The sequence below is a fragment of the Plectropomus leopardus genome, chromosome 16, assembly GCF_026936395.1.
Source record: "Plectropomus leopardus strain MGB_pleo_1.0 chromosome 16, ASM2693639v1, whole genome shotgun sequence".
Lineage (NCBI taxonomy): Eukaryota > Metazoa > Chordata > Actinopteri > Perciformes > Serranidae > Plectropomus > Plectropomus leopardus.
In genome coordinates, this window is record NC_142191.1 from 10,218,563 (window position 1) to 10,331,511 (window position 112,949).

At 38.9% G+C, this 112,949-nt stretch overlaps 1 protein-coding gene and 1 long non-coding RNA gene across 5 annotated transcripts; both read left to right on the forward strand.

Moving 5' to 3' along the window:
- Positions 1-1,041: 1,041 nt before the first annotated feature.
- On the forward strand, positions 1,042-29,245 carry LOC148186829 (uncharacterized). The gene is made up of 5 exons (XR_015779150.1): positions 1,042-1,149; positions 3,798-3,844; positions 14,386-14,522; positions 17,289-17,401; positions 29,137-29,245. It is a non-coding gene; the product is annotated as an uncharacterized LOC148186829 (long non-coding RNA).
- A 16,948-nt stretch (positions 29,246-46,193) lies between these two features.
- On the forward strand, positions 46,194-93,556 carry sgk1 (serum/glucocorticoid regulated kinase 1). 4 transcript variants are annotated; one of them, XM_042502982.2, is made up of 13 exons: positions 46,194-46,322; positions 52,314-52,553; positions 71,724-71,939; positions 77,927-77,990; positions 88,298-88,373; positions 88,588-88,663; positions 89,137-89,325; positions 89,412-89,543; positions 90,235-90,471; positions 90,566-90,661; positions 91,391-91,546; positions 91,664-91,753; positions 91,995-93,556. In XM_042502982.2, the coding sequence occupies exons 1-13, from the start codon at positions 46,209-46,211 to the stop codon at positions 92,160-92,162; spliced, it is 1,854 nt and encodes a 617-aa protein (XP_042358916.1). In that variant the 5' UTR covers positions 46,194-46,208; the 3' UTR covers positions 92,163-93,556. The 4 variants fall into 4 exon arrangements, with proteins under 4 accessions (XP_042358916.1, XP_087945232.1, XP_087945233.1 ...); XM_088089106.1 differs by lacking the exons at positions 46,194-46,322; positions 52,314-52,553; positions 71,724-71,939; positions 77,927-77,990 and adding an exon at positions 86,149-86,305; XM_088089107.1 differs by lacking the exons at positions 46,194-46,322; positions 52,314-52,553; positions 71,724-71,939; positions 77,927-77,990 and adding an exon at positions 86,712-86,731.
- Positions 93,557-112,949: the final 19,393 nt, after the last annotated feature.

Genomic DNA, 112,949 nt, shown 5'->3' on the forward strand with positions numbered 1-112,949 from the left:
AGTCTGAAATACAAGAGGAGTCCAGAGAAAGGGAGACAAAAGAATTTATGAGATACTTTTACCCTTTTTAAAATCATTCTCTGACTACTAGAAAAAGGGTGTTGTTGCAGCGGGTTTGGATATTGGTAGCATGCAAGTTTTTACTGCAAAATGACACACTTGTCCTGGAAATGTTGCACTCGGGTTACATAAAGAGAGCATATCTTTGTTTTGTTTTCTGTGTGTGTAAAATATAACATGCACAAATGTGATGCAGATGAAATAAAATATGTAAAAATGTCAAATCAGAACTTTGCTAAAGTGTCCCTAAAGGAAACATCACATACAAAATGATTGTATAACAGTTACACACCCCAGAAAAACTTTGTTTTTCATGCAACCAGCTGTTCTGTCTTGCTGATTTCTTTATAGCGTGACATTTTTCATAAAAAATAAATAAATCTTTGTCCGAATTGTTCAGGTTGTCATACCAACCATCAGGAATAATTGCCTAGTGTTTATTCCTGTTAGATGCTCTTCTGCTGAAGTAGAGTGAGAGGGGTCACCAGAATTGTAGGCCAATGTGCTTGATACTGCCTCTCTCTTGGTTACCTAACGGACATTTTGAGACTTGTATATGTAGGCCGTCATGCAGGTAATCACTCATCTGGAGTGTGAGTGTTTTTTTGCTCAATGTGGGACGATCTGCAGTAGATAATTCACAGTCAGTGTTTGACATTATGATGAATGTCATTCACATAATCCCATGCCTCGTTCTTCTTATATAGTGCATTTCATACTATTATACTGTGTCAATAAGTGTGGTGATAACCTGTATTATGTGATGGTTTTGGCCTTTTTATAACTGCATGAATGGTGTGGAGGAGGTGGAGGTGAACTGAACAACCTCTCAATGCCTTTTTAAAGCCTGACAAAATAGCCTCAACTGTTCATGCTGCTGTCTTTGTCCCATCAAACAACTGTCTGCTAAATATAAAAGAATATTATTTAACTCTCCTTTCATGCTCTCTATATTCATCGTCTCTCATCTTTGTATTTCAGATCTGGATCTGTTCAGCACTAAGACTGTGGCCCTGGGTGACTGCTTGGCCTGGATTTATTGAGCCTTAATTAAAGAGTTTGAATGGAAGCAGACAGTTGACCTTTCAGGTGAGTATATTTGGTTCAGGGGTCTTTTCACTGGGAGTCACTCAATCTTCAAAGGTGAGCAGATGCGAGGTAGAAGAGTTAGCCAGTTAATCAAGATAATCAGATTCTTAAAAAAAAATCTTATTTCTTTTAGACTTATTTTTAGGTGTTTTGAGATTTGCCTAGATCTTTGTGTCGTTTTGTGATGTCATGACTGCTTTAATTAGCCTTCAAGATTAAATCATAAGTGTTGAACCACACAAACTAGATCTTTATTTATAGCTCTATATATGCTCAAAATAGTCAGTTTTTTGCCCTTATTTTCAAAAAAGACAATATTGACCAATACATGACCAATAAAATAGATACTCCATGAACACTCCTGAAAAAAACAGTTGAGATGTATATTCAGAATTTGGCTGTTTACATGCCCGAAAAATGCTCCTAAAATTGGAATAACACTGTCATATGGCCTACAACTTAATCGGAAAAACCGTTAACTCAGAAAACGGCCTAACTATGAATTTTTACACATAATATGCTGTTTGTATGACTTTCGTCAAATTTATAATACAAAAATGTCGAAATTTAGATGCTAAAGCTTATAGACGATGTTTAAATGACATCTGTTGTTCTGTAGGTAGTCTAAGTTGCATTACACTACAATAATGGTTGCGTGGCTCCAATGGAGCGACACAAGGAGAACACGGAAGATGACACAACGGAGCTTCAAAAGTAAAATTCTATGTCACTTAATGCAGACCAGGAGCAGCAAGCTAATCGTAATGCAGCTACTAGCAGCAAAAAGCAGCGAAACCACCTGCTGCTACCGCCACCACCGTGATTAATGTTGTTCACCTGCAACTTGCAAATTGACTAATGAAATGATTGTTTTGCATACATATGCCAACATGTGATGATACTGGCACATTTTATTCTACTTTGAGCAATGAATAGCTGGTGCAACCAAATCCTTCCATTCTGATCCAAACCAACATTTCTTGACATTTCTTGGACGAGAATAACATTTGTCCTTACACTGTCTCAATCTGGGCTTCTCTGCTGTACACCCATGGATACATGAATTCAAATTCCCCACAATAGATTCTTTAAAAATATACTTCATGGCATTAATGTCTCAGTGGAAAAAGGCTCACGAGGCTTGATTTCATTTTCCACGCAGAGGGAGAAGGATGACACCAAATCCTCCCCTGAAAGCAGAAATAACGAAGCCAACATGTCACGGTGGAACAGTGTGCGCGGCCTGTCGCCTCCAGCATGGCTGCCTCACAAAGGCCATCAGAGTTCCGCTGAGACCGCACAGAGCCGAGGCCTGTCTGTCAGTGCGTGGGTGGATATGTGTGTGCATAAGAGGGAGAGAGTAGGGAGAGTTGCATACTTAATGCTGACTGGTCAATTCCTGGCGGTAGGACCAGATGGCCCAGTTTGGCCTCTGATTCCTCCGGCCGTAGTCCAGGTGAGCATTCATCTGCACACTCACATACACAAAAATATGCACATATAGAAGAATAAAACAAACCTTAGCTACCAGTTAGTGTTTTAGTTTTCAGTTCCTGCCTGAAACCTTTGTCTTGCTCACGTTCCAGTTTATAGCCTGAGCCTCTTCTCAGTCCTCTCACTTAAAAGTGGTGGAGTGTGATAAATGGAAAAATGGAGCCATGTACCTGCGCAGTCTCTGTGAAGAGGTAAAGGGCAAAGAAACACAGGAAAATGTATTAAGGGTTATGACTGACTGAGCATGAGGAAGATACAGATATAGTAATCCCTGATATTATAACATGTTAGCCAACCCAAATGTTTTAGGTGAAAATATTTTTTTGCTTTAACTGGTCATTATGAGGTAAATGTTGTTTGCACAATGAATGAATGAATCTGAGTTTATTTTGAAAATGTAAAAAAAGGAAAGGAAAGAATAAACATGTAAACATACACAAACATACAGACATGTCCGAAAAGGAGTGGGAAGAGTGCAAACATATTAAGTCCCACCCCTTCTCCATCAGTTATTGAAAAATAATTGACTTGCTTCCATTTTTAAATAATTTGAATATTCCTAAACTGTATAAACTTTACTATACAGACCATTGTGTAACTATTTGTTAATGTGTTTACATTGTTGTTTAGAGAAAAAGAGGAAGAGACAGAAAAAGGAAAAATTACAAAATAGTAAAAAAATAAATAATTATACAATAATCCCTGTAAACACCTGGTGACTGTCAAACCCCTTCTTCACCCACACACCTCATGAAAATCATATCCTTGTACATCTTTTTAAATTGGTTCATTTTTGAACATTGCTTCCACTTAGTCTTTAAACGCTGATGATGTCATTTTCCCATAGCCATTACACTGTATTTCAATCTGTGGTGTAAAATTATGGAATAGTTTAAACTGGTTCCTTATAGGGTTTGTTTTCACTATTCATGTCTGCTGTCAGGTGTGACTTCCTGGGAAAATAAATGCTTGATTTATGGCACAAAAAAAGTGTGTCAACCCTTGCAAAACCTGGTAGCTATCAGTAGCTATCTCAAGTTACCAAAAGGTAACTATGGTTGTTAGAAAGCCCACATCATTGTGTAGAAAGTTTGCTTTTCTAAAGTTTTACAAGTTTGTTTGGATAGGTCTGATAGTCATTTTCTTTTCCACAGTAAGAAACGTCGTCAGAGCTGCCATGTCCACGAGCCGGCAACATGAGGTTTGTTGTGGTTTATATTATGACAACAGTGTTTTTCCTTTCCCATTTTTTAGTCTAGACCATTTGCCTAGAATACATTACTGCTATTGCTGTGTGTAAATGCGTGGGAGACCAAAAGTGAGTGTGTTGATCTTCATTATTGACACTCAGACGTTAATGTGATTATTTGCCAGGATCTGAGGAAAATGGAAGGCAAACTGTTTTTTTCTTTGCAACAGTGGGCCAAAAAAACCCAAAACATGTGACATCTTTAAAATGAATGTTTAGCCTATTCCATCAGTTTTTATTTTTAGGACTATTTTTTAGGAAGGGCCCTGTTATCCACATGACTGACTAAACCCTTTGACAAGACAGAAGCTTCATATGGAGGCTCTGGGCCCGATGGGCAGGTTTGGCAATACGCCCACATTTAGACAACAAGATCCACTTTTAAACTTTCAACAGTTGAAGGTAAAATACCAGAAATCCACTGAGCATACAGAGATCTTTGCTTTTTAGACAAGCTGTATACACCATAATATATCCAGTTTTAAATTAAAAATACGCAGTTCTGTTTAGGCCAAATACATCAGCCCAGTGCCCTTTGTCCTGTGCAAACACAGATTATATAACCAAGAAACCAATATTGACCTGTTTGTTGTTTAAAAGAGCATCAATAACACCACAAGTTCCAAAACAATGTGCACGTATCCAACCAATAGTTTGTTTATCTCAGATAAATATTTGCGTCAACTTACTTTCATTCATCAATTAACCACTTCCATAATTGAGCTGTAGAGAATGAGTTAGCATTCCAGCTCCTCCGGTTCCCTCGTCATTGTCAATGGGTTTTTTAAACAGGTTTTTGGTTAGAAGCCTGAAAATAAGGTCTGTGATTAACACAAGCTCAAGAGACTTTCACATTTTGTCCCATGACATAAAATTCATCAGTAAACCCCACCTGCAAACTTGAATGTTTGATGCGTCTTAAAAAAGGTGGTTGCTGGCAAGTGGTTAAAGAAGGCTGCAGAACATGACTGACTTCCACGACTTCCAGTCTCGTTGTGGTGGCGTCATTAAGTTGTGCTTCCATAATGTAGTTTATTTATAGCCTAACAATAGCTTTTTACTGCTTGTGATTGCATTTAGGCATCAAAATACTTACCAGTGTACTAATTTGTGAAGAACAAAACATTTAAGTATCATTTAAGCTAACTTCCAAGGCTACAGAAAAACTTCATCCCTGGGACATTTCACATATTTTCCAACGTTCGTCACAATCACATGATTCCCATTTCTCCTACTATAGCCAGTTGTGGTGCATATTTATGCACACCCAGAAAGTATCTTATGGCACCATTTTGCAAAGATTCACACATAGAGACATCTCTAAGGCCTCTAACCTCGGCAGTATAATCGAGTACACTACACAAACAAGCTTGAAGCAGTTTAGAATATATTTGGAAATTCATATTTCTTTCATTTTTACTTTAACCAGTACTTTCTGCAAGAGCTCTACCTGCTAATTCAGCAGCAAACTGAATACCTTTTATGAAAATCATATATTGATAAATATAAAAAACAAGATATTTATATGACTCAGCAAAGCTTTGTGATTAAACTTTAAACTGATATGTTATGTTATGCTGTTTGTAATTGTGTAATAGGGATAAAGTGCTAAAGGTCAACTTCCAGAATTCTCCATCAGTATCGCTCACCCCTGCTGTCGGACAAACCCACCCACTTAACCTCACCTCCCTGTTTTTTTTTTGCGTCTTCACCCTGCTCATCTTTTGTTTTTGGGGCTTGCACCTTTTCCTGCCATTTTATTGGTTAGCCGGTGACACACCGCCTCTGGGAATACAGCCACAAAAGATCAAACACACCTAACTACACAAAGACTATCCGACCCTTCCTGGCACATGACAGAAGAGGCGCCATGTGACCTCGCCGTCTGTTTACATTTGCTTCCTGTCCATGACCGACAGTACAACCAGGTCTGTCTGACAACACTGATCCCCTGTTGCATGGGTGTCATAAATAATGAACACTACAAAATTCCTAACACAACTAGATCAAACCTGCATATTTTTGTCCATTCATCTTTTGTTTTATCCATTCATCCACTTTATATGCATCTAATTGTTATTCCATTCAGTGACCTAAAATGTAGGCCATAACATTTCATAACACACCTGATGTTTACCTTTTAAGTAAGCACAAGGCCAATTCAGTTCAATACTATTATTTCAAAAGTGCATTGACCCTACACACACATGCGCTCACAAAGTGACACACACACTCCTTGCCGCCTCGTTCAAGCTTTTAGCGACAATAGGGCCTTGTCTCAGTGCATTTCCTGGCTCAGTGTAGAGAGAAAGGGACACTTTCCGGGGATTCTTCTGCTGCGGTGGCCTTGTCCATGTCCATTATTACAAACACACACACACACACACATCCGTGCACAATCTGCAACTAAACACTCCCAGGGGAAATTAAAATGATGTGATTTAATTTCATTAATTAGCCTTATGCCGTCACATATCTGACTGCTTCGCGGGGGGACAATGAGTCTTTTCGTGTCCCAGGCGCGTTGGCTGGAGTGTAAGTCCCGATATGATCAAAGCTGGTTTTCCTTTTGCGTAAAGCATCCCACCAGTTCTCTACTCAAAGGACATTTGGTAATCAGAATTTATTATGCTGCGAATACAAAACTCTGTAAAGGAGTTCTAATGAGATAGTTCAGTTTTGGGTTTTCCCACTTTCCCAGAGTCAGACATATTTGTGCCTTTTGTTTGCTTCTGTGTGGTGATCTTATCTCGGCTTTTAGCAAATTCATAATCTGTGGGACCCAGTTCCTCACAAGGGGAATCACTGGTAAAATTTAAAAGATGGATGGTTGGTGCAACTAAACCACTGTAAGTAACTTATTTAACCTGTAATTTCTTCAGACCACTGTTCAAAACCAACAAACAACATTGTATGTCTTTTGGTAACTGTCGTGGTGCAGTAGTGTTTATAGCACCCAATCTGGCAGTGCTTTTAGTGGCACGTGGCAGCTTTTCCTAATGCCATTTGAGCCACCAAATTTGGGTGCTTTTTTACTTGTCCTTGCTTTTCCAGTGGCTTTCTTTGCTACCAAATGTTGGTATGTTTGTCACCAAACCCCTGCGTTTTCAGTGGTACATTGGGTTGTTTTCCAGCAGCGTTTGTGGCACTAAACCTTGGTGTTTTTCACCTGCTCATCCCTGATTTTCCAGCTGCATTTGTGCTACCAAATGTGGGTGTTATTCTTTACTGAAACGGGGTGTTTTTAGCGGCACATTGGGCTTTCCAGAACTGTTTCCCAGATGCCTTTGTGGCACCAAAGCTGGATGTTGTTTTGCTTAACATTGGTGATTTTAGCAGCACATCTGGGCATTTTTCTTCAGCGTTTGTGGCGCCGGACCTGGGTGTTTTTAGCGGTTCATTGAGGTCCCATTGCTGTTTGAGCCACTAATCTTAAGCGGCACACATCCACACCTCTGATTGCAATAATTTGCATGGGGGTTAAGGCACTGCGAGCAGATGTAAAATAATATATTTTTATAGATCATTAATGTAAAGTCATTCCCAACTATTGCCCTGCCTTTCTGAGTTTTTCTTTTAGGCCCTCACTCATACACACATAAAAATCCCAACACTACCCATACCAGCTCCATGCAGTGAAATAAGAACCACAGACAGCTTTGTTCATCTTGAACTCCCACAGGAAAGTTGTGAACAGAATAAGTGCACCGCACCAAACCTCCGAGGCAGGAGACTGTGTTTAAACTGATTACGCTGTGCAATATGGAAATGTGGGACGGAAATAGGAAATGCACAGTACATCCTTGCCGGTGATTTTCTGCTGCTAATGTGGCTTAACTGGCTATACTGACAGATTCTGTGTGTCCTGCAAGCTGCAGATACTCTTCATATGGCAAGAGTTTATGCAGCAAAATAAACCGATGCATAAACAAGACTTAAAGCTGCTGAAAACTTGGTTTCAAATAGTCAGTATTTCTCTACAACATCAAATATTAATGACAGAGTAAGCAGCAATACAAGTTAAAGCTACAATTGGTAACTTGTATTAAAAAACTTTTTGTCATATGTGAAACTGACACTATATTCACACAGTAGTACCATGAGACAAATTAAAAAAAAAAGCTCCTCTGACTCTCCACAGTGCTCTTAATGCCATTTACTAAAATCTACTGTGGAAAACAATCAGTGGAGGAGTTTCTAATACAGTTGTCAATCTCTGCTTATGAACTTTTGTCAAACTGTGGAACTTGGCAACGCTGATCAAATATGAATCAAGATTCTGATACTCCATTTCCTATTTCTCACCTCAAATGTTTTCAGTAACATATTTTAGTGTACTTTTAGGCTAAAAAATTAGAAAGTTTGCACTGGTCAGTAGGCCACTGGGTCACAAACTTTCTAAATGGAAATCTATTTTGAAAAGACCAAGTGCTAGTAAGGAGCATACATTTACACCTGGCCTGGTCATAGGCGATGGCAGGGTAGAGCTTGGTTGGGCTACAGCCCTACCAGAAATTGCCTTAGCCCCACCTTAGCCCTGTCACTGAACAACCAAGAAAAGTACCATATCAACTCCTTTAATTCCCTTATATGTTTGCTTTTACATTGTGCTCTCCCGCTGAGGTCCAACAGTGCCTCTGCATCCTAACAGCGTAATGCAGTGTTGTGTAGTGATGACGACAACCCTCATGCAACTATTGGTACATTTTTTGTTCTTAACTTTAATTTTTGGATCATTTTGGCTGTGTTAATGCATATTGCATACATTTTGGCAAAGGTGTTTGTTTTGTTTTTCTACTTTAGATTTCAGCCTCAGTTCATATAATATGTCTATAATACACTGTATAAATGAAAAACTCCCTCCTAACACTATTGGTACATTTTTTGTACCATTGAAACCCATTAAAACTACTTCTCTTTTTAATCCCATTTCCATTCCAGCATAAAAGCATGCATCCCATAATACCAGGCTTTCATTCAGTGGTCCTGGATGATTTTTTGTAAATTTTACTATTTTTTACCAGATTGGGCAATTTACCTGTATTTTTTAAAATCATAAAAAAAATGAATGAATAGGAACATGACACACAGCACAGGGCCACAGGATGGACTCAAACCCAGGCAGCCACATGAGGCGCACACTCTAACAAGTGAGCTGGAAGTCACCTCATAATGTGCTTGTTTTGAGTGACAAAACAAGCAAAAAGTTCCTAACAAAGGAACCAACAAAGTTCCCCAAAGTCGGTGATAAACATATTTCATTTTCTATAAAATTTTTCACAATAAAAGTCTCACATTATTGTGATATTTATTTATATGTGATCTATATTTATTTATAGTGAAGCGGCAAAGTTAGGAAATGTTGAGTTTTCTGGCATGGCCAGGCTTGGTATTTTAAAACTGACAATGGTAATGCAAATCAGCGTGGCTGCCGATCAAAAACAAAATAATGCAAAAGGTGGCCCCAGCATCATTATATTGATGCCTTAGGCTTCTGCCCAAGCATCAAAATACGATGAGTACTGATCAGATCATGCTGCAATCAGGCCATTACTGGTGTAGAGATCTTGCTCTGGACCAGTGTTTTTGAGTTGGCTGACCAGCTGCCTGACCATCATCCTCACACTGCCAGTAGAAGTAAAATGATGTAGAGATTTCATTTCCTCTGGTTTTGAAACTTTCATGTGAAATCTTAGTATGAAGGATGTCACTAATAACATGGGTATGCTGTGCCAATTGTTATATGAAAACCTTGCAGGTCTATTCAATGCAAACTTATCAAATTCCTCTGAGTAATATTATTTAAAAGACACCAGCTTCTGATTGGGCCTTTTGCGAACCTTTTGAATGTCACAAAACACATTGTTGACTAGACAGATTTCAGTGAAACAAAGTGATGTGACTCACATCCGTTGCTTATCTTGTACTTTTTTTTAATCTTTTCTCAGAAGTGCCCAAGTCTTCAGCTCAGTCTTTTCTGTCTCTACCACTTCCTCGCTCCCTGCCCGCCTTCCCCTTCCTCTCCTCGTCTCCCCAGCTAGTCTTGTTGCATCCTGAGCACAGCATCTCAGTGGGCCAATAGATGGCTGGCCTACGGGTGTTGTGAGGCCCCGCTGTGCATCTACACAGCCCTCTTTCTTTTTCTGTCTCTCTTAGATCATCATCATCTCTCCCTCTTCTTCCCTTTATTTAAGCCCACAGTTGGTTTCAGTGGCACGGCTCACAGCACCCTAGGACAAGTGCTCTGCTTCCTTTTCAAGCACTCCTCAAACAAGAGGGTTACGCAATGCATGCACACACATGCACAGAGGACCGATACACACACGCTTTAATACTTCATGCCAAATCATCCAATTAACTGAGAAGTGGGCAACAAGAGGGAAATATATGAATAAGGTCTGCCAAATATAAGTAATTCCCTCATGAGACAGTTTAATTTCAATAATTTGTAAGTCATGAGGATGAAAAACTTTACCGTATTTCTTGAAAAAATGTGTGTATCACAATATTCATTTTGTTATAATGACCCCTGAAATTCAACTAGTGAGGTATCACTGACATAGACCCCCATTGTTGTCCAAACTTAAAACTGTCCAAAAATGCAAAAATACAATAAAGTAACCCAAAATTCACTTGATGTCACAAGGGACACAAACTCCAGTCTACTGGGGAAAGTCCTGTGTTTGCTGTCCCATCCACCACCCCAACCTGCCTCCTTGTGCAGACTTTGACTCTTTATACTTCTTCCTCCTCCCATCAGCACATTTGTCACATGATCACAGCCTTCCCAATTACATGGATTTTATACAACTTGTGGTGTATTACTTTTCGTAGGTATTTGTAGGAACGATGTATTAAAACAGCTTGCCCCCCGGTGTAATGACCACTATGAATTAAAAGGGCTATAAAACCCAATCTACTTGTATTGCAGCTCAGATGCAAACACACACCACATGATATTTTTCTGCAAAAAATGACCTGATGCAACGATGTAAAGCTTTCACATCACATCCATAACCTTTGTTTTTGTGCAGTGTTTTCCACAGCACATTGACTGACACTCACGCAGCATTAAACATGTTTTCCACTCAAGAATTTCAATCAGTTGACCTTATTCCCTCAGTCTGACCTCAGTCTCCCCCTCACTGGTCTCATCTGATTGGCAGAGTTGCACAATAACAGAAACTTTCACATCCTTTGGACCTGTTTTGCTTGTGCAATCACTGTAGTGTTTTTTTAGTACTTAGTGTCCTCACTTGAGGATGTCAGGTATCGATTCGATCTCTGTATCCATACCAAAATCTATCCTCCTGGAGTTCGCATAGATTATTAACCCTTTGAAACCTGAGCAAATTGGCTTGATATCTCACAAAAACATGGAAAAAAGGCAACGTGTAACTACAGAAAGAAATGACCCCAAGTTACCAAGAGATTAGTAAAATTCTAGATGAAAATAACTTGAAAATATCTCAAAAAAGAAAAAGTAAGACAATTAAAACAGAAAATGACTTGGAAAAAAAGTGATAAAAAACAATTGAAAAAATACATGTAAATAAGAATAGCAATTTTTTCTCTGTACCTAATTTCAAATATACATTACAATAATTAGAAATATACATTTTTCGATATTTTTTTTTAAGTCATTTGATCATTTTTTAGTGATTCTCTCTTTTTAAAGCTAATTTCCAGGTCATTTTTTTGTCACCTTTCACATTTTTTTTGTTTGCAATTGCTTGACATTTCATACAAAGTGCTGATTGCTTTTTTCCCTCACATGTTTTTGACAGAATGTTTTTGTCAATCCAGGTTTCAAATGGTTAAGTTGTGTTTACGTATTAAGTCATACATGACTCAAACAAACAAACACTGAAATAACAGTGATGACGTCATTATTGATGGTGAGGTACAGCGGTTTATGCACAGGTATAAAGGTTGGAGGGGAGGATTTAGTAAAAAGGGGAGGAAGGAGAGGGGGGTAAATGTTTTGGTTTTGGATTTGCGGGTGTGGGTCAGCATGGAGCCAGAGAATAAACACAGTGGAGGAAACGATGTGTGTAATGTGGATGAATGAACACCGGACTCACGTTACCATTGTACACATGCGCAGGCCCCCAGTTGTTTGCATAAGTACATGGGTGTACTCTGTACGTTAGAGGAGAACATAAACATCACGGGCAAGTTGTGTTTCCATTTAGTGACAATACGGGACACAGTTTTACAGAATGTACTTTGCAAACCAAAACTTGCTAACAGAACAACAGCCTGCATTATTTATGCCCTGATTTATTCTAATTTGGAGGCTTAATGTCGCCCGCATGTGATCACTTTCGCTACACTGGTGAATTCGTAAACAGCAGCAGCAGCAATAGCAGGAACAAACAAGACGGATTCTCCAGTAAAGTAGAAATGGCTTTGGATGCAGGGTTATGGTTAACTCTTTTGTGCAATGTTTAATCCTCATATGACCAATATTTTTAACATACAAAGACTACAGATTTCAACCTTCGTAGCAAAATGTTAAAATATCATTCTTCTGTTCTTGTTGTTCTTCTCAAAACATAATTACTTACGTAATAATTGACTGAGTGCCCCTAACTTCCCTTTTAGCGTGTGATATTTAAATTAGGACCCATAGCAAACATGGACTCAATAAATCTTTCCATCTATTAAAACTGCATAGGCACAATTGGCTGCTTTTGACAGGACTCCAAAACACCCCTCAAACACGTAAATAACAGAGAAATATGACACAAAGTATACATCTGCAGGGACAGTAAGAAGGATGAGAAAGGACAGAGTATATTTTTGGTATGTGCTCATTAACAATAGTCACTATGATGGGATTGTTAACCCCCTTCTAGTAGTCAACATACTAACCCCAACTTCTAATACTTGCATAAAGAATAATTTATTTTCTTTTAAAAAATAAGAAAAATACAACTCCTCAAGTATAAGTTTAGTTTTTGGTAGTTTTTTTTATACTTTTGGGCCATCTTATCACTGTAAAGAGATTCAAAAAGACACACACATCCCATAGTGGGGGCTGGATCCAAGATAAACCAAAATGTAGGGAGGGGAGCTCCTCAGTGTGCGGACTCTATTCCATCTTATCACTGTACCTGTTGATTGAAATAAGTTGACACAGACAGTACTTGGCAATAGAAGTATGTTTGATTTATAATTAGTATTCCCAGCCTTTGAGAAGCAGCATGATGTCGATATTTTGCACTTTGAAGACAGTTAGCAACTTTGTTGAGATGGGGTTCTCATATGATAGCTTCAAATCTAGAGAAATATATTATAAACTTGTTTATCATATTCCCAAATTTATTTGCTCAGGCAGTGAAAGTGTAAGGATGGTGTTGCCATTGAGTCAGCTGGTCAACCAACTGCCCAAAATGTTGGTCCAAAGCAAGATTGACGACAGCTTTTAGAAGAATGTAATGAAATCTGTTATCTGTGATGCCATCTGAGTCAGACTGTATTTTGACACCACTAATGGGGTTGGAAATAGCAAACATTTATAGCATGTGTTTTGGTTTAGTATAGATCAGTGGTTCCCAACTGCTCCAGTCACAGGGTCCAGATTTTGTCCTTAGTCATTAGTTCAAGTTTCACACATAAGATAAATTACCACATTTGATTTTTATTTCACAAAATGTATACAACACATGGACACATTGAAAAAAAAAACATTGCAATATTATTACTTAAAACTTACTAAAAAAAACAGCACTGCAACCAGAAAAGTGCATATTATTGCTTCAAGATCAGTGACATGAAAACGCTGCAAAGTCACAGCATGTTAACAGGCCAAATAATACCAAGAACAGGGCAATAAATAGTATCTGAACAGCAGGAAATGTATGTTATGGTGTATGGTGTATTTTTTATACCTCGCTGTAGTGTAGTGTTGTGTGTTATTGGCTGGTACCATATTGGTTAACCTTGATTACTGAGAAAGAAAAGCACATCCTTATTAATAACATTATTTTGAAAGGGCACATGAGTGACTGACTAATACGTTTCCTTTTTTAAAGAAAAAAAATACACATTCACAGTTTTATTGTTCCGCTGCCACTTTAATGATACACATTAAGATAGTCTTTTAGATACTTTTAGAACAGTCTCATCCCACATGCTGCCTGAGCGTCAGTTTAAAACAAAACGGAAAGAAGAGGGGATTCACAGAGGAGAGATCAAAAGACAATGAGACAGGAGAGGATAGAGACTAGGTCATCACCTCCTCATGCACTGACAGCAGCTTTGAGCTTCCTATCTATTTAAAGAAGCCGTGTTGACCTCGGGGTTGAGTGAAAGTGTGTGTGTGTGCTCTCCGTTGGTTAAAGGTTACGGTCTGTATAAACAGGGAAGAGGTTTGTGCATGTGTTCACTGATTCTTTTTTTTTACCCTGAAGATTTCCAAGTCACTACCTCTTCCATAGATGGCATCACATTGCGTGTGTATGTGTGTGCTTGTGTTTGACCTGCAGGACACCAGATCAGACTGCTGTCTCCATGGCGAGGGCTGCTTCCTGTCATCGGAAGGCTGGGCTTCCTGTGCTGAGGGCGCTGTTACAGTCGGTGTGTGTTGTAGACTTCTCATGTTGGATCCTCCTCAAGCAGAAGGGTGAGATCATACATTCAGATACAAGAAAAAGAAAACAAATATATCCATGTGCTCGTTTCGGGGTACATTCTACAGGGTCTCCATGGTCATGGAAAACCTGGTAAAAGTCATGGAATTCCACAATCACATTTTCCAGGCCTGGAAAAGTCATGGAACTAGTAATAATCATTGAAAGTGTTGGAAAAATCATGGAAATATGTTGTGTGTAAAACATTAAATGACACTAATGTAACATAACATTGAGATATATTTTCTGCAGCTGATGATAATGTGGCTTTAGTATGCATTGATGTGTTTCATCAATGTTTTGGTTTCATTTTTATTTGTCCACAATGAAAGTGTATTCATTTTCTGTCTATGTTTCATCTCTCCCTTCATTAGTGTCCATGAAGCATGTCACATAATTTTTGGCATTAGGGAAGGAGCCTACAACTTTAAATGGCTGTATTTTGTTTTTATTTTAATGCAGGCCTGCAGGTTTGGAAGGCATGTTTTCTTTAAAACTTGCAACTTCATCTCCTTCTTTTTTTTTTAAATTCATTTTTTGGCATTTTTTTCCTGTAAAAATGTTCTGGTGATTTTTTTCTTTAAATTGTTTTGGAATTTTATGGTGAACTTTTTTTTTTAAGGCGAATTTTTAAGATGTAATATTTTTTGGCATTTTTTATAGAAAACATGAAAAGTTTGGCCAATTTTCTTTTAAAAAAATATTTTAAAAGAAAACCATGGGTTTGGAAGGCATGTTGTCCAAACAAAAATCAGCTATTAAAAAAAATATTTAAAAAATATATATATTATTATTTTTTTTAAAAATAGAAAACTGGAAAAATTTTTGAATTTTTTTTTCTTTTTAATGAAAAACTATTTGGAGGGTGTTCTTTAATAATCCCCAAAATAACAATTTTTTTTATCATAGCCAGAAACTGTAAAAACAGAAATGTGGATTTTCGAATTGCCGACAGTCCTTGAACACATCATTGGTGTTGCTGAAATTATGTATTAACCGGGCAAGTGGAGCAATAAAAATAAAGGAGTCTTTGAAAAGTCATGAAAAAGTGAAATTTTATCTATAAAAATGCGAGGGAAACCTGACTTTACTAGAAAACTAGAAATTCTGTCTAGATCTGAATTCACTCCTGACCCATAAAAACCTTGCTGGCAATTCTTCACCCATTGTTCAGATGGCAGCATCCAGGAAGCCGTTTCAGTCCACACTGTATGACTCATCCTCTCATTTAGATTACACTCCTGCTCGCACGAGACCAAAACGATAAAGCTGAGCTGAGAAGAGGCGGACGGGTGAAGTTTTGGGCAAAGCTAAAGGTGGAAGGAGCCTCTCAAAATAGCAGAGGCAGGCCAGAGCCATTGTCTGAGCCGTTTCAGTGTCTGTCCTTTTCCTTAGACGTCTCCGTCCCTGTTCGACACACCCCTGAACAGCACTGACTGGACAGCAGACACTCAGGCACCACGGGGGAAACTATTCCGCTGCACGCTATTCTTTGAGGATTGCAAAACGTTGTCAAAGGACAATAGGAGGGTGCTTTCAGTGAAAAGTTTTTTGCAAATAAGTGTGCCAAATGTTCACATTTGTCACTGTACGTATATTATTATGTCAAATTTTAATGAGCCCTTTGAATCCTAAGCAAATTGGCTTGACTTCTTTTAGAAAGAATTGGCAAGAATTGGCAACTTAAGAAGAAATTACGCCCAATATAGCAAGAAATTAGTAAAAAGTACAAAGATTTTGCCCGAAAATTAGCAGAAAGATACATATATAAGAAAGTAAAATTACAAACAAGGAAATTACCTGAAAAAGTGCTAAAAATATATAACAATTCTAGAACAATTTTAAACTTGTAATTATGATAATTAGAATTTAGTTTTTCCTTAGCATTTTCCTTTTTTCTCTAGATATTTTCCCCTACATTTTTAAGAAAATAAAATAAATCTACTAATTTCTTGCAATTTGTGGAAATATTCTTCCTTCATCTTTTTTGCAATGTATTTGAAAGAAATTTAACCATTTTACTCAGAGTTCAGAGGTTTAAATACTTTTTAAAGGTCTGAAAGCAGCACAAGAAAAGTGACATTAATGCAGGTTTTAAAGAGTTAAAGCACTTTCTCATAAGTTATTTATCAACTTGCAGTCAGTGTGCATCTACAGCATAACAATATACAGTACCGATACAGCATACAGTATCTTCTTTCATTATAATCAGTCCAGAGTTTGACTGCTTATTCCCACTGACAAAAATTCCCCCAAGCATTACATTTGAGTTATCAGCAGCAACATGATGGGAATTCTTATGACCTTTGCTATTTACATTGCAACCATCTACATTATTGTGACTGATCACATTAACAATGCACTTGTACACAATTATAAAGTCTTCAGGCAGCTTTGTAACTTTTTGAAATGCGGGTGATTTATGGTTGAAGATTCGTGCTCAATGGTAGCAGACGAGATCACAGTGATTTCATTATGAGGACATAATTTGCAGAATTGTTTGTTGAAAATTGATTAGATGGCAAACCAGACTTTAAAAGCACTGTGAAAAATGCTGCCATTTTCCAGTCCCAATGATGTCATATGTGGAATGAATATAGTGCTCCAAAACGTAAAAAGATATTCTCAGTGTAGCATCAAACAACTATTTGCTCCGCAATAGTGTAATATGCCAATGGTGTCCTTAATAGGGAATGATGTCATGCTACCTCCATGTGTTTGTGGGCGTGCTGTAATCAGAGTTTTTTTTGTTGTTGTAGACCAGTGGTGTCAAACATACGGCCTGTGGGCCAGAACCGGTCTGCCAAAGGATCCAATCCGGCCCTCTGGATGACTGCACAAGAGGTGCCAGGTTTCAGGACCAAGTGAAAGAGTGAGTAGCCAACTTCATTTATTTGTCTAAATGTGTAGTCACACCCACTTTGTAAAAGGGACTGGGCATTTAATTTGGACAGGCTTAAATTTGAAGTTTTACGGTAACTTAGTTTTCCTAAGTAGCTGTCACCTAGAAAGAACAAGATAATCATTTGTCATTTTTAAGTGGCAACAACTTCACAAAATTAAGTAAATATAGCTAAATTTTGTGTACACTTAATAATAAGATATAAAGTCGACATAAATCAAGACTAACAGTTATATTTACTTTCCTTTTGAAGTCAGTTTCCAAGATTATTTTAAGCAACATAAACTTGTCAGATTTTACAGTTTATGAAGAAGAAAAAGCATTAAATACATTTATCAGGGCTCAAGGACGCTAGAAATTTGTGATAGTGAGATACAGTGGATGTAAAAATAACTTTTTCGTACAGGGTGTCTTCAATTCTAAAGCTAGTTTTGAGCCTAGCTCTTGTCTCTGTGAAATCAGTTTTAACTTTGTTGATAAAAACAGTGATGAAGAGTAAAAAAAACATTTTTCTATGGTAAAAGTAAGACATTAACAAGTTAAAAATTGATGTCAATAATAAAAACTATGACAAAATCTATGTTTAATTTCATTGACGAGATACGATGAGACAAAAATGTCAGCGTATGACATGCAGCAGCTACTATGAGCATATACCCTCCAGGACACTCGACCATTTGTTTGCCTATAATCCTTTTCCTTAAAATCCTCAGTGCCCATCTGAGGCATTGTATTTCATTTTTTTTAACTGTCTGGGATATTTTGGCTGTCTTCTTGACATTTGTGACTGACAGAGTGGGAGACAAAAAGTGCTGATGGCCATCTGATTTTTCCATCTTCTGTCTCTGAAGAATTTGTTTTCTTGGGCTCTGTTCTCTCTCACAGCCCTGTGGCATACAGACAAGTTTTTGTCAGACATTTTTTTGCCAGTGATTGTTGACATAAGCAGCAGAAGTTGGTGCTGTTTTACAATTATGTCTCAAAAGTCATGAGTTTTCTGCAGCTGACAACTAAACTCACACTGACCCAGTGCTGCGAATGCCGCCCATCTATCGAGCTCCGCACAGGATAAAATATCGGCTTTCACTGACACTTATTTGAGCCAGGCCTGATAGTCATCTGGCCGGGCAAGACTGTGACTGCAGCTCTGCAGTATCTTATAGAAACTGTTCTTCCGACAGCACTTGACATTTCAGTCAGCCAGTCAGCAGCACAGCTCTGCTCCCTGCACAGCAAGGCAGTCAGCATCTTTACGTAATAGCTGATATGTATCAAGCAGAACTAAGGGAGAGATACAGAGTGGCAAGATTGCAAAGAACACCCACACTATCTGAAAGCAATGTGTGTGTGTGTGTGTGTGTGTGTGTGTGTGTGTGTGTGTGTGTGTGTGTGTGTGTGTGTGTGTGTGTGTGTTACTGCATCTAATCTTTTCATAAGAAGCAGTAGATGTCACAGCAAAAATATATGTGATGCCAGAGTTACAAAAGTGAGTTTTCGATCAGGAAAGTTGCTGCCTACTCAGAGATTAGATAAAAGAGAATAGACTCTGAGCACAGAGGCGTCGCTCTGAATTGGAAACCAACCACTCAAACCTGGACTGAGCTGTACTTTAAAAAAACAAAAAAAGTACTTTTCAGAGTGTCGGGACAAAGAAAGGTGCAATAAATCGACACTCGGATACTTTTCCTGTGATTGTCGAAACTTTATGACTCATTGTATTGTCCTGCGAGGCGAACCATGCCCATCTGGCGCACGAGGAGGATAAATGAAACCCTGTAAAAGAATTCGCAAATAGCATCTGTCCCATTTTGGCAGTTGGCTACAAAACTGGCCGCATCTACTGAGCAAATGGTGCCACGCACACAAACACACACACATTTTGCAGCCAGAGACACATGGGTGGCTGTGTGATGTTAAATAGATATTAGAAAGATAAGAAGTACTTTGTCAGAAAGAAAGCTGGGTGCTATTTTCCAATTAGGCACCCTTTATAAAGAGTTGACAAGTTGAAACTAAAGGCTCCATCAGCAGTTAACACAATCAGATGTCATGCTTTATATCAAGCAGAGAGAATGGCAGACTCAGTTTGACCCCTTTTTGTTGTTGTTTTGCATCTTTCTTTAGTGGTTGTGCAAATCTTTGTGGTTTTTGTGTCTCCCTGGGGTAATTTTGTGTCTTTTGGGGTGGTTTTGCATGTTTTTGTAGTTATTTTGATTCTCTTTATGGTTGTTTTGCTTGTTTTTGCAGTTATTTTGTGTTTTTTGTGATCATTTTGTGTCTTGTGGTGGTTTTGCATGTTTCTGTAGTTATTTTGATTCTCTTTGTGGTTGTTTTGCTTGTTTTTGTAGTTATTTTGAGTTTTTTTGTGATCATTTTGTTTCTTGTGGTGGTTGTTTCGTGTCTCTTTGTGGTGGTTTTGCATGTTTTTGTAGCCATTTTGTGTTGCTTTGTGGTCATTTTGTTTCTCTGTGTGGTTTCGGTTTGACCATTTTTATAGTTATTTTGTGTCTCTTTGTTATATTGTGTTTTGCATGTTTTTATAGTTATTTTGATTTTGTTTGTGGTTGTTTGCTCGTTCTTGTTGTTATTTTGTGTCTTTTCAGTTCCTGTGCATTTCTTTGTGCTCTTCTTGTGTGTCTTTGTGATAATTTGAGTCTCTTCCTTGTCAGTTTGTGTTAATTTGAGTGACATTTAAGAAATGAAGGCCAGTGGGTGCCTTGACATTTTGGGCCTCTGGGCTGGTGCCTAGCAGGCCCGTTCAGTAATCATCCATTGAAAAGAGTTAAATACAGAGAGGAAATAAAAAAAAAATGCAGTACATAAACAGTATAGGGCTTCATGAGAATATTTATAACTTGAATGGCTCATAACTTATCTTTAAAACATGAATTAATTATTTGTTTACCATTAATAATGCCATAAGTAACAACTTATAAACCCATTAGAATGGGTGCCTTATGAAAAAATGTCACCAAAAATATAAACACCAAAATGTTGTGACATAACTCTTCTTAGACTAACATACACACTCACCACAACCCGGTCTGACATGAGTGACCCCGTATCCATTCACTCCAAAGACCAACCTGCTCCCATGATGCAACCATGACGGCAGTGATGCAACGTCAGCGTAACTGCAGTGATAGCCTTTGGCACGGGCGTTTCTTTCATGGAAAAAAAAAGAAAATCAAGCTGTGATGTTGATTTTCACTGACAGACAGAGAAAGAGCAAACTCACAAAATGATTGAATTCAGCTGTTATATAACCTCGTCTTTGTGCGTGTGTTATAGAAGCCATTCACAGACACCCTCTTCTTATCCAATCATTCACATCTGACTATCCAATCAGAAAATTTTCCACAAATACAAAGACAGGTGGAAAAAAAAGGAGAAGCATGTCTGACGTTGTATAATTTATCAAAGTGACGTCCTTTTGACCTCCGTCTCCCCTCTGTCATTTTCTCTTATGCATATTTATTTAGCCCCATCTCTTCTTCCACACTTTCATCTTTTCCTTCATTTTTCATCTATCTTTTGCCTAAGCTCACATATAAACACTGTGCTTCTCAGTGAAAGTACAACTTAAGAGAGCACGCTGCTGATTTATGAATCCTTGCTGGGAATACAGGCTGATCGCCAGCCCAGAGAAACTAATTACTCTGTCAGTTGGAAGCAATATGCAAGAGCAGGGAGGAAGAGGAGGGTAAGGAAAGGAGGAGAGTAGATGAGGAAGCCAGAGATAAAGAAAGAAAACGGGAAAATGCTTAAAAGGAGCTAATGAGTTTGAAGAACAGAGGGGGGAGAATGATGGACGAGCAGTGGGGAAGATTTGGGCCCCGATAATAAACAATTTGGAGGAAAAATGAGAACAGAGGAGAGAAATATAGCGACAGAGGCAGGGGAAGGAGACAAATGCTCGCTGACATAGAGGAGTCAATTAGCAAGGGGTGATGAGAAGAGATGGAGAATAAGAGGAGACGCACACAGACACACAGGAGTCGAGCAATCAGTAGTAATAATAGTGATGTCACATTTTCTTCACCTTTTTCCCCAATATTTCTGCCTCTTTGAGACAAATCCGCCTGCTTTGTATGCAAGACGTGTCCCACTTCCCCTCATCTGCCCTCCGTTTGCGTGCGTGTTCATGAATTGGCAAGATGATTCAGTCACTGAGTAGTTTCAGCAGGCCACAAGTCCACAGACCTCTCCCGCACTCTCATTGGTCAGAGGGATGCGCTGCCTCAGCCAATGAGTTTGCAGCAAGATTTTATGGCCACGCTTGTGTGTGCAATCAATTTGTTGGTGTGTGTGTGCGTGTGTGTGTGTGAAAATCCAGCCAGAGAGGATGGATGGTTAAAGAGGAACATTAATAAACAAGCCTGTGTATGAAGAAAATGGGATGTTTGTGTCAGGTATTTTCCTGAGGCTAAGAAAAAAGACAAGATGCTGCGTAATGACACATTAGAAATGATGTAATCATCCCCATGAGGCACCAGGAGCGATCTCACAGACACACACACACTCACACACACACAGAGCACTTATTTATCATTCTGCCTGGCTCTCTACCTCCTTCTCTTTCCACCGTGCTCATGCCAGGTAATGGTTAAAGAAGCAGAAAGAAAGAAACCCCCTCAGGACTCAGATTGCAGGGGTCAAAAAACCACAGTCTGCAGTTGGTGGTGTTTTGTATACCAGACTTGTAGGCAGTGTTGGGAAGGTTAGTTTTGAAATATAATAGGTTACAGATTACTATGTACACTGTAGAAAATGTAATGAATAGTCTAAGTATTTCACAAGGTTCCCACAGTCATGGAAAATCTGGAATAATCATGGAATTTCACATTTTTAAGCTTGTAAAAATCATGGAATTAGCAAAAACCATCTAAAGTTCTGAAATATGGCATTGAATACGGTTATATCTAATTAATTTATTCAAGTAGTCTTCCAGTGATAAAAAAAAAAGAAGATCAGCCAAAACAAAAGCTAAAAACAAACAAGGAAAATACCTAGAAAAAGTGCTGAAAAAATGTGTGTGTTTTTTATATATATATATTTTATTAGATTTTGTGACATAATTCTAAATATAAAATTATTGTAATATGTTTTCTGGACATTTTTTCTGGACAAGTTTTAGGTAAAGTTTCTTGGAATGTGTTTTCCTGCCAAATTGGTCAAGGCCTTTTTTCCTATGTTTTAAAAAAAAAATCAAACATATTTTCTCAGTTTTTGAAGGGTTATACAGCTTGTAAAAGAAGCCTAAACACAGCACAAGAAAACTGATGTCGATTAAGTTTCAGAGGGTTAAATATGTCTTCCTCGTATGGTGGTTTTATTGGGATGACATAAATGGCATCTTGGAGATAAACCGGTGTCACAAAATATCTGAATGATTCATCACAAATCTTTTGTCCACTTTGACAAAAAAAAATCTTTAAAATCTTACAAAGTCACTTTGTGTCTTAAGGGAGTGATTTGTTTGCAGATGCCTGACTTTTCCTTGTCATTGTCTTTCTTCTTTTTGTGTTTTTTGTTTTTCCATTTTTGTCAGGAGAGTATGTTATTCTTTCCCAGCACAGTATTCCCCAGAACGTGGTCGAAACATTTGCATTTCAAAGCAACTCTGGAGTCGCTAAATCAGTGTGCGTATGTGTGAATGTTCGTGCACGTCTATGCGTGTGTGCACATCAGCTCTTGAGTTTTGTATGTGTGTCAGGCTGCTGAACTCCGTGACAAGGACAGCTCTCTGAATATTTCTGCTGAAATGTTCGGTGACGTCTCTGTTTGCCTCTTACCCAAAAGCAAAACTGTTATCTTTTATACACTCTTCAAAGGCGCACAAATGAAAGGGAAGGAGGAAATGCACATTTTTTTCTTTCCCAGAGAGGAAGTAAGTGAGGTGAATAAGGTACAGAGAGAGAGATGAAAACAGAACAGAGAGTCCTCAGTCACTGCCTGTCCATTGTAAACATACTTTTTGCCTGCAAGGAAACCCCATTTTCATCAGTTCATCACTCCGAAACGAGTGGTATGAAGTCTAAAGTTTGGTAGAATAACTTGGTACTTGGTTAATATTTTGTCTATTTACAACTGGTCACATGTATTATTATGCATTAATTTACACTATTATAGACGGAAAAGCAGGGGCAGATTGGTAAAAGACACCCAGGTTACTTGATTCAAACGGCAGTGGAAGACACTGTGATGTGTTGGTTCAAAGCACCCTGTTCTGGTGCCACAGATCCTGGTGAAAACACTGTGATGTGTTCCTTGGCCCAAATGCCGCTGGGAAATGACATTATGTGTTGGCAGAAGACAAGGTGTTGTTGTTTGCTGATAGAAATTGTGAGATGTTATGCTCAAATGCCACCAGGAAACACTGCTGGGAAATGCTACCACTCCATGATGTGTTGGTAAAAAATGCTCATGTCTCTTGGCTCAAACAACACTGGGCAACACTGCTAGGAAGCGCCGCACAAAAACGGCATGATACATCGGTAAAAAGCACTTGGTTTTAGTAGCACAAACACTGTTGGAAAAGGCCACAATTGGTGGCAAAAGACAATTGTTGTTGTCTGTTGGTGTCAAACAGCAGTTTGTAGTGTAGCAGGTGTCTCTAGGCTCCAGGAAAGGTCGCCGAATGACAACCCGTGTCCCCCACTGGTCTGCAGCATGGCGAGCGTCTTGCCGAGGTGACACGCCATCGACCATCTCTTTTACCTCCCAATAACAAAATCAGCTCAAAATTTACGTCTCTTCAGAAACATTGGTAATAATACATATGAAATGTCCAAATGTAACGCTGTTATGGTTTACAGTAACATAAGATTTGAACATTTTCTTCTGGTGAATAGACTGACCCTCATGTCACCAATGACTTATTTGATGACTTATATAATTTGTTAGGGGATCATCCTACTTTTTGTCCATGCCAAAATTAGAGTCAAGCAGCCCTCTCCTACTTCTAGTCAGGCTGTTTCTTTTACAGTATATGTCAGTGTTGCATGTTAAACACCAGACAAAATAAAACAGATTTACTGTAACTAAAGAACAATATATTGAGGTAAATATGGGAAAGATTTATCTTTACACAGACACTCATTCGAGGACTTCATGTTCATTGATTCTCAGTATAGCTACAGTTCGGTTAAGCTTGGGGTAAGATTTTGGCATTTAGGTATAAAAATGGGTGCCGAAAGTTTACCCAAAGCAGAGAAGCAATCTGACTATTTGAATCCAGATCACTGGAAAATAACGTAATTTGAAATTTCTGTTTTCCTGACTTGCGCATCTTTATTTATTAGCACTCTGCTTGCTGTAAATGTAATTTCTGAAAACCAACCAATGTATTTCATTGAAGCTTATCTGTGCAATTTGGTGAATTCAAAACTGTACATTTGCAAGGAAATGTCAATTTTGATGTATTCGATGCATAAAATACATTGGGGTGAATATCTTGAGCCTGAGATCCGTATTTTTGGAGTTTTGGGATTTACTTTTACTTCAGCTGCAATCTGAAAATACACATGAATGAAGGATGAACGTGTTTACAAAATCAGTGTGGGGGTGTGCATGAGTGTGCGTGTGTGAGTGTGTGATCTGGGGTAAAATAAGCAATGTGTAGATGAGCAGTGGAGGTGGGAGTGGGTATAATATAAGATCCCCAAAAAAAACATTGAATAGATAACAAATGTAAAACAGAGGGAGTAAAAAAAACAAGCAGGAAAGATGAAAGAGAATAAAGAAGCAGTCAGAGATGAAGTGTTTCTCACCGGGGGCTACAGCTCAGCTCGCTTCGTCTTTCCTGCATTTTCCCTGTACGATAAGTTTATGTTTATCTTTTCAGCTCATTTTAGATATTTGTGCAGAAGTGGATTGCCTCTCTACATTGTAAATTTCTTTGATATAATAAGTCTTTTCTCCTGAAATAATATTATAACAGTTAATGTGCCTTAAAGATAGAAAATAAATCGTACCTGTTTCTTTAGCCCTAGTAATTTGCACTTACAAAAAAAAAGAAAAGAAACAGATGAAAGCCTAACTCTTAACAGGATGTAACTTATTTGCATTAATAAATCCATCCAGTCAACCCCAGGGTACCGGCAGTGAATATTGTTCCTTCAGGCTTCAGCTTTTAGCCTGAAAGGAATTTGGAGGACAGGAAATACCAAGAGCGAGAAAAAGCTCACCCAAACTTTTATGGTCATCTTTCCAGACAACAGAGAGCTCAGCACTGATAAGGTATCACAGTCAGTATCCGGGTGAATGGGCCACAAAATTCAACACAATGCATCGAAGACTGGCATGTTATTGCTGAAGTCTTGATAAACCTTTGGTGTGCTGAAGGAAATTCTGCCACTGGAATTTCCAACAGTTTTACTTCATCGCTCTGCAAAGCTTGATTTATGGTAGCCTGATTGAAACATCTGATGAGTGTCGCTTGAAAGAAATGATGGAATTTTAACCGGAAAATTATGGATTTGGCTGGTTAATACAAATAATCCATGATTTTTTTTTTTTTTAATACCAAAGACATTTGGTGAGATTAGCATAATCAAATATTATCCACTCTTTCAAAACTACATGAACTTATAAACATAGTATTTATCTATGTATACATGTATAAATAAACCAAGTAAAGCCCCCCCAAAACTGTTATTTTTGGCATCCATCTTACAGACTTTTTAAAATGTTTAATGGTGCAGCTGATTTTAGTAAAATCAAGCATTTGAATCTACACTGTAAAATCTTGAAAAAAAGTTGATCCTACCTCAAATAATCTTTAAAACCGATTGCCATAAAAACAGATCAGTACATACATTAATCTTTATTTATGTTTACTTCCTATCTAATTGTTAAGTTCATGCAATGTTTGGCTTTATTTACTTTAGTTGTTGCAACCTAAAAATGACAATTGAGGTCACTTTGTTTTAAGTGTCAGCAACTAAACCAACTTAGTCTGGCTTGACTTGATCATCAAAAAGAGGATATTGCCAATGAGGAATATAAGAGATCTGTGAGTTCTCTTTTATAAAGATGTCTAATTAAGAATATACAAATATGACTGAGTAGTTTGCATACAGCAGAATATAGATAAATAGCTCCATAAACTTGGTTTACTGAAGTTCCTACAACTTGGAAAGATTGATTTAAATCATCTTATCATTTTTAAGTTGCGGCAACTTCACGGTGTTAAGTAAATATGAGTAAATTTTATGTAACTTAATTCGAATTAGAACTAAACATAAATTAAGACTGATTGTTATGTTTAATTACTTTTGGCTTCCTTGAATCTTTTTAATTAGCATTTACTTTTTTCAGATTTTTGTAGTTACTTTTGGAGAACTTTACGACCCAGACTTAGGAATGGCTTTCTGAATAGCTGGTGCAACCCGGTCCTGGTCGGATTCGGCTGAAAGCAACATGTCACTGTGTTGCTTTGAAGTCTGTTGCAGTTACTGTCGGTGAAGGAGCCTGAGCTGCTGGACAACCGACACCAAAGGCTGACATTCACTGTTGATGCTTCGAGTGTTTTTCTCAGTTTGCATCAAAGTCTTTGTTAATCCACACGTAAAAAACTGACAGAGGAATGAATTAGGCTCTGGGCATTAATGTTTATATTAACTGTATGTTTCACCTTCTTAGACTTCTTAGTATTTTGTTTGTGTGCCCGTGGTTAATATAGTGTTAGCTTCTACTGACAGCTCACTGTATATGTGAGTAAGTGTGTGTGTGTGTGTGTGTGTGTGTGTGTGTGTGTGTGTGTGTGTGTGTGTGTGTGGGTGTGTGTGTGTGTGTGATTGGAAAAGAGAAACCAGGCCACATCCCCTGGGGAGACAGACTGAAGCTCATATCCAATGCTCTTTATGAAAGAGAGCTGTCCCCCCTGTCAGATCTCCCCATCTCTCTTCTCCCGCTGCCTTCATCTCTCTCACTCTCTCCTCTTTATATTCATCTTTTTCCTTTCTCTCATATCTACTCACCCCTCCAGCACACTCCACTGTATTTCATTCATCTGGCACTCTGAATCTTTTCTCAGAATCTATCAGGATTTCACTTTGAACCGGTTCCCCCTCTCCCTCTCTCTCCGTACATGTCCACGGCATTCATGATGAAATTGAATTTCTTGCCTTACAGCTAAAGCAGACAGCCTGACTTGAGATTTATCTCTCACAATGAATAAAATCACACCAGAGAGTCTTGGAATGGGTCTTGTAATTTTGAATGATTAGAAGATAAGTTAATGAGTCAATAACCTGTGTGCTTTTATAAAAGATGACATTAAATATGAATCAGTTATGTGCTTTTTTTCCCTATCTATTAATCCTCTAAGCTGTTGCCCTTAGGTAACATACCCATTTCTGACTGTTAAGTCTCACACAATACATACTAACTCATGTTGCAATACTCAAAAAAAAAAGCCAGGGCCCTAAGGACACCACTAATGCTGTTTAAATTGTAACATGACTCTCTGGAGGCCATATGAGTCCCTCTTTTGGGGCTTACTCACATGGTTTAGATCCATTAACTCTCTCCATACACATGGTCTGAAAATTTCTATTTTTGTATTTGCAATCTTGAAAATCTTGCATTCATGATAATAGATGTGTAAAGTTTGATTTTAAATTGTATAATGTGCTTTATTTGATAATTAAGTAATAGAAAATTGTTAAATTGCTAATGTTTTTTGAAACACCACCTTGAAGCAACACTTAATCCCACCATGTCAGTTTTTGGTATTGCGTATGAGGTTTATATACTGTTCAAAAGCATAACATTCGTCATAATTTTCTTTTTAAGACTACAAATAAAACTAAATAAGTTGAATAATGTTGTTAATCTTGTTTAATGTTTCAATAATGTTCAGGCTGTCACACTGTATAGTCTGCTAAAACTGTGCACTTTGTGGGTCCTCTCTGCAGAGCAAACTAAAGGCTTTTATTTGACACACATTTTGCAGAACAAATGCAGTATTATTGTATGACTCTTCAAATTAGAAGAGGGTAAAAATAGTACTATTACTTGGTATCTGTGAAGATAAATCAGACTTAAAAAGTTTGAAAGACAACAATCTGCTATAAACCAGCAGCAAAACAGTAAATAGTGGCAACATATAGTTTGTGTCAGGACAGACACACACCAGGACGATGAAAACACTAATTTACATGTTAAACAAATAACACAGAACATTGACCGTTAACTCTTATGATAGTTTGGTGTACTTTGCTGAAATATGCTTACATACACTCTTTAACACGTATGGGCTGTTTCACGAAATATTGTCTGAGGGCAACGTTTGGACAAAAAAAACAGATGAATTTTTTTTCCCATGAGTATTGTATAAAAATGTATTAACATTTTAAACTTTCATTTCTAACCATTATGGTGCACTGTTGCTTTAAGGGAATATACCCAAAAGTGGAAACCCCCCCCAAACTGTTTTTTTTGGGGGGGGATTACCTGAAATTATGATTACATAGTCCATTTAATGAAAAAAAATTTTTTTTAACCCACTGACATAATAAAGGAAAGTTCCAGGCAGTATCCATTATCAGTCTGTGACATGATCTTACACCTTTTGTGGCCAAAGCGCCTGCCATATTGCAAAATGCAATTTCCGCAACAACTTTTAACACAGGGAATGTCCCTTTTCTTCCTATCAACATTTCTCATCTTTTCTCCCTTTGCTCTTGACCCCCTCATAGTGTTACCGTGACGATGGGGGGCCGGCGTTTGCTGATTGGTGTGGCGCCAGTTAGGAAGCAGCTGACTGCTGTGCAGGAAGTGGACAATAAAGGACACACTGAACCTCAGGCAAGTAAAGAGGAGAATGAGTGTGTGTGTGTGTGTGTGTGTGTGTGTGTGTGTGTATATATATATATATATATATATATATATATATATATATATGTCATAGTGTGTAAATATGTGGACCATTGTTTTCAGTGGTGCCATGTGGCATGAAGTGAAGGACAGTTAAATTCACTTTGTCACCCTTAATACCCGTAACACTTAATTGCATGTTTTTTAACTGCTTAATAACTATAACATTCAATTATGTAGCTGAAATAGAGAATAGGGGGTAGCATTAAATAAATTCTTACTTCTTCCTACTCATTTTCGAGCATGTTTAAATGATGATGGATGCAAATTACTTATTTAGATTTGATTTATTTATTCATTTATATATATATATATATATATATATATATTCTTTTTCTTCTTTTTTTATTTTGATTATTTATTTTTCACTGCTGTTTTCACATGTTCGAATAAAGATATCAATCAATCAATCAATTAAATGTATAAAAACAAGCGTCAACCTCCAGGACTAAATAAAGCCAATGCACGTGTGCCAAAGAATGCAGTTCCTTGAATGGCCACATAAGGCACAAATAAACATGTTTATTGCCAGGTACAAAAAATGGTTTTGGTCCATAAAGGTAACTTAAACATTCATGACAACCGCACGGGGAGAGAATTTTCATATTAATTAAATCATTAATTTTTATATAATTTTCATATATAGAGTTTAATCGGGAGAGTTAAAACAAAGTATTACCATAATCCCAATTTGCATCAACAAACATGGTTGTTAAGGCAAAATTCCACATAAAATTATATTTGAGGCTAATAAATTAGTTTGAATCTGATATTGGGTCGCTGGTTATTGGACTGATGTTGATCTGAGACTGAGATCATAGTTGTTTCTTAAGCACACGACATTACCTTACAGGGTAAAGAGTAAATATAAGATGTGATTTCATATCCGAAGCACAGATCAGGGCAAAGGGAAATGATTGGCATGCCATGAGCCTCCTGAGAGACAAAAGGCAGAAACAAAGCATGTCTGTAAATAGTGCTGCTGTATGTCTGCGCGCTCTCTGTGGCTCCCACAGACTTCCTTATCTGAGAGGCATCGCTTGGATCGCTCCTCTGAAGTCAACGCTTCCCATTGTTCCTGGAAAGACTGGAATTTCACAGCTGGCTCACTGGGACTGACAGAGAGAGGTGCACAGGGCAAAATAAAGGTTTGATAATGACCATACATGGAAGGAGAACAGACAATGACAAAAGTATTGAGCACATTGTTTTTTGCGACGTTGAGTTACCTTTGAGCCAGCTGTGTCACAAAACTTAAGGCTTACAATAATACCATTTTATTAATTAATCTGTACTGTAAGTAAAGCAATGAATGTGTGTAAAAATCATAGAATTATGGAAATTAAATTATGAAAAGGCCGTGATTTCCAAAACTTGAAATATTATTTAATAGTAAAATCCTTTTATGGAGGTCCATTTTCTGCAGACTGATCAAAAAAACAAAACAAACAAACAAACAAACAAACAAACACTCTATAAGTCATTATAATAAGAAACTTCTTGCAATAATGACTTAGTATTTTAAAAAATAGTAATAATCTTCCCCCCAAAAATGACTCAAAACAGAAATAACACAGTAAATGTTTAGAAAAATTATTTTTGTTGATATAATGTTATTTTTTTGATATACTAAGTCATTATTTTGAGATAATTAGGTCTATAATTTGTGATACTTAGTCAAAATGTCTAGATAATTCAGTCATGAGATAAGTAAATTATGATTTTGAGATAAGTAAATCATTATTTTGAGATACAAAGTCATTATTTTAAGAAAAGCGAGTCTTTATTTTGACATACAAAGTCATTATTATGGGACAAGTAAGTCATTATTTTGAGATGCGAATTTATTTTGAGATACTTTGCCATTACTTTTGAGATAGTTTTTCATTATACTGACAGGCACTATCTTTATTTTCACCACACTGGCAGAAATGGGCTCCCAGAACTTTAAAATATACATTTAGAATTTTAGAAAATACACCTAAAAAGCTCACGATGACACGACTGAACTGATGACCTCAGAAATATTACATAAACTTGGTCATAACATAACTTGGACCAGCAGCAGACACGCATAGAAGATTTATGATTCAGAGACACCACAGGCTGAATATCTACTCTCCTGTCAATCCGCTGACTTCCCCTTGAAATTCAGGATTTAGCAGACTAAAATAAAAGTTTTCAACACTGTAAAAACCACATCCCATATGAATAAAGACATGTTTCATGCCTTATGCGAAACTTTCTAGCCTCATAACTTTTTCAGCGGATTGGAGCAGTTAAAATATTTTAAAAAATTAGGGTTTGATACAAAAGTTGGACTTAATCTTGGTTTTACTCTGTTTTTGTGCAGGAGCAAATTAACAAGCAGGATGTCATTTTTGTCACTTGTGCCCTGGCTCCAGACTAACTTATCTGTGGTGTAGTGGATGGAGTGTTGCAATTCTTTTGATTCCTACCTTGCTGTATTTGACCTGCCAAAAAGCTGATGTTTGTTATGCACAGGAAGCACAGTATCAGGGCTTGCCCTCCTTTTTAAAAATCAAATGAAATGTTCATCACTTTAGAGGCTAGAGCTGCATTTGAAAAGGTTTTGTTTTATGAGCAGTATTATAGCCTTTGTTCACTAAAACTAAGCAAAAACATGCAAATCGTCAAAACTGGAGATTCAGTGTGCATACAATAAGGATGTATGTTTCTTTGTTCCTGCCTTTGTGTGTTCTGGGCCAAATAATATATCAAGTCAAAGATGAAAGGATATGATAAAATGCCCTTTGCGCTGTGTCCTTAGAGACACCTGATTGAGACGTGTGAGCAGGTAATATGTCCCTCACTCCCCCGGCTTTCTCCTGTCAGTCATCCATTGAAGACTGCTTTTTTGAAAAGGTCACAAGACGTCTGCTAAACAGATAGAAGGAAACAGAGAGAGAGAGAGAGAGAGAGATGAATATTTCAAAGTTTTTCTTGACTGCTTAAACATATTTATGGACTCAGGGTTTTTTTTAATTATTGCTCACCTTCTTTGCACAGCAAGAGTCTTCTCTGGTGAAAGGATTATATTTCTTATTGCTTTAATGCAATTTTCTTTGAGTTTAACACATTTTTTACAACAGTTAACACACTTCTCAAAGAGAGAGAGAGACAGAAATTCATATTGTCAGCACCTGTGTGACTTGTGTGTGCACAATTTATCAGTTATTTCCTCACCTGTTGACATACCTGGACTGTTCTAACAAACATAACTTTTCTAGGATGTCTAGATCTGTGATGACTCTCACCTGACTCCACCCAAATGCACAGGCTTATCTGATTGGATGTCTGTGAGCCAATCACAGTGTTTATTTAAAGTGGACTGCAGTAAAACCACACCCCCGATTTTGAACAACCATGGCCAACCATGAGCCAAGCAGGAAGTGTAAGGCACATTTTGATCTATTAATCATGTTGTTAAAGCACATAGTTTGTGTTTAAACTAAGTTTAAAATGAACATGATGTTATATTGCCTATTATGACACGATGGGCCCCTGGGCACAGGTATGGAAAAGGACCCACTGTCTCTTCTACATAGGAGCAAAACACACAGACTTTGTTGTTTTGGATCTTTCTAATCCCATTATACATGCTTTTGTGGTTTTGTGCCTCTTTCTGGTCATTTTGTATCTTGTTTTGGTTGGTTTATGCCCCTTTGCAGTTCCTTTGCATTTCTTTGTGGTCATTTTGAACCACAGCACCGGACCTTGCACATTCTGCCCCCCATCCCCATAATGTTGATGATAATAATAATACCTTTGCATTTTCATTTTCTTTCACTCTAATGCTCGGTGGTTGCCTACTTTGCTTACAGAAAGATCTGCCTTTGTGAGGTTATCAGTGGTAAAGTGCTTCAAAAAAGTTGAAGTGATAACTGTGGTTTCAGTGTTGTGTAATGTATGAGAAAACACACATTTTAAATTGAGCACAAAAGGCGTGTGACATTTTTCAAGAAGGTGGTGTCTTTTTGCAAAAAACGTGAGCTGTTTCTGGCTTGTCTTCTGTTAAGGGCTGTGTGAAAGCTGATTTGAAAATGCACCAAAGCAATTCAGAAAAGCTGAAGGGAAGACGTTTGCACATAAGTGTTCTACGAAATGCTAAAATATTTCACCCAATTTCGTCATAATAACTGTTTGCCTGATCACATGCATTACTGTAACATGTGATCAGCTCTACATTCATGGGACATTTGACATTTGTCGTTTGTCCAACACCAGGTCCAAGGAGAACATGTTCCTACCCAACCTGCCCTGCTCACACTGTAGACCAGGTGATTCACTGTCTCAGCTATGTAGCACCAGCCAATCACCGCTGAGGAAATACGGCAGGGCCAATGTTTCAACTCCCAGATTTGTTCAAGAGATTGAGGTGTCTGTCACAGTGGATAAGGTAAACAGGCGGGGCAGCCAAGTCACAAGGTAGAGTGAAATAACACATCGTGCAGAGGAGGTGCAGTGAGTCTTAGTCACCCTACCATTTGGCTTGTTTTTTTGTGTTTAATCAGGCTGTTATGTAAAATGCTTTAGTTTGTCTGTTGTAAAATGCCCTCATTCAACTAGACATACTGTATACTGTGATATTCAGTGTAACATGCATATGTCAGTATGTACAAAAGCACTTGACAACATGTGCTGTCACACATACTGTACATACCTCACATACTATGCGTCTTTAGGTCATGTCAACAGCTTTCACATGATCAGTTTTTTCAAATGTTCCATAACAGTGTATATGCATGCCTTTCAGTTATTACATTAAAATATTCAACACAAATACACTGTTGCACAGTGTTATGGGGCTTATGTTCCCCATGAGAATGAACAACTCTCCTGGTTGGATTTTTCTTGTGACCACCATGCATTTTTGACATTGTGATATGTTTTTTGTGGTGAGGAAATCACAACATGTATAGATTACACCTTGGTGCAAAATTCTTCATATTCTTGTTGCCATCCATAAGATTCATGTTATACAAAATACTGAATATGCGCTGTGTGTAAACCCCAGTGTAGATGTTGGCATTTTTTGTATCTGCAAGCAGTGGATATGTATCATTTTCACATTGTTATGGAGCAGGTATGTTAATGACCTAAACTTAATGTTTCTTTATGTTTTAGCAACACTGGTTAATGTATAGTTATGTTTAGGCAAAAAAACACTTGGTTATGGTGAGGAAGAGATCATGTTTGGACTTAAACAACTACTTTTAGTGGCACAATCACAGCTGGGAAAGCTGCAGATGTCTTGCTAATAAACACCTGCTTTTGGTGGTTCAGTCATGGTGGGAAAGCCACCAATGTCTTGCTGATATCTTGCTAAAAAACTCTTGCTTTTGATTGTTGAAGCATGGCAAAAAAAGCACCACTGATGCCTCACTAAGAAACACAGAAGCACACAGATGTCTTGCTGAAAATACCCACTTTGGTTGCTTAATCATGGCTGAAAAGACCAATGATATTTTGCTGAGAAACACCCAATTTTGGTAGCACAGTCATGGCTGGATACGCTACTGATGTCTTGCTGAAGCACACAATTTTGGTAGCACAATATTGGTATGAAATGAAGCCGATGTCTCCCGAAAACACACCCACCTTTGTCAACACTATCACAGCTTGAATTGCCGCAGATGTCTTGCTAAAAAAAACCCCAAAAAACTTGCTTTTTGTAGCACAATCATGTCTGTAAACACTGGTGATGTCTTGCTAAAAAACAGCCAGTTTGTTGTTTGTCTGTCATGGTCTGTCATGCCATCCAACACCTCGTGACAGAGTCAGGTCATATACATTTAATCTCAGTTACGTCACTTTAGACACGTCTATGTGTTCTCCCCGACCTGTCACATGAAAGATGAATTCTCACAGCTCCTGTTCTTCCTGTCCCTCCAGCCTCCAGCAATTGACTGAAAATAACTGAAAGTAAGATAGATGATAGGTTGTTCAAGATCGCAGCCAAATACTTGACATTACTTATCGCTGCTTTGAAAACCTTGTGACAAAAATCAGGTGATGCTTACGCCTTAAATTCTTGGGTAGTCCTCAGACAGGTATGCGCTACAGTGTGTCAATGTCTGGAATGACTACAGGGTATACTCTCACGAATACACGCACACACACACACACACACACACACATACACACACTTTTTTGGCTTTAATTCCTGAGTATAACCTTGTTTTGTGTGTAGTAGTGTAATTAATTTGTGCTTGTTTGAGTGTGTAAATAGGCTACAGTATATGTGTTTGTGCATACATTTTGAGCGATACAAAGCTTTGTAACACTCTTAATACATGTAGCCATATCAACAAAAAGAACTCACATAATGACATTCGCTCTAAACACTGCATAACTTGAAGTATAACACCCTATCTCTCTGCTAACAGATACTGTGCACACATCACACCACCACTCAGTCATCAGATGGTGAAACATCAGGTGTGTGGGTGTCAGGTGATTTCACCACAGCATCTCTGCAATACATCAGAGACATCTCCCCACACCTCACCACCACGTGTTTTCTAAAAAATCCCACTTGTCCCAGTTGTATTCGTCTGTAGTGAGGCACCCTGATGTAAGAGGGCAAAGCAGTCAAACAGGAGACGTCACGAGTGCACTCTAGATTGTAAACAGTATGACTGAAATGCACACACATAGTTATTTTGTTGTAATATTGTATTACAATGTATAATTAATATTAATTATACCTTAATTATTATGCTTTATTCAGCAAATGTCACGTTATACAATGTCAACTCTACTAACTGGTCATCTGCACAAATATATCAAAATATATACCTTTAAAAATCATGTATTAAGTTTGGAGCCATATGGAGATATAAACAAATTAAAAAAAACTTTGAGCATTTGAAAGGTCCTCCCTAACCAATACAGTCCTCATTTACGTAAGATGAAATCATACAGTCAGCATTCAGCCAGACAGAAAACCTCCACTGATTGCTGTGGCGTGAAAAAATGTCTGACTTTGACATTTACACTCGCCTCACTTTCACAGTGACAGACTGTTTGAATGTTTGTGTCTCAGTAACACTTGCTAGATGTCTTGAACCCAGTGACATTTTACAGAGTACTTTCACAGTCCGATACCCGAGTCTGGTCAACTGAAGTTCAAGAAACACGTCTCCCAATGCAATTACCTGCTCTGTATGTAAACAAGCAGAGATTATTGTACAGTGTTATCATGTTAAGATCACATGTTAGGAGCAGTTGTCCTGAGCAGGTAACGTTTTTACGTAATGTATTATGTAAAACACTCTGGATTGCTCATTGTGTTTGAAATGTACTGCAAAAACAATTGCCTCGTGTTCTGAATAGGCTCGTACAGGGGGTGGACAAAATGACAGGAATTCTTGACATCTATCCAAAACAATAACACACACAATTTTTTACAGACTCTGTCAGTGAAGTGTTGACTCAGCTCTATTGTCATTTTCGAGGCCATAGTTAGTGTTGTTGTTGTTGTTAGAGATTAGAGTGAAGAACGTCTATGTTCTTTGGTATGTCCACCAACAATCAGACCACCTAACAAACTGGAAACGGTGTGTCAGTTGATGCATTGTTGGGATTTCTTGTAATCTTGGAATGGCACCATTGAAATGATAAAACGAAGGCGAGAGAAAGTCATTATCACAAGTATTGTAAGTCTTGACAGTTTTGAGTTTTAACACTTAATAATACACTTATCACTAAACAACAGTCGTTAGTAAAGTTTTTGAAGTCTTTACGAACATAAACGTACAATTACTATCTAAAACAATGACTCAAGTAAAAGTGAAAATGTGTAAAAGTGTCTCAGAGTGGACCAATTAAATGTCATTTTTTGGAAAATATTACTAATGATAGCTCACTACGTTTTCAACTACAGTAGCCATAAGAACCTTATGTCGATGTGCTTGTGGTGGTAAGAAAAGGAGTTCTTAGGGGCAGAGATCTCAGTGTTTTTCAGGAGGCACAGCAGTCACTTAATCACACTATGAACTGTAGTCTTTTTTTGATTTTGGTACAAAAAGTGTGGCCAATTGTGTCTTAAAGATATTTAAGTTGCACATTGAGAAGTTGTCTTGACTGTTTCGCACCATCTGATTGGCTCTCCTGATCATCCTTCACACTATGTGAAACTAGTATTGGCTGCTTGGTTAGAGCAACCTTATCCAGAGATGTTTAATTTTTTTTAAATGTGTCCTTGCGTGTCCCCAGCTGTGGCTGATTAGCTGTTGCTAAATGATACTTGGAAAACACTGGAGGGGTTATGATGCAAATGGGTCCAGCAAATTTTGAACTTTTACCTGGGAGGTTAGTGTTTGCTTCCCATATGAATGTAAAGCCAAACCATGATGTTGTTTGTATTTATTTATCTATTATTATTTTAACCTAAGCATGTGTTTTTCTTGCACAAGAAAATAATCATATATACACATATATTTACTTTTAAAGACTGTATGCATCTAATGTGCAGAAACTGTACATTTCCTGTGAAAGGTGTATTTTGAAAAGGCAAATTGCATCTAACAGGTGTAAATTGACACAGCATCCCAAAGTGTCAACAACAGATGCATCCAGGATACCTAGCACACCATATGTAGATGTCAAAAGTCCACTGAACATGCAGCGATATGTGATGAGTTGGGGTGAGACAGTGTGTGCCTTAAGTCAGAATAAAGTCCAAGTCATGTGACTCGACTGCACACATCTACAACCTACCAAAACTAAAACCTTTATGTCGAAGTGTCACGGCGAATGAATCATTATGTAAAATAAATCCTGAGTGAGGTGGTCTCACTCGCTGCGTGTTGCAGTCGCTGCTCCTGTTTTAGCTGACTGAGCACAGTGATGAGAGTCGGCCAGTGAGCCATCGTAATTGGTTGTCTCCTCTCCAGTTCTTTCCCTCTGTCTCCTTAGCTCAGCACTGCAGTGTTGTCAGTCCCACTGGGACTTGTTTCACGGCTGCACTCCCTCCCACGCACACCAATGCTTGTGTGCACACACACCCCAACACGGTCCTGTACACACAAACAAAAACACACAATCGCACGCAGAGGCACCGCATTCATGAGGCACGTGTGGGTATGTGTGCGCCCTTCTAGATTCTCCCAACCCATCTCTCCTTTTGCAAACACCATCACCACTGACTCCTACACATCTCTCTCTCTCTCACACACACACACAAACACTCACACACACTAGTACCAACAGTTGGCACGTGGCTATGTATGTGCTGCTCATTAGGCGATGATAGATTCAGTAAGCTTGACTTTAAGCCCTGGAGAGCCTTGAGGTAAAGTACACCTCATAAAAAGTAAGGCAGAAACCAAAACACATACACAGGCACACAAACACAGCCCCAAAATTGTGCTCATCACTCTGTTCATTAGTCAAAAGTGGCTGTCAAAGTGAATTAATGTAGTTTCCTGCACCTGTCAAAAGTCTGCATTTACTTGGAAGTGGCAGTCCTTCACTCACCCTTAGTCATCCTGATGCCATCACACACATTTCTGTCACACACCAACTTCTTATACCTTGCATCATGAGTTTTCCAACACCTTTCCTGAGAATATTCACACTAAACAAATGCTATCTGTTTGCATATATGCTGACTATCTTGCACAATGCACACACACACCTATGCAGATGCAGATATACACACTTTTTCACCTGTTAAATCAGTTCCGAAGGTATTGGGAGCTTTGCGACAACACGTGTGCGAGGCAGCGTTGCTATTTTCAGAGTGTGAGAGATCTTTGGTGTATGAGAGAAGCACTTCTATGGATGCTCTTTGCTGCAGCCTGTGGAAGCAGAGCAGGAATATGCTTAATTTATGAAAGTGCGTTGGAGTCAAGAGCAGCTTTTTCTTAAGACAGTGAGAGAAGACAGTGGATGTGAACGTGTCTCAGAAAAGAACTTCTGCACAAAACAGACATCAGCCCAGTCGCCAGAGGAAAATGTTTGCATTGAGAATTTCTGCAAACCACCAATATGTGTTTCTATGTTTCATATGCATCATATCAATGTTTCTAAAGGGACGCAGTTCTGATTACGTGTATATGAGCTGTGTTTGTTATCAAGTAGTGAAGGAGGAGATAGTTGATGGCTGCTAAGCTGCAGACCACTGCTCAAGACCAACAAACAAAAGCACTGGTTGATTTCTAGCAAGACATTTCTGCATTTCCAGTGGAAACTGATGCAGGTTTTTGTTTTTTTTTAGCAAAACATCGCTGATTTTACAATGGCCATTGTGCCACAAAAATGGGATTTTTGCAAGCCATCACAGTTTTTCCACTGGTCAATACGCCAACAGGAGCAGGTGTGTTTTGACAAGACATCCCTGTGTTTCCAGTGGCCATTGTGCCAATAATGTATTTTTTAATGTGACGTCGCTGTTTTTCCGATTGGGTCAATAATGGGTGTTTTTTAGCAAGATATCGCTGTGTTTCTAGCTGTAATTGTGCTAACAAAAGTGTGTGTGTTTTAGCTAAACCTCATTACATTTCCAGCAGCCATTGTTTCAGCAACAGTGGGTGTCTTTTAGCAATGTTTTGCTGTGCTTCCAACTTTGTTTGTGCCAACAGATGAGTTTCTTTAGGAAGACATCGCTATGATGCCAGCGGCAATAATGCCAACAAAAAATGAGACTTATATGCATTTCCACCATTTCCATAAGTGTTTTTTTTGTTTTGTTTTTTCTAGCAAGACATTTCTCTGTTTCCAGCTGCTATTATGGCACCAAAACTGTGTATTTTAAGCCAAACCATGATCTTTTCCTAACCATAACAGAGTTTTTCTGTGCCTAAACATACCCACATGTTAACCACAGTGTTGCTGAAACATATCCTCTTCAAAATAATATACCAATATTAGATACCCATGGTTTGCAGAAATGTAAAGTCCCAACATTGATTCTGGTTACTGGGTTGCAGAGACACATGCAGTCATACACATTGTGGAGGAAATTCGGGGCATTGTTCCCAGTAATGAGCTCATCTTCCTGGAGTCAGTGGGCAGCAAGTCCCTGTCCAGAAAACACTCACACTGGCAAGACCATGACCCTGCCTCTCTGAGTAGACAAGCATAGCTGAGGAGGACTGGAAATCAATTGTGTTTGATGCCGTAGATACAGGTCAAAGGGCAAAGACAGACAAAAAAGTGTTGGGAAGATATGCAGGCAAATATGCGTCTACTCTTAATTTTCTCATCCGCAATGTTGATTTGCTCTTTTCTTGCAAATGTAACTTGCTTTAAATGTGAATACTGTTAAATAAACTGTAGAGGTGGAAACCTCTTTGCACGATGTATGGCTCATAGAGAATGGATAAACAGAAGCAAGATCAATATCTATTGATGATCTTTTGCTGACCTTTACACTGTGATTCATCATTAGGCAGAAAAATTAAGTAAAACTGTCAGAATATATTCAGATTAACACATTTTTATTTTCCAGCCTTGTATTTTTAAAGATTTAACACATGCAACCAAAATAATATGATAGAAAAATATTTTCTCAATGCTTTCGTTTTGTTTGCACTGTCTGTGCTGTCTCTCAGATGCACTGGTTTCATCAGAGTCGAATCGGGGTGTTTTTTTCTCTCTGAAGGGCTGAAAGGATTAGCAGAGATTTTTTTTCTTTTTTTTACTAGGTCTTGTTCAGTATATGATCAAAACATGCCCAGTGGAGCTCATTAGCAGTCTGAGATAGAAATTGTATACCACCTCTGACCATCACAAGAGCTTAAAACAGCCTCACTTGGCTTTTTATTAAAAGTTCTTGGTCTGAAATGTGCTGTCTAATTATTCTGGGTAAATAATAAGCAGGAAAATGCATGTAAACACCAACCCCCACATATCATGTGGTCATCACAGTTGGAGGCTGTTTTTAAGGAGGGGTGGTTATATTTGATACTTAACTTACATCTGGCTCACTTTTAGAAAATCCATAATTTATTGACTTTGCGATCATTTTGGCGATTCTCTGAAGTATTTAAGAAAGAGTGTTATTAATTATTTATCTGCTGCATTTGAATTCACAAGAGCAAGCTGAGTATCTTTGAGTCTTTTGGGAGATCACAGAATAATTTATGTGCAATAGAGCTATATATTTCAGTGAGAAATTGCTGCAGTTATGTAAGTGTTGCTGCTGTCAGACTATATAATAGCACCCTGGAGCCCTTACAGATCCATGAGGAGATACTTCGGCAAACTGTTTTTGTCTTCCGTAACTCTCATGGCTGGTTTCAGCAAAGTCAAACCACGGTTGTTTATATGCAAAGAGCAAAATCAGCCTTTTTCTTCCTTAATTCTATTGATAAGATGGACTGAGGCAAGTATTATGCACTTAATAGCTCAAACAATCTTTTATATCTTTTGTGCTATGTTTGTGTAGCCCTTGTAATTAACGCCTTGAAACTTCTACATCAGTTTTTCTTTTGCTGCATTAAGATGCCTTTCACAAGCTATTTAACCCTTGAAACCTAAGCAAATTGGTTTGATTTCTTTCAAAAAATGAAATGGAAATGGAAAAAGGATATGAGCAAGTTGGCAAGAAATGTTCTGCAAATTGCAAGATGTTAGTAAAAGGTTACCAAAGAAATTATCTAAAAATTAGTTCGAAAAAGAAGAAAATTAAAACATTTTAGAGAAAAATGTCCAGATAACCGTATATTTATAATTATTTTACAGTAAAAAAATAAATACATTCATATATTTCATTTTATTTAGAATTTTTGGGGGTCATTTTTTTGTTTGTTTTTGTGTTTTTTCTTTTTTTCTTTTTTTTTGTCTTGCTGAGTAGCTCATTACTTTCTACCCATGTTTTTGAAAGAAATCAAACCAATTTGCTCAGGTTTAAAATGTTTAATACCATTAAGGCTCAAGATGAAAGCAACTCTGAGGATAGTGCAGTATATAAAGTTTGAAATAACATTTCACAGGCAAATTAAATTTTAAGATATACTGGTAAAAACGAAAAACCACTCCTGAGAAGTATTGTATAGAAGAAAATGCATCGTTAGCGTTCGTTAAATTGTAAGCTGCCCTCAGTTGTTATGCAGCTGTGTGCAAAGCTGATTTCACCAATCGTTGTTCCATGTCATTACCGATGAGTCACTGATGATTGGGCCTCTGACTGATCCTGATTACAGTGAATACTGCACAGTCACTGTTGTCCCTGCAGGGAGAACCAGGCTACATCTGTCTCAATATGAAGCTGAAGCAAACTGACTTGCTTGTTGTGTGATGAGAGTTTAATTTCCGCATCTGCCACCAAGTGTTATCAAGAAACGCCTTGTAATTTAGGCTTCACTCCAAGAGGAGATTTTTTCCCATTGAATTGTTAGGTTCTTAACCTTTTCTTTTTAATTGGTTCTGTTGTGATCAATACAGAAGCAGCCAGTGTAATTGTACTAGTGTAGTAAATAAAACAGTCCAGCAAACAGATTTATTTTAATATACTTTGTGCAAATCAAATTGTGCATTTAGAGCATTTTCTGCAGAGCTAATTGTCCAAATGTTGTTCAGTAAGTTAAGTGACACTTGAGTGCGCCTTTTCTCACACAATTATAGCCTACCACATCTACTTCTACAGAATTATTCCATACAGAGCAAGTATGATGAAACCTAAAAACAAGGCAAGGGCCAGTATTTCAGACTGATCCGGAGTAGCCAACAGATATCTGGGCCAGGACTACTTCTTCCATTTGACAGTGATTGCAGCCAATCTCAATACTGAATCAGATACATTTTAAAAAGCTAATATAAAATAGCTTTGTGTCAGACAATAGCTGGTGGGTTCCAAGATTACATTTTGACAAATGTGTTCTGCATCCCTGCACACACTGTTCAATACTATTTGGACTGCAAATGGGAGCCAGAACCACCAAATCCAAAACTTTGGTATGAGGGAACCAGGAGTGCCGACATGTTAACTCATTTCCAGGTTTAAGGATTCTTTCCTGCAGCATTCTATACAGCAATATTTAGCTTACCTAAAGCTTGCTAACATAACATAACATTAGCCACCATAAGCTACTAGTCCAGCTTCCAGAATTGTAAATTAAGCTAGTTGCCTGCCCATTTAATATTTAATTAGTATCAATCTTCTCATTTTCTGTTGGGAGCCCTGCTGGGAAAAAAGACCTTAATACCAGTGTATGCTGATAGCTGGTTTTAGTTGGTCAAAGATGGTCCTAGATGGTCGTGACTCAGTTCTTGCTGGTGATGGTTTAGCTGGGTGACCAGCCTATTGAGCTGGTCATACCAAAGGGGTCTTTGATGGTCATTTGCCAGTTCATTGTTTTCATCATATTAAAAAAAATCTCTTTATGCATGTCCCATGGCAGAAGACATAACTGATGTATGCCCTTTGCTTTTCATACTTCCCCCTCATGACACTGTTATTTCTCCATAATCAAAGACATTGACTTGGTTTCTGTTTTACAAGAACTTAAAATAATAAACCATCTAGAGTGGCCATCACAAGCTGGTCCAACCAGCTAAACCATCAAAAACTTGATTGGTCAAACAAGCTGGTCAACCAGTTTTACCATCTTACCTGGTCAAGCTTGTTCTTTTTAGCAGGGAAGGAAATGAATAAACATAAATGTAAAAAAAAAAAAAAGTTGCTATTGATTTTGAACAAGCTCAAAGTGAACAATTTTGCACTAGCAACAACTGACAACTATGATGTGGATTCAAAGACAGGTTTTTACTGTAACCAGCCTCGATAAAAACTGTTCTTATTGACTCATGCCAAACAAGCTGATCATATATGAGCAATTTGTTCTGGTGAGAGAGCGAAAAAGCCACACAAACAAGGCCTTGGATCTAGCTCCAATTATAATTCAAGTCACACTTTGACATTAGCTGCTAGAGATGCCTCTGGCCATTAGAGTTTGTGAGCTACAGCAGGCAAAGGTCAAGTTTAAACTAATATCCTCATCATGGGTGAAGTCAATAAACATCAACTTTTAATTGATATGTGAAGAAGAGGGACAGAAATAATACAAGAAAAAGCGGCCGCATTTTTTCAGTAATAACAAACATCTATATTTAAAGGGTTTTTAAAAATTCAACTGTTCTGTCTTTTGACTTAATATTTCATTTATTATCATTTATTTTTAAGGCAATAAAGCTCACAACTAGAGCCATGATTTTTTTTTTTTTTTACTTTTTGCCAGGTTTACTGCGCACATGAAGTGCACAGACTCATAAAAGGAGCATGATTCAGCTTTATCGTTGGGTGTCACATCAGGAAATTAAACTGTGTTATAGGTACAAAGGCAAGGGCATGCACACAGATATGATGAAGTGTGTGTGTGTCTTTGTGTGTATCAAATCCAGCTAGACCAAAGCTGTGAGTAAAGATAGCACACTATAAAAAGGAAGGAAATCCAGGCACTCCAAAATGTGGGAAATTAGGAGGAATTACATTAAAAAGCCTTTGTTGTCATGGCTAAATCTAAAAAAAAAACAAAAAAAAAAACATGTTTTGACCACTTCCGATCTTTGTCAGAGCTTTAAAAACATATACAAAATAGATATGGTCCCTCTTATATAGGGACCAATAGGAAGCTGTCATGTGACCCAAATGATGAAATAACAGGTAAAACAAATTTTCAAAAGTTTAAACTAAATAAATTGACTTTGAGACTATTTGAGACATATCACAGAAAACGTGTGAAGTTAATGTCATCATTGACCAGGATAAATAGCACAATACTTGTAGGGGAGATATATTTTGGGTGTCCCTGTCGTCTTTAATTCTGCACTGGGATAATTTGAGAACCAGTAAAACAGAAAGAATCCATGAAGGGGGGTGAAGTGTGAGGTGACTTAAGGAGGGAGATGAGGGGAGAGAGAGAGAGGGAGGTGCCACCATCGACTGCAGCAGAAAAATGAGCGAGCGGAGGAGAAGGGGGAGGGCTGAGTGGTGATGAGGGACAGCGAGGGAGAGAGCGAGAGAGGGATGGAAGGAGAGAGAAGGGGAGGCGGCACTTGCTCACTGCGGAGCCTTTCATTGATAAAGTAGCACCGGTGTGAGCCAGAGGACTGCAGCTGGACACATCACACACATCCTGCTCTCATGCGCACACACACACACACACACACACACACACACACACACACACACACACGCTTCCTGGGTGTTTGTTTACAGGCTGACGCCACGAGCGGCATTCACTCACAGTGCACTCTCAGGACACACACAGTCATGTCACAGTGATAATAACAGGCTCCCCCTTTTCTTCTCTGCATCCTCTTTTGGGTATGTGGGCGTAGATGGGTGACACCTGTGCCTGAGGAGTGGGAGTTCTGATCTGGGACCAGTTTTCAGGGAATCTTTGGATAAAAAGAGGCTGTTAAAGCTGCAGCGGAACCAGCCAACGGACCAGTATAAAGGTATGGGAGGATGTGTGCATGCACTTTAGAGGGTAAACACACTCAGTATGTGATGCACATGCATGGAAAAACTTCACACATCTTCACTGAGATGCTTTCTGACTTCTGGCTGTAAAAAGAGCTGCTTCCTCCTCACAGCAACAGGAGCTGATACCTTCCTCTTCCTCTCTCCATCCTGACACCTAGTTGTTACAGTAATCTCATTGCAGCATCCTGCCTCTGTCTGTCTTGCATTATGGTCCATCTGTTTCCTCCACCTACACCTCCTCTCACTCTCGTCCTCACACCCCCTTTTTGCCACCTCTTAACACACGAGCATCCCTCTCATATGCCGTCCGCGCTCATCTAGGCAAAAGCTCTCTCCTCATGCCTTAGTTAACTCTCCACTCTCTCTGTTTCTCTCCCTGTCAGTCTGTCCGTCACCCTGGGATCTACGGAGGCAAGCGGAGTGCCGGTGTCGGCCATGAAGCTGGTGAACGGGGGAGGAGGAGGAGGTGGAGGCGGAGGTGGTGGAGGTGGAGAGAAGACTGCCTTTTCCTTTAAGAAGTGCTCTGCTTTCCAGTTTGTCAAGAGAAAGGTGAGTTAAGGTGACACACACATTTTGGGATGCATGTGGAAGTGTGTGGCTACACATGCACCTACACATGCAGTGAGAGGTGTGTTGGCTCAGAGAGGAGTTGTCACAGCCGGAGTGTTCCCTCTCTCTCCCTCTGTGTGTGTGCCAGAGATGATGTCATTGTGAAAGCTAAGCTACGCTAATCAGGCGCAAGATTCGGCTCCCCTTGTGTGTGTCTCTGTGCATGCATGGCCCAAAACACTGTTGCATTACAGAACCCACAAGTGTCTGTTGTGCAAAAATCGTGACATCACTGCTCTGGCAAGGTCCTGTAGTTTAGGATCTACTCAGCATATCCTGCATTATGCTGCAGTGCTGTCACAAGGCTCATTTCCTGTGTGATGGTAATGGTTTGCATTAAATGGTTTTTCGTGGTTGGTGTGTTTGTGTAATGAGTGAGTGTGTTGACTTTTACAAAAACAAAAGTACCTTCCAAGGGTGTAATGGACTACAAAACTGCACTTGGAGGACATTTGGTACAGCTTTTTAATCAGGCATATGTTGTAAAGGCTTTAAAAGGTGTAACTAATGGCTTTAATAATCAGCAAATCATTTGTTCTTGAATATAACTGCTTTGTCTTATTAACTTAGGATCCAGGAATGTTACATTTACAATTGCAAATGTTTTTTTTTTGCGCCCCTTTTTACTGAAATAACCAGAGCTGGTCCTACCATTAAGCAATAAAAGAAGTTGCTTAGGTCCCCCTTAATCCTCTCTAACCCCTAACCCTCTGTTCAAATTACAGTTAATAACTTTTGATATTAGCAATAGATATTAGCAATAAGATAAGCCAGCAGGCTGGCTTATCTTAAAGGGGCAAAATTCAAAGCGCATGAGTTGTCTCCACACATTTCTCAACATGGACGTGGCTGAGCTGGCGGCTAACAGCCAGTGATGCTAATTCCAAAAACAGTGCTAAACAATGGCAACAGTGCTGACAGAGCTAATGGAGGGGAGAACCAGAGGGTGAGTGCTACACTTCTACAGTGATGCCTTCTCGATATCAGTGGTTACTGTCGTATTAGGTCTGTGCAACGCAGCAGTGATGAGCTAGCCAGTGGGATAAATACATACACTAACATGCACTCACAGCTGGCTTGCCACAACAAACCACAGAGAAGCTCAGATAACAGCACAAACAGAGGTGTCATTCTCAGCTCAGGGTGCCATTATTCTACTATACCATTTCAAATAGTGGTTTGTTGCTGAATTAATGCTCTGAAAGTCACATATGAGTCTCACTTTAAAGTGAGACTCATTAGCCCTATTTAATTACTTGCTCACTTTCTGGTTATCCATCAAGGCTGCATTTGTAAACACTACTAATTATTAATGAAGGGTCATGAGTTATTTACTTTTAAATGAGACATCAAGATGAGAGAAAGGCTTAGTTCAGAGCAAAAAATAAAGTTTGCCAAAGGGAGATTTTTCACAATCAGGCACCTAAATGTTCTTTTAATTAGTGCACAATAAAGCATTAAAAACTATTTATTAATTGTAAAAAAAAAAAGCCATTTGTTACAACTGGCCAACAATTTATGAAATCCTATTTGAAAGTAGTAGATTTTCCTATTCTAAATACATACAGCATTGAAATATAACAGATGTAAAGCTAAGAAAAATTAATGGATCAAATGCAAATTTATCAGCCACTGGTTTAATCATTTAGTTGTCAGTTATCATCAGAATTACATATATGTCGTCATTTTTTTTTTAGTTCTTCATGATCATGAAAGAATTATTATTTGGTTTTGGATTGTGTAATGATTAGATACAACAGGATATGATAAGCTTTGGTAGGACACAATAAGCTACTATAGGATACAGTAAGCTATGATACTGTACCATATTGTATCATACCGTACCCTAATGTACCATACTGTACTGTACTGTACGATACGATACGATACGATACGATACGATACGATACAATATGATACGGTGAGATTTCACTTTCTTATCAGAAAGAAAACCGTGAATTTGTCTCTTTTTCCAAGGGGGTAAACTCTTTCACATAAATATACAGATTAAAATACAAATACCAAAATACAAAGCAAAATGTAACCAAACAAACATAACACACCGTAAATGCGACAGATCATATCAGACACGTGGAATGATTAATAGATTAATTGTGCACATAATCTGCAAATTAATTGTAAGAACCATTGTTAGCTTTGTCCATGAACTTAAAAAAATATTGACTGAGCCAATGACAATCCATGCTCTTCATGTGTCTATATGTAAGTAAACATTACATCTAATAAATCAGAGTAGATAAGAAAGCAGAAAAGCAGCCGAATTTCAAAAGAGAGATGATGCATATGGATGCCCTTGTTACACAGTGATTTGTTAATATAAGTAATGTCATACTGTTGATAAACTGAAATGTAAATTGCTGCCAAACTGTTTGACACGATCAGGAGTTTGTTAGACTTGTGAGCTTCAGTATGTGCTGCAATCTGTCTAAACCTCCGTTAGCGTTTGTTACACTCACTCAAAACATGCCAAGCTCGACAAACAGTTCAACTTCTGCTCCCTCAGATCTGAATAATTTGCAGACGATTTACATGAGATCAAAAGAAAACATTGAGCAATTTGACTGTGGGGTACGATGGGAAGGAAATGACTAACATTACTTCGAGCTTGTGGAGAGGAGGTGGAGTGATGCATTTACTCAATAATCACTGTATTGCTCTGGGAATTTGGCAACACATTATTTTTTCCATTACCCAAACAGTGTAATATAATAAATCAGATAATAGGGAGAGGGCTTATTGCACAGGTTATTATGTTTAAGTAACCACATTTTCAGCCTTAGGGAGGAGATATGTTCCAGGATAACAACTAATAATTAGGAAAAATACACAATAATTTATGTACTTGATAAGTTGTCTTTGGTTTTGGGTTGCTGTGTGAATTTAGATAGTTTAATGTGTGTTCTTGCTCGCAGTAGGGTTTCCAAAGTATGTGTCGGCCTCAGATGGCGTACAGTATGGTGTGGATCCCTGATGACTCGGCCCGTTAATATGGGCAGATTGTGTTGTGTTAGCACCCACACACAAACACACACGCGCTCCCACAGGCACATTCTGCTGTGATGAATCTCCCATGGGATTTTTTTATTTTTTTATTTTGATAAATATTAATCAGTAATGAAGACCTGAAGGATCTATTTATCTGTACATCTATATTTAATCTGAAGTTGTTCTTGCCTTGTTTTTTTTTGCATAATTATTTCTGTATAAGAAAACTGGCTTTTTTCCGAGCTCCACTCCTGCAAGAAAAACAGAAGCTTCGAGATACGCATCAGCACCCAAATCAGAATTAATGCCTGCTGCCATTAAGGGTTTATTTGTCTCTCTGTTTGTGTCTAAATAAGCCTAATTACATAATAGGGAGAGCATGAGTCCAGACAGAGCACTGTATCATACAAATGAGTAAGGGAAATAATGGAAGGAAATGTAAAATCAATGGCTTTGTGTTTGTGTGTGTGTTTTTGTTTGTGAATTTGGACTGTGCATATCCAATGCTTTTCCTGGCACATTCAGCACCATAGGAAAGCTTCCTCTGGCACAGTATTTTTAAGGATGGTATTCCCAGCCCACTCTCATTCCGAATTAATCCAGCACCGCCACTTTTGCAGTGATTTTGGAGTAAGATAACGATAACGATAACGATTGGCCAGACAGAGCTGTTTTGCGGTGTTACGATACACCCCCGGACGGACCCTGCCGTAGCAGCATGATACACGGACAGTCGGCATCAGTTGAGAACGCAGCCAGATGGAACGAATCGCATCTGCTTGATATGCCTCAGAGCGGTTTCAGGTTGAAACACTGCCGGTAACGATGTAATATAAGGAGCACGAAGGTCCCTGAAGGGCGGGCGTGAGGGGCAGTGAATGAATCTAACAAACCCTGGACTTTCATGTGGGAGTCAGATGTTCCCTTCCCACTTACTCAAAACATGCCAGGCTCGACAAACAGTTCCATTTCTGCTCCCTCAGATTTGAATTATTTGTAGTAATGTGCCTAAATTATGTGCCTAAACCTAAACAGTCATGCCAACATGTGCTTTTAGTTGACGTCCCGGGGTTGATTGCCATGTGCTTGATTGATAAAACAAACTTGTGGTGTCTACACATAGGCACCTCCAGCGTAATCCCACCATGTGCATTAGTTGACGTCACGGTAGTGCCACCCCAAAACATCAATATCAGATGCAAAAGAATACCTAGAGGGTAATGTATGACAACTTGGAATGAGAACGTGTGACCACAACCATCAGTGCTCTAGCATTAGATTTTAGGATTATTTTCCCCTTATTTTTTATTTTATTTTTTAATGAAGTCGGTGAATGATAAAGCATGTTTTTTTGGGCAGTATGGAAAGTTTTGACATACAAAATTTCTCCAAAGTTACATCAAAACATAGTCAGCAGCTTTTGAGATATGACGTGTTTCCCAAAGACAAACAAACCCGTCAACACAATGATGTAATGTACATCACTTCACTGAATTTTAAGGTGGGTCATGAAAAAAAGGAAAACATCCCTGCTGCTGTGAGCACCGTGTTTTTGTGTCAGAGGTGAATAAATGTTAAGCTTCGGATCACACCTCTCATCATCGTCAGGGTGACATGTTGAACAAGAAGCATGACAGCGAACTGTTTGATCCCTGGAGGAACAATGCCAAAACATTTCTCACTCTGCTTAGAAAATAATGATGAAAAAAAAAACAAAAGAAAAAAATTCTCTAATTGGCTGTAACAATCCCATGATGGTGTACCATGTGAAGAAGCTTGTGTGGTAGTTTTCTTATTTTAGCTGTGATTCATCAGACTTGTGAGCCAGTCCAACAGTGGCTGGTTTGTTTTTGTGTTGACCTGCCGGAGTGTTTTTCTAAGTCTGTTTTCCTTTAGGCTCGACATGCCTTGACGTGCTGTCTGGCTACCCTTCGACTCAGGCATTCAATCTCAGTGTTTGTGTGTGTGTGTGTGTGTTACAGCTTTCTGGACTCTGTGTTGATCAGTCACATAGGCTACTGCTCCTGCTATGTGTGTTTGCTAAATGTTCGATTCACGCAGCAGGATGAGATTTCATACGGCTGAAAATACTGCCTTTTCTCTCTTCTTTGGTCTCCTACATGTATGTGTCTTTTTTTTTCTTTCATCTCCACCCTCATTACCTGTCCTTCATGTTTCTTTCCCTCTAATGGACACATACACACACACTGGAATTTACGCGTAGTGACAGGGCTTTTCTGGGAAGTCTTAGTCACTGCAGGAGAAATGTGTGTATGCAATGTGCTCTTATGCACCAATTTGCGCATGTGCCAGTGATATCTCACCATATAACACAATATCGCACTCATTATTTTTCTGTACGGCTACAGAGTGTGAACATCTGTTAGTGACAAGGATGTAAAAGGGTTTTTAATTTGTGATAATTCATCATAATAGCCACATATGGATTGAGATCCCGTCTGCAGGGAGAGCCTTCTGAATTACTGTTGACATAAATGCAAGTCAAGCGAGTCAAGTCAAGATTTTGAAGAAAGTCAGACAAGATTGGACACGATAGATGTCCGTCTTCATCATTTTTCAAAGGTTCCATCAGCATTGTGCTTTGTCCATGTATGTAATTCAGTGTGTGCCTCCTTTCTGATTCAAGTGCCCAACTTGTGGCACAGCAGAGAAGCGAGCCTCTTTGAAGTGAGACTGTGTGTGTGTGTGTGTCTCACTTGTAATGACATGTAATAAGGGATAACATGAGAAACTCCTCTGATCAAAGGTTGCAGCTGGCAGGGTTGACAGTGTGTAGGTGTGTGTGTGGGTATTTCTGGAGTACCTGTAAGAGTGCTCACAAAAACAAAGTAAAAGTGAGATCAAACCAACCTTTTTTTTATAAAAAGAAAAAAACCTGAACCTGAATGCTTCTTTCCTACACAGGTACGAAGATGGATGAGGAACCCCAAAGTGAGTGTAGAAAAAGCCCAAGGGAAAGGCCTCCTTTACCCTTGTCCAAAGTGTCCGCTGGCCGATGATCTGTGGTACACACACTTCCCTTCGCCTTACGGCTGCTGTCACTACGGCGGCCTGCAGGGCGGACAGTACTACCACCAGGAACCGTGCTCACCGTGCCCAGCCAGTGGGCAAAACAGCGGCCATGACAAGAGCAAGGGCTGCAAGGTAAGGAGCAACAAATCCCAAAAAGAGATAGAGTGTGTGTGTGTGTGTGTGTGTGTGTGTGTGTGTGTGTGTGTGTGTGTGTGTGTGTGTGTGTGTGTGTGTGTCGTGTATTTGTCTCAGTAGTCAGTCACTGTGCGCCGTGACACTCAATCGACTGAAGCATCATCCATCACCTCACGCATGCAGCTGTAGGCAGTGAGAAATAAGCTCAGTCTTCATTTAGATAAAAACAGGTAAATACAACTTTAAAAGAACCTATTTTGCTAGTTTTCAGGTTTATACTTGTATTTTGGATTTCTATTGAAACATATCTAACATGCTTTAATGATCAAAAAACACTTTAGCTTCCTCATACTATCTGTGCTGGAACACCTGTATTCACCCTCTGTCTGAAACACTCCATTTTAGTGTCTCTTTAAGACCCCCATTCCTACAGAAGCTCAGTCTGCTCAACATTTTGGGGTCTTTTGCTTCTCTGCACCTCTGCACCTTTGCACCATCACTGCATCCTGAGGAAAATCACTGATTAAAGCTTTAAAACACAACTGGACATGTTCCGGCAGGAATATTATATTTTACATTTGTGCATTTCATGCATATCATATCAGCCGCTGCAGACCAATGTTCAAGACGAACAGACAACAAAAAGGGTTGTATTTTAATGAGTCGTCGCTTTGTTTCCAGCAGCGTTTTAGCCACCAACGTGGTTATTTTTTGGCAACCTGTTGCATTTTTTCACCAAGGATAGTGCCATAAAATGTGATCGTTTTTTTACTGTGACATTACTGAGTTTCCAGACAGGATAGTTCCATAAAAGCAGGTATTAGAAGCCCTTACGTGATATTTTCCTAATCATGACTAAGTGTTTTTTGTTCCTAAACTTAACCACAAACTATCCACAGCATTTTTTGTTTCAACATATCTGCTACATAATATTGTACAATTGAAACATATGGTTTGTGGTCTGTGGTTTGCAGAAATGTACAATGTCAACATAAGCTCTTTCTTTACATTTAACTGAAAATTCAAGGGGTAAATGAAGACAATGTAACCATTTCATAATGAGTGCCATACAGAGGGAGAGTCTACCCCTTCTTCCCACCAACCTCTCACCACAAATCTCTTCCTCTGGCCTGCAGGTGCAACTACCACACACCGTGACAACACCTATCCTACACGGCTCCCTCTGTTTGCCCATTAGTGCTCATTAAAAATAGTCAAAGAAGCAAATTAGGCACTAACAGGACTCTAGACATTGTTCTGTTTGTCTTTATTCTCCCTTTAAGCTCCACCACGAGTGTTGTTATGTAACATAAACACTAAGAAGGCTGGGGTGTTTATAAAAAAAAAACAAAAAAAACTTGTTGTTGCTCACCACAGGCTGGTGTTTCTGAAAGTGGAACAGGAGGCATTCGGCAGAGTACATGAATATCGTATTAAGAATTAAATGAAAAAAATGAACGCTGTAAACAAACGCCTCACCCAAACACACACTAGTCCATTCACACAAATGCTGCTGCAGGTGTCCAGGTTGTCCTTGCAACTGCCATCATAATAGCCATCCCACGCCCATCAATCATTGTACCCATCAATTGACTCCCCGCTCTTGTGTGTGTGTACGAGTGTGTGTGTGTGTGTGTGTGTGTGTGTGTGTGTGTGTGTGTGTGTGTGTTTCTCCAGTCCCATGGGCGACAGGAGAGAATGAGTCATCACTGTCCCAGCAAGACAAAGCCACACAATGTGTACTGTGTGTGTTTGCATGTGAGAGTGTGTGTGCTGAGAAACAACGCCGAATCGTGTGAGAATATAAAACAGGACTGTGCTGTTGTCCATCACTCGATTCTCTTTACTGCAGCCCTTCAGTTTTTTCTCTCCATTTTGCTCTGGTTTTCTTCCAGGCACTTCTGTCTCACTCTATCTCTCCATCAATTCCACCTCTTGCCCTCGCAACCAATAGATCTGTCACTAATGTCTCACTGGAGATAACCGGTGTGTGTGCAGAATTAATGGGTGGTGCCCCCCCACACACACATCTTTAACCCCCTAGCCGACTCTGTGGTGAGTCATAGCTGGTCTCCACTACAGAGTGTGTGCATGTGCATGAAGTCAGTGCAGGAGTGTGGAGTTAAACAGGACTGTACCAAAAGTACAAACAAATTGGCATTACATCGCCTGTGTCTCCCTTTAATATGTATCAAAGCAAGCTGTCTAAAGAATAAAGTGTATAATTATATAACTTTACTTTTGACAACATTATAAAGAGCCTGTGCAGTTTTCAAATGCTTCAACAATAGTGGCAAACTTCAACTTTAACCACAAAGTAAACATAATTCAGTTGGCATCACAAACAGAACGCACCATGTTGACAGGTGTTGACCAACTGGTGACCGTTGTGTTGTGGTTGTTCAACACAGTTTATTTCTTAAATTTATCTGTACTTTGATTAAAGTTGCCTGGGCTATGATTTAGGCTGTCTTTTTCTTTTTTTAAATTCCTTCTGATGGGATGGCATGGGAACAGCCTGTTAAATTTTAAGTCAAAGTTTGTCATCAGTTAGCTGATTCATTTAAAAAATTAACAACCTTTGCTGCTGTCACTGTCGGCAAACAGCAGCAGACACTGCAACTTGGCAAGACACACATGGTCACTGGATTTATGTATAGTTGCTCCTCATGTGGGTTTATGATCCAAGAGTCAATCATTGATTGACCGCTGGAAACTTACAACATACAGTATTAGTCAGGTGCACAACCTTAATATGACCTGAATTGCACTCTTCCTGTATTTGACTTTGTGTTGCATTTGTGTTGCAAAAGTCAGCACACAGACGTCATGTTCTGTACTGTACTGTCCCCAACATACTGTACCATATCTCGCTGTCCAAATACTTCAGGCCCTCAAAGTTGGTTTGCCAAACACTTGCAGAGCGTGACACTTGTTCAACAAATAGAGCAGTTACAGAAACATTTCCCCTTCGCATGCCAATCGCGCTGCTCCGTGCTTGAAGAGGCCACCCACGGCATGGATCCAATGCAAATGAGCAAAGCTTCACTATGAAATTTGTCAGCCCATCAAAGTGAACCATATCAGTCGCTGTCTAACAAGCGCCTCAGACTCAAGACTTACGAAAGCGGTGGTGATGACGCCGAGAGGCTGCTGTCACATTTTAGAGGAAGAGGAGATGAATAAGACGCCAGATGTTGACAGACAGTGTCAGCTTACTCTTAAGTGTGCAGAGACAGAAGGGAAAGCTCAGAGGACATTTGTCACGGTCTAATACCACAATGCTCTTCATTTTTTTACTTTTTATGCTGTTGTAAATCGAGAAGTTTGTTAGTTTGCCTTAAGTGTGTTGTATTGTTAAGTACTGAATGCTAAATATTAGCTTTTCTGCATTACATTCATTGTAAGCAGAAGCTTTTGGATGTGTTATTCTGTGCCTGGCGGCAAAATGAAGTTGTTTGTTGCCAGAGGAGCCGCATATGAACAGAAATGAAAGTTTTCAGTAACCCCTTAGAGGCAGAAAATAAATAAATCAAGAACTCTGAAATATTTGAATTAATATAAAGACATACCAACATTGTTCTCTCTACAAATAGGCTTCCCTGACAGATTACTCACCTACTCCTCATTAAAAATACATCATAGCCGCTTTTTATTTTTATTTTTTATCCTTCCAAGATAATCGAGGCCAGAGGCATTATTTGGGCTGTCTTTCTGTCCATTCTGGTGAACGCAATATCTCAAGAAAGCCATGAGGGAATTTCTTTAAATTTAGCATAAATTTAAAGGATATTGGTTATTGGTCAAATGTCAAGGTCACTGTGACCTTGTCTGTCTCATTCTTGCGAACGCCATATCTCAAGAACACCGTGAGGGAATTTCTTAAAATTTGGCACAAACATTCAAGTGGACTCAAGGATTAGCTAATTAGATTTTGGTGGTCACAGGTCAAGGGTCGCTATGATCACGCATCCATCTCATTGTTGCATGCACATTATCTGAAGATGGCCTGAAGGGAATTTCCTCAAATTTGGCAGAAACTTCCACTTAGATTCAGAAATGAATTGATCAGAATCTAGTGGTTGAAGGTCAAAAGTGAAGGTCACATGCTCATACAACATGTTTTTGGCTAGAACTCATAATATAATTCATATACTCAGATTTTACACATATGTCTAATTGGATGTGGGGTTGCACAGAGGCATGTCGGTAATTGTAGTTTCTCATTACAAAGCATCAGCACCATTTAAAATGCAGGTAGCTTAGCTTAGCCTTGACCCAGTGCTTTGCATAGCCTTCACCCTGCAGCTGCTTTTGATGAGGCGATCAGGGCCAAAGCTAAATATAGACCAACTTTATGGCGCTGTTATGATATTATGAAATCAGTGTACCAAATTTATGATGCCTGCGTTTTTTTTTCCAGTGGGGTGATAATTGCAGAGATAATAAAGGAAGACAGGAGGGGAGGTTTACTGTAAAGATGGGTCATTTGGAGGAAACTAGAAATAAAAATGGACGAAGGCTAAACAATAATGGCCAGAGAGGGAAAATGGTGGAGCTTAGGACATAAACACAGGAAACAGCAGTGATAGAGAGAGAGAGAGAGAGAGATGAGAGGAGCTGAGAGGACAGTTTTATTAGGAGATAGAGGATGAGGTCAGAGCATCTGTCCTGCTGCCTGAGCATGACCAGAAATCAAAAGCATATAAATCCTCCTGATAAGGACGTCCTGTACTGTCCTGTGTATGCACCAACAGACCGTCAGATACTACCCCCCCACCCCCCCGCCACACACACACACTCAAAGCTAATGCAAACGCAGCTTTTCCACTAATCTCTTACATCAAGCCTGTACTGTTCTTGATGAAGACTTAATCAAAAATGAAAAGAACATGAACTTTTGCTGACTGCTGGTTGTCCCAGTATGTTATCTCTCTTGCCCCACAGTTGCAGTACTTGTCATGAATCTTTAGATTGCATACTGTAATCTACAGCGCTAATGGAACTTCTCATCAAGTCAGATAACAAACAAAACATAGCAGCAAAATGGCTCTATTATATTCTATTTTTACATTATGTGTTATATAACCTCATAGACGTTACCTAATTTGCTCACTACCATTATTTCTGTTTCTTTATGGCCTGTTTTGGTTATGAATCGGGTCATGGATGAGGAAAAGACTCAAGATGAATACAAAGAGACACAAAACAACCACCAGAAAAAGCAAAACAGCTGTTGAGAGACACAAAGACAACAGAAAGATGCAAAACAACCACAGTGAGACTCCAAATAACTACAAAGAGACACAGAACAACTATAAAGAGGCAGAAAACAACTACAGAGAGACACAAAACAGCTGCAAAGAGACTATTTAAGTCTATGAAAAGGAGCAAAACATCCACAAAGTGACACTTCCAAAGAGAGAGACACAAAATACCTACAAAGAGACTCAAAACTACTTAAATGAGATATATATATAAAAAAACATTGCAAAGAGAAACACAGAGACTCATAAAGACTACGAACAAAGGCAAAACAACCACAAGGAGACACAAAATGACTACAAAGAGACTCAAAACTACTACAAATTGACACAAAGAGATGCAAAACAGCTGCAAAGACACATAAAGACATTAACAGAGACTTAACAAGTGGCAAAACAACCACAAATGGTCAAAAAGATTTATGTAATGACTACAGAGAGACACAAATAAAAAAGATCAAAAAAGGTTAAAGAATTACAAAGACTCTGTGTCATGGTTCTATGTAGGAAAGGTGGTGGGGCCATATCTGTACCCAGGGGCCGATTGGCCATGGATCAGGTGATTGTGTTGTTAATCAGTCAGTGTACCCAGTATGGTTTAAACACCAACTTTGTCCAGTAACTTCTGACCCACGCTGGTCCCATTTACGTTTACTGTCCAAAACTCATTCATGCAGGAGAAAGTAAGGGAGAGGGAAGGAAGGAAGACAGGAAGTGAAGCATGGAGGGTGTTGAAATCCAGGGAGATGAGCGAAGCCAAGCGTGACCAAGAAGAACAGTGATTTTTATCTAGTCCCATGCAGCCTGTGAGATGTTGTCGACTATTGATTAGATCTCAGCTGAAAGTAGAGGGAGAAAAACTGCATATGAATTTCCAGAACACTCGTTTGTCGGTGAAGTGAGTTCATCTTGTTAATGTTTTGTTGGAGTCAGCTGTAACTAAAAGCTTGATCATACCTTTGTTCTCATAATTTAAAAACAAAAGATGATCAGTGGCAGTCTAAAATTTGTCTCCCATGTGAAAGTTGGCCATAATACTTGGTTCTCCACATTGACAAAACAGAGGGAAGTGACCTGTGACAAATCTACCGTTCTCGTTCTCCCTCAGTGGTGACAATTCCCTGCCCACAAATGCTAATGCAGAGAGGCAGTGAATGAGACTGGGAGGAAGCAATTGATTGTGGGCTGACTTCGTGCAAAGATTTTGTCAGTTGAGACTGTGAGTCGATGACAAGTGCAAATACAATTCAGGGGCTGTATTCACAAAGCTTCGTAGTGCTAAAAGTTGCCCCTAGTGATGCAGTTCTAAGAACATTCGTAGAATATTGACATTTGCTAAGATTTCCTTCTTCAATTTCAGACTAGGTGCTGGTAAAGATAAAAGTTAATAAAGCATCTTGTCCTTAAGAGAGCTCCTAAGGTGAAAAACTGTTAGGAGTAGAGATTAAGACTTTTAAGAGACTAAAGAATGTCTTGGAGAAAATGGTGGAAAGACAAAGAGACAGGAGTAATATTGTCCAAATACTGGATGGCAGTGAGTTAATGAAATGCCATAGGTTAGATGGGGCAGGGATCATGTTTGTAGGCGATCTCATTAGAGATGCACTCACATCTCTAACCTAACTCAATAACAACTCAATAAGTAACAATATAATATAATGCCAGAAATAAAGTGATCATTTGGTAACTGGAAAAATGCAACAGTGCAGCAGTGTGGTCACACAAACAGCGCTTTCAGTCTCATATTGTGATGCAGTTCTTTTTAATTCCACTGGATGTACACATCTTGAAGACTCACAAAAGAGTATATTTGTGACAACGAATCACATCTGTTAAAAGCATGTGTCATACCTAGTAACAGGGTCAACGCCTCTTCACTAAAGTATAAGTTTCTGTCTCTTCCTTGCTCTGAAATGCTCTGAGACCTTTCCTAAATCACTTCTAAGCTAGGACTCCTTGCTACAAAGTTTTAGCCTAAGTTAGGAGCTCTCTCAGAGTATTGTCAGAATGTTTGTGATTACACCCCCAGTGTTTAATCAGACTGTAATTTAGGGGGATGTTTGAAGTAGAAATGCCCTCTCCTTTGGCCCACATATTGGCTGTTACCATCGAATAAAAATTTCCTGCTTTTATGGTGCATGTGCTGTGAGAATGCTTTTCTGTTGGACTCTGATCTCCAGGCTTTTGCTCTTGACGTAGTCTTATCTGTGAAATGCCTTACTTCGGCATTCTGGGAGGCAGTAGATCACTTCTTAATGGAGCTAATGGTTAATGGTTTGTGTGTCATATTCAAAGATGGTGACTTTTTACTGGCACTGACGTTTTGGAGGAAAGGATATGAACTCTGGACTCCAGTAGCTGTTTAGCTCTGAATACTGAGTGGAAAATTCTTGATTTGCTGCTGATTCATCTAAATATATGTGTTAGTGGTTTTTCAACAATATTTAGGGCAATATTACAGACTTATTCAACACCACAAACTCAGAGGGGACTGTGGACTCTTTGACACAGTCTCAGCTAACATCTATTATTTATTGCAGGGGTGTTGTATTAGATAACTTGGTGCACCTGATGAACTCGTGAACTTTGTTGCCCATGTCTCTTCTGGATAACACTTGGGCCGAAGCCCAATAAACCACTTAACCCTTGAACATCACTGTCATTTGTTCTTTTTTCATGTTTAGGGGTAGGGTGTCCCAATTCTTGTTGGGATAGAGTGGTAGGGCGAAGTGTTTAGGCTACATGACCCTCCAAATGAAGGTTTCTCAGAGACACACCTCAAACAGAAAGTTATGAGGAACTGACTTCTCTAATATCAGTGCGAAAAGTTTTGAATCAATTAGCTGAACTATTCAAAAGTGCACACGCAGAAGTTTCTCCCTGATATTGTTACACTATGCATGACAAGCCAACCACTTGGAGGGGGATTTTGGCTCCCAGTACTCTCTGGATTATTGCACAGGCCTACTGGGCAGAGGTCCAGGGGCCCAAAGTGTCGGGAGCCCCCTTGACACTTCGGGTCCAAAAGTGAAATACTGACCCAGAGGGAACTCAAAATGACTGCAAAGAGACACAAAGACAAAAAAGGGGGAAAAACAACCATGAAGGGACACAAAAATGACAACAAAGAAGGTAGTAGCAGGGGCTGCTAATGTACTGACTAACATTATTCTATTGGCCATGTAATGAAGCAGTGTTTGTTTTCCTTTTTATTGGTTGAATTGTTTGATTGATTGATAGCTTGAAACTTAAGTTGTGAACAAATCACGAGAGTCCTGACAACCGCAAAAGGTTGCCAGCAGCCCTTGCAATAAAACATACATACATACATACCAATCATATATCAGGGCTGTGAAGTGTTGTCCCATTTCATAGGGGAAATTTTACCCATTATCTCTTGTAACTGTTTGGAGGGGAGAGGTGGCACTCAAAAAGAGGGTTTAGGGCTAAAGACCTTGGTCCTCTCTCCACACACACACCAAACAGGTTGCCTTAAAAAAAAAGCCTCACTTGAATTCCGGCTGTAGCTGTCGTGAATTGCATCAGTGTCAAAGCGGTTTTTAGGTTGTGTTGGGAATAAAAAGGAATTAAGAGGAACAACTCACAAGGTCCAATTATATTTGATACAAAGAGTTACACAGAGAGTACTGGGAGCCAAAATCCCTCTCAAAGTGGTTGGCTTGTCATGCATACTGTACCAATACCAGGGAGAAAATGCCAAACTTCTATTTTTCAGCTAATTGACTCAGAACTTTTTGTCCTTGTTGAAGACCTCAGCAAATATTCACATTCACCCCACATAAATGCCACAAGTCAGAACCCCCTGAGTCTTTTAGCTTCTGTGCTTAGTAATGAAACTGGTGAGGTGCCAGCTGAGCGTTGGTATGAAGCCAGTTTGTATAAGTTTAGCAGTTTACTCAACCTCCTGGCAATACCCGATAGAGTCATTTGGCTGTCTGTTGAAAACTCTTCACCTAATTCCTACATTGATGTTCCTCTATCAAAGCCTTGCCCTATATCCAGGACTCAAACAGTCATGAAAAACCTGGAGAAATCATTGAATACACAAATAACCATTTCCATGGCTGAAAAGGTTTTGGAAAACTAAATATACCCTTAAAGTTTTGAAAACCTGTTTCACAAACCTGTGTAATAATATATGATGTGTCCAAGAATTGCTAGAAATGTGAAAATCCAGTGTTATTCTCAGTTTTTTAAGGTTTCTGGCTGTGATGTCTTTTGGGGGATTTCTGAGGAGAAAGGAAAATGTTCTTTTAAAAAATATAGAAAAAAAAGTCCAGTCCAGTCCAATGTTTTCCTAAAAAATATCACCCAAAATAAAAAAGAAAACTTTTCTTCAGACATTGCAAATTAAAAAAGCCCAATTTAAAAAAAAAAAAGAAAAAAATCACAAATCATCCAACAAGGCCCGGACCTTTTTTAACCGTTTTTTGGCTAATTCAAATATTCTGGTATTCAAATAGTAGTAGTTTTAGTCCTGTTCTGAATTCACGTTTTTTAAATAATGTATATTTTTAAAAAGCTATTATATATTAATGAAAAAAAATGATTTGGAGTATAAATGCTCATCTCAGAGAAGTTATGGTCTTTTAAGTCTGTCTCAGAGTCATGGAAAAGTCATGTTGTTTATTGGTAAAAATGTTTATGAACCCTGTATACACTTTAAAACCTTTTCCTTCCACTATCCATTGCTCTCTCAATTGTGATGACTCATATTTTTCTATCATTTGGTTTAAACATATTTAAGAAGCATTTAAATGAGGGAACCCTCCCAGAGCCTGGAAAGCTGTTCCAAGCTACCACTGTTTAGCATACACTTAGCAATGGAAAACTGCTAATCCTTTGCTATTCTTTTGTTCCAAAGCCAAGTGCTCTGGCAGTGGAAGAATGTGGTTGGGGTAATAAACTTGCTCTTCTTGCGCGATCTCTCTTCTTTGCTCACTGTAGATGTAAAAAATGGCACAATGCATTTGTTTCCATTGTTACTGCAGTATTACACAGGCTTTCTCTGGCACAGCACAAGAAGGAGATGAACAGAAAAGGCCCTTTATACCTTGGCTGCATTTTCCTGGATTTGTCGTGACACAGAGGGATGTGTGAATTAGCTTTGTCATGTTTTACCCAACCCTAGAAGCTAGAGAGTAGCAGGAGAAGTAAAAGTAAGGCAGGCTGCTTGTGATTTTAAGAGCCACCCTGACTAATCTATGTCTGGTTTGACACAGATAACAAAGGGATTTGGCGGGATTTAGTGCAAGATACATGTAGATGTCGAGAAATTTAAGGAAAGTGACTAAACAGATGTGACACAGTGTTATTTCTGATAATACTTTCAGTGCAAGTGTGCTTTAGGAAAGGCGTTGAATGATAACGACATCTGATAAATACTGATGGTTAGGCATATTAACTGATATAAAATTGACTATGATGTAGGATATATCAGTATCTACACCTCCTGTGGCTTAATACCAGTATCAGACAGATGCACTAGCATCAAAACTCCTCCCTCCCAAGAAAAAAAGGGAGCATCCTCCCTTTCGAGTCTCATTGTGAGGGAATTTGGGAATTATTGTTGTTCTAATCTACCCTGAGAACCCGGCTAATCCCATCTTCCATCTTGATGTTCCAAAGCTAATGCCAAGAAACTGCTGCGCCACAGAGGCTCAGCAGCAGCACCCTGACTATGCAGTCTAACTTTTTTTCTTCCATTCACACACTCAGCTCTATTGAAACTGCTTTGTGCACTGAGGTTTGGGGCTTATGGCTCACACTCGACAACTAGGCTTAGCGTTGACCTGATCTGCTTCCACACAGACAATATGCTTACTCATGGCTTTAGCAGTGCACAACAAGCTATTGTAGTTGTGCTTTATTACTGCATTTTGTTGTGCTTGGAAAGGCTCAGACCTACTAGTCTTCCTGTTATTGCATTTGCAGTGCAGGTCAGCCTTACGGTTTTCTGGTTTTGTGGGGCAGAATACTTAAGATCCATGACCAAAGTCCAATGTCAGGCAGCAACACAAAAGGGAAATAATCTCATAAAATGAAATAATCTCTCATCAAACACTCCCCGAAAAAATGCAAAATTGGTGTATTGGCATGCTATGGAGGAACATTTTGCACTGATGGTCAGATTCTTTGGTTCAATTTTGGATTTAGTCATTTGTTTGTTTGCTTGCTTCAACATTTCGATCCAAACGAGAATTTGTAATATATAAAGTAAAATATAGCAGCCCTATTAGTGGCAGACAACATATATGACGGTCACAGAAAAGTGATTAACTTGATTTACTGTCTACAGTTGGTTGACATTTGTGTTTTTGATTGGAATGTCTCAACAACTATTGGATGGATTACTCTGCTTTGTGACTAAATACCTGAAAAATAATCACATTCCCATTAGCCTCAGCTTAATTTTGTATTTAGTCCAATAATTGTTAGCATGATTACACGCAAAATGCTGAACATGGTAAATGTCAGCCCATTCTCATTCTGAAGTCATCGTTTGTAACAGAGTCGGACAGAACCTTTTGTGTAGTGATGATACACCACCGGTCAGCTGGACTTCACCTGGTGTGGCAGTGTGATATGCGGACTTGCGTTGTCAGCTGACAACGCAGCCATAAGGAACCTGGCACAGAAGTATGATATGTGGATGGATAATGTCAGGTTAAAACACTGCCAGAGACAATGTAGTGTACGGAGCTGGAAGGTCGCTATAGGGCGAAAGGGTGAGCAGAGTGGCAGATGGGACTCTCTGGACTTTCATCCATGAACCTGGTGTTAGCTTTTTTTTGAAACCTAACCACCTTTTGTTGACGTCCCGGTGTTGCTTGCCTGCTTTTGTTGCCTAAACCTAACAATCTGTGCCTTTATAGCCTAATCCTAACCGTGTTTTTTTTGTTGACATCCTGGTGTCAGTTGTAGCATCACGAACATCAACAGCAGACACAGAGGGATGCTTAGAGTGTATGTAGATGTGCAAGTCCACCGACAAAGCGGCTATATGTGATGACTTGGGATGAGAATGTATTGTCATGTCTTAACTGCCCTATATACCTGGTAAAAAGCAGCATATTAGCATTACCACTCTGAGCTACATGCCTATAAGTACACTCTCAAAGAGCCGCTCACAGAGCTGCTAACATGGTTGTAGACTATTTTTTGCGTGCACGGTCATTCACAAATATCTGCAAATTTCATATCCAGTTTTATTATTCAAGAGCAACTTGGCATCCAGTTACTTTTCTGGAATTAGGTGGTGAAATCATTTTAACCTCAATCATCCAAAACAAAATGAGCCATGATTATTTGAATACATATTGCAGTGTTTTCAAAGTCAGTGATCCAGTGTTTTCACCTTTGGCCAATTTGGTCCAACTGTGCTTGTGCAATGTGAAACATTTGACTATCTCAGTGAAACAGGAGGAGAGGCTTCATTTCGAATCAAAAGGGGAATGAAACAAATCTCATAATAGCCTCTGCAGTGAGTAAATAGGCTCTGTGCCACATAAATGTATTCTTCTTTTTCTGTTTATAGAAATGAGGGAAATAGAGAGAGAAATGTGGGACAAAATGCTAAGAAAGTCCAGAGAGAGGATGGCTTTTTAATTTCTAGGAAAACTTGCAGTGAGTGGCCATGATTGCCAGGAAGTCAGAGTTCAGAGACCTCGGTGCTCCTCAGGATTTAAAGATGAAAAGAGTCAGGATATGACCCCTGAGGATGAAAATGGCAAAGCTTCTTAGGGTCAGTATCCCAATCTTGAAATCCCAAACTTACCCCTTGGTCTCTGTTCAACAATAACAATACAGTTCTCTCCGTCCTGCTGTCTTGTTTGATAGATACTTGCTCTCATTTTTCAGGTTCACTCTCTCTCTTTCTTTGGCTCCAAACTGTTTTTCTAAGACTTAATCTCCCATGGGACTCACTGTAGTTGGTGTTTCAATTCCATTTGGACTACCTGAATTATCTTTGCCCCCCCCCCCCCATTCATTATAAAAACCTTGTGTTTGCGATCTAGGAACAGAAGCGGGAGAAAGAAAGAGAGAAGAAAGAGCAGTGACCTTGGTGTTAATGAGCGACTCTTATCTCAGACAAGGAACGGGACGGCTTATGTAAGACTATCTCACACTCTCATTCTCTCTGTTTATCTTTTTGTCAGTCAAACATATTTTTCGTTGTCTCCGTATCTCCGCTCGCAGCTCATTCCCTTCCTCTACTTTATGATTCCCCCCCTACCGACGCTCTCTTGCCTTCCCCTCGTTTCATTACTCTTTGATGCTCCGACATATGTGGGACATCACACAGCTTGTTAGAGGTGGAGTTGCACCACCAAGGGGAGCTGGTAGAGGACAGGAAGGGGTAAGCAGGACGAAACAAAAAGGGGGTTACCAGGAAACACGGCCATAGGCTGGGTAATAACACGGCAATAAACATTGTCCTTATTTATTGTGAATTGTGCGTAGGCCTAGAGGTATTACTGGACCTGGATAGACAGAATAACAGAAATGATTTATGCTGCAAAACAGCAGCTATGAATAGAGAAACTTGTTATATTAATCTGAGTCTGTCAGATTGTTTGGTTCAGCAAATATTATTAAATGCCTTTGTCACCTCCATACTGCTCTGTCATCATGATTTTTCTGACAGTACTGTAGTTGTAAAAGGATCTACACAACTGAGTGAGCATAATTATCAGTCTTTGTAAACTGTATATATACAGTATATATACATATATATAAATATATATATATATATATATATATATATACATACATATATATATATACATATATATAAATAGACTATAGACTTCATTGACAAATACCGTAATTTTACATTGCAGAACACAGGATTTGCAGTTTTACTGCTTCCTCAGTTGTTAATTTAGTGTTATTGTGTGACTTTGATGTTTTGAAGTTAGTTCAAATTCACTAAAGTCACAAACAGACTAATTGAGGCAGCGGAGGCAGCTCCTGTGTTCTGCAAGGTAAAATTACTGTTTTTATCAGAGGAGTGCAAGCCTAAGGAGAGTGATAGTGATAGTGAGCCTAAGGAGGCTTCACTTCCCCGTCGAAATTAACTGATGAAAATATTTTAAATATAGCATAGACTTCAGATGCAAAACTTCACCGATAACACCGACAAGTTGATATGAAATCAAGAAGTCAGACTAAGAAGTCAGATTACTGACAATAGCACTCCAGTGCAGTGCTGTAGTAATATATAGATTTGTCTTGGTCTTGAGACTTCAAGACCACTTTTTGAAGGTCTCAGCCTTGTCTCGGACTTGACTATATTTTTACTGTCTTGTCTCTGTTTGGGATAAGGAGGACTTTATCTCAAGACTTATCAAGAACAATACTACTGGGATATCACTAAATTGCCTGTACTGTATCTTTTGATTTGATTTTTTTTTTAAATCAAGACATTTCTCAAGGTATACCTATACAAACACATATACAGTATACAGTATGGAAATAAAAGTATTTACTTTGAAATGTTTGTGTTAAAGTGTTTTATGGGAATGTGGATCTTTCAGATCAGTTTGAGGAGTGTCTATGGTTTGCATGCTCCACATTTAATCATAAGTGTGTCATGCAGTCTTGGTCTTGTTTTGATCTTGATACACTCAGATCTTGGATATGACTTGGTCGTGGTTGAGGTGATCTTGATACAACACTGCTGTGATTATTGCATTTCTATAATATTTGGGAACTCACAAAAGACTTACAAAGGAAGAATTGAAATCAGCAGAGGCGTGTCCAGACTTTTAGTCTCTATAACGGTTTAAGATCCAACAACAGAGTGGCCTGCAACTTTTATTACAGCTTATTCACTCTTCAGTTTGTTGTAAGACTCTGACCCTAAAAACGACTATCGAGATAAATCAACACCTCTGATAGACTCAATAAAAACGGAATATTATTATCTTCATCAAATAATGGCTGTTGGGCTTTAAAGTGTTTCTATTTTTTTGTCTACCTCTGAAGGGTATGCAGAAAGCGTCCTGATGTATTATGTGTATGTTTACTTTTGTGTGTTTGCGCTATATTTAAGTGTTTTTGGTTTAAGTCATGTGGCTAGGAGAATTTTCACGATAACAGTTGCAGCTTTACAGTACTGCATTATATATACTGAATGAGAGTAAAGGTCAAATCTTAATGTAAAGCTTTTACATAACTTTGTCAGTTGTTTTTCAGAGATGATGTATGTATGTGTGGTCAGTGGTCAGTGTGGAAGAGGCAAAGGAAAGGGGTCAGCTAAAAACTGGATATGGAGCGCCTGATGTTTTTATTTCTTGATTTATTTGACTGTGTAGCTGATGCGTACATCCTGGCCTTAGTATGAGAATTTCCCTGGACTATATTACATCCTGAGTTTATGAGGCGAACGGACAGATCATATAGGAGTAAGCCTAACTTTTAGCAGGACGGCTTGTTGTTTTAAAGGGTCGCAGCACAAAACCAGGTCAAAGGGGACGAAAAGAGGTTAAGAGGAAGGGGAGTCTGGAGATGGCATGCACATACTATGTGTTTTTATGTGTTATACTTCTTTTGCACATATTTTCTTCGGAGGAATGCATGGTGCTTTCTCTGGAACGAGGTTCAGTTAGCAGCCATGCAATAAAGGATCGTTTGCATAATGAACATGTAGAGTTCAGCCTAATAAAGAGCAGTTTATGAGTCTGCACATACATAACTATGATGAAATGTTGTCCAGATAACTCCATCCTGTCCTTGAGTTCCTCCATGTTTATAATTTGTTGTAGTAGCAATAAATATGTAAATACATATGTACTTCACATATGCATACAAATGTGTTTGACATAAAGAAAGATATGAATTAGTATGTATATGTGAAAAATATAGGTGTGTAAATTCAAAAGGAACAAACAGTTAAGGGAACAAATTTAAACATTTGCCTCTAAACCAAGTTAAAAAAAATTCTCTGTGTATGTAGCTTGCTAATTAACATGTTACGTCTTGTTTGTTTAATCTGTACAGAAGCTGAACCATAAAAATGTCAAATTACTGTTTAATGTGACAAACTATTTCTTGGCTGGGAGCAGTAACTTCCAAGACTGTACACTGGTTGCCAGGCAACTGCTGCAAGCCAAGAAATAGTCCAGCATTCAAAACTCCCAATAAAAAGCTAATTTACACTTTAACATGTTTTTTCCAGATTAAACAAACAAAATATAAAATGTTTATTGGTGAGTGTAAGTGGTGCTGGTTGATTTTGTTAATGTTGAACATAGCCAGGCTAACGTTTTAATCCTGTTAAAAGTCTTTGTGCTAAACTAAGCTAAGCTAACAGACAGCTGACTGAAGCCTTATACTCTATCAAAAAGCAACTAAACATATTTCCCAGACAAAGAAGAGAAGCTCCAGTATGTTTTTAACCTTGACCTATTTTCATATGTGTTTGTGTTCAAGTGACAAATGGAAACTTAAAAATTGGTCCAGTATCGTGAGAAAGTGCAGCTAGAGTAACAGGCTTAACCACTCAGGGCTGGAGTGCACTGTGAATTCACATCCACTAAAAGATCTTGTTACTGACAGGCTTAGATTGTAGTTATGTGTGACTGACAACATTGCAAAAAGGATCCCACAGACAAATTAAATGTTTTTGCTAATTTTCACTTATTCTGATCTCACCAAAGGAGAAGTCTTTTCCTTTTGTAAAATTTTTCCACATTGTTAAAATCAGCTAAATATTCAGCCATGACACTGAAAATCTTTTAGATAAGACAAAGATGGGCTTTCTGTACTCCAACACTACAAACTGTTATCAGCTCTAAACTCTCCACATTGCTATATGAGTGTCTAATAACATTATGGAGAACCCCAGAGAGAAATTAGATGTTTTTCTGCACCTTTGCTTCTTCCAGTCTGCTTTGGGTCCAAGTCTCACTAACGAAAAGTCTCATTCTGAAATCTTACAAAAAGTGACTTGCTGCAGGACAAAAATGGTGGAAACATGAGTGAGAGTTGGAGAAAAGAGTGCTGGTAATAGTTTGCTGTGTTGAAGCACAGAAAGCAAAGCTGCGGTGGCTGCGGCTCAGGAGGTACAGCAGGTCCACAGCGGTTAAATCTTGGGCTCCTCTGGTCAGTATATAAAAGTATCTTTGGACAAGACACTGAACACCAAACCGCTGTGAATGGCTGTGCCATCAGTGTTTGAATATGTATGAATGTTTACTGTCGCTGAGTTGCAGGGACACCTGGTATGGTAGTCTCGACAACCATTGTATGAAGCTGAGCAGGGGAATGTGACATGTGGTGTAAAACTGCAAGAAAGACACTATGCAAGGTAATTTACCAGATCATATCTTTTATCCTAGAGATTTTTGATGTCATGACTGAATATTTAGCTGATTTTGATCATTTTAAAAAGATGACTCCTTTAAAAAGACTTGGACACAAAACAGAAAGGATCAAGTGAACGGTGACAAAAAATATCTGTTTTCTCTAAAGGGTTATTTCCACAATGTTGCAAGACACTCAAAATAACTATCAGAGCCTGTCAGTGGCAAAAACAAGCACTTTTAGTCAATGTAAATAGATGGTGTGAATATACCCTAAGTGGTTACATTGTTGCCCATTTTGCAGCTGTTGGCTGCAGCCTTAACACTTAATGCTGAATTAATTTAAAAAACATGAGTCACTTAGGTACAAAAACATGGGAGTTTCCCTTTCCCGTCCCTTCCCAGTTTGATTGTGATCGTAATTGTATCGATTCGGTACAGTTTGTTAACTTTGGCAAGACGGTAGTGACAATTTGATTTCACAGGAGACACAGCTAGAGGTAATCCTTACACACACACACACACACACACACACACACACACACACACACACAGCATTAAGACAGAATGGTATGGTATTGACACCCTCAGTAATTGTTTGGATCCTTTCTGTCCTTCCAGCACTGAGATATAATTATAGTCAAGGGAGCAACCATTCACACACAAGCAAAGGTTTTTTGCCGAGTTGCAAGTTTTAGACTTCAGCACTCACACACACACACACACACACACAATCTCACTCACACACATTTCCTCATGCCAAGTTGTGGTTATGTGGAGGCCAGCGGAGCAGCAGTCACTGATAGAGGCCTTGATAAGACTCATTTGAAATTGCTGCAGTCACTGAACCTGTCCGCTCTGTGTGCCAAGGACACCATTTACCTTACATAACAGCCATTCTGGGTCACTGACACATCCACCTCTGCAATTTGGTTTCCTCAAGAACTATGTGCACCTTGACCCTCGCTTCCATTGTCCCATCCATCTTGTATTTTTCTCTCACATTTTCTCTCTCGTGTGTGTGTGTGTGTGTGTGTGTGTGTGTGTGTGTGTGTGTGTGAAGGGTATTTGTGTTTTAAAGCCATGACATGTATTCAAACAGTGTTGCCTGTCACATGTTAAATTATGACAGAAATGTTTGTGAAGTCTTTGGGAGAGTGTGTCAGTGTGCAGCTGTCACATAAGAGGAGATTAGTACTAAAACTGAGACTAACTCACTCGCTGCCTGAGCAGTTGTGACTCTCAGAAGCTTGACTCATAAAGTGAAGGTGTTGACTCTAACTCAGTCATACCGTACTTAAGGCCCATGGGCCAAATTTGGCCTCTGATAGGGTGGCAGGTGGCCCCCAACCCTTTTCTGATTCTCAATAAAAATAAACTCACATTTGGAATTATTTTTGTACTTTTTTTGTCAGTTGAGGATCCTCTGCAGCTTCCAGCAGAAGTCCTAGCTAAGCGCCTAATGTTGTAAAATCCTGTTTGTCAGCTGGTCTTTAATGTTGCTTTTATTCCACATTAAGTTTTAAACCTTTTCTGCCCATTGCAAAAACATCTTAATTTTTCTTCACTCACAGGTCAGAAAATGGAGGATGCTTGCACGTCATCACGGTGACGGTACAGCCAAGCAGAAGGAGTCAGAGTCAGACCTCCACCTGGGCAGTTGTCAGTCCTGGGGGATCCACGCTTCGCCCCTCCTTGCCAGCCCTGTCATGCTGGAGTGCTCCATCTGCAGTGGGCCCTACATCAGCTACGCCCTGGAGGATACCTGGCAGCCACGTCAACGCACACAGGTAAGTTCATCCTACCTACAGCTAATTAAATTACACAGAGCAAACACTAATTTTTTTCCGTAATGAATAGATCCCAAAGCAGGGGACTTCCAAGCGACCTCATTATTCAAAAGTTGTCCATGTTTATTATGAACATCTAACATTGTAACATTATATATATTTGACAGAAAATAAGGACAACCAATGTTCACTTTAATTATTATTGGACAAATTCCCACAAAGGTGGGCCACAATAGGTTCGATACTAGTTTGCAGCATTTATAAAGCCTTTTGCCTGTCCATTCCTACCTGTTAATTTCAGTTTATGCTCCTCTGCTGTGATACAGTTTGTGTGCAGCAAAAATTGTCATGATTTTAGAGGATGCTTCTTTCTGAGGCTACCACTGTACAATTTGGCCACAGATCATTTGGCTCTGTTAACTGCAGTACAAAGTGCTGACTGCAACACCACTTTTATTGCTGACCAATACTGCTAATTGGTATTCAACAGAACATGACCCACCTTTGTTTCAGTACTTGTAATAGCCACAAGGGTTACTTCAGAGACATTTTTTCATTTATTCCCATGGGCATTTTTGTAGCATCCACATTTATACCTATATAAATATAATATATAAAATATATATTGCACTTTTTTGCAGGTTTTGAGTTTTTTTGCAAGCTTTTATTTGTAGCTTTGAGCACCACAAGCTGAGTGTCATGTAGTTCAATAATACTGAAGAAAAGGCAGACATCTCCATGACCGAAAGCTCCAACACTCGGCAACTCACACCAAAACAGTTTAGATTGAATAATAGCAATAGAGAAAAGATAAAAACTGTCTGTATCTTCTTTGTGCAACCAAATTGTTGCTTTGTATTTTGGCTCTCCAACAAAAAAAGATCATAAAACAGTCTGCAAAAATGTTACAACATAAGAAATTATCGACAGTTAAATGACTCATGGATTAGACCGATAATGCAAAATATAATATTGCAATAAGTGACATTAGAAAGAACAATAATTCTATGTTTGTTATTCATAAGGAGTCCAGTAATGCAAAAATTCTTACTCTGTAATGAATAAAATAGGGTGTCTAGTTTCTTCTTTTTATTTGCATCCCTTTTCCTTTCAATTTTGGTGCACACAAACAATGTAAAATAAACATGTCTTTGATGGTATAAAGCTAAAATGATTTGCTGTTAAATGTGCTTTACTTTATGACTCACAGTCACATCAGACAAGCTTCTACCTCTCCTTGACCCTCGCACAGATAAAAAAGATATTCCTCCCTCTCCGTCTTTGCCTCAGCTTGAACAACCCAAACTTTCTGTCTTCTTTTGGAAACATAAATCCGCAATGAAATATTAATGAATGGAAAACCTCGATTCACCATCACTATGGATACAGCTCCATCAGATCTCTGTGCTGAATCAATAAACAACCCAGGAGAAAGAGAGAGACGGAGCAAGAGAGGCAAATTCAAGGAGAAAGGGGCATGAATGTTAAAGTGATTGTTGACTGCAGAGAGATGTTGACAGTATAAGGAGGATATGACAGCGAGCAGTGTGTGTGTGCGTGAGAGCAAAGAACAGGAAAAGATGGATAGACAAAGTTGCTGTCAGTTACTTAAGACTAAATTAAGACTTACATTGAGATGAAATGACCAGCATGATATGCAGATTGTTAAAAGCTTTGGCTCTGGATGACTAAACAAAGTGATGATATTAAAACAACACACACACACACACACACACACACACACATGCCTCAGCTTGTCTCATCTAATAAAACACCCATGGGAAAACACTGAGAGCTGCGATAAGTTTTCAGAGCTGCACCGTGGAATAGCAAACTAGGCTAAGACTGTATTTAACAGAGACCTTTTGAAAAGTCGATGACTGACTGCGGTATCGTGAAAAACTAATATGTGACACGACAGTGCGGCTTCATGGGAATGTCCTGAGATGGAAATGCTGCTGTGACAGCTGCCAATTGTCCTGTTAATGTTTGTGAAAAGGAAAAGTAGGACAGACTTAAGTAGTTGCTGTTGACATTATGTGCTCACTCAGGAGTGTTTACTTGTCTGAGCCTTCAACCTGCCACGTTTAGAGCAATGTATTGACTTATATAATCAAATGCACGTCAAAGGTCAGCATTCACAAAGGCAAGCAGCACTCCACATACAGTGGTGAAAACAACATCCACATCTTACAGAATTCAATGCATTGTGAAAGATCAAACCAGTGATTTGCAGTGATTATTGAGGCATCTTACAAAAACAGTGTCATGATGAGGTACAAGTTGTTAGTCCTAAAAATGATTTCAAATATGTGTAGCAGATCTATCTTTTTTTCACTATTAGTCATGTAACAACTGCCTTGATTTACCTTTTGACCCTTTGAAGGGGGCCTGACCTCTGTGTTGGGATCACCTAAATTGCCCCAACCACCTGCAATAGTAAAATTCTTCTTCCACATTGTTGCATCAATATTAATCTAATAAGGAAACATTTCATAAAATATCAGTCAGAGTCCATATTTCTGCTGAATAAATATGTCTACTCTATGATGAGTAACTGGTCATGGAATTAACTGTTGATATTTAAGGAGGATTTTAAATGCAGGACACATTGGAGCATCTTAATATTAATGTGAGGGTATTTTTACGCCAGTAAAGAATCTAAATGCTTCCACAACTGTCTATGTGTTGCCTTTTATTAAAGAGATATGCTTTTCCTTATTTTCTGCCATGTATATAATGTTACAATGTCAGGTTGGTTTACAATATTTTATTGGTTTTTAACAGTAGATTGTGGCGCTATACTCCGTAATAGTCACACCGCAGATTTGGAGGAAACTTAAATGCTTACCAGTCTTAAAGAAACGAGACGTTCAAGCACAAACAGTGAGGAAATTGTTTTTTTGGTTATTAAAGCATGAAAGCAGGTTTCAGTAAAAAAAAAAAAATACAATTATGAATCTGAAAAAGAGCATAGTACCTCCTATTTAAGATTTTCTTATGTGTCTGTTTACAGATATGTTGCTCAGTGAACTTACCCTAGCTGTACATGATCAACAAGCAGTTCAATTCAGTTCATTTAATTTTTTCACATGAAATCACAAATGTGACTTCTGTGAAATTAAAAATGTAATAGAGAAATATTGCATGTTATAATTTCACCAGAGTTCTTGTCAGTTAGATCAGTTTTGCCCTGGCACTCTGAGCTGAACAATCCTGTGTCGTCATGTTGTTGGGGCAGAGGTTTCTCACCGCTTTCAGCACAGGACTGAGTGATTTAATGCCGTCTCACCCTGGAAACCCAGCCTCATTTAAACACGTCATGTGGGGAACCTGCTGAAACTGGGCCACAGACATGTCTGGGTTAGAACCAGTGGTTTTAGAAAGGCTGAAATGCAGTCACATCTCAGTCACTATACTCTTAACATGAGCTTAGAAAAGCAGGTTAGATCAGTGGTTTCCAAACTGTTTTGTTTATTACCACTTAAAACAAGTCATTGCTTGCTTGTGACCCCTCGTCACAGGTTACATTTGTTTATCAGCTGTAACGTCTTCAACCAAAGATTGTTTTTCCCCTTCTTTAATATAAATAGCCATCCAATCTATATATTTTTTCAGGTGTTTTACAAGATAAAAATATTATGATAGATATTTATAGGAAAAGAAAAAAAAATCTGGTATCCCCTCAGATTTGAGTTTCAACCTGAAGGTTGGGAACCGCTGACTTAGATTGTAGCTTGATTGTAGCCTATTTTTTGGATTTATTTATCTAACTAGAAAGAAGGTTATTCGCCTAAGGGCTGTGCAGTTAGCACAAGCTGTAGAACACCTATTATGATTTAACTGAATTCAAAGAGGAAAACTGGATTTGCAGGTTTGTACAGACAATAGCAGTGTGTTGCCTAATAGACCAGTAGATTAAAAAAACACCATGATCTCAACTGCTATTGGTGTGCTCAATGAGATTATATAATACCTTGTTTATTAGTGGGTTTTTTTTTTTTAACTCTGTGATATCAAAGGTTACAAAATTGTAACCCTAGGTCAATTAGCACAGGCAGAGCCCTCTATTAGACCCTATTTTTATGTCTCAATTTACATTTTTCCACAATTACATCTGCTATTTTCAGCGCATAAGTGCATTTACACTGACCAAAATAGTGTACTGAAAACAGTTAAAAAGTTGAGTGTGGAACACTGTATGCTTCTCATCCTCAATGGTCGCCATATTGGCTATGTAGCAGAAGGGGTGTGACCATCAAACTTGTGAAATGGCAGCCAAGGAAGCGTCAGTTGTTGCGGTTACTCAAGTGAACAAGTTGACAAGCCAGCAAATGTTTTGCAGTCAAATGTTGGTGGCAATGCTTGGTCCTGTTGTAATTTGCTATTAAAAAGAAGAAAAGGCAATTAAATGTTGTGATAGCCTTTTCTGGTAAGTGCACGATAGTTGTGTTGTGACAACACTCACCTGCTGATTATCATGCACTACTCAAGTAAGCACACAGTATACACATACTGTACTACATTAAATTGTATTAACAGAAGTATCCAAATGAGACACAACATATGGCTAATACTAAGTAATAGTAATCATACATGCAAAGCCCACAGTGTATAAAGGAGCCATAGGTCTGCATCCACTATCCTACAACCTCTTCAGCATGTGGCATAGAAGTGTCAGGTTGAAGGTTTAACCGTCGCTAACAGAATTATCACTATCACTATCGTAACATTCATTTTATATCACAAAGGCTTCACCCTCTGCTGGACTCTATTGGTGCAGTGGATGGAGCCCGATGAGTGAATGCCCTGTTGGGACACAATGTCACATAGCCACACTGTTCCTGACCAGTCTAGTAGAGGGCAGAGCATGTGTAACCCTGGTTCTATAAGCAAAGGTAGAGCCCTTTACTTAGGGGCCCTGGCTCTCCTACGCCAATCACCGAAGAGGGTGTTGGATAACAGATGCCATACCGCCCCTATATATACTGAGGGCTCGTCATGTATTTGGGGAGGCACACCCTGATTGGTCAACTATGACCAACCTTATGGTCTTGCAACTTTTAGTGGTCTACTGTGTGCCTGTGTTTGGGTGAGAGTTTGAGAAGAGGACTCTGCCTGTGCTAATAGAACTAGGGTTACAATATTGTAACCTTTGGTGTCACACAGTCAGCACACAAATCATTCGCACAAAAAAACCCCACCAACAACCAAAGAATTACATAATGTTATTCAGCAGACGAATAGCAGCAAAGGTTGTGGAGTTTTTAAATCTGTTGGTCTGTTAGCCAACACAATGCTTTTGTTTTGATCAACCCTGCAAATCCAGTTTTGGTCATTCTCTATGAATTCAGTTGAATGATGACAGGTGTTCTACACCTTGTTGTAACTGTACAATCCTTGGGCGTATAATTTTCTTTCAAGTCCCTATTGGATAAATGCATCTAAAAAATAGGCTGGCCAAGTTACAATCTAGGTCAGTGGTTCCCATTTGAAACCCAAATATGAGAGGTTTCAAGAATTTTATCTTTTATTCCTCAAAGTTTTCTTTCTTATCTTTTCTTTTTTGTGAAACACATGAAAAAATTACATCAAATAATTCTTTATAGGAAATAAGGTAGAATTTTAGTGGCCGAATGTGTGTTTGTGATTGGAAGAGGATATTACCAAAGGAGTAGGGTTAGGGTTGGCCTGTGCAAGATATAACTGTATCACTGCTGTCTGGTCAACAAATTGTCTGTCGGAGGATAAAAATGATAAAGATAATCTTGCCCTTGCTTGCCTAATATATCAAATTGGTTATTAATGAATATGCATTACTTAGAATTTAGAGAATTAATTTAGGGTTATGAACTGAATCCACTGACCGCAGAATTGCATATGTGAGTGTATTTTATGTACTTTTCATTTAAATGGTTTATGTTGTTGTCGTTTTTTTGTCATGTATGTTTTCAGTTTGTTTCAGTAATGCCATATTTCTTCTCCAGGCGATGGACCTGTACTACCACAATGAGTCAGACCCAGACAGCTACTGTTGCCCTGGCGACAACAGTAAGTCACCAGCAACTAAACCCCTTGTTTTGTATTCCTCCACTTCCTCCCCTCTCTCCTTTTTTCCCATCCGTCTTTCATGCCCACGACTCTCATTCCTCTGTTATCTGCTTCGCCCTCAGTCCCGGGTCATTCCTCTTTATTATCTGCAGTTTTCTTTATTTTCACCATCAATCCAAAGTAATCTTCTACCATTCATTCTCTCTCTATTTTTCTCTTGTTTGTTGTTTTTCTTCCGTCCAAACCTGATGGCTGATTCAGCCTGCACACACACACACACAAACACACACACACACACATACACACACTGTGTAACTTTATCTTACCTTACCACTTGGCTCTTGAATCCTACCTCTAAGCTCCCAGGATAATAACTGTTGTTCATAAACCAAGATTACTATTTGTTGTTTTGTGGAAACTGGCTTGGGGAGCAAAACAATAGTTACAGACACAATACTGAGCGCTGATCATCATACACGTGACACAGTGACCTTTTACAGAACTTTTGCTGTTTAATGCTGTAGGAATATGTGTTTGTCTCTGTCACTGGGTGAGAGTCCAGTGTCGGTTTATTGCCAGTATGACTGTGAGTGAATGCACTTTAATTTTCCATCATGCTCTTTTGTGTGTGCCACAAATCATAGTCCATTCCGGAGTGCATTAAATGCGTGCCTGTCACGTTTTGGCTTTAAGCCTATCTATTTTTTATGGTTACCTTTAGCTGTGCTGAGAACCTTGCATGAGTTTTTCTCGTAATTGAGCTCATGTTTGTGTTGAGCTCACTATTGTGTCATTTTTAGCAACACAATTCATTTTTTTCCACAAAAAACAGAATTCTTTGCATTTTAAAACTGTAAATCATAATTTAAGTAATTAAAGCATATATAAACTAATATCTGACATATTCTAATGCATTGCAACATTAGTCTGCTTTTCCATGAGTAGACATTGATTTCTACTCTTGGATAGTATGCACATCCTTGTCACCAGCGATGGAAGAAGTATTCAGACTCTTTACTTAAGTAAAAGTAGCAGTATTGCAATATAAATACTCCTTTACAAGTAAAAGTCATGTATTGAAATGTCACTTAAAGGAAAACTTCACCCATAAAAAAATCAATTTCCACATCAATTACTTATTAGAATGTGTGAACAAAACTTTCTCACATGCCTCCATGGTAAACAAAGAATCCATAAAAGGCAGTCTTGATGAATTGAAGCAAAGGGGATCAAAACTATACCAAAACATCAGTTTAAAAACTCTTAGAGTATAATCCAAATCGCATTTATTCAGCTGTATGATCATCTCTTCAAAGTCAGACTCCCTTGATCTACCACTGCCTGGATCAGTTGGTTGATTTGTGTAATTGTTTGACTGTGGTGTTTTAAATGGTTAGCTCAGATTCACTAGAGTCACACAAACAAACTAATTGATCGAGGCAGAGGTAGACCAGCAAGTCCTGTGCTAAGCAAGATAAAATTACTGTTTTTGTCAATGGAGTCTGACTTGGAGGAGAGTACAAATAAGTTTCACTTTTTTGGAAGTACCAAGAATAAATGAGACTTGGATTATTGTGCACAAGTTGTGTGAGGGTTTGCAAATGGATGCTTAGACATAGTTTTGTTGTTGAGAAGCGTGGATCCCTGTGACTTCAACTCATCAAGAATTTTCTCTATTTTTGTATTCTTTGTTCACTGGTGGCATGCGACAAAAGCAAAGCTTTACTCATGAATTCAGCGTGACACCGGGTGAGGAATTGATGTCAAATAATCATTTTGGGGGTTAAGTATTCCTTTAACTAAAAGTATATCATTAAATTTGTACCGAAGTAAATGCACTTAGTCATTTTCCACTACCAGCACTTGCCACTCTGTGCTTCTGCAGTACCAGAAATTTGTGGCAGCTCTGCAGGTACCTGCTGCCTGCTGGATCACCTCCAAGGAAGAAATGTGACAAGAACCATATTCTGATGAAAATGTTTTTCACTGGGAGTAGTCTGCCTGTTAATTATGGGAGTTTTCGGTGCATGGAAAGACATCCAAGCAATTAGCCGAGCTGGTGACAAGCTGTTCCTGTGGCCTGGGTCGTGATGCTGCTACACCCTGTCGTTCCAAGCTCAGCAATTAGTGGCTTTCGGAGCACTTAAAAGTTGAAGTTTGTCCCATGTGAGTCATTTAGAGTGATGCAGCGATGTGTGCGACAGAGGTAGCAGTCAAGAGCTAAGATGGAGAGCCAGGGATGATCCAATAATAATAATTATAGGGAGCAGACTGTCCAGATTTACAGAGGAACAAACGTGTGTCCTTTCACTGTGGTCTTATGTAACAGAGAGCATCTGCTGACTCTTATTAAAACACATTAGTATGTTCATCAACATGCTTCACGGCAGTTAATCAGTGTTTACACACTGACCCTTCCTCCTGAGATGACAACAGGTTTATCTACTGTGTGTCCTCAAACATGACTCTTTTGTTCTCAGTGACACAAAAATAATATCATCTCAGCTCCATCTCTAAAGCTGTTATTTACTCTTTTCTTCTAACATTCATGACGCATCATTCACCTGTGTCAACCTGCCCTTCATACAGGCAAACATGGACACCTCTGCATATTCACATACACAAACATAATACTCATATCATTTACTATCCATAACGGCGCTCCCAGGCCAGGGGCGGTTTTGAGATGGTTGTCTGAACATGTTTGTTGCCATTGTACCCTGAAGGTTTACAGTAAGACAGATTTGGGTGTGTGCACCGTATTCAGAGCCAGGGCTGCCAATGACATAATCCCCGCCCCCTAAATCTACCTTTGACCATCACAACCTCAACCTAATTTCAGCCTTAATCCAAAAGCCAAATCCTCTCCCTCCTACGGCCCTCTCACAAACTGTGGATCAGACCAAAAATATCCTCGCTTTGCAAAAATTGTCTCACTTTTTGCGATGTGCAGATGGCCTAGAGGTTAAGAACCCAATGTTCCTACTTCACGCCCCGCAGGGAACCTCTCATCCCATCTTTCTTTTCCTCTACTTTCCTGTCATCTCTTTACTGCTGCTATCTAATAAAGGCATAAAATTCCCCTGAAATTACTTTCCACATTCTCACTTTTATAACCCAAGAGTTCCTTCAAAGATACGAGAACACACTGTATTTTTTTTAAATGTATGCATGATTTCATGGTCACTCACTTGACTTATATAATATTTTCTGGAAAGAAAAGACATTCTGTATGTATGAAAGCTGGAGCACTGGACTTTTACATATAAATGATGCATCGTAACATTCAAACTCCTGCCAGAAAGGTTCTAACAATGCTGATTAAACCAGCTCTTTGAATTTCAGTATACTGCAGCTGTAGCGTCTGGTGTCTGTGGCGACTCTCCAGCACAGGGAAAGTGATACCTTTTATGTTAACCAGCCACAGTGAAAAGTGGAAGAAATTAATCTATTTTATGTTACATTTGTTTTTGCTTTTCATTGTGTCTTCTTGATTCTTCATCCGTTTGTGCATAAGTCTGATGTTTTTTTCTGAGAGTATGTATGCTAACTAGGGCTGTCAAACAATTAATTTTTACTAATCATAGAATTTCTATACTTAATTGCAATTAATCACATTTTTTTTTAAATTGCATGTTTTCAATCTCATTATTTTTCCATTTCAAAACAATTTTGAAGTCCATATTGACAAGGTAAAGCAAGATTGTCTTGATAAGGAATCAAATGACAGAAGAAATACTGCATGGGACGAGCATAAAGTGGACATGTCTGTAAAGGGGAGACTCATACCCAAAAAAAAAACATTTTTATTCAGTTATCTTGGCCATTTTGTTTTCCCATAGCCAAAATTTAGCCTAACTTTGGAATGTTATTTACCCCCCTTCATTAGAAGATAGCCTGTAATGGTTGATATCTCTGGATTTCAGGTATTTTAGTTTCATATGATACTCGTATCATTGCTCTAGCTTAAATTCAGCCTAGTACAGTGTCTTAAAGACAAGTCAGCTGGCAAAATAACTAAATCACAACCCAATTAAACAGTCATTCCTTGATTATTTACTTTCTGTATGTTCAATTGTATTTTGCATGTTGCTGTCTCCATTTGCCCTGCAACGAGTATTAGATAACACGATCTTTTCTAGGAACCCCACAAACAATTGGCAGTTACTTATCAAGTCATGATAACGAAAGTACATAATTATGAAACTTTGGGGTCTACAAAATAAAATGTTACCAAATAGACCAGTGGAGACCGCTATCAAACAGAAGCCCCAAGAAAACCAAAATTCAGACACTGGAGAGTCTCAATTTTCACATGACCATTTAACTGAAGGTCCAAGTGAGCCAATTTTTGGTAGCCGACTTAGCCAAACACCCCCACACACCAAATAAAAGCTTAGCTGTCCTCTGTGAATAGCCGAGGCCTTTATGTAACGGTGTCATTTGGTTCCTCACCACTGAGGCTCATTCACATGCAGCGCCAGATCAACTGTAGCCACAAACAGCCTCATCATCTCTGGCACAGAGAGTAAACGGTAAAAGATTAAAGGATAATGGCTGGATGTCATCGGCCGTGAGACAGAATATGGACATATGCTGCTCTTTGTGTGGGTATACTGTAGGTGAGTGGGCCAAGGGAGTGTGTGTGTGTGTGTGTGTGTGTGTGTATATTTACACTACTATTCTAATATCCTGTAACTCAATCCCTTTGGCGCTGCAGTGAACCTCTTCCTGTCCTTTCACGAAATGGCCCTGTGTGTGTGTGTGTGTGTGAGAGAGTCAGTGTGGCTTTGGCACCGTTGACAGTGCCACTTGTGGGTTATGTAATGTGCTAGTCTCTCTCACACACATAGAAAGGCAAAAAACACTCAAGTATGGTGGAGCCTCCTCTTGTTCAGGGCCTAAGCAAATCCAGAAAGAAGAGAGGGCCAGATCGGAAAAACACTGAGTGAACCTTTTGTTAGTGTTGCTCTCTCTCTGCTGATTTTCTCTCAACACCTCACTCTCATTTCATTCAACTCAGGGGTTTGACCACAGATGCAGTACTCTCTTCCCATTGGAGGTAATGTCATCTTCATCACTTCTAATCTTCTCCTGATTCATGTTTTAGTTCTTATTTCTTGGCTAAAACAGCAAACCAGTCTCCTTGTGTGCATCTGTTTTCAAGGTCGACACTTTTATTGTAATTTGAGGAAGCAATATGTGATGTGGAGGGTTTCACTTGTTTGCGGCGTGATGCCTTCAAGTTCTGATGAGAGATGTCAGGGTGTGTCCCATGCGGGTTGCTGCTGTAGTAGTGACATATTGTAGATTAAATGCACATTGAAGGACGGCTGTCTTAAGGAGAAATATGTTTTTCTAAACAATTCTTGTTGGTGCAGTGAGGGGGGGGGTTTGGGACACCTTAAAGGAATTTAAGAGGTACCTTATATGCCCTCTCTCTCTGTTTTAGAAAGTGTGTGTTTGTGCTGTCAGACTCCCTGCAGGTTTGTTTTGCCCTCCAGCTCTGCATATGTGTGTGTGTGTGTGTGTGTATGTGTGTGAATCAGGTGGCTAGGGGGGACAGATTAATAATAGATTTGACCTGAGTTAAGGGAGAAACAGAGACAGCAGTGAAAAGTTTGGGCTATATTTAAAACTGCCAAGTCACACATGCTCGATTTTCAATGAGAGAGGCCGAAAGGTCAAGAGCAAAAGAATACACACTTTCTGTCTGTAATACACTTATATGCATCCATCTTCCTAACTCTTAGTCATTAGTCATTTGTGTTGCTGTACAAAAGCCTTCCTTTTCAAACTACCTTGCTGTCCATTAGATTTCATCAGCAGAATTTCTACCTGTTGTGCCACTAAAAGCAGGTGTTTTTTAATGAGTCATGAGCGGCATTTTCAGCCATGATTATGCCACCAAAGCGGATAGTTTTTTAGCATTACACATGGCATTTTCAGTCATGATTTTGCCTCCAAAAGTGGATGCTATTTAGCAAGACATCTGTGGCATTTTTAGCACAATTGTGCTTCCAAAAGCAGGGGTTTTAAGCGATATATTGGTGGTATCTCCAGCTGCAATTGTGCTACAAAAAGATGGTATTTTTAGTGAGACATCAGCAGCATTTCCAGGTGCAATTATGCTACCAAAAGCAGGTGCTTTAGCGAGAAATCAACTGCATTTTTAGCCTCAGTTGTGCCTCCAAAAACGGGTGTTTTTTCAGTGAGATATTGGTACAATTACAGCTGGCAACATTTCCAGCTGCAATTGTAGCACTAAAAAGGGGTGATTTTAACAGACATTTGTGGCTTTTTCAGTCAAGATTGTGCCACCAAAAGTGGGGTGTTTTTTTAGCAATACATGTGTGGCATTTCTAGCGACAACTGTACCACCTAAAGCAGGTGTTAAAATATTATCTTTTCCAAACCAAACTAAGCAGTTTTATGCAAATGTAACCAGACATTAACCACAGTGTTATTGATACATGAAGTTTAAGCATATCCGCTACATGATAACATACAAATGTTTAATATCTGTGGTTTACAGGAACATACATTGCTAACATTTATTCTGGTGACTGTGTTTGGTTAAACAAATTTCATGTCATCTGTATTTCCTAACAGCATCTCCCGCCCATATCTTCTGTGCTTTGCCACTTGTTTCTTCACATCTCTCTCTCCTTTTCATTTGTTCTCTCTGTTCTCATCTGACTCACACACTACCAGAGACAATGAACAAGAGCAAAACATCCTGATAAAAAACCCTGCGTGTGCACACATGCACAAAATAGCTGGGAGAGCAATGCATCGAGAAACACGGTCAATTATTATTATGGCCTCAACTTGTTGGCAGCTCCCAAACTTGGACTGAATGTGAACTCAGTAAATTTCCAGGTTACTTTTTAATGCCGAGCTCAGCAGGTGAATGACCTCAGCAAGCAGACTGTACTGGGAAAAAAAAACTGCCTACAAGGAGAAATTAGGGTAATCAAATGTCAGTGTTTGCATTTGGTCTTTAGCTATAGGACGTGTTGTTGAAATATCACAAATAAAGACAGGTGTGGTTTCAAGTAGAATAAAGACCTAAGCACGCAAAACCTGTCACCAAGTAACTGTGGTAATGATATGATGTTAATGACGGTTGGTTTCTATTATGTAAGTAAATATTATTGTAGACTGACTCTCTTCATACTTGCTTTTATTTGGCTTAAATATCTATCAGTGTGTGTTTATCTCTTACTATCCAATAGGCTGCTGGGAAAAACATTTAGTGTCCCTTATTGTTAAGTGTTACAAATGTGGTATTCGGTCAGTTGTGATTAAAGGAGCAGTAGCAGTGTGTAAATTTTGGGGGGACCCCTCTTCCTCTCCAAAACAAGCAGTGATTTAATCGTGTTTTCCTGATGCCGTTAGGCTTGTCACAGAGGGGCTGCTAACAGTGGTTCACAAACGGCCCTAGAGCCAGTGTTTGGTTAGTCCATTCTGGGCTACTGTAGAAACATGGCGGTGCAACATGGCAATCTGCAGATGATAGAAACATTATAAGGTAACGAAAACACAGCAACTCTCATTTCCATTTTCTTTTCTTTTAATTCATTTACTTTGTTTCTTCTGAGTTGCTGTTATTCTGTGTTATCCATTGGTTGATTTAGAATAGGCAAAAAAAAAAAAGCCTTGGTCTTCAGCCTATTCCTTGAGTATATTACTTGAGTAAAATTAATTAAATTATAAATATATTTACAAAATTATAAATATATAAATTATTAAATTCATTCATTCATTCATTCATACAATATGGACTTCCAAACTGTTTTGAAATGCAAAATAATTGAATGAATCGATTAAAAAAATGTGTTTAACTCTGATTAATTATTGAAATTATGCAATCAATCGTGTTTTAAAATAAAATTAAAATCATTTGGCAGAACTATAAGGAACACATACTTATTACATTTTATTCTCTCTCTTTCAATATATCCCCCTGAATCCTACACACTGGAACTTTAAATACAAGTTAAGTCAATATTTCCAATGGCTGATCTCGAAAGTAGGATCTTATGAGGAGCATTTGAATGCAGCACTTCCCCCTCCCTGAGGGAAACTCATTCAGCCATGTATGAAACAGCGAACTGTAGAGTGGAAGGAAATAGAGGCGGGACGTCTCCGCCCTGAAGGAAAAGAAAAAAAATCTTGTGGATGAAAGTCTCCAAGACGAGGAATGCGCTGTAGTTTGATTACCTGCCTGCCGAGGAACCTAAAGCCTCTCCTCTTGTTGTGATCCGGAAAACAAAGCGTCCCTATGAAAGACAAAACGACCTCTTTGACGTGTAAGTAGGCTGCTTATTCATTTTAAAGCGACAGCAATGGGTTTGTCCATTGGAACCAAATCTCTGTAATATTCATGTCTTACTCCTGTAGGTCGATATTGTGGGACTTTCTGTGGTCACCAGGCTATTGGGATATTTATAGTCTCTTTTGTAAGGGTAAAGCTCCCTAACCTACTTCTCTGTGACTGGAGTGTCTGTGTTTGAGGAAAGAAGGCATTGGCAGACATACTTGGGGGGCGCTCCATTCACCCCATAAGCCTCTGTGACCTGGATTTATGATGCTGTTATCTATGGAAAAAAGCCTCGCTGATAGGGGGGTGGTCTGTTAAAAGTGCCACAGAAACTCTTGGCAACTCTTCTTTTGCAACTTGTTGAACCCCCCGGGCGCTGCAGGCAGTGAAATGAGAACTCCATCAGATCTCAAAGGTTTGTTTGTGTTCGCTGGAAACTGGAGCTGGTGTGTGTTTTTTGTTGTTGTTTTTTCTCAGGCAATTAAGAAACTGAGTGGAACTGTACTGAGTTTTGCGCGTTTTTTGGCATCACTTTGCGAATTGCTACTGTTTGTATTGTGCAGCAAAGTTGCAGCTCATGACTTGGATCGCTCCTAACCTCTCTCCTGTCTGTAAACATAAAGAAATTGTGCAGCTTTAATTACTTCAGGATAGTGTTTTTTTCTATGTTTCCGTTCTTTTACGCACCATATCTTTTTTAAATGGCCTATTTGTGATATCATCTTACTTCCATTCCGCTCGGGCGTGTTGATCACACTTGAACCAGGTGCCTTACGTAACCGTACCTAACCGAGCCCGTCTGCTCTCCAGTGTGCCAGCGCACAAAACGCAAAACGAGTGCCATTTCTCCTCATAATTCCATTCCGTTATCACATTTGAGTGTTTTAGCTGCTCCTGAGAGGCTTACAGGTAGGTTAAAACAGATTGTGCTTCTGATGTGTTTCTTATTTTCTTTCGTTTGAGTTATTCAGGAGTTTCTCAGTCTGTACTTTTCCACTACCAGCGGCTTTTTTTCTTGGCACCGGGCCTCCCTCGGCTCAAGCTCTCCCTCTTTTGTATACCGAGGGGAAACCTGCGTCACTCCCCGGCCGTTTTAATTGAGAAGCAGCCAAACGGTGAAGCTGATAGGCCTGGTTAAGAGGCTATCAGATTATTTGTACAGGACCAAGTTGCAATCTCGCCGGGGGATAAGCGGAGGAGGCATGGATACGGGGTTGCAAAAATAATCAGGAGCTTGGAGAATTAACCCGAATCTCGTAAACTCTCTCGAGCTTTAGCTTCGTGTTCACATGTTTGTACGATCTGCAGTTTATTCTGGAACATGTAGCACCATATGTTATTAATTGACACATCTGGATGTCATTAGCCTATAGGATTTGTTGTAAATGTCGCTGCCTTGGTGACTCAAGTTCACACTGTGTGACACATTGGATGTTGAACAAAGTTGCTATGGAGTTGCACAAACATGTGCAAATAGTGCAGTCTTCCAGTGAGTTGCGGTAAAGGCATTTTTTCTCTCTTTTTCCTATGTTTTTTTTGACGCAAGCAGAACTTGAGGTGCGGCTATGACGCGCTAGGAGCGCAACGGCCTCTGATTGGCCGAGAGTGGGATCGATCATCTTCGCACGGTCCATTTAGCTAAAAGAAATGTTTGCACAGTGTCACGCCCACCAGGGGATGTGGGTGTGTGTAAGGAAGGGGGCGGCTCCTCCCTCCTCTTCGGTCTCTTATAAAATAAGAGGCAAAGGCAGGTTAGGTATACTTTGATGAGCTGCTGTTCCACTCATCACAACATGACGATCAAAACAAAAGCAGAAAAGTCGGTCATGACTTACTCCAAATCTAGAGGACTTGTGGCTTTAGTCACTGGTACGAAATCAGGATATTTAAAGCATGATATGGAGGCTTTTTTTTTTTTTTTTTTTGCTTTTTACTTAAAAATCTAAACTTTTTTCCTCCGTTTTTATTTCTTGTGTTGCAGCTTTTATGAAACAGAGGAGGATGGGGCTGAACGACTTCATTCAGAGGCTTGCCACAAACTCCTACGCCTGCAAGCAGTGAGTACCATCTGACTCATGTTATTGTTCTACATTCACTGGAGGAAGAAAACATTGGGAAACACAACCAGAAATGCCAGTTATGGTGTCCTCTGGAGAATCTTTGTGACTTCATTTGACTCCCAGACCAGCTGATTTGCACAAATACAACAGCTGAGGATACTTCAGATGCTTTGTGGATGAACTAAGTCTCAACTCTGTTTTTTTTTTTCAGTCCTGAAGTTCAGTCTATTCTGAACTTGAGTCCTCCTCAGGATGCTGAGCTCATGAACGCAAACCCTTCCCCTCCTGTAAGTATATTAGAAGTAACCCTTTGGAACCTGGGCAACTTGGCTTGACTTAAAAAATAAAATTAAAAAAAAATACAAAAAAATGGGAAGAAAGCAATGAGCAACTTAAGAAGAATTTTAACCCAGAAATTATTTTAAATAAATTTACCAAAAATAAATAACACAATTTGCAACCAAACAACCGGGCTTTTCAAAAATAATTTCTAAATGTACTATTTCCTTGCAATTTTTGCATTTCTTGTCAAATTGCTTATTGCATTTTCACCATGTTTTTCGGTTTCACAGTTCAAAAGTTTAAATATTTGTGAAAGGTATTTGAATGCAGCATGAGAAAAGTGATGTTATCCCACATTTCAAAGGGTTAAACAGTGAATTATGTGTTTTTTTTCCTCTTTGATTACATTCACCTTATACTCTGTTTATCATAGCGTTCGTAATTTGGCTCTAAGTTCTTTGTTCTCCCCCTCTTGCAGCCTAGTCCATCCCAACAGATCAACCTTGGTCCATCCTCTAACCCTTCGGCCAAACCCAGCGACTTCCATTTTCTCAAGGTGATTGGCAAAGGCAGCTTTGGCAAGGTGCTGCTCGCGCGCCACCGCACGGACGACCAGTTTTACGCAGTCAAAGTCTTACAGAAAAAGGCCATCCTCAAGAAGAAGGAGGTAAATGTGCAAAAAGGTGCAAATGCAACCAAAAATGTCTCTGTGTCCACCTCTCTAACCTTTGACCTGCTCTTTGTATTCCTCAGGAGAAACACATCATGTCAGAGAGGAATGTGCTGCTAAAGAATGTCAAGCACCCTTTCTTGGTTGGCCTGCACTACTCTTTCCAAACAGCGGACAAACTCTACTTCATCTTGGACTACATCAATGGAGGAGAGGTGAGTTACTGGCTGCCAGAAAGCGATGGGGAAATCAAACAGAGATGATTGAAGAGAGGGGGCTATTTAAAGCTAAATATGAATGAATAGGGAAGGAGGACATTTATGGGTGGATATAGTTGGATGAAGGAGGCAAGTTTTAGTGCCAGAATCAGAGTTAAATATGAGGCAGAAACACAGACAGACAGAGGGGATATCCTGTCATGAGAAGCAGAATAGAAGCTGCCACTCTCTGTCTTTCTTTTTCTAAAGGAAACACCTCTCAGGAAATCACGGGGTGGGTTGGGACAGCGGGAGAGACTCAGGGCCAAAATTAGCAGCGCTATTCAGGCTCAGTGTGTGTCTAATCGAGCTAATTTCCTGCGATTGTTGGACGAGCAAAGACAGTGCTTTTACTTCTCCCCTTTCTCTTTTCTTCCCCTCTTTTCCCCCCTCTATCCAGCCGCTCTCTCTCTCCACCTTTGCCCCTCATTTCATCTGTCTTCCCTTGTCAAACTTTTTAAGCTGTCACCTTCCTGACTCTTTATTTCCTCCCATCCGGTTTCCTCTTTGTATCTGCCTCTTGATCGTTGCTCTTCTAATTTCCTATCGCTGTTCATATGATTTGAGAGAAAATCCCTAACAAAGTCAAGACATTTTAGGGTTGTCTTTTCACAAAAATACTCAAAGAAAAATTTTTCTTGCTTTCCAGCTGTTCTACCACCTACAGAGGGAGCGCTGCTTCCTTGAGCCCAGAGCTCGGTTCTACGCAGCAGAAATCGCCAGCGCGTTGGGATACCTCCATTCCCTTAATATCGTCTACAGAGACTTGAAGCCAGAAAACATCCTGCTGGACTCACAGGGACACATCATTCTTACAGATTTCGGCCTGTGCAAGGAGAACATTGAACCCAACGGGACCACATCGACCTTCTGCGGTACGCCAGAGGTAAGAAGGAAAACATCCAGTGATTCAGAACTTGACAGCATTATGTAATATTCAGTAAGCTTACCACTTCTCTTTGCCTGTTTTGTATCTTAAGTATTTAGCACCTGAGGTTCTACACAAGCAGCCATACGACAGGACGGTAGACTGGTGGTGTTTAGGAGCTGTTCTCTATGAGATGCTCTATGGCCTGGTAAGTAACATTCCCTTTCACTTTACCAAATTTTCTAGAATACTTACACCCCACCCTCAATATTATCTTGAAGCCACAGTTGTTGACTTTTTCCAAAATAACTTTTTGTCCTATTTGCTAAAACGATAACTATGTTCACACAGTAGTACAGGAGACAGATCATCTGGAAAAAAAAAGCCACATTTCTCTGCCTCCCTTAATGCTTCTAATGGCATTTCATAAAATCCACCATGACTGGAGGACAACAACCAATCAGAGCCGAGGAGTCTCTAATGCAGCTGTCAATCATGTCAATGAATTCTTGCAGCTGTCATTCGGAGCACTATTTTGTCTGACTGGTACTATGATTGACAGCTGCATTAGAGACTCCTTGGCTCTGATTGGTTGTTTTCCGTAAGACTTCTAGCAAATGCCATCGCAATCACTACAAGAAGGGAGGAAAATATTATCCGTCTATACTACTGTGTGGATGTAGTAACAGTTTCAGCAAACATGACAGAGTTATTTTCCGAAAGTTACGAACTGCATCTCTAAATGTCAGTAATATATACTGTAACACTGAGTTATACTGTACACAATGATACAATCTCACCACATTTTTGTTTCACGTGTTTGTGCATGACTCTATGCATGATTTAAAATGATACAATCAGTGTTTATCATGTGGATTCCTCCCTCCATCTTGTTGCCAAGATGCTAATCAACTCTTTTTTTGGTCCCTCCCCCCAGCCGCCGTTTTACAGCCGCAATACAGCAGAGATGTACGACAACATCCTGAACAAGCCACTGCAGCTGAAACCCAACATTTCCAACGCAGCCAGACACCTGCTGGAGGGTTTGCTGCAGAAGGACCGAACCAAGAGGCTGGGCTGCACAGAGGACTTTGTAAGTGTTTGGTTATGTTGATCATATGAGTTTATCTGTATGCATATTTACATATGACATACATATACATATATAAGCATGAAATTTAATTATTCATTATTTGTGTTTTTTTCACAGATTGAAATTAAGAACCATATATTCTTTTCCCCCATTAACTGGGATGACCTCAATGCCAAGAAAATCACCCCTCCCTTCAACCCTAACGTGGTATGTTCCTTTTTAATACTCCAATCAGTGCTGATTAAGGCAAATTTGATGATTTTCTGCAACATACTATCCAAAGTCCACAGACTTGCTTGTGTCTTAATCCTCAGTTTTTTTTACATTTACATAACTAAATCAAGAGCATGGGACATCCTCACTGTGAATTAAAACATTTCCAATTATGGTAAGGTATTTTACAGCCTGACTAATCCCTACTTGTCTTCTCACCTTCCTCCCCCATCAGACGGGACCCAACGACCTGCGGCACTTTGATCCAGAGTTCACAGACGAGCCGGTGCCTAGCTCTATTGGCTGTTCCCCTGACAGCGCACTTGTCACAGCCAGCATCAAAGAGGCTGCCGAGGCCTTCGTGGGCTTCTCCTACGCCCCATCTATGGACTCCTACCTATAGGATTTAAACAAAGGCACTCAGTGGACACCAATACAGACTTACAGGACATGAAAACTGTGACGTGTCCATGGACTTGCATCTTGACCCACTTTACATTTCCCATTGGGATGGTGGACATTCCCCAACAAACCCCTGCAACAACTCTGCATCTGCAAAGAATTTTAGAACTTGCCACAATCTCTCCAACTCTTAAAGAAGACATGCTGCAAGATGATGCCTGCCATGATTGGAAGACTCGTTGGGGTAGTAATCCTCTGTTTAACCCTGATTTACCAACGCACAAATTCTTCAACCATCAGACACAAAATGCTCTGCAGCCTTCAGTAGTCCCAGATAGCGAAGGTCCTTTGCACACAGCTCAGGCAGCTTAAAAGCCAGCCTCAACCCTGAAGCCACAACTGACAAGCACATATGCCAACTTCCTCCTTTTCTCAAAAGAGAACGCCTGGACCGTACTGTACCAGCCCTTACAAGGATTCCCATCATCTATGTAGCCAAACATCTTCCCTCTTTTAAGATCTGTCCAACCATCCATGGGGAAGCCACCTATTGACTTTGAATGATTCGCTCGGAGATGATATTCATTTTTGGTGCTTTAGTTTCTTCTCATTTCTTTTCTGTGTGGTTGAAAAGGGAGCCTTTTGAAGCTGAATGTTACAGAGGGGGATGTTTTATTTTTTCCTCTAAAAGGTGCCTTTTGTTTTTTTCTCTCCATCGGAACTCACATCTTTTGGGTTTGTCTGCGTTGACCTTAAAGTCACCAATGTTTCATTTTGCTCCATGCCTGACCACAGGTGGGAGATGCTGTTTTTTGAAGTCTGTAGTTAAGAATGAAGTAGCACCAAATTAACGCACCGGTTCCGGCTTTAACACGTCAGACGTAGAGAGCTCAAATGATGTTTCATAACTTCATTTGCACATAAAATAATAACGGTGATAGAGAGAGAGAAAGAGAGAGCACAGCTGCTAGGTGAGAAACAGAGTGACGCGTTCAAAGGTGTCTGTAGTTCTGCTTGCCAACTGTGTCCCCCTCATAAAGTCTTCCATTCGCCTCACAATAATGTAACGGCGGCCTGCAGCTGGGCCGACGCCATCGAAACTGAACATTCCATTTTAATATTGCTGTAATGCAGTTTGACGGTATTTAAGTTTGTTTGTATATTTGGAGTTATGTGTACTAGTTTTAATGTATATTGAACAAAAAATGACTAAAGGTATGCTTAAATATGTATATGTAACAATTCATGTTAAATGTACTGTAAATTGTAAAATTGTTTAAGATTTATGTGACCATGGTTGGTTTGCAAGAAAAGTTTAACTTTATTACACCTTTAAACCTTGTTTGTAACTATTGTTAAATGGACTACATGTACATGAAATTACTTAATGCATTATGTCTTTGTGTTGTTCATTTGTTCACTCGTCCATCTGATTCTCATGAACGCAATTTCTCAAGAACTCCTTGAGGGAGTTTCTTCAAATTTGGCAAAAACGTCCACTTGGACTCAACGATGAAAAGGTCAAAGGTCAAGGTAACTGTGACCTTGTGTCTGTCTCATTCATGATAAACAAATTAGATTTCAGTGTTCAAGGACAATAATCACGGTCACTTTGACCTCACAAAACATGTTTTAACTCAAGAATTCATACACTTATGACAAAATTTCGCACAAATGTCTAATAGGATTAAAATAATGGAATGCTGCAATTTAATATACAAAAAGTCAAAGGTGAACTTCATTATGACATTATAATGTTCTGCAAAACCCTTCTCTGGTCACTACACAATGTCATCACTCTGGGACAGAAGGGGAGACATTTCGTCGGATGCTGACTTGGTGACACTAATTTTGGGTGTCTACCTCAAAACTGTGCTGATTATATCAATCTTCTGTGCAGCAGGTTTAATATGTGTGTGAAGCATCCATGTTTTAGAATTTGTAGCTTCTTTGCAGCAACAAACATATCTTAAGCACTGTCTACTGTCATGGCTACATATGAGTCAGGACAGACATGGTCAAACAACGGCAAGGCGGTAATTCTTGTTTTGATTTTCGTTTACTCTATGCAGATCATTTTTACATAATCTGGACATTGCCAGTGAACAGCATCCAGAAACAGATCAAAGCATTTTTAAAAGTTACTGAGTAAACTCAAAAATGCAAAGAATGAAAGTCTGGTAAACATTTACTTGTCCATGTTGGAAGAGGCTTGAGTCATTGTAACCCCTTCTAAACGTCCCATAATAGTGTAGAAAGGACTTTACCCCCCTCTGTGCGTCACCAGCCTTATACAACGATCATTGTGACGTCCAAGTGTGTGTGTGTGTGTGTGTGTGTGTGTGTGTGTGTGTGTGTGTGTGTGTGTGTGTGTGTGTGTGTGTGTGTGTGTGGCTGGATCTGTTTGTGGGCAAATTATTGGCTGGCCTCAGATGGACTGATGAGGCCACTGCAGGTCAAAACATATTAATGAGCCAGAGCAGTTTTACATTGCACTAGAGGAGCATTGATTTGGCTTAAGCTATAATTGCACAAATGGTAATTCAAGTAGCAGTCATGTAAATGATATACTGTGTCTCTTTAGTAGGATTGCAGCAGGGTGCTGTCTTTGATGTCCTTTTGCTGGAGTTCAAGGTTGTGTCCATGGTTAATTGTGTCCACTGGGGTGTCTTTAAGGAAGACACTGAATGTCTATAAGATCCAGGGGGTTATTGTGCAGGTGACCTTTGAACTCTAACTCCCTGGGAAAGGGGGGGGGGCAGTGAAAGAAGAATTTCCCTGCAAAAATTCACATTTTAAGAAGATCATGGGGGACAATGTCCTAATGGAAACCCATAAAATGTTTAACTCCCAAGGCTTGTCTATGCAACACTTTGACATTGTTTGTCTAAAAGGTTATTTGAAAATTTGGTGAATGCAGTACAGAACAAGGTTTATCAGCAGAGATGAAATTTGTATTATTAAAAGTCACTACAGAACATCAGTGTTCTTCAGGTATAGAAAATGCAGATAACATCTTCCAGAGCTGCTGTTTCCCTATCTGATATGATGATCTACAGAAAGCCTGTGTGTGTTATCAGAAATACAGACTTCAAATCACTACCTTCTACTGCACCCTTTTTTATCTTTTTGAGCGCTTACATAACTCTTGTCACAGTGGTTTTTCATCCCTCTCATGACTGTCCATTGGTTAAAGTTTTTGGAGAGGGTAAACAAAGTTTCTTTTTGATGCTTAACCCCCATAATAACCAAAATTAGGAAGAAAATGTGAAACAATTCTAATTCTGTCTTTTGTAAAGCTGCATTGAGTTGAAGATGTGTTACCATGTTTCAAAGCTGTTAGCAGAAGTAGTCACACACTGCCATCTGCTGGCCATGCCTTTAACTGATCAAGTAAACTAGGTGCTCCTACAGTAGTTTCTTCACAAATATGACATTACAGACAATATGCTTGAGATTTTTGTGCAACTTCAGCTGTGCTACTCCTTAAATACAGATTTTCTTCAATATGCATTTGATACAGGAAATAGTCAATGCATAGCATTGTTTAATTTGTGTTAATGTTTGATTTACCATGGCACAAGATTGGGGGAATGTGGAAAGTTAAAAGTAGTGACAAACCAAGAACTTGTTACAATTGTAACAATAAACATTCTAAGTGGAACCACAGAGATTCCATTAGAATCCCGTTAGAACCTTGATAGTTCTCATGACATCACAGAAGAGCCACAGAAGTTATTCTTTACTCATTGCAAGCACATTTTACAAAGAAGGTATAACATATGTGCTAGATACCACCACAACTTACTGTGATATTTCTTGTTGACATGGGCGAACAAGAAGACGGACAGTGTTGTCCCTTATGAGGGTAAAAACTTCATAAGTTTTAATTTCATAAGTACAATTCAAACAGTAAAAATGGCATATTTTTCTATAAAAAATGCAGTTTTACAGATTCAATATATGATAATGCTACAACTCAATTGCTAGTATCTGACTGCACCTTTCTGCAAAGTACTTCTGCAAACCACGGATTGTGCGTTTCAGCAAACCAGGAGCCATTCATAATGTAAATGCGTGTAGGACGTTACCTGTCCTGAGGGGGTCGCTGTCTTGGAATTAGGTGTGTAGGTAGGAACCATATACCAAGGTGTGTTGCTACTAGACGGAAGAGCGCACACTGTTTTTGACCGCAGCGCCGTGTCATGTCACGCTGATTGTAATTGTGTAAAGTCGTGCTTCGATGAATGCTTATGGACACAGATTGTGAGATCTTGCGTGTGGATTAAAGACCACGATGATGACAAATAAACAGCATCAAAGACAAGAAAAATTGGGAGTGTTGTTTTCACGCGCGAGCGACGCTGGAAAAGGAGGGAAATGAGTTCCCTGGTTGTCACATCCAGCTTCTGGTGGAGGACGCCGACACATGCTAAATGTTTTTAAACACGCTTCTTCCGACGGATCAAGATCATCCATCCGTGTGGCAGCGACAACACTAAGTAGTCTTTCCCCGGCATCACCACGGCGCCCAACGAGAGGTATGTGCAGCGCTACAACCTTCATGAATGGCCATTCATGTTTTGTGTGCACACTGCTTGTCATTGATACAGGTGTAAATCCAATGCATTCGTGGTCGAAGTCAGAGTACAACTGACTGTATTAACTCTGTGAGACTGTGCGCGTTGTGGAAAAACATTATCTGTGTTTGGGGGAAAGACAGGAAACTGAGTTATGGATACGCGTAACGCTTTTGACAAGTTCGAAGAGGATATTGCGCAATCTGGCCTCGCAAACGGTGCGATCACACAAAAGGACAGAGGAAAAACTGTTGTTAAACTGACAGTTAAAGCGCTTGCAAAAAAAGCTTGAGGTGTTGCAGAGCTCAAGAAAAACTAAGTTAAATAAGACCCGTCAATTGAGAGATCTGATTTCTGGTCTCGTGAAAAAATGTGCTTAAAAATCAGAATGAAAAGGTGCTCTTGGTGAGCTCTTCAAAGTGTGTAATAAAGCTAAATGTATTCATGGTTATTTGATGAGTTTGTTACCTTATGACGAAAAAGAAAGGCATGACACATTGTTCTAAGCAAAAGCATGTTTAATGATGAATGCATTTCTGAAACAAAAAGATAGTTGATATCTGAGCATGATGATCAAAAGGTAATGATGATGGTGGTGATGATGGTGATGATGATGGTATTAACCCAGACAACAGTGTTTCTAATGTGCCAAGCAAACACTCAAGTAAAAGGAGCTCATTGAGTGGAAAATCCAACACCACTTCTTCTGCTTGAATAAAACCAGGGGCTAACAGAGCTGCGCTGCTTGCTCAGGTCACACCTTTAAAGGAGAAGCACAAAAAAAGAGCAAGAGCAACAGCCAAGGAGCAAGCTGCATCTACAGCTAAATTAGCAGTGTTACAGGCATCTGGTGTCCAAAGTGTGTCCAAACCATCATCCAATGCAATGAATCCTTACCTGGACAAGGAAAAAAGGAAAGCAGCTGTATCCAAAGGGCTCAACCCAATGACAACAGAATACCAGCCTGCCAATCAAAGCAAGCCACAGCAAACTAAGGATTGGTTATTCCCACCAGCTAAACCAGCACCAGCTGTTATGTTTTCCCAGGAGGCTGCTCAGCAACATGTGGACAACCTGACCCGAAGGGGTAACCGTCGTGGAATTGGGTGTGTGTTAATATTGGTAGTGTTGCTAGACAGAGGAGCACATACAGTTTTTGGATGCAAAGTCATGTCGTGTCATGCTGATGGTAATTGTGGAAAGTTGTGCTTTGATTAATGTTTATGGACACAGATGGTGAGTTCCTGCGTGCTGATTGAAGACCACCATGGTGACAAATAAACACCATCAAAGACAAGAAAAACTGGGAGTCGTGTTTTCACCAGACCAAGAGCTGATGGAAGACAGGCAAGCACATTAATTAATGGCCCGTCTAGGCAGCCCTCAGTGGCTTTAAGTTTAGGCTTAGCCGTTTTCCAAGGCTGTATATCATTTGTACATTATTATCTAGCAGATATGTAGAAATGTAACAGTTCTACAATGCCATGGTTAACGTGTGGACATTGTTATGATTGTTAAAAAGAATTCCAAAAGTTCAATAGGCTACAGTCACTTGTATAGGCAAAAAGGTATTCTTTACTCATATCCAGGAAATGAATGAATGTCTGAACAATGAAATATCTTTGGGTGATGTTCCCGATTATTGCAGAATGGTGATCGATGGTTTTGTGAAGTGATTTTCTTTACATTTGCTGTCTTTTTGCTTTGATTACAGTAAAACCATATGTGCCCGCACCTACGTTCCAATATGTTCTTTCCCTCCACTGTGACTTTGAAAAACCTATCAGTAACACCCACTATGACGCTGACTCACACCCAATGTGACATCGTAAACTGTAGGACCTGTTGTCAACTATAGGTTATTACTACCATCTAGTGATCAAAATGATGTAGTCTTGACTCATAAAATTGAACTGCATAATAATACAAAATAAATATGCTAAATGGCTCCCACAGATATATTTAGGCCCAAACACTCGGTTATTGTCAGGAAAAGATCAAGTTTTGTCTAAAAATTTCAGTAATTTTGGGCCAGGGTTAGGGTTAGGGTTTGATTAATCATGGCTGGAAATGCTGTTGATTTTTTGCTGAAAAACAAACTTTTGTTGTTAGAGGGTCTCAAGAAAGCAGTCTGCAGTTTGGCAGCCATGATGCCTAAGTGTCCCTCCAGCTTTACATGACAATGTCAGCACATACATATTATCAGAAGTAAGTCACACTTGGAAACATTAAGATGATCCATATGAAATTTATGAAATTTAACATATCTATGGTTTGCAGAAATATACAGTACTAACATTTTCTTTTGGCAACTGGGCTGAGTCATGTATGATCTTGTAGAGCCACCACTACTCCCGGAAGTTGATCATTCAACGAATGAATGAATGAAATGAATGAATTTATTTCAGATGTGAAAACAAAATAAACAAGCAAAAAGTTTAATCAGTTCCACCAAATAGGCAGAATAAAGTGAAAAGCATGTTATGCATGTACAAGTTATTACCACATATATACATTATAACATATTTATATTTTATACACACAAACACACGCATACATCTCCGAAAACACCTAGTGATTTTTTAAGCCCGCCCTAACCCCTGTACCTTGTGAAAATCATCTCCTTGTACCTCTTTTTGAACTGGATCATGTTTGGACATTGCCTGAGCTCCATGCTCATACTATTCCATATCTTCACACCACCAATTCAATTGCATTTACTTCTTATAGTTCTGCGAACACCTAGCAACTATATATCATTAATGTAGAGTATGAAAAGAATTGGCCCCAACACTGACCCCTGGGGGACTCCACTTGTACTGACTGATCTTCACAAACTGTTGCCTGTTGTTTAGATAGCTTCTCAGCCCCCCTCGTTCTGTAACGTTCCAGTTTAATTATGAATTTGTCATGACTGATTGTATCAAATGCTTTCTTGAGATCAATAAATACGCCAGCTGCATATTTCTTTTGGTCTAAGGCACTTGTGATTTCTTCAGTTAGTTCAATTACTGCTAAAGATGTTGATCTGTTTGATCTGAATTCATATTGACAGTCATTTAGTAAATTCATTTACTGATGAATTTGTTCAGTCTGTCATAAAAGAGTTTTTCTAGAATTTTGGAAAATTGGGGAAGCAGAGAAACATGCCTATAATTTGTGGAATGGTGTTTGTTTCCAGTTTTGAAATGCGGTATGACCTTTGCTATTTTCATTTTATTTGTGAATTTAGCAGTTTGGAAATTATGTCCTAAAATGTAATCAAGTAATCAATTCCATCATGAGGAAAGTAAGTTTTTAGTTTTTTGTGTTTGTTTGAGTGAAATGTCATGATTCAGTCTGCACACTGGTATGGAATTGAGCCTTCACCACAGGACAACAAGCAGTTGTTTTTTTTTTTTTCTTTTTTTGGCTTTTTGCCTTAATTAGATAGGACACCTTAAGTGTGAAATGGAGAGAGAGACAAAGAGGATGTAGCCTCTGTACATGGGGCGCCCGCTCCACCAGCAGAGCTACTGTGTGCCCCTGCAGTGTTGATTACTATCATTACACTGTGCCATTTGCTTTTATAATGGCTGGAATTTGACATTCCAGCACTGTTACATTTTCTGGAACCAAAAGGTACATAGAAGCCAATGAAAACACAACATTTCTGCTGCTGGTTCAGTACTGTTATGCTGTTGGAACGGCAATAACAGAGTCCATCCTTTGTGAAAAAAGCAACTGCATCAAATAGTTAATAAGGCCAAAGCTGCTTGAAAAAAAGAAAATTCATCTGATAATTTAATGATGTTGTTCAAAACAAACAACAGTATTTACTCTTTTCTACAGCAAAAACTTTATGTGATGTAAAAAATTGTCACAGGTTCTGCTTTTGCTAAACAGAGAAATATGTAGTTGACATTATATGGTTACTTTGATGACATACTATGCTATGACTTTTTATATGTTTAAAGACAATTCAAAATTATGTTTTTATGGTATATAATTGATTGTTTAAAATTCGGTTTTACAGAAAGAAAATATGACTAATTTTTAATAATTTTAATTTTAACATCATACTCTACATTTTTTTAATGAATTTTTGTAAGAAATACTACACTACTATAGTGTAGCAGCAAAGCAGATGTTTATTGTTTAGGGAATAAAGTGGCAACAGGCAGAACAGCATAACGGCAACAAACGGAGAGGGTGTCAGGTGGTGGCAAATCATAAAACATTTAAAACAGAAATTTATGCCTACCTGTTCCTAACCCACAGTTTGCTACGCCTTAAAATCGACAAAAAGTAAGGAGAGGAATAACCTCCTTTCTACACTATTCTTACCTGACACGAAACACAATGAAAGCAGCTACCCATAAGGCCTCGTGTTTTAAACTTTATTATGGTGTGGTGCGATTCGGGATGAGTGTGTTTTCACAAAAACAACAAATCCATGCTAAGGTCCAACCCCCATACAAACAAATGAATGCCTCATTTTAGAGTTAACATGAAAAAAAAAGTTAACAAACACAATCACACAGAGACCAGAGGTGATCTGGCTAAATCAGGCTATACTTTGTGGTTTTCAGCAGTTTTTTGGACATGTCATATTTTGAGAGTTTTAGACATACTGTACTATGTCATTTTTGGTAAAAATTTTTTTGATATGCTGTATTATGATGTTTTTCAACATGCTATAGAATGACATGTCTCAACATGCTGCTGCTTTTGGACATGTCATATTTTGACAATTTTCGACAAACTATACTATGACGTTTTCGGTCGTTATTTCAACGTGCTTTTGGCTGTTTTTTCAGCAGTCTATACCTAACGTGTCTCGTTTTTGGTCTCTTTAACAACATGTTATATTATGTTACATGATGTTTTCAGTCATTTTTTTGACATGCTATATTACGATGTTTTTGGCTGTTTTTTCAACATGCTATGCAATGACATGCCTCGACATGCTATAGTATGTGGTTTTCAGCTCTTTTTTGGACGTCATATTTTGACAATCTTTCAGCATATTATACTATGATGTTTTTGGTTGTTTTTTTGACGTAAGATAATCCTCAGCAAAAGAACAATACGACAGTAAAAAATCACAAATATAGAAAATATTAAGTAATAAAAAACAAGGTGCCAAGTGCAATCAGAAAACAAGGTGCAAAAATAGTAATATAAAATTACAAGGTGCCAACAACTCAACGGTCTAGAAAAATATGAATATAAAAATATGTACACCAATTGCACATGGAGGAAATTGTACTTGTGGAAAATTGCACTTTTGTAGTCCAGTTGGTGTGTGTGTGTGGTCTACTGGGAGCAGTGCTGGTTGTACAGTCTGACAGCAGCAGGAAAGAAGAACCGCTCCTTCACACACTTTGGATGGAGCAGTCTGTCACTGAAAGAGCTTACCAATGCAGTCAGAGTTTCATGCATGGGTTGGGAGTCCTTCTCCAGCATGGAGGACTGTTTGGTGATCGTCCTCCTTTCTCCCACCACCTGCGATGGGTCAAGCGGGCATCTAAGGACAGAGCAGGTAGAGTCTGCACGAGCCCTTCTTGTAAAGTGCAGTGGTTATCAGTCCGGTCAAGTTTATTGTTCAAGTGAACAACCAGGTACTTGTAAAAGTCCACTATCTCAATGTCTATTCCCTAGATGTTCACTGCTGTAAGGGGGGTGTGTCTGTGCCTGCGGATATCCACCACCAGCTCCTTGGTTTTCCTGCTGTTGATCTGGAGGTGGTTTCACTTGCACCAGTCCACAAAGTTATTGGTGAGTTCTCTGTACTCCGTGACATGCTGTATTATGACGTTTTTGGCTGGGTTTTTTTTTTTTGACTCGTCATATTTTGACATTTTTAGACAAAGTATACTTTTTCTGTCCAACACTCACCCTTTCTGATGCTGAAAAGCTTTGTCCATGCCTTTGTCTTTTCTAGACTGGACTACTGTAATGCACTTCTCACGGGGATCCCCAGCAAGAGCCTCCAGACACTCCAGTATGTAAAGAACAGCGCCGCAAGGACTGATGAGGGTGCTAAAGTACGAGCACATCACACCCATCCACCACTCACTTCACTGGCTTCCATCTCCGTCAGAATTTAATAATAATAACAATAACAATAACAATAATAATAAAGTCACCTTTGCATCCAAGGCAATGCTGGCCCCTCTTACCTGAAAAACGTGCTCATCCCAAAAACCTCAACATGATCCCTCCTCTCCACACACTCCAACTGTCTCCGTTCCATCAGGACGAAGCTGCACACCATGAGGTTGGGCCATTTGTTCTGCCGCCCCTCGTCTACAATTCTACAATTCTACAATTTCATTTAGCAGACGCTTTTATCCAAAGCGACGTACAACACAAGCAAGAATTTAGACTTAAGGAAAAAACCCTTAGTAAGTGCAAAAAGTGCTTCAGGTGTGATTGGTCACAGGTATTGCCGTCTAGTGGCAGAAGAAGTGCCGCACACCCCCTTTTTTTTTTTTTGGAAACCAAAGTAATAACCAGTAGCGATCTCAGCATCTGAGATTCAGCAATCTCAGTATCACTACTTACGATGACAATCAACATACAACATCACACAACTTTGTCAGTGCTAGATAATCATTAAGTGCTGGGTTTTGGACCATCTGACTTACTCTACCCCAAAGGGCTAAGAGGAGAAGAGTCAGGTTAAGTGCCTAGGTGTTCTTGGAACAATTGAGTTTTCAATTGTCTCTGTGGAACACCCTCCCTGATCATCAGAGGGCACCACAGACTGTCGAGTGTTTTGAAAAAGGGACTCAAAACATTTCTGTTTAGGAGAAGTTATGACCTTATAACTTCTTGCTGGTTGCTCTACTTGCTTTTATGCTCTTATTTATGACTTTTAAATGTGCTTTGATTTTTGGTTGTTTTTCTTTTCTTCTGTTTTTTATGCTTTTACAACATGATGTTTTTGGTTGTTTTTTTGACATGCTATATCATGACATTTTGGCTGTTTTTTGGACATCATATTTTGACATTTTTTGACATACTATATATTATAATGTTTTCAGTCATTTTTTCAACCTTTTTCAACCTATTTTAAGTTTTTTTGGCCATGTTTGGATGCTCTTTCGATATAATGTGCTATGATATGCCTGTGGAATGCTATTTAATGTTGTTTCAGCTGTTTTTTGGACATGTCATATTTTGACACTTTTTTACCATACCATAGTATGGCATTTTTAGTCATTTTTCTGACATGCATTATTATAATGTTTTTGGCTGTTTTATGACATTCTATGCTATCTATATATAAAAGTGCAAAATGTCAATAATGTCAAAATATGACGTCCAAAAACAGCTGAAAACCACTGTAATCGAATAGAATGTAAAAAAACATCCAAAAATGGCCAAATACTCCATAAAATAACATGTTGAAAAATTACCAAAACGCCACACTATGGTATGATGAAAAATGTCAAAATATGACATTTCCAAAAAACAGCTGAAAACCACTAAGTAGTCTAGACACGTCATAGTATAGAGTGTCGTAAAAAAGACCCGAAGACCCCACAAAATAGCATGTCAGATAAATGATCGAAAATGCCAATGCCATAGTATGACAAAAAATGTCAAATTATGACATGTCTAAAAAAACAGCAAAAAACACAAGTATAGCATGTTGAGACACATAGTAGTATACAGTGTCAAAAAACATCCAAAAACCCATCAAAGTAGCATGTTGAAAAACTGTGAAAATGAAAGTACTGTAATATGATCAAAAACGTCAAAATATGACACATCCAAAAAACAGCTGAAACCACTTAGTATGACATGTCGAGACATACAATAGGTCGGATGGATTTCAGGCTGGTTGGTGCATTGCAGGAAGTGTGGAAGCTGGGGAATCGCAGATCACTTCAGGGTTCAGGACGAGGGATGTCAGGATGGGATCTGCTGGAGAGAAGGGATTTAAGCCCCTATTTTTAAACAGTATTCCTACAAAGGGCCTAATCTATTTCTTCTGTTAGCTTTAGACAAAATGGAAAAAATATAATGATTTTGTCAGTGATCTAAAGTGATGCAAGTTTCTACAAGTTTACCTTGAACAAAATGTCAAAATATGTCCTCAAAACAGCCCAAAACAACTGAAAAAAGCATAAAATCGCAAAACACGCCATAGCATAAAATGAGGCAAAAACGGCCAAAGACACCATAAAAATGAATGTTGAAGAAAATGACCAAAAAGGCAAGGCTATAGTATGGCAAAAATGTCAAAATATGACACGTCCCAAAAACAGCTGGAACCACCTCAAAACAGCACAAAATAGCACGCCAAAACACGCCATAGCATAGAATGAGGCAAAAACGGACAAAAACACCATAAAAATTCATGTTGAAAAACTGACCGAAGAGGCAAGGCTATACTATGGCAAAAATGTCAAAATATGACATGTCCCAAAAACAGCTGGAACCACCTCAAAACAGTATAAAATAGCATGCTAAAACACGCCATAGCATAAAATGAGGCAAAAACGGCCAAAAACACCATAAAAATGAATGGTGAAAAAAATGACAGAAAAGGCAAGGCTATAGTATGGCAAAAATGTAAAAATATGACACGTCCCAAAAACAGCTGGAACCACCTCAAAACAACATAAAATAGCACGCCAAAACTCGCCATAGCATAGAATGAGGCAAAAACGGCCAAAAACAACATTAAAATGAATGTTGAAAAAATGACCGATAAGGCAAGGCTATACTATGGCAAAAATGTCAAAAATGACATGTCCCAAAAACAGCTGGAACCACCTCAAAACAGCATAAAATAGCACGCCAAAACACGCCATAGCATAGAATGAGGCAAAAATGGCCAAAAACACCATAAAAATGAATGTTGAAAAAATAACCAAAAAGGCAAGGCTATACTATGGCAAAAATGTAAAAATATGACACGTCCCAAAAACAGCTGGAACCACCTCAAAACAACATAAAATAGCACGCCAAAACACGCCATAGCATAAAATGAGGCAAAAACAGCCAAAAACACCATAAAAATGAATGTTGTAAAAATCACAGAAGAGGCAAGGCTATACTATGGCAAAAATGTCAAAATATGACATGTCCCAAAAACAGCTGGAACCACCTCAAATCAGTATATGATAGCACGCCAAAACACACCATAGCATAGAATGAGGCAAAAACGGCCAAAAACACCATAAAAATGAATGTTGAAAAAAATAACCGAAGAGGCAAGGCTATACTATGGCAAAAATGTCAAAAAATGACACGTCCAAAAAACAGCTGGAACCACCTCAAAACAGCATAAAATAGCACGCTAAAACACGCCATAGCATAGAATGAGGGAAAACCGGCCAAAATTACCATTAAAATGAATGTTGAAAAAAATGACCGAAAAGGCATGGCAAAAATGTCAAAATATGACACGTCCCAAAAACAGCTGGAACCACCTCAAAACAGCATAAAATAGCACGCCAAAACACGCCATAGCATAGAATGAGGCAAAAATGGCCAAAACACCATAAAAACAAATGTTGAAAAAATGACTGAAAAGGCAAGGCTATAGTATGGCAAAAATGTCAAAATATGACACGTCCCAAAAACAGCTCGAACCACCTCAAAACAGCATGAAATAGCACGCCAAAACACGCCATAGCATAGAATGAGGCAAAAACGGCCAAAAACACCATAAAAATGAATGTTGAAAAAATGACCGAAAAGGCAAGGCTATAGTATGGCAAAATTGTCAAAATATGACACGTCCCAAAAACAGCTGGAACCACCTCAAATCAGTATAAAATAGCACGCTAAAACACGCCATAGCATAAAATGAGACAAAAATGGCCAAAAACACCATTAAAATGAATGTTGAAAAAAATGACCGAAGAGGCAAGGCTATAGTATGGCAAAATTGTCAAAATATGACACGTCCCAAAAATAGCTCGAACCACCTCAAATCAGTATAAAATAGCACGCTAAAACATGCCATAGCATAGAATGAGGCAAAAACGGCCAAAAACACCATTAAAATGAATGTTGAAAAAATGACCGAAAAGGCAAGGCTATAGTATGGCAAAATTGTCAAAATATGACACGTCCCAAAAACAGCTCGAACCACCTCAAATCAGTATAAAATAGCACGCTAAAACACGCCATAGCATCGAATGAGGCAAAAACGGCCAAAACACCATAAAAATGAATGTTGAAAAAATGACCAAAGAGGAAAGGCAATAGAATGGCAAAATTGACAAAATATGACACGTCCCAAAAACAGCTGGAACCACCTCAAATCAGTATAAAATAGCACGCTAAAACACGCCATAGCATAAAATGAGGCAAAAATGGCCAAAAACACCATTAAAATGAACGTTGAAAAAAATGACCGAAGAGGCAAGGCTATACTATGGCAAAATTGTCAAAATATGACACGTCCCAAAAACAGCTCGAACCACCTCAAATCAGTATAAAATAGCATGCTAAAACACGCCATAGCATAGAATGAGGCAAAAACGGCCAAAAACACCATTAAAATGAATGTTGAAAAAAATGACCGAAAAGGCAAGGCTATAGTATGGCAAAATTGTCAAAATATGACACGTCCCAAAAACAGCTCGAACCACCTCAAATCAGTATAAAATAGCATGCTAAAACACGCCATAGCATAGAATGAGGCAAAAACGGCCAAAAACACCATAAAAATGAATGTTGAAAAAATGACCGAAAAGGCAAGGCTATAGTATGGCAAAATTGTCAAAATATGACACGTCCCAAAACAGCTCGAACCACCTCAAATCAGTATAAAATAGCACGCTAAAACACGCCATAGCATAAAATGAGACAAAAATGGCCAAAAACACCATTAAAATGAATGTTGAAAAAATGACCGAAAAGGCAAGGCTATAGTATGGCAAAATTGTCAAAATATGACACGTCCCAAAAATAGCTCGAACCACCTCAAATCAGTATAAAATAGCACGCTAAAACATGCCATAGCATAGAATGAGGCAAAAACGGCCAAAAACACCATAAAAATGAATGTTGAAAAAAATGACCGAAAAGGCAAGGCTATAGTATGGCAAAATTGTCAAAATATGACACGTCCCAAAAACAGCTCGAACCACCTCAAATCAGTATAAAATAGCACGCTAAAACACGCCATAGCATAAAATGAGACAAAAACGGCCAAAAACACCATTAAAATGAACGTTGAAAAAAATGACCGAAGAGGCAAGGCTATAGTATGGCAAAATTGTCAAAATATGACACGTCCAAAAAACAGCTGGAACCACCTCAAAACAGCATAAAATAGCACGCTAAAACACGCCATAGCAAAGAATGAGGCAAAAACGGCCAAAAACACCATAAAAAAGAAAGTTGAAAAAAATGACCGAAGAGGCAAGGCTATACGATGGCAAAATTGTCAAAATATGACACGTCCCAAAAACAGCTCGAACCACCTCAAATCAGTATAAAATAGCACGCTAAAACACGCCATAGCATAAAATGAGGCAAAAATGGCCAAAAACACCATTAAAATGAACGTTGAAAAAAATGACCGAAGAGGCAAGGCTATAGTATGGCAAAATTGTCAAAATATGACACGTCCCAAAAATAGCTCGAACCACCTCAAATCAGTATAAAATAGCACGCTAAAACACGCCATAGCATAGAATGAGGCAAAAACGGCCAAAAACACCATAAAAATGAATGTTGAAAAAATGACCGAAGAGGCAAGGCTATAGTATGGCAAAATTGTCAAAATATGACACGTCCAAAAAACAGCTGGAACCACCTCAAAACAGCATAAAATAGCACGCTAAAACACGCCATAGCAAAGAATGAGGCAAAAACGGCCAAACACACCATAAAAACGAACATTGAAAAAAATGACCGAAGAGGCAAGGCTATACTATGGCAAAATTGTCAAAATATGACACGTCCCAAAAAAAGCTCGAACCACCTCAAATCAGTATAAAATAGCACGCTAAAACACGCCATAGCATGAAAAGAGGGAAAAACGGACAAAAATACCATTAAAATGAATGTTGAAAAAAATGACCGAAGAGGCAAGGCTATACTATGGCAAAATTGTCAAAAAATGACACGTCCCAAAAACAGCTGGAACCACCTCAAAACAGCATAAAATAGCACGCCAAAACACGCCATAGCATAGAATGAGGCAAAAACGGCCAAAAACACCATTAAAATGAACGTTGAAAAAAATGACCGAAGAGGCAAGGCTATACTATGGCAAAATTGTCAAAATATGACACGTCCCAAAAACAGCTCGAACCACCTCAAATCAGTATAAAATAGCATGCTAAAACACGCCATAGCATAAAATGAGGCAAAAATGGCCAAACACACCATTAAAATGAACGTTGAAAAAAATGACCGAAGAGGCAAGGCTATAGTATGGCAAAATTGTCAAAATATGACACGTCCCAAAAATAGCTCGAACCACCTCAAATCAGTATAAAATAGCATGCTAAAACACGCCATAGCAAAGAATGAGGCAAAAACGGCCAAAAACACCATAAAAACGAACATTGAAAAAAATGCCCGAAGAGGCAAGGCTATAGTATGGCAAAATTGTCAAAATATGACACATCCCAAAAATAGCTCGAACCACCTCAAATCAGTATAAAATAGCACGCTAAAACACGCCATAGCATAGAATGAGGCAAAAACGGCCAAAAACACCATTAAAATGAATGTTGAAAAAATGACCGAAAAGGCAAGGCTATAGTATGGCAAAAATGTCAAAATATGACACGTCCCAAAAACAGCTCGAACCACCTCAAATCAGTATAAAATAGCACGCTAAAACACGCCATAGCATAAAATGAGTCAAAACCGGCCAAAAACACCATTAAAATGAATGTTGAAAAAAATGACCGAAGAGGCAAGGCTATAGTATGGCAAAATTGTCAAAATATGACACGTCCCAAAAACAGCTCGAACCACCTCAAATCAGTATAAAATAGCACGCTAAAACACGCCATAGCATAGAATGAGGCAAAAACGGCCAAAAACACCATTAAAATGAATGTTGAAAAAATGACCGAAAAGGCAAGGCTATAGTATGGCAAAATTGTCAAAATATGACACGTCCCAAAAATAGCTCGAACCACCTCAAATCAGTATAAAATAGCACGCTAAAACATGCCATAGCATAGAATGAGGCAAAAACGGCCAAAAACACCATTAAAATGAACATTGAAAAAATGACCGAAAAGGCAAGGCTATAGTATGGCAAAAATGTCAAAATATGACACGTCCCAAAAACAGCTCGAACCACCTCAAATCAGTATAAAATAGCACGCTAAAACACGCCATAGCATAGAATGAGGCAAAAACGGCCAAAAACACCATTAAAATGAATGTTGAAAAAATGACCGAAAAGGCAAGGCTATAGTATGGCAAAATTGTCAAAATATGACACGTCCCAAAAAAAGCTCGAACCACCTCAAATCAGTATAAAATAGCACGCTAAAACACGCCATAGCATGAAAAGAGGGAAAAACGGCCAAAAACACCATTAAAATGAATGTTGAAAAAATGACCGAAAAGGCAAGGCTATAGTATGGCAAAATTGTCAAAAAATGATACGTCCCAAAAACAGCTGGAACCACCTCAAAACAGCATAAAATAGCACGCCAAAACACGCCATAGCATAGAATGAGGCAAAAACGGCCAAAAACACCATTAAAATGAACGTTGAAAAAAATGACCGAAGAGGCAAGGCTATACTATGGCAAAATTGTCAAAATATGACACGTCCCAAAAACAGCTCGAACCACCTCAAATCAGTATAAAATAGCATGCTAAAACACGCCATAGCATGAAATGAGGCAAAAATGGCCAAACACACCATTAAAATGAACGTTGAAAAAAATGACCGAAGAGGCAAGGCTATAGTATGGCAAAATTGTCAAAATATGACACGTCCCAAAAATAGCTCGAACCACCTCAAATCAGTATAAAATAGCATGCTAAAACACGCCATAGCAAAGAATGAGGCAAAAACGGCCAAAAACACCATAAAAACAAATGTTGAAAAAATGACTGAAAAGGCAAGGCTATAGTATGGCAAAAATGTCAAAATATGACACATCCCAAAAACAGCTGGAACCACCTCAAAACAGTATAAAATAGCACGCTAAAACACGCCATAGCATAAAATGAGGAAAAACGGCCAAAAACACCATAAAAATTAATGTTGAAAAAAATGACCGAAAAGGCAAGGCTATAGTATGGCAAAATTGTCAAAATATGACACGTCCCAAAAACAGCTGGAACCACTTCAAAATAGCATAAAATAGCACGCTAAAACACGCCATAGCATAGAATGAGGCAAAAACGGCCAAAAACACCATAAAAATGAATGTTGAAAAAATGACCGAAGAGGCAAGGCTATACTATGGCAAAAATGTCAAAATATGACATGTCCCAAAAACAGCTGGAACCACCTCAAATCAGTATAAAATAGCACGCTAAAACACGCCATAGCATGAAATGAGGGAAAAACGGACAAAAATACCATAAAAATGAACATTGAAAAAAATGACCGAAGAGGCAAGGCTATAGTATGGCAAAATTGTCAAAATATGACACGTCCCAAAAACAGCTCGAACCACCTCAAATCAGTATAAAATAGCACGCCAAAACACAGCATAGCATAAAATAAGGCAAAAATGGCCAAAAACACCATAAAAATGAACATTGAAAAAAATGACAGAAGAGGCAAGGCTATACTATGGCAAAAATGTCAAAATATGACACGTCCAAAAAACAGCTGGAACCACCTCAAAACAGCATAAAATAGCACGCTAAAACACGCCATAGCATAAAATGAGGAAAAAACGGACAAAATTACCATTAAAATGAACATTGAAAAAAATGACCGAAAAGGCAAGGCTATACTATGGCAAAAATGTCAAAATATGACACGTCCCAAAAACAACTGGAACCACCTCAAAACAGCATGAAATAGCATGCCAAAACACGCCATAGTAGAGAATGAGGCAAAAACGGCCAAAAAAAATGTAAAAATGAATGTTGAAAAAAATGACAGAAAAGGCAAGGCTATAGCATGGCAAAAATGTCAAAAAATGACACGTCCCAAAACTAGCTCGAACCACCTCAAATCAGTATAAAATAGCACGCTAAAACACGCCATAGCATAGAATGAGTCAAAACTGGCCAAAAACACCATTAAAATGAACGTTGAAAAAAATGACCGAAGAGGCAAGGCTATACTATGGCAAAAATGTCAAAATATGACACGTCCCAAAAACAGCTCGAACCACCTCAAAACAGTATAAAATAGCACGCTAAAACACACCATAGCATAAAATGAGGGAAAAACGGCCAAAAACACCATTAAAATGCATATTGAAAAAAATGACCGAAGAGGCAAGGCTATAGTATGGCAAAAATGTCAAAATATGACACGTCCCAAAAACAGCTGGAATCACCTCAAATCAGTATAAAATAGCACGCCAAAACACAGCATAGCATAAAATGAGGCAAAAACGGCCAAAAACACCATAAAAATGAACATTGAAAAAAATGACCGAAGAGCCAAGGCTATACTATGGCAAAAATGTCAAAATATGACACGTCCCAAAAACAGCTGGAACCACCTCAAAACAGTATAAAATAGCACGCTAAAACACGCCATAGCATGAAATGAGGCAAAAATGGCCAAAAACACCATTAAAATGAATGTTGAAAAAAATGACCGAAAAGGCAAGGCTATAGTATGGCAAAAAATGTCAAAATATGACACGTCCCAAAAACAGCTGGAACCACCTCAAAACAGCATAAAATAGCACGCCAAAACACGCCATAGCATAGAATGAGGCAAAAATGGCCAAAACACCATAAAAACAAATGTTGAAAAAATGACTGAAAAGGCAAGGCTATAGCTATGGCAAAATGTCAAAATATGACACGTCCAAAAAACAGCTGGAAGCACCTCAAATCAGTATAAAATAGCACGCTAAAACACGCCATAGCATAGAATGAGTCAAAACTGGCCAAAAACACCATTAAAATGAACGTTGAAAAAAATGACCGAAGAGGCAAGGCTATACTATGGCAAAAATGTCAAAATATGACACGTCCCAAAAACAGCTCGAACCACCTCAAAACAGCATAAAATAGCACGCTAAAAACACATAGCATAAAATGCAAAATAAACAGCTAAAAAAACACCATTA

What these genes read in the sequence shown, in the direction of transcription:
- sgk1 (XM_042502982.2), top strand. Translation starts at nt 46,209, where the DNA reads ATGAAGCTGGTGAACGGGGGAGGAGGAGGAGGTGGAGGCGGAGGTGGT. An exon ending in ACAAGAGCAAGGGCTGCAAG is followed by an intron (nt 52,554 to 71,723) that starts GTAAGGAGCAAC and finishes CTTCACTCACAG; the next exon opens with GTCAGAAAATGGAGGATGCT. An exon ending in TGGGCTGCACAGAGGACTTT is followed by an intron (nt 91,547 to 91,663) that starts GTAAGTGTTTGG and finishes TTTTTTTCACAG; the next exon opens with ATTGAAATTAAGAACCATAT.